Genomic DNA, 144,179 nt, shown 5'->3' with positions numbered 1-144,179 from the left:
ATTTGCTTGCACTGATCTCTTTTCTCCAGGCTTCATTGCTAGTGTTTTGAGGGCTCTTGAATTCCCTCTTTTCTTCCTAGTGCCTACAGTTAATGGTAAGACCGGATTAGTCATTTGTGTAGTGTCAATTTATGAAACCAATGATAATATCTTTTAAAAAAACTAAAAAAGATGGTTATACTTGATGAAGTCCCCGACACACTAGTACGATCAGAATTTGAGGTTTCCATTCTCTAAACCTGCACTGCAACAAGATCCCAATGATAGTATGTTTATTTCGTAATTCCAATCTTAAAAATAAAAGTAAAGTCTTGGACAATAAACTACCTACAAATAAAAAAAAGTATAAGAGGATTCATAAAACTCATTCCAAGATCATTTCAGCAGTTCAAAAGGAAACTGGGCTAAGGAATATTCAAGTAGAAAAAAAAAAAAAAAAAAAAAAGGAATGCAATCACATAACATAATAGAGTTCGAATCCACCAACGTCCAAAAACTCAATTCTAGAAGGATACAAGGACAAGAGAGAAGGAAAAATAAACTTAGTTGTAATTAGGCTCATTAGGAAATGAATCTAGTAATGGTAGGAATGCAATGAGAGAATAATTAATTGAAACATAGCAGTGAAAGAAAATGGGCTAATGGAAATAGAAGAATAAGAGAGAACACATACCTTTTTACACGATGATCGTTCTCCACTACCAGTTGCAATTGGAACTATGAACGAACGGTGAAGACCTAACACCCTTAACTCTCCCCCCTTTCTATTTATTTTCTACCCTAATACTGCAAGGATATATTGCATCGAAGGTTTCAGTGAGAGAAAGAGAGAGAGAAAAGATTGATCAGAGAGATTGAGAGAAAGAGAGGGAGAGGGAGAGAGAGACAGAGCGGTCAAGTTTCAGTAGTTTCAGAGAGAGACAAAGAGAGAGAGATTGAAAGCAAGATAGAGATCTTATATAGATAGCGAAAGTGGTAGGGTTTAGTAAAAAGGCAGAGGAATTAAGCACGTGGCAGAGAGAAAAAAGCGAAAGGGAAACTATATGTCGGTGGTTTCTGAAACCGCCGTTAAATGTAATATATGACCGTGTTTTCTAAACCTAGTTTTAAATATTATCTAATGTTTAATATGTTAATTTAATGACGGTTAAGAAAACCGCCACAAAATATTTTCATAAGTAGCGGTTATTCATAACCGCATCTATATAATGCCACTCCCTAAGCAGAATGATAGAAAATTGTATTGAATCTGAGAGGAGATCTCAACGTCTACTCCCACTGCTGGTATTGATGAGTACATATAGAAGACTACAAGAGATTACAAGGAATATTAATTACTAATGGATTCCTTGGATATTCACAATGCTTGTATTGATAAGTACATATAGGAGATTATAAGGGATTACAAGGAATATTAATTACAAATGGATTATAAGGAATATTACAGCAGATTTCTCTCAATTTACAAAGATTTATAGCTATCAAATTCTATTAGAATCTTTGATAGCTTGATTACTGTCTTTGATTGAATCTTTGATATATAGCTTGATTGCTATCTTTGATTGAATGATATAAATGGGAATTACGTACTAGAGTCATGATCCAATGCTACTTGCTGTACCATATTATCTCTATCATTCCCCCTCAAGTTGAGCGTCGAGTGAGGTCAGACGTTCAACTTGCTCCGAAGAGTTGCAAAATACGCCACCAAGGATGCTTTTGGTAAACACATAAGCAATTTGTGCTGACGCCAGTATAAGAAAGACTTGAAGAGTGTCAACAACTCTCTCATAGACAAAATGATAATCTAATGCAATATTCTTGGAATGAGAGTGGAAACAGGATTATCTATTGTTAGATCAATTGATTCGGAATCCAAATAAATTTAGTTTGGATCATACCTGAATATTTATGGGAAGACAGCGGAAGAGAGATCAAGAACCATGCTTTTGATTACGAACACATAAACAATCTTCTTCTTTCTCTAGATATCTTGAAAGGCTTCTCCAAAGAGAACTCCACATCACAAATCCTTGGGAAGAGATGGAATCCCATAGAGAACACAAATACCTGGAGAGCAAGAAAGCAAGAGAGAGAGAGAGAGAAAATTTGGTTTCCAGTGCATGGCCTTAGGGTTAGAGGTTCTCTATTTATAACCAAAACCCTAAAGCCCCCTTTTAGACTCACACAAGAAATCGAAAAAAGAGGGGGGGGGGGGAGAGTCAGCCACTTAAGTGGCCAACCCTCTCTACCCTTGCTCGCGAATTGGGTCAGCCAGCCCATGTGGGTGTCTAGGACATGGACTTTGGGCCCATGTCCGTTTTACATCTCCCACTCGCCCACACAGGGCGCGTTAGATCAACTATGCATCTGAGTTTCTTTCAATTGTGTAACTCTTCATACAAAAAATGGGGCGTGCGACCTAACGAGATAATACAGTGTAGGAGTATTATCAAGCTTCCATCTAACCAACATAGCACATCACTAACAAATAATCTCGAAATACCCCAAACAATCCAAGTACACCAGATCTAGCACTCTTGATCCCTTATGATGAGTAATGCTAACCCTCTGTATGCAATGTACTCATGATTACGTCGATCACAAACATGAAAAATCACCTAGGCAATGAGTCACAAAACAAAGGTGTAATGTCGGATGGTTTTCCTTGAGCCCCTCATGTCAATCTAATTGTCCCCAACAACTCTCCCAGTCGTGTCCCGCTTGACCGCATCATCCATTATCCTAAGGATTACGTCAAAGTAGCATCATTGCGTGTCTTCTTCATGACATTGTCTCAGGTAATAAGGGTATTGAGGGATTAACATAATCCATGTGGCTCACACATTGACGAAGCAGGGATTCATTCAGTCACTCTCACTATCAGTCGGTACAAGCACATACAGTATGATATGTATGTTATGGTATAACTCCCACTAAGGTGGGAATGTCACTCACAAAAATATAAACGCCATACGGATCTTAGTCTAGTCGTTGCACCAAGCGTCTAACCTGAGTTTCTAGCACAGTCGCCCTCATTGTTTTTACCTGAAACCTCACATCCGGTTACGTAGAAGTGTGGTATCTTCCAATTGGACTAGATAAGGTCTCATCTTAACTCTAACTAAGGCACCATAAAGCACAAATGGTTATAGGCTCATCTTGCTCGCTATCCACAAGTGCCAAGGCAAGTCACCCGTGTGAGTGGGTTGACTCAATGCCTGGTCACATCTTTACAATAATAAATGAATATGTACATACAATATTGCTCTAAAAAATATATCTTGTAAATAAATGAAAGAGAGAGATACAAATACATTTTCATCCATAAAAGTATCCCAAAGTAATATACATATCAAATTTGTCTCAGTCCCAAGTTCCTAACATGAACAAGGAAAACATCTCTGGTAATGGGTTTAATCAAAGGATCAACCAACATACTGCCAGTGGAGATGTGCTTCAAAACAACTTCACCTTGCACAACCATGTCTCAAATGTAATGATATCTTATGTCAATGTGCTTGGCTCTCCAATGAAACTTGGGGTCCTTCACAAATGCCACCGCTATCGTGCTGTCACAATATATAAGCACAACGTCGTCTGAGTGAGCAGAAGCACTAAGTCTCTGTAAGAACCTTCAGAGCCAAACGATCTCCTGAATTATTGTCGAACATGCGACATACTCCGACTCCAATGTGGATAAGGCGATGCAGGTCTATTTCTTGCTACTCCAAGTAACAGTGCCTCCTCCTAGGACAAATGCATACCTTGAAGTGGATTTGCGTTCATCTCTATCACTAGCCCAATCAGAATCACTATAGCCCCTTAGTCTCAAGTCTGTACCTCTGAAGGTGAGCGAGAAGTCTGTAGTCCAACATAGGTATTAAAGGATCCTCTTTACATCTTGCCAATGAACTGGTCCTGAGTTACTCTGATAACGGCTAACCATACCAACAGTGAAGCATATGTCTGGATGCGTGCACATCATCACATGCATCAAACTGCCTATTATGGCCGTATAGGGCACTTTGGACATTTGGTTTCTTTCTTCATCAGTCTTAGGGCATTGGTCTTGGCTTAAAATACGTGCCTTATCCATTGGAGTGTCTATGGGTTTCAAGTTGTTCATATGGAATCGCTCCAGGACTTTCCTTATGTAAGTCTCTTGAGACAAACTAAGAAATCTCCTAGGACAATCCCTCACAATCTTCACACCCAACACAAAGTTAGCCTCACCCATGTCCTTCATCTCAAAAGTAGAGGACAACCACTCTTTAGTGGCGACAATTTACTCCATGTCATTTCCAGTTAATAAGATGTCATCAACATACAAGGATAGGATAAGGAAACCTTCCTTGGATTATTTTATATACATGCATTGGTCCTCTTCAGTCATTTCAAAAACTATAAAAGTAATAGCATGATGAAATCTAATGTACCACTGCCTAGACGATTGCTTAAGGCCATAGATAGAACGTTTGAGATGACATACTCTGTGCTCTTGTCCCTTCACCTCAAAACCCATAGATTGAGCCATAAAAATCTCCCTATCCAGTTCTCCATTGAGAAGAGTAGTTCTAACATCCATTTGGTAGAGTTTCAAATCCAATTTTGTGACAATGGCTAATATGAGGCGAATAGAGGCCATTCTCACCACAAAGGAGAATATCTCATCATAGTCTACACCCTCTCTTTGGGTATATCCCTTTGCCACAAGGCGTGCTTTATACTTTTCAATTGAACTATCTACCTTACGCTTGACCTTCAGGACCCATTTATTCCCGATGGCTTTAGGTCCAAGCAGATGGTCAACTAACTCCCAAACTTGGTTCTTACTCATATAACTCAATTCATCTTCCCTAGCAGCTTGCCACATTTCCTTGGCTGGAGAGGAAAGTGCCTCTCTTATTGAGACTGACTTATCCTCTTCCCTTGGAACACAAATAAGAATGTCCCCTTCAATCTCAAAATGATGACGTGGAACATGTCTATGCGCCCTATGCGTAAAGGATCTTGACTTTCGAGGTTGTGCATTTTCACTAAGTGGCGCACTCCCACTAGATCGATGATCACTCTCACCCTCTCCGGTGATCTCATGATGAGTTATTAATTCTCAATGCTTTTATCGGTGTCTATCTCGAGAGAGATCAAGATCTCTGCTAGCGTTTTTAATACTATGAAATCGATCTCTAGAAAATCAACATTGTGTGATTTGGTTTCTATCATTCCTCCATTTGGATGTTCACCATACATGACATAGCCTTTTAAGCTATCAGAGTATCTTATAAAGATATTCTTTTTAGCTTTAGGGCCAAGTTTCCCAAACTTAAGGAGGTACTATGAAGATGTCCAACACATCCCATGGTTGCATATGCCCCAAAGTGGGTTTTGTACCTTCCATAATTCATAGTGAGTGGAAGGATGATTGTGATGGCATCCAGTTAAGAATGTAGGAAGTGGTCGTAAGGGCGTCACCCCGAAGGATATTGGGAGGTTGGCCTACGTCATCATCGACCTAATCATGTCTAAAAAGGGTTCTATTCCTTCGGCTTGCTACACCATTTTGTTATGGAGTGTGTGTGAGGATCTGCTCTGTTAGCGTGACTACGACGCGGTGTAGATACCTCATTTTGTCCTTCCCGGAGGTTTTCCGTAATGATGATGAACACCTCTAAGGCCTAGAGCCGGTGTATAATGGATGTAACGACTCCCAAATCCGTATACCGATCATCTATTCCCTTGCCAAAGCTCAAACCAGAGCCTCCTAGCCCTCCAAGAACCCCTGGAAAGGTTAGCCCCGACTAGACTCCTTGGAACCAGCCACTGACCAGCCCAAACTGACCCAGGACATCCCAAACCATCCCTATCGACACTAGAACCCAGTTGATGCTCAAAGGCCCCAAGTCGACACTTTGAATCCACCTACCATTGACATCGAGCCATGCCCTCTCACTGTCGGACAGAACATCCTTACTATCTATCTCACTTCAACATTCAGTTAATGGCACTCGACACCCAAACACTAACCTTCGATGTTGAGTGTTGTTCATCGACAGCCACTCGATGTCAATGCCAACCCACTTCAATGTCAACTTGAGCAATTTCACTATCGAATCTCTGCAAATCCAAGAAGCTCAAACTTGCCATGTTCAACTCCGATTGTGATTCCTTTCGTGTCCCAGCCTATTTTTGACACTTTGGATCTTAATCTTGGCTCCCTTAGGCCCCAAGATACCCTTCCTAAGGCAACTAAACACTTACCCACACTCCATTGGTCCTTACCTTGACTTTACACCCATCATCGATGTAAAGACCCCCCCATTTGGACGATCCGAATATTTGGGAGTGCACACACCCCTCTACATCTATAAATACACCCCTCTCATGCTGAGAAGGGTTACATAGTCCATACATGCACCTTCTATGAACTTTACCTAAACCTAGTTCAAAGAGAGTGCTCCCCCACACCCATACTTAGCCTATATTCAAGAGCTTTGAAGCTTACCACTTCCTTCACCTCTTGAGTGGCACAAGCCCACTTGAAACCTCAAGATCAAGACTTGAAGACACCAATCCAATAATCTCGGCTTAACTACAAAGTGTTCAAGTACAAAGAGATAAGAGAAGCCACCATAAGCGACTATACTTGCTCAACGTACAAATCTCCTAAGTTACACAAGGGAAACCTCCACACCATCATTTTCATTCAACTAATAAGGTCCTTCTGCATTCTTAATTTTACTTAATATAAGTTGTTTTCGCTAAACTTCCATTTTGCATCTCCGGAGGAAGGTGATCCCATCTCTCTAGATGATGATCACAATTACTCCTTGTTGTTCTTTTGTTTTAGCATTATATTTTATTCCATGCATGCATATCTACTTGACCCCATCCCCTGTAGTCTATGACTCCTTCATGCATACATCTTTATCAATCCTTTCACATGCCATGCACATAAATTTTTATGCTTTACTTTTTATTTTCATCATCCTGTCATATTCTTCTCTTATTCATGCTTAGCATAGTGTCAATCCTGCTTAGGTTTTTTAGGATTGGAGTCCCCTTTATTTTACATTCTCGCATACTAACCTCTGCCTTGCAGCCAGACCTTTGGGTATGTGTTTCTTCACCTTCCCTGTATTTTACTTTCTTGTACTTTTACTTGCATCTTAAGTTCCACCAAAGCATGTTAAACCATTACCTATGCCTAGAAATAGAAAGATCGGCACGTTCGGGCAGACTGGGGTGCCTAATACCTTCCCCGGATCGTAACTTGACCCGTACCCAGACCAACAGACCATTTGTCCCCAATGGGCATCACATGAGAGTTATTACATTTACATCTTAGGTCCTAGACCCTCCTCTAGGTGGCGACTCCTTACATACAATTCATTTCCCTTCTCTCTCTTTCCCAGTAAAGAGGGATGAGGTGGACGACACATGGCGATCCCCCACCATGTCTGTTTGCCCTCATAGTGAGGACTCCACTAGGGAGCTATTCTATTAGAAGTTATCATCCAAAAGCATACAATAAAAGAAAAAAGCATGTTAAAATAGTACAACATATATGCTAAACACATCAAAAGTCTGACCTATTTTATTTACTAACTTGCATCATATTTGCATACACTATCACACACCGTTGGTCATCCAACAACGCAAAGTCTAACCCCACTATTTACACCTCATAGCGTAACCTTGGGCCCGGTGTGTAGACACGCTGCTTACCCTTGGTGAAATTACAACTCTTAGCACCATACATCTGGTATATTAAAGAGGCTTGCACCGCTTGTTCATCTTACTCGTAGGAGTGATGAGAGGTATATAGGAGCACCTTGCTAAGGGAACCCATTTTTGGTCCTATTATCCTTTAACCAGCATGCATTATGTAGGGATTTAGAGCCCAATGCTTAGGTCATGACACACTAACTGTAACATTATTTGAGAACTGAATTGACACTTTGTTGACTGATGAGCACATTTGTGTATAAAATCTTAAGGCCATAAAGCATGCATTTTTATACTTGGAACGGAGCTACTCGAGGTTTTTGTTTGTGTTTTCAGGTTTTAGGTGAATTCTTGTGAAAATGGAGCAAATGATGCTAAGGAGCTGTTTTTAAGCTGTTTAGTGGTGTTTGACAGTAGTTGGAAGCGTCTAGGAGTCGAGAAAATCAAGTTTGGATTGAGCACTGAAAGAATCACGCCAATTATCCAAATTTGAATGAGTACAATGGGCCCCTCAGCATAAATTTGAGGTGTTAATAGTATAGATGCGTAGCCTGTCAAGTCAGCTTCGCAACGGTTTAAACAGCACTTGATTCCGAGTTGAAACGAAGAAGTTACGGCCGTTTACATGACGGCGCGCGAAAATGGCATGCAGGGGTTTGTTTATAATTATAAAAAATCGGCAGGGGACAAAGTAAAGCAGAAGTTCGGATTTGAGGGGCCATATTGCAATTATCAGAAATTATCTTTTCTGTTAGGCAAAAGATTCCATTTGGAAGGCTTTGGATAGTCTAAGTTCAACTTGTGATATCTTGGGCTCCCGAACTCCAAATTAGACAAAATTTGGATCTATTTTGGGTGATTTTTTGCAAGAAATACAACAGTGAGGCCTATATAAGCATCCCATGCTCCACATTTTTTGAAAGACAGAATGGGGATTTGATTAATTCTTAAAAGGAGTCCTAGTCATCACTCTCTCTCTCCTCCACTTTCCAAGGGCACTTTTGGAATTGTACTATGGATAGATTTCTTTTGAAAAATATTCTCTCATCCATGGAAGGTTGAAAAGTCAAAGATGCCTTGATCTCATTGCTTGGAGAAGACACCTACAAAGAAAAAGAAGCACAAGTATAGAATTAGAAAGTTACTTTTTGAAAAATAGAAGGTTTATGTAGCTAAGATTTTAATCTCTCCCACTTTCTATTTTTCCCTTTTTTCTTAGGGTTCGAGCTTTATTGAAAAGGAAGGAGAAGGGAATATTTCTCCTACCTCTTCTCTCTTCTCCCTTCTCCTCTCCTTCCCCCTATATACCCCTTGCCCTTTGGGTTGTAACTAGTTAGTTTTTAGTTCAGTTTTAGTTAATTCTAGTTCAATTTAATTCAGCTTTTAGTGTAATTTTTAGTTCAATTATTAGTGAAATTTCTTCTTCTCTTCTTCTAATTTTTGGCTTTCTAAGTTCTAGTTTAATTTTATGATTTCAATTCCATGGTTGTAATGCTTTTGATTCATGCTTTAATTTTATGTCTTCAATTTGGTTGAAATAATTTAATTCTAATTTAGTTTTAAAACTTTCTAGTCTAGGTTTCTAATTCTAGTGAGAAGATTTAGAAGACTTGGAAGAGGAAGCCATGCAAGCATTATTCAAGTGTTCAAGATTTTTCAACTACATTCATGCACTTTCAACTTTGGTAGAAGGGAGTATTAGTTCTTAATTTTTATTGTCTTCTTCTTCTTAATTCTTCTAGTTTCTAATTTCTTCTTCTTATTCTCTACCTCTTTCTTCTTTTATTAGTTTTATTTTATTAGTATTCTCATCTCCATTAATCCCTTCATTCTATTAAGAATTTTCATTCTCCATTATTTTTATTTTCATTTTCATTCTCTACCTCTATAATTCAATCATGCTTTTAGGACTTTGTTTTTTTTAGTTACTATTATCATTATGCATTATGTTAGGATTTTAATTTAATTATTTTTATTTTAATTTCAAATTTGGTAATGCCATTTCAAGTGTGAGAAGCAAGCAATTTCAATCCGGTTCAAGCTCCTTCGGGTCTTACATCTCTAATCTCTTAGTCTCATTCCCCCTCTCTAATCTCTTCTTTATTTTTTTGATGTGGTTGTGATGTGTGGTTGCAATTTATTTCTTCAAATCTGTGTTAGTTTTGGTAGGTTAGATTCTTATGTATTAGGACGCCAATTCAATTCGCTAGATGCTTGTGAGTTAGGATGCATTAATTTTCGTTAGTTTAATTAGTTTAATTTAATACTTTAATTTGGTTCACTTTGCATTGCTTTAAAGTGAGTAAAATGGAGTGGCTTACATCTCCCTGAGTTCAACTGGTAGCTACGACTGATCCGTACGCTTGAGGTTATTATTTCTTGCAAACAAGTTTTTGGCGCTGTTGTTAGGGAGATTATTGTCCACTTTATTTTTCTAATTTTTAAGTAATTTGAAGTGCTTAGTTTCTTCTCTTTTCCTTTTCTTCTAAAAAAAAAAATTAATTTTTGAAAACCTCATCTTGTTTCTCTCATGTTTCAAAGACTGTGCGCCCAATCTAAAGTCCTTCATATGCCCAAACCCTACCTCTTTTGGTGTCCTTCATAGGATTTGGTTACCTATGACGCTGCATCTTGACTTGGTTGGGTGAATTGGCATGTGACTTATCTTTGGAGGTGACCAACTTTGATAACAGAAAAGCGGCATAGTGAGTGCTTTTGTTAGTGATTTTTTATAGTCCTTTCATTTTTCTTTAAATAAAAAAAAAAAAAAAAAATTTTAGGGAGACCTCAATTTTGGTCCACCTATGACTTTGGGGGGGAGGTGCACCTCCACCTGACTTTGGGGGAAAGGTGGAAGCAGGCTAAGGCAGCCATGACTTTGGGGGAAAGGTTTAAACAGGCTAGGGCGGCCAAAAGTAGTGAGTTAGAGAACCACTTTGCACCACCCCAGTACAATTTTGTTCCCCAACCCAACTATGGGCTTTCAAAAAATTTTGATTGGTAACATCCCTAGGCTATCCATGTTATGGACGGATGCCCTAATCTTTATGGGGGTAGCTATGGTGATGAGAATGTGAGTCCTCAATTTCAGTACAATTCTTTTGGCACTTACAATCAGGGGTAGAGTGATCATCCCAATTTCTCGGGGGATCAATGGAATAACCAAGTTGGACCACCCAATTTCCAATATCATGGTTAGTTTGGTCCTCCAATACCCAACCCTCCATTGAATCTCCATGAGCCACCTCTCCTTACACTGTATCAACAACCCCCTGAGTTTCAAAACATGGGTGAGGAGGCCAGAATGAGTGAGCTTGACAGGAATGTTGCCCTTTTCGTAGAAAGTAGTAATAGAATGGAGAAGCAACTCTCTCAACTGATCACCATGTTACAGGGGGAGGAAATGGGTAAATTACCTAGTCAGCCTGAACCTAGTCTATGTTACCAGATTCCAGTTCAGACTGAACCGCCCCATCCCCAGCTTAATGATGTTGAAAATCCACCACCCATGTTTGAAGTTAATGAGAGTCACCCCCAACAAAATGATTTTCAAGATGATTTATTTGTTGAGATTGAGTTTCCTGAAGATGTTAGTGAAGCAAAGTTTAATGAGCCACCTAGGGAAGTCCAATTTTTGCCTGAAATTTCTGATCTTAGTGAGCCTAGTGTTTCAACTGATTTAGAATCTGATTTTCATGATAGCATGAAAACCCAAGAAATTCGATTTCCTTTTCTTTCTTTGGAAAACCCAGATAATTGTCATTTTGAGGATTCGATTGCCCCGTATGTTGATTGGTCAAAACCTCCTAGGTTTGTTGATTTTATTGAGGAGGACAATGTTAGTCATGATGCTCTTCAATCATATTATTGTGATCCTTATTTGGCAAACCAAGTTATGCAAAGGGCAGATAGTTTTATTGTTAGGATTGATTTGAGTAAACCAACCATTTTTTATGATTATCTTGATGAGATTACTGATATTCATGATCCTTTTGATGCTTACTGTGATCCATTCTTGGTTGGTTTTTGCGATAATGACATGCATTCTGTATTGACCATGGGAGTGAATGGAAGGATTTGTCTACATGGACTATTTTTCACTGCTTTCATTTTTCACTGTCCCGTGAGGACATATTTTTTCGTTGGGAATTCATCATTTGTACTTAACTTTCATGTTATTTCTCGCTTTACTAAAATTCATGGTCGAATATATTCTGGTTCTGAATCTCTTTCTGCATTTACTGGCCATGGATTGAGATTTCTGTTGATGCTCCAAGTACCTTTTGTAGAGCTCATGACTCTTCATGATCCTCCTTGTTGATTATATCTGGTAAGCCCCTTCATCTCCTCCCTTGTCCTTCTTTATTTTCTGCATGCATTGAGGACACTGCATGAATTAAGTGTGTGTGTGGGGGGGGGGTGAGCTTGCTTAATTGGTGAATTTTGATTGTGGCGGTAGTTTGTTTTGTGCATATGCTCTTTGATTGCGAAGCAAGAGAAAGAGGGAATTAGGTGCGCTAGCATGCGGAATAATAAAAAAATCCCTTTTCAAGGACTGTAATTGGTATGTATCCGGTGAGAGGGATTGAGTTGAAAAATATGAGCGTTATTTCATTTGATGGCTAGATTCCTCTATGTGTTTTATGGACCCTTTGATCTTTTAGCTAGTAGTTGAGACCAATTTGTTTGTGGCAAGGCAAGGCATGAAAGTGAAAGTGAATGAAACAAGAAAGAAAGAAAGAAAGAAAAAAAAAAGAAACAAGAAAGGAAAGTGGAATTCCTTGGGACTAGACACAGCACTGTTGCCTCAGGAAGCAGGGTGACTTGTTCGAAATCCCTTGGAAGAAAACTCAAAAAAAAAACTCTTGCATCAATGTCTCAAAGTCTTTATAGATATATGCAAAAAGCGAAGCTACCAAGTATTTGAGTGTTTGGTATATGATTCACCATGTCATTCAGGGAACAGTAGTGGAGTAGAAATACAATTTGTGGTTGAGAAAGAAAAAAAAAAAACTTTTGCCTTAATGCCTGAAAAGAAAGTATGATAAAAAAATACTCAAAGCTTGAGCCTTTGGTTCCATCGATGCTATGAGTGGTTTACCTGAAGGTGAGTAGTGTTCAGAAAATTTAAGGAGATCCCTTGATCTTGATGCATACTTGTTACTTGAATTGATGTGGGGTGATAAAATTCAAGTGCGGGGGAATCTTTGGCTCCTTGATCTTTAGTTGAGAATTTTTAGAGCTTGTGTGCACTATTCTACTTATGCCATGGTTAAAATTTGCAGCATATTTTTGACGTATTGAATTTTGGATGTACATTCACTGCAAACACCCACGAGACAAAACTCGTCCACTAGGGATAACCTAGGGGTTTAAAGGCTTGTTGCACATGCTAAGTGCAACTGTGATTCCTACGAAAGTGAGTTAGGATTTTTGTATTCTAGGTTAGTTTTTCTTTTTGTTAACTTGAGGACAAGTAACGTTCAAGTGTGGGGGAATTTGATGAATACATTTATGTGTGAAATCTTAAAGCCATAAAGCATGCATTTTTATACTTGGAACAGAGCTACTCGAGGTTTTTGTTTGGGTTTTCTGGTTTTAGATGAATTCTTGTGAAAATGGAGCAAATGATGCTAAGGAGCCGTTTTTAAGCTGTTTAGTGGTGTTTGGCAGTAGTCGGAAGCGTCCAGGAGTCGAGAAAATCAAGTTTGGATTGAGCACTGAAAGAATCATGCCAATTAGCCAAATTTGAACTTGAGTACAGTGGGCCCCTCAGCATAATTTTGAGGTGTTAATAGTATAGATGCGTAGCCCGTCAAGTCAGCTTCGCAACGGTTCAAACGGTACTTGATTCTGAGTTGAAACGAAAAAGTTACGGTCGTTTCCGTAACGACGCGTGAAAATGGCATGTAGAGGTTTGTTTGTAATTATCAAAAATTGGGATGGGACAAAGTAAAGCGGAAGTTCGGATTTGAGGGGCCATATTGCAATTATCAAAAGTTATTTTTTCTTTTAGCCAAAAGATTCCATTTGGAAAACTTTGGACAATCCAACTTCAACTTGAGATATCTTAGGCTCCCGAACTCCAAATTGGACGAAATTTGGGTCTATTTTGGGTGATTTTTTGCAAGAAATACAACAATGAGGCCTATATAAGCAACTCATGCTCCATGTTTTTTGAAGGACAGAATGGGGATTTGATTAATTCTTGAAAGGAGTCCTAGTCACCACTCTCTCTCTCCTCCACTTTCCAAGGGCACTTTTGGAATTGTACTATGGATAGATTTCTTTTGGAAAATATTTTCTCATCCATGGAAGGTTGAAAAGTCAAAGATACCTTGATCTCATTGCTTGGAGAAGACACCTACAAAGAAAAGGAAGCACAAGTATAGAATTAGAAAGTTACTTTTTGAAAAATAGAAGGTTTATGTAGCTAAAATTTTAATCTCTCCCACTTTCTATTTTTTCCTTTTTTTTGGGGTTCAAGCTTTATTGAAAAGGAAGGAGAAGGAAATATTTCTCCTACCTCTTCTCTCTTCTTCCTTCTCCTCTCCTTCCCCCTATAAATATCCCTTGCCCTTTGGGTTGTAACTAGTTAGTTTTTAGTTCAGTTTTAGTTAATTCTAGTTCAATTTAGTTAAGCTTTGAGTGTAATTTTTAATTCAATTATTAGTGAAATTTCTTCTTCTCTTCTTCTAGTTTTTGGCTTTTCTAAGTTCTAGTTTGATTTTATGATTTCAATTCCATGGTTGTAATGCTTTTGATTCATGCTTTAATTTTATGTCTTCAATTTGATTGTAATAATTTAATTCTAGTTTAGTTTTAAAGCTTTCTAGTCTAGGCTTCTAATTCTAGTGAGAAAAATTTAGAAGACTTGGAAGAGGAAGCCATGCAAAGATTATTCAAGTGTTCAAGATTTTTCAATTACATTCATGCACTTTCAACTTTGGTAGAAGGGAATATTAGTTCTTAATTTTATTTTTATTGTTTTCCTCTTCTTAATTCTTCTAGTTTCTAATTTCTTCTTCTTATTCTCTACTTCTTTCTTCTTTTATTAGTTTTATTTTATTAGTATTCTCATCTCCATTAATCCCTCCATTCTATTAGGAATTTTCATTCTCCATTATTTTTATTTTCATTCGCAGTCTCTATCTCTCTAATTCAATCATGCTTTTAGGACTTTATTTTTTCTAGTTACTATTATCATTATGCATTATGTTAGGATTTTAATTTAATTATTTTTATTTTAATTTCAGATTTGGTAGTGCCATTTCAAGTGTGAGAAGCAAGCAATTTCAATCTGGTTCAAGCCCCTTCAGGTCTTACATCTCTAATCTCTTAGTCTCATTCCCCCTCTCTAATCTCTTCTTTGTTTTTTTATGTGGTTGTGATGTGTGGCTGCAATTTATTCCTTCAAATTCGTGTTAGTTTTGATAGGTTAGATGCTTATGTATTAGGATGCCAATTCAATTCGCTAGATGCTTGTGAGTTAGGATGCGTTAATTTTCATTAGTTTAATTAGTTTAATTTAATACTTTAATTTGGTTCACTTTACATTGCTTTAAAGTGAGTAAAATAGAGTGGCTTACATCTCCTTGAGTTCGACCCATAGCTACGACTGATCCGTACACTTACGGTTATTATTTCTTGCATACATTGACCTTATTCTTAGTTGGCCTGATTAACCCTGATCTCGTCTTGGGTTTGCTTCTCCAATTTACGACTCTCGATGTGGGGGTCAACTTAGAACTTGATCAACTTAGCGCCCACACTTACTAACCCTTGTCTGGGATTGGTGTGCTTATTGTAAACTTGTTTGCGCATCATATTGCATATCATGTTTTCTTTAGGGTGACATACTAGGGGTACTTGGTTCACCATAGGCCTAGTTTCTTCCCAATCTTCCCTTTTGGTCTAATCGTGACCCTATTTCACTAGGAACCATTACTTATGGATGGCAGAGTACCAATCTACAACTAGTTGGACTAGGATCAAAAGAAGATTAGTTCGTATTTCAAGTCCCCTTGAACTAGAAATGGGTGACGAAGCTGTTCGTATGGATATTGAGGAATTGAAGACCCAGATGCAACTTTTAGTGGGCCTAGTAACCAAGTTGTCAACAAATGTCCCGACTCTAGCACTGCCACCGGCCAGTTCAGATAAAAGTCGTACACGACTCCATGGAGGGTCTTTGCAAAATCCTAATCTGGCCTTAGAAGATGAGGTCCTGGACTGCAACCTACTATTGACTAGGTTGAAACCCGACTCCAGAAGCAAGAGGCCGAGAAACTAGAGCATGCTATAAATAATGTGAAAGGGGTGGAAGATCAAATGATTGACTCTGAAGGACTTTGTTTCTTCCCTGAAGCACGTTTACCCGAAGGTTTCAAGTGGAAATCCAAAAAATTTGATAGAACCGATGATCAATGAGCCCACCTTAGGGTATACGTAGGCTAGATGAGAATCCAGAACTTTTCTGAACAACAAATGGGCCAAGCATTCCAAATGCCCCTGACTGGGCCCGCTTTGAGATGGCTCATGTCTTTAGACTCTTCTTAAACCCGCAGTTGGAATGACATGGTGAAAGCCTTTAAGCACCATTACTGGTATAATATTGAGTTGGAGTTGACCCATCGAGATCCAGAGTACTAAGCAAGAGGCTAATGAAGGGTTCACCCAATACCTGATGAGGTTCAGGTCAAAGGCTGCACTAATGTGGGACCGACACACGGAAAAAGAAGAAGTCAAGATGATCATCAAGAATCTCCAAATGTCTTACAAGACTCATCTGTTTGCTCAGCCCTTGACCACTTTTGAGGCCCTATTCGAAGTAGGCCAACAAGTTGAAGACGCCTTGAACACTCCTGACTTGATCCAAGGGAACCCCAACCAAGGCATGACATTGAACAACCAGCGAAATGGGGCTGGTAAAAAGACATTTCCGAACAAGAATACTGAGGTGAATGTGGTAGCACTAACCATAGAGGCCCCACTTCTGTTGAGAACAATGCCCCAAGGGCAGGGGCAAACTAGCCAAGAAGACAATCCACAAACATGGGCATGCCTTTAAGCCTGGTCCTCAAAAAGTTGATCCAAAAAGAACTCTTGACCAAGATTCAGCCGGCTAATTTGCCAAACCCATTTCCAAAATGGTACAAGCCCAACCTCTTTTGCGAGTACCATCAACAAAATGGGCATTCGACTGATGAGTGCTACCAATTGAAGTATGCAATCCAAAACCTACTTGATGAAGGGAAGTTTGCGGTCCAATCAAATCAACCCAATGTTCAGTCCAATCCCCTTCCACCACACGATGGGAACTCTAAGTCCATTAACAATCTAAAAGAGGAGGATCAACCTATTAATCTACAAGCCTTGATCACACCGGTTGAGAACCAGTCGGATCCCCCTGTTACAAATTGGACTGAAGAGTTGGTCCAAGCCCTAACAACTCTCGTTCTAATGGATGCCCTGCTTGACGACATCCTCATGATAAACATAGGGATCAACAATGATGAAGATTCCCAAGATCTTGACGAAGAACATCCCCATCAAGAGGAAGAGATTCCCATTGAGTTGATACCTGAAAGATACTTAGACGAAGAGGGCCAAGAAGGCTATTATGTTGATGTGACCACTGATGAGCAGTATTGTGATCCACCTTATGGTCCACCCAACAGCCCGATTGAAGATAATCAGCCACTTGATCATACCCAAGAAAGGGATGGGCTTGCCATAACCATCCAACAATTGAGACACGCGATCATAGCACTTGGGCATGATCATCAAGAGCAAGATGAAGTCTATACAACATTCTAGAGGAAACTTACCATATCATAAAAGAAGCCGACTCATCTCTCCGGGCTCATGTTATAAGAGGGCCTCACCCATTTGGACATCATAGTTGGAGAGCATATTGGCAATATGAGGAAGACATAAGATCCTTACCTAGGATAGCATGGGAACTCAAGAATCTGGCCCAATTTATTCAAGGTCATACTAGGGACATGGCCAATCATCAGCAACACATGCAAACATTTCTTAGAGAACGTTAAGATCAAGGCCGAGATCTGAACCTCATGTGCTGGAACATAATAGCAGCCCAGAAAGAGCAAGTTGAGAGTTTGCAAAACAAGCTTCAAAGATCATATGAGAGATATTGGCGGGTGTGGGATAGGAACACAGACCTTTAGAATAGTGTCCAAGATCAAGGCAATACCATCAATGAACTAATCTAAGGGTCCAATGCAAACATTCAAAGAAATGTGCCTGGAGGGGTCAACTTGAGCTCAAGACGACAAACTAGCTTGCCCTTTCCTTGCCATGAAGATTAGATCTTTAACCACCTCAAAGAATTGGATGAAGATACCCGAACTAGTGAGGCTCTAGTGTGGGCACTATGCGACAAGTTGCAAGAACTCACTGTGACCACCTATGAACCCGAAATCAACATGATCATCATAAGTGATGGGGAATCGGATGAGTCAGATCAAGATGCCGATCACTTTCTAGCCCAGTTTGATTCCAAGCTCTGATTCCCAACTGACGAAGAGTGCAACAATGCAAATACAAGAAGTGGGAAGAATTTCAAACCAGCCTGACTCAATGTTGACAACCCAGCTGAGTTGGTCAGGAACCAGAACCAAAACTAGAACAAAAAAATGAGGTTATGAAACAACTCAAGAAAACCTAAGCCAACATCTCACTCTTGGGTTTGTTAACTGGTTCTCGAACCCATATAGAGGCAATCCTAAAAGCTTTGGCTAATGTATATGTGCCAATTGAGACAGAACCAGCCCAGCTAGCCAACATAGTAGGGGCCCTTTATGCAGTCAAAGCGGTCATGTTCTCCAACAGGATCTTCCACCAGAAGGACCAAACCACACAAAGGCACTCTATGTCACCATCAATTGCAATGGAAGTCGAATCCGTCAAGTCTTAGTGACCAACGGCTCAACCCTCTGAATGTCTGCCCACTATGAATCATCCAGCACATAGGGATCGAACCATCAAAGCTACAACCCTCCACATAAGGAGTGAGAACCTATGACAATACTAGAAGGAATGTCATTGGACAATTATTATTGAATTCACTGAATGACTGCATTGGACGAAAGGAGACCAATCCTGATGTATGATGTTACGAGATTATGATAAGCTTTTCATGTATTTATGATTTTACATGATTTATGATGATTTTTGGGCATATGTTTGATTGATGGTCCTACATGGACATTTATGTTATTTTATAGCCCATGATCCTATTTTATAGACTATGATATGATTTTGAGCAAATTACTTAGACCTCCCCTGACCTTTTTGACAATTTAGGGAACCTCCCAGGCTCCCATGCCCTTCTGACAACAACTCAGACCTCCCCTGCTTTTCAAACTAGGCTTCACTTAGCCCCAGTCCGTTAGTTTTTTAACGCTAGATAATGGATAAATTTTAGAAAACTAAAAAAGCAGCTTTTTGACTTATACGAAGTTACCCTATTGCCCCTTAATGAATGGGTAACCCAAATAGCAACCCCATCGTCATCTCCACCTCCCAAAACCTCTCAATAAAACCCTAACCTGCAATGAATCGATTCATTCACCTCCCATCACGCGCAGAGGTTTAGGGAACATTTTTCTCTGGTGGCATACTCTTCTTCTCTGACTGAAGCATCCTCATTTTCTCCAACTAAAACCCCATCGAGGAAGTGATTTACGGTGGCACTGAAATCTTAGGTAGCTATCGGTTTGGTCTCTGGCCAAAAACCATCTTAAATTTATCTTATTCATTCATTTATGTTGCTATGAACTGATACTCATCCCTCTCTTGTCAGATTGAAAACCTCAATCGAAGCACCCATCGGTTTTGGGTTGATACTCATCCCTGAACCAAGAACCCAAGCTTAGCCCCTTATTGTAAGGTAAACCCCCCCCCATTTTTATGCTCTGTTATGATCTGTTATGGAATCAATTGCTAACCCTAGGAAAATACCTGCATTTTACCTTATCATTTTTTAGCTCCTCCTCTTTAGATTGATGTAATGTCATCAATCCAAAAGCTCAGCCCTTTATTGTAAGTTAAATTCCCCCCACCCACCATTTTTATGCTATGCTATACTCTATTATAGAATAAAAAATTAACCCTAGAAATTCCCCCACCCCATTTTTATGCCATGTAATGCTCTATTATGATACTGAATGTAATGTCATCAATCCACTAGCTCAGACGTAAATTAAATCCCCCCACCCCCCCCATTTTTATGCTATGTTATGCTCTCTATGTGATGTTATTAATCCATGTGTATTTATAGTGCAAGTAAAACATTGTGAATTAACTGTGCATTCTCAAAAAGCTATGCATATCTGTACTTCTTGGCTTTAATTTATGATGAGTTATATGTATATCTTAACCATTGCAGGCCACTATTTGAGTACTAGTTTGAAACAATGATTCATGTATGCAAAATAGTTTATCACTTTTATGGGAGGACTACAGAGAGATATATAGACCCAGATAAATATGGATACCTTGATATGGTACATGATATCTACAGCTCAGTCTTGAGACATATCTCTAAGGGAAAAATAATGACTTTCCAGTTGAAATTCATGTTACCTGATATGATTCAAGAGATGAAAGTGATGTGTGATATGGATGTTTTAAAAATGTTTTGTGTGGGTGAACAATTGGATGCAATTGATCTAATTGTATACAATATGCAAGCTAGTGAGAAAATAACAAATGCTTGGACCATTAATGGATTTCCTGACTTTGTGGTGGGCAGGGATGAGGTAAGCAGTTTGGCAGTTAGAGAGGATGAGTTTCTATCAACTATGGAGACAGCCAGAGTTGATATTAAAAAGGGAGGTAGTCCTAGCACCATAAGACCTCTAAAGTCTACTGTTAGGAGAGGTGGTGCCACTACCATGGGTAATAATATTTGTGAGGTTTAATAGTAAGAGTATTGGCACAGTTGGTGCAAATACTGGGACTCCTACTATCAGATCATCAAGTAGAAGCTCCGCTAAACTTAGTGATACTATTGTTGGTTTTGAGCATGTTGATACTTCTAGCAAGTGTTCTGGAGGTGTTGGTGTTGTAAAGGTGTCAAGTCAGAGTACAACCACTATAGGGGATACTAGTGCTAAAGGGGGTGGACATGTTGCTTCAAGTAGCAAGACTACTACTATAGAGGAGAGTAGTGCTCAAGGGGGTGGAGAAGATGCTTCAGGTACAAAGGATGCTTCAGGTACCAAGGATTCTACTGATGGTGAGGGCTCTGAAATGTCTGATCCAGATGATGAAGACTGGAAAGATGGTTCTGAAGATGAAGTTGAAATATCTACAGTTAATAGTAATGGTGAGAGTGATGGAGATTCTGAACATAGTAAATCAGAGGAGGTAGAGAGTAAGGATGAGTTGTCTGATTACCAGTTAGATGAAGAGGAGAGATTAAAGGGGATAAATCAGGAGGGTAAAAGAATCAGCCTGGAAGTTGGGAAAATTTTTACTGATGTTTATGCATTCAGGGCTGCTCTTGTTGATTATTCCATTCAAGAGGGATTTGAATTTCTGAGACAAAAAAATGAAACGTCAAGGGTTACTGTAATTTGTAAAGGTGATGGGTGTATGTGGAGGTGTCATGGTTCACCTATTGATGAGGTGGGCACTTATATGATCAAAACACATATCTCAGAGCACACTTGTGTCAGAATTGGCACAAATAATAATGCAACATTAACATGGATGGCCAAAAAACTTGAGGACAAATTGAGGAGTGTCCCAGACATGAAAAAAGAGATAATGAAGTAGTTGTTGAAAGACAAATGGCAAGTTAAGCCTCACAAAATGCAATATTATAGGGCTTGGGTTCGTGCAAGGGAGTGGAATGAAGGATCACATACAGAGTCATATGCACTTTTGCCAAAGTATGGGAATAAGTTGTTAGAAAAAAATGCAGGAAGCAATTTTGTGATATAATCTGAACTGAGAACAATGCTATTGAAAGAAGTTAGAGTATTCAAGCGCCTGTTTATCTTCTTTGAAGCATGCAAGAAGGGATTCTTGAATGGGTGTAGGCCATTTATAGGCCTAGATGGCTGCCACCTTAAAGGACCATATGGTGGTGTGTTATTGGTAGCAATTTCAGCTGATGGGAATAATGGATTATTCCCTGTTGCTTTTGGTGTTGTTGAATCTGAATGCAAGAATAGCTGGATCTTCTTCTTACAGCACTTGCATGATTCAATTTTTACAGAAATGGTGTTGCCCATCATATTCATGACTGACAAACAAAAGGTATGATGAGTAAGGTTTGCTCTTTTTTTTAGTAATCAACTTTGTAAACTGGTTTGTTTATGACTTGTACTATACATCACCTAAATTTTGATCAATTGCATTTCCTTGTTTTATAGGGACTTTCCCAAGCAATAGAACAGATATTTCCATATGCCAACCACATACATTGTGCCAGACATCTGTACAACAATTTTAAAGTGAAATATCATAGTGCACTTTTAAAGAACCATTTCTGGGGTACTGTTAGTCTGCAATCCCATTCAGTTCCAGAGGTCAATGAATGCTATGAAGTCTCTCAATAAGGAAGCCCATGACTGGTTGATGAAAAAAATCTAGTGTCAGCATGGTCTAGACATGCATTTGACCATAGGATTAAGAGTGATCATGGCACTAATAATATGACAAAGTCTTTCGACTAGTGGATAGGATAGTCAAGAAGCAAGCCAATCCTTACCTTGATTGATGAGATAAGGTTGAGATTGATGGGTAGTTTACATAAGAGATATGCAATGGGTGTCACATTTGTGGGTAGGATGACACCATAAATGAAGAAGAGGTTGGACATAGTACAAAGGGAGTCCAAATTTTGTATGGTTTATCCTGCATCCACAAATCAATTTGCGGTACAAGATGGGAGGTACAAGTTTGTGGTTAATTTGGAGAATAGTTATTGTGATTGTGGAGTCTGGGGTGCTACAGGGCTATCTTACAAACATAGTACAACAGCAATTAATTATAAGAGAGAAAAGATTGAGGATTACTGTCATTTATATTTCACAGTACAAACATATCTTAAAGCACATCATACCATGATCCACCCATTACCAGATGTAAGCCTATTGGATGATGATGATGACAATCCTGTCTTGCAGCCTCCACCATTGAAGTGGTTACCTAGTAGACCATACAAGAATAGAAGAAAGGAACCTGGTGAACAATCCTCTCAGGATATTAGAAAGTTGAATAAAAGTGTCAGATGTGATTTCTATAAGGAAATAGGGCACAATAGGAGGAGTTATCAAAGAGCTCTAGTAGCTGAGAAGGGTTCTTCTTCTAAGAAGAGATCAAGGTCCAAGGTATTATTTCTAATCCTTTAAACATACTCTAATAGGTTATGTTTTTATGTTATATAACAGGGGCTATCAAAGAGCTCCAGTAGCTGAGAATTTTGTTGTTGAAATTGATTGAGAATGGACTTTTACAGGGAAAGCAGAAGAGTAATAAACATGGTGAAACCAGATAATCTCAAAGGGTAACAAGGTCAATAGCATCTTCTACAATCAGTTGTCACTGCATAAGAGCATAGATTAGCAAAAATGGTTGCCAAGTTAGCTAAGAAGAAGGCAAGGAGGGCTGAGCAAGCTGAGAAAGCTGACCATGGTCCTCATGAACCTGGACCCTTCTGACTTCTTATGTTGTGGTGGTGATGGTGCGGTTGATGCTGCTGTTGTGATGGTGATGATGATGTTGTCGTTGTTGCTGTTGTGGTGGTGATGGTGTTGTTGCTACTATTGTTGGGATGATGCTGATGTATTGTTGTTGGGATGATGGTGATGTGTTGCTGCTGCTTTTGCTGTCTTTGGTGGTGATAGTGCTGGTGCTGTTATGATGGTGATAGTGTTGTTGTTGCTGTTGTTGCTATGGATAAGTGATGATGGTGGTGGTGCGGCTGTTGCTATTGTGGTGGTGCTGGTGAGTTTGTCAACTTTTTATGAAATGATAGAAAGAAAAATATCTTTGTACACACTAGAAAAAATATATCCTGAAGAACTGTATAATCAATGGGTTTATACCAATGAAGAAAAAAAGAAGAACCTCTGCTGCTGCTAGCCCACCTTGCTGACTTGTGTGTTTTTTTTTTTTTTTTTTGAGTTAATTTGGTGAAATAATTGTTCTTCTGTGGTTGTTTATGGAACAGTATGGAGTTTATGTGTAGTTGAATTTGATGTTTTGTTTATGTGTATGACAAGTGATGGAACAGAGAGCTTAATGATGGTGTGTAATACAGGTTATTTGAGAAGTTGTTCTTATCAGCTTGACTTCCTTGCCTAGTGTTGCTTGACTCATTAATTAATTTCTTCTTCACTGATTATGAAGGATGCATTGGGAGCCTTAAATACTAAAATGAATTAAGAGCATAGGTGGTTATTATTATAGCTTAGAAAGGGATTTAGATTTCAGTGAGAAATTAAATAAGTTGAAGCTTAAGAATTTAAAGGATAGGAAAAGTAAAATAAAAAGGGGCTTGAATTTATTTTGAAAGAGAGAGTTAGAGAGAGAGAGAGAGAGAGAGAGAGAGAGAGAGTTTGGAGTGAAGAAGATAAGGTATAGACAGAGGAAAGGTGAGGTGTGAGGGCATCAATTGTAGTAGCAAAGAGTTGGGGTTATAGGCCTACCAAATACTTACAAGGTTTATGTTCTTAAACTATTAAAACTTCACAGGTCTCCAAGTATCCAATACCCTGTTGATTTGTTATTATTAAGCCATTGATTAATGTCATTGGATCTCACCATTCATGTATAAGTCGAATATGTAAAAAATAAAGCTAATAGTATAACTCTTTAACCACAAGAAAGGAACTATTGCATTAAGAAATTAGGGGTTCTAACATCATTTAAATCACAACAAAGATAACAAAGATGACAATAAACAAAAGCTCCATCAAAGTTTCCATCTTTTCTATTTCAAATTCTTACAATAATGACCACAACCATAACAAGAAACATAACAACAAACAAAACTATCATAATCTTCCCAAAAATCTGCAGTGCTTCATTAAACATCTCCAGCTTCTTTACTCTGCTCTTCAGACTTTTGAAATCTTCTAGACTAACTTCTCCCACATTTCTTGGTGCATTCCTGATAAAACCATATTCCTCTGGTGCATCCATAGTCAAACCATATTCCCCTGATGAATCCACGGGCATAAACCATGACAAAAATCCACAAATGTCATTTGGACATACATAGTAAAGCTTGTTTGGATTTTGAGTTGACTCAGAGATCTTCATTGCAGCCCTTTTTTTACACTTGCATTTGATGTTCACATATTTCCCTTGTCCACACCTGCTATCATTCACACTGGAGGTTAACATCTTACCTGCATAAATCATGCAACTCAGATGATGTACTAGTTCAATATCACAATGTTTCAATTTGAAAGGAATTTTGCAAAAAGTTAAATTTGGGATTAAAAACCCTAGTTTCATAACTAATAAGGAAATGCAAACATGATTTGTGAAATCGAACTTCACAAAATGGGATGACGCTTGTTGTAATGCGAGGGAGTGCATGTATGAGCAAAATAAAATGTTCAAGCTTGAAGTCGAGGTGATATTCAGCTATATGGGTTGAAGTTCAAATGGGATGAGTAGCAGCAGGGTAGCAGTAGATGGGATGATATTCAGCTATACCCTAGTTCATTGATGGTTTACTGGTTGGTTCATGTCTTGGTTCATTTTAAGTGATTTTGGACTAGCTCATTACTAGGCTAGAGAACCAAGGGCATAATAGGAAAGACCCTAGCTAGATACCCTAAAGTGTTTCACTATTGGTTGGGGGGCTTAGGGTAAAGATTATTAGATTGGTTTTATGGGTATTTCCATGGGAAGTCCAAATTATAAGTTTTTCATTGGGTATAAGTTATCCTTATGGAGAGGTTATTTCTCATAACTAGGTTTCTTTTGAATTTTACCAAAATAGAGAAAGAGAGTGAGAAGAGAGGAAAATGGCTAAGAGTAATGGAATGAAGCTGAAAATGGTGGAATGAAGGCAAATGAATGAAGATTGAAGAGATTAATGAAGGTATAGAGCTATGGACTGAAGAAGTGCTTTCCTATAAGGGTTTTGGAGGTAAGAGAGCATGGATTTTCGTTTGTCTTCTCCCTAGGTGTTTGAAGTATGTCTTAACTCTTGGATTGATGGTTAGAATAGCTTGTTATTATGAGTTTTGATGGTATATGATAGGTAGGATCTGTTTTAAAGAGGTTTAGCTTGAGTTGGAAGGTTTATGAGAAGGTTTCCATGGTAAGAGAGCTTATTCTTGTTTTGGTTTTATATTCAAGAGAGGGTTTAGCTAATTAAATATTTGAATGCCTTATTTAGACTGTTTTGGTCTTAGAACAATGAACGATTGAAGAGGTTCTAAGTGTTGAGTGTGGATTCAAGTGAAGAACCCTAGAATTTGGGGGCTTTTTATTGAAGAAGAAGGTAAACCCATTTTGGTTCCTTTGATTGATATTAATTGGATTGTTTGAGTAATTTAGAATGTTTTGGGAGCATATTTTGATGGATTGAATCAAAGGATTTCGTGATTGAAGGTTTGGGATCAAAACCCCAACCTTGGGAAGGATTTCCTCAATTTTTCAGGAATTTTGGACTGTACTATCCCGTGGACCGGACGATCGGTCGACCAGTACCCTAGGCAGAATGGTCCCAAAAATTGAAATGTTGATTTTTGGAAAAATGTTTACATGGCTTTGTTCCTTTGTTATTATCCCTTTGACACCAAAAATCATGTATTGAATCCATGTTTTGGTGACCCTTAGGGCCATTCGAAGATTGACTTAAAATTGGAAGATTGGGAAGCGTTTAACAGGTGAGTAATGATACTCAATTATGTTAGGACATGTAGCTATTAAGCTATGCATAAATGAAAGATAAATGGAATGAAGGACTACTATGATTTATGTTAATTGAACTATGCATGCATGATAGATATAAAGATTGCATGGTAGAACGTAAGTATGATAGCTAGTTATGGAATGAAATGCTAGTTATAAATTATGTACATGGTAAATGCTTACAATGACAAGAATGTATGAATGATGATTGAAATGAATGAGTACTATGAATTATGCTAATTATGAACCATGCACATATGATGGGTTTAAAGTATGCATGTTAGAAAGTGAGTATGAGAACTCAAAATGAAAAGAGATGCTAGTTATACGCTATCAATTATAAGAATGAATAAATGATGATTGGAATGAATGAATGCGATAAATGATGCTAACTATGAATGATGTACACATGATAGATATAAAAGACGTATGTAGAAAGCAAGTATGAAGACTCAATGTGATAGGAGGTGTTATTTATGCATTATATGTATGGTGAATGGTAAGAATGGCAAAAATGTATGAATGATGATTGGAATGAATGAATACTAAGATTTATGCCAATTATTAACTGTGCATGCATGTTAAATATAAAGGATACATAGTAGAATGTAAGCATGATGGCTCAATGTGTTAAGAGATGTTAAAAGTATGCATCAAAGGCATGGTGAATGGCTATGTATCGTAGATGGACTATGAGGGGGAATCTAAATGTGAAGTTAGTACAATGATGATACAACGTTTATCCTTCATATCTATTATGATGCGAATGATAGAATGGATAGATGATTACATAGGACTATGAATGGACAAAGGAATGGAATGAAAGTTATGTACTCCTATTATTCATGCCACTAATGTATATGCTCCCTATGTATCATGTACATGTTCATAATGTTAAGACTGGTCTATGTAAAGGTACTTCTAGTACACAATGAATATTCAAGGATAAAGAAAGAAAGTCATTTGAAGCCTAAGTCAATAGACGACTCGGGATCGAATGAAATGGTGTCATAAGAGGCATTGTGGCTAAGTCCAAGACATAATTCGATGGAAATGATATAAGAGGCATTGTGGCTGAGGCCAATACATGACTTGATACAAATGATATGAGAGACACTGAGACTAAGGCCAATACATGACTCGACATAAAAGCTATGAAAGGTGTCGAGGTTCTTGCCAAGACACGGCCCGACACAAAGGAATACCATATACATAGGGGAGTTGTGATTAAGGCTAAGAATGGAACTAAGTATCTTATAAATGGTTTAAAGAATAATGGAAATAATGTAAGATGTGTATTACCCTAGGAAAAGTTATGAATTATGTATTTGTATAGTTATACATGATTGTTTATCTTGCCCACTGGGCTGTAAAGGTCATCCCATTATTGTTAAATGTTTTCACAGATCAAAAAGCAAAAAGGCAAGGATTAAGGAATAGTGATTAAGCAGGATCATTCGGATTAAAGAGGAGGACCTTTTCTATATATTATAGTCTAGATAAGGTCATTATATTGGATTTTTAGACTGATGTTTTGAACGATGTTTAAGTATGTTTATGGATGACTGTAAATGTTAAGGTTAGATGCCAACAATGTTACTACTCGATGGATGGGTATGGGGGTTTATGTAAGGTCGAATGTTTTAATGATTTTAATTTTGATGTCCCTAACCCATGAATGTTTCTGCTATGACTCTGATGGATTTTGTGTTATGGATAAATTGATGGAATACCTATGATAGTAGCGGAGTTTTAGACTCCATAAATGTTCATGAGCTATGCATAGTATATGTTTTATGTGAAAGTTTAAGTTTAACTTGCACGGACCCAAGCTAGAACCGCTGTCATGGGTCCCACTAGATCTAGGCATTCCGGGGGCGTGACAGCCTTTCGGTTAGGCGAGGAATTTTTTCTTAAATCACCTACATCTTCGACGCGATGTCTCTACATCTTCAAAGCGATTACCTTGGCCTTGATTGAGGTTTTGGCCTTGAGTGAGGTCTACCTTAGGGCTTTTCCCTCGAATCATCTTTTTTGTCGGCCCCTTAAGCCAATTTGGCTAATGAATTTGCAAGACATCCGTTGTAATCAAATAAACTGGAAAGTGCAGCACTTCAAAATCTTCTTTATCTTCATCAGGCAAAGGCAAGCGGATAGTAGCCTCCAGGGTAGTCGTGTTAGGGTCATGCCCCTCGCTCAACACTTCGACCACGGCATGATCCCCTTTGTTATAACCTTCTTTGATGAACGTTGTTTTGACTTGGCCATCATCATGCATGACAAAGCCATCTTTAGATTCCCCATCATTACTTATAAGGATTCATTTCCCTTTATTCTTATTCTGGGATTGACTTCGTTCCATTTCCCTTGTTGTAGCGTCTGCCCCCACTGTTCGCTTGCCAGCCGTACAACCTATTGACCGAGAAGCTCCTGCATGTAGATTTGGATGGTTTGCATACGAAGCTCGACTCAGCGTGCCTAATATGCTTTCCTTTCCCTTTTCAACCATAGATTGACTGGAATGGGGCATGGTACAGGGGTTAACAATTGGTGTCTCATTGCAAGGCTCGATCACTGGCGGTGGTAGCCCAACCCTGGCTCGAATTAGAGCCACCATTTGCTCTACCTGATGATTCGGGGCATCATTTGAGGCAGCTAACGCCGCTGCCAATCGATACATGCTATGCATCAAGAGTTGCATTGCATTATGCATTATAGTAGCCAACTGCTCTGGGCGCATATTTGCATACGCCCTAATTTGGGCTTCAAGTTGTCTCTCGATATTTGATTCTTGCAACTGAACCCGTCGTTCCCCTTTCTTACTTGCTTGTTGGATACCCTTCTTTGCCATGACGTTTCAATTAGAGTGTCCCACCGGGCGTGCAAAAAATTGTTTGGTTCTTTTTCCGGTTGCTCAAACAATCAGTTTCCGTAGAGTCGGTCTACCGTAACAAAACAGAATTAGTTGTGGGCACGGGTGTGCCAGAGTCTTCAAGACTCAACGTGAAGAAGATTATACTTCTGACTTATATCAAGTTATGTGGATCATCCTCTTGCCTCGGTTGCTCCAAGGACTTTAAATGAAAGACCAAGTTGCTATGTATGAAGAAAGGGATAATCACAAAACAGTGAATATGAGAAATTGAGAACTTCTATTGATCTTGATGTGGGCATATGCAAAAGACATACCACTGTTACAAGAATTTAAAAAAGAACTTGATACAGAAAGAGAGAAAGGGAATGAATGATTGCAAGGATCAGGAGAGAGAAAAGGATTATACTAAGAAAATGTAAATGCAGAAGAAAGATAAAAAATAAATTAAGTTACAGGTGTATTTGTTGATCGAGAGATCCTCTTCTTTTGTGGTCCTATCTTTTATATTTGTGAAGATGGGACCTCTAATACATGTTCCTAAATGCAACCTCTCTGATGGTTATAGAACCGCTTGGGAATCACGTCCTCTTGGGGTGGCTTCCACTTTGGAAGTGATTAGTTGCGGGTGTCTCACGATTATAACTGCTGCAGTCCTATCCACGTTCTCATTTCGTGAAAAACCTGCCTTGCTGACCGTTCCTAATACAATTCAAAATTGATCGGTCTTTACTCTTTCATTATTGGTCAGTCAGTAATTTTAGGGTGTAAACAGTTGGGCGAAGCAACTAGATGAATCTGCAGTGCATCAATGTTTATATATGCACAGATTGCAAGAGTGTAAAGTGAACTATATTAAATGACGATTGCTTTTCCGAATGACCTTGGGAGCATATTACCGCTGTTTATTAGATATATCCAAGATGTGCCTTAGGAAGTGGACATGGAAAACCACACTCCCTTACTAGATGTGCCTTAGGAAGTGGACATGGAAAACCACACTCCCTTACTAGCTGGGCATTGCATTGTGTCATGGGCCTACTCGTGTGTGTGGATCAATGAAAGTCCTGTACGATTATAACCTAATTGGTTGTCCAGGTGTGCTAGTGAGTCTAAACCTAATAATGTGATCTGTACCACTTGGCCATGTAATAGTATGTTGAATAATAATACAGATTATCCCCCCCAAAAAAAAAAAAAAAAAAAAAAAAAAAAAAAAAAATTTACAATCTGCCAGTTTTGGACAGTTTATTATCAGGTTGATTAGTGATGAACAATTTTGGATCAAGACGGCAGGCCGGATCATTAATCACCCCCTTTCGCAGCCTAAAATTCTCTCTATCTTGGGGCTGTGTTACCAACCTGGGGTGCAGAGATGATGCATCTAATTATCGCAGGCTATTTTCACAAATAGATTACCATGTCCACATTATGAACAGTGATAATGGCTAACTGATGGCCTCACAATGCTTTCTAACCCTAAATCCACTCTATCAGGTGATTTACCTAAATTGCAGCATTCCACAATTGATATCAAGTGTTTAAAACCCAGTCTAATTTCTTGTATGAAAATTGTGGGGGAAAAAATAGACAGCCAGCAGTTTGATGCAGTGAGTTGAACCATGATCATGGAATGAAATGAACCAATTGGGTTTTTAAAACGCCCACTCCATACTTATGTCAGTTCTCCCAAGCTGTATAAATTTTTACAGTAATTTCAGACATTATTCAACAAGCAACAGATATTGACAGATACAACTGCAGAGAAAATAGTAGCTGCGTTTCCTTTTCGAAATAAATATTACTCCTCGTATACAAATCAGAACATCAAGTCTCACCAATTATCTTTTGCCTTGCGGATGGCACCTAATGCTGCAGCAGCATTTGCAGTAGCAGGAATATTCAAAGCCTGCCGGATTTCCATGTTTGAAGTACGAAGGAATGGATTACATAGCTTCTCTGTCTTCAGCATTGTAGGTACCTGGAAATTCATAAACATAGACCGCACATCAAAGGAACCCTGAAGAACAAGTTTACCATTTACCAACTTATGGCTTCAATGCTACACACTCCTCTAAAACTTACAAAGCACTCAAAACTGGAAAACAGGTTAGCTCCTCAAATTTCATGTGTGTTCCCCACAACCAATACAATATGGTGCTTTGAATAACTAAATGTGGTGATGCAACACATGATGCACAATTGAGAAGTGACCATTAACAGGGACAATCCAGCAGAATAGCTGTTGGTTGTTGGTTGTCTTGGCCAAAGACAACCTAATGGGCACTGGAAAAGGCCTACCTGAATGATCCAGTTGAATGACCAATCAAATTTCTGATGCCATGAATATGAATAATGGGTCTGCAAGAGTTCATTGGTAAGATGGGTTGGTGTCATCCAATCATCATGATATTCGGATGTAGTTCATCCATGGGTTGTGGATATGGTTAGAAATTATAAAAAATAAAGGGTTTTTGAAAAAATAAAGGGTTTTTTTCAAAGGCCCCCCTAAAAATGGCCAAACTTACAAATGCCCCCCTGAACTTTCACTAATTCTATGTACATCCCTGTTTTCCAAACTAAGTACCACTATAGTCCCTCCCGTTGAATATCTCACATCAAGTATAATGAAAAAGAAGTTTTAGAGTGCAGAGAAGACCCCTCTCTCCTGATGTTCCCCCTCTCTCCCTGCCGGAGCCACCGGCAGGCCTGATCCCTGGCTTGTCACGCTCCTCCCGAAGCATGCCATCCCCTTCCCCTGCTGCTTCCCCTCCTCCTTCCTCCCCTCCCCCTTCCCCTCCTCCTTCGAACCCCTCTCTGCCTACTTCCCTGGCTTGGTCCTCTCTGTTCTCCTCTGGTATCCCTGCTGGTTCTGATGGGCTTCCTTTGCGTTTTGTTGCCCCCTCTTCAGTGGGTTCCTCGAAGGTGGCCTTGTGCCCTGCAGATTTGCTTGCTAAAGAGGAACTTCTCTGGGAGAACTGTCTGGTCGGAAACTTCTTGGGCTCTCGACCACCCTTCCTTGTCGTCAAGTCCTCTCTGTCCAAGCAATGGCGTCCTCAGGGTTCCTTGGACACCTTTCTACTTGACAATGGATTTTTCATTTTCAAATTCTCCTCCCCTCTTGACAAGTCTTGAGCCCTTGAGGGTGGTCCCTGGCTTGTGGGGAGGAAGCCTATTTTTCATCGACAATGGCATAGGCAGCTGCAGCTCAGGAAAGTGGATTTTTCATCCATTCCTCTCTGGATTTCCCTACCTGGATTGCCCCTTCATTTCTGGCGCACAGATGGGCTCAGTCACATTGGTTCTGTACTAGGAAAGCCTCTGTTCTCCGATGCGAGAACCAAGCGTAAGGACCGTCTGGCTTATGCGAGAATATGTGTCGAGGTATTTGCTCACAACTTCCTTCCTGCCTTCATCACTGTCCATGAAGGAGAGGACTTCTCCTTTGAGCAAGAAGTACATTACGAATGGAAACCCCCTCAGTGCTCAGTCTGCAAGGTGTTTGGTCATGATTCTCACCACTGTGCTCCGGTAGGCATGGACTCGGCCGAGGCTGGAGTGGTTGTTGAAAACCCAAGTCCTGGAGTGGTTGCTGAAGGATTTGAGGCCACGAAAAACACTTTGAATGCTCTTGCCTCCCAAGATGGAGCTGCTCTTGCCTCTGGAACTGCCGTCGTAGACACTGCTCAGCGTCTTCCTCGTCACAGATCCTTTTCTCGAGGCAGGCCGAGAACCAGGCACCAGCGCTGGAACTACCAATCCGTGGAGAAGCCTGCAAATCTGACCACCAAAGCCCTGTCGCTGTCGAAGCCCCAGTCTGGACGAGATCCTCAGAATCGCTTCAGCATGTTGGAGATTGACGACGACCAGGAGATTGTCTCTTGCCCCGAAAAACCACTTTTTGAGGTTACTCCTCGGAGCAGGTCAAGGATGACAGATGCTGCTTCAGTCGAAGTTTCCACTCCTAGCTCCGGACGAGATGCAGATCCCCTGTCCCCTGACGGAGTCTCCTTCTTTGGGAAACCTCCCTTTGGTCTCTCGTTACTTCGCCTCATTCTCCTCTTTAACCTCTGCAGCCAAAAGTACCCTTTTATCTGTCTCATGTCCCCAACCAGTTGACGATGGCCCTGTGGGGCCCCCACCTTTACCTTCTAAGCTCTCCTCTTTACCGGCTGGGCCCTCTTCTGGTTCACTTTTGGGTAACCCAACTTCTTTGGTGGGTCCTTCTGCTTTACCCATTCTTCCCAGATTTCCTCTGCTGGATATGGGGCGGGTCAAGCTTTTAACCTGGCTACTTCATCTTCTTCTTCGCCCGTCATCCCCTCTTCCACGACTCCTTCTGTTACCAGAAAACCTCGCCTCCCTCTCACCTCTATCTCCCCCCTTGGCAGATCCTATAGACGTCGTCATCATAGCGAAACTCAATCTCGCTCAGTTCTGACTCGCCTGCTTCAGTCTTCGTTGCCCCTGCTTCCCCTCCCTCCATGATTCTTGGCACCATTTGGAACACTCGAGGGTTGAATTCCCCCTAGAAACAAGCTGCTGTTCGTTCTCGCATTCGCTCCTGCTTCTGTTGTCTTCTTGAAACCCATATCAAAGAACAAAATTCCCTTAAAATCCTCTCCTCCATCGCCCCCGGTTGGTCCTTGATCTCCAATTATGCCTCCCACCCCAATGGCAGAATTTGGATCATCTGGGATCCAACAAAAATTTCTATCTCCCTTTCTTCCTCCTCGTCTCAGTACCTGCACACCTTCTCGGATTGCCAAGGCTGTTTTACCTTCTTCACTGTGGTCTATGCCCACAATTGCCCTGTCCTTCGTGCCCCTTTATGGTCTGATCTTCGCTCCATTGCCTTCCTCACTGCCAATCATCCTTGGGGCTTGGGAGGGGACTTCAATGTCATCCATTACAGCAATGAAAAGCAAGGGGGGGGGGGGTCCTGTGGATTCCTTCAATGAGTGCATTGAAGATTTAGGGGCAAATGATCTCTGTTGGGCAGGTTTCCCTCTTACTTGGTCCAATATAAGAGCTGGTTACCGTATTGCCTGTAAGCTAGAGAGAGTTCTAGTAAATGAAGAATGGCTGACATCTTTCCCCTCTCATGCTTTTTTTGACAACCCGGGCCTCTCTGACCACTCTCCTATCTCCCTAACCATCCAGCCCTTCTCCTCTTTTGGTCCTAAACCTTTCAAATTCTTCGACAAGTGGTCCTCTCACCCTTCTTTCCTGCCTCTGGTCCTTGAAGCTTGGAACAAGCCTGTTTTTTCCTTCTCCAATCCCCTTCTTGCTTTCTCCAAAAGACTCAAGAATGTCAAGGCTGCTCTCAAGGTTTGGAACCACAATACCTTGGGAAATATTTCACTCCAGGTGGCTGATTGCAAAGACAAGTTGGCTTCTATTCAGCTTCGGTTACAATCTGATCTTCATAATGGCCCCCTTGCTGTAGAAGAAAAAGTAACATCAATTGAGCTTACTACCCTTCTTGCTAGGGAAGAAAGTTTTCTCAAGCAAAAGTCTAGAATCAAGTGGTTGGATATGGGTGACTCGAACACTGCCTACTTTCATCGATCTGTCAAAGCAAGAGCCAATGTAAACTCTGTTTCTCAGCTCTCTAGCCTGGATGGCTCCCTTGTCACTTCTGTGGATGGCATCAAAGACTTGGCTGTTCAGCACTTTAAAGACCTTTTCACCAACCATCAGGTGAACCATTCTCCCATTCCCGATAATCTGCTCAACAAGTTTGTTGCCCCTGAGCTGCATGCCTCTCTGTGTGCCATTCCCAATGAAGAGGAAATTATAGCAGCAGTTCACTCCCTCAAGGTGAATGGGGCTCCGGGCCCTGATGGCTTTAGCATGGGATTCTTTCTAGCCTGCTGGGACATCATCAAATCTGATCTCATTGCTGCCATTAAAAGTTTCTTCTTCAACCCCAGTCAGATCAAGAGCATCAATCACACTTTCCTTTGTCTCATCCCTAAAAAGGAAGGGGCAAATGTCATGAATGATTTCAGGCCCATAGCCCTTTGCAACCTGCTCTACAAGTTTATAGCCAAGATTCTTGCTCGTCGATTAAAAGGTGTTGTGGACCCGCTAGTCAGTGACAACCAGTCAGCCTTTATTCCTGGAAGAAATATTGCGGACAACATCCTTTTATGCCATGACATTGTGAGAGGTTTTGACAAAAAAAACCATGCCCCCTCTATCCTTATGAAGATCGACATTCATAAGGCTTTTGACTCTCTCAGGTGGGATTTTATAGCTCATGTTTTGATCAAGATGGGGTTTCCTTTGGTCTTTGTCAACTGGATCACCTCTTGCATCAACACCCCTATGTTCTCAGTTCTGGTGAATGGCAGCCCGGCAGGCTACTTTGGAGCTTCGGCGGGGATTCGTCAAGGATGTCCGCTCTCCCCTTATTTATTTACTTTGGCCTTGGAAGTTCTCTCCAGAGATATCCAGATTTGCACTGATCAGATGCTTATCTCTCCGATGCCCAAGTGCAAAGCCCTCAAGCTTACTCATTTGGCCTTTGTTGATGACTTGATGTTTTTCTCCAAGGCCTCGATCAGCTCGCTTGAGTCTATTTTGCTTTGTCTTCAGCATTTCCATGAGCTCTTAGGTTTGCGCATCAATCCGGCCAAGTCTTTGCTGTTCTTTGCGAGGGTGCCAGAGTTAGACAAATCTACCTTCCTGGAGAAATCTGGTTTCCTTGAAGGTCATCTCCCAGTCAAATACCTGGGTCTCCCTCTGATTCTAGCAAGACTTTCAGCTCACCACTACACCCCTATGCTTGATCTTATTAGGAAGAGGCTCCCGCTTTGGAAGGGCAAGCTTCTATCCTATGCTGGCAGATTGGTACTCATCAAATCAGTCCTGAAATCGTCCTATATATGTTGGTCTGGCATCTTTGGGCTTCCCCAATCAGTTATTAAATCTCTGGAGTCTCTCATGGCCTCTTTTCTTTGGAAGGGCAATGAATTTGCTAGATTCTTTCATCCTATCAGCTGGGCAGCGGTGTGTCTCCCTAAAAAAGGAGGTGGTCTTGGTATCCGTAGAATACAAGAAGTGAATTCAGAAGGTATCATCAAGCTCATTTGGAAGATAGCCTCCAAGCAGAAAAGTATATGGGTTGACTGGTTATATTTAGGTCTGCTCCGCCAAGACTCTATCTGGACTGCTTCAGCCTTATCCGATGCCTCTTGGGTCTGACGTAAGATCCTTGCTAGTCGACATCTGGTCCTCCAAGTCATTCGTTCTAGCATTGGTGACGGCCTTTCTTCTTACTTGTGGTTGGACCACTAGCACCCCATGCGTATTCTCTTACACATGGTCACCTTGAGAACCATTTAAGCTTCAGGTCTCAACAGGCTTTCCTTAGTGGCTGATATCATTGACCAAGCTGGCTGGGCTCCTCCTCCTTCTTTCTCTTCCTCCCTTGGCCTTATCTGGAATGAGCTGCATACTTTTACCAGAAGGCCTGCTCCTAGAGGCGACTGTGTTACTTGGAAGACAAACAATTCTTGCTCTTTCTCTTCCAAGGCTGCATGGAATCTTATTCGGCTGCATGGCCAGTTGGTTCCGTGGCGCAAGCTTCTTTGGTTCAAGCATCACATCCCTAGTCACTGCTTCACAGCCTGGAGAATTTTTAACAATTGCTTACCTACTCAGTCTTTTCTTCGGTCCAGACAGATCCCAGTCTCTACGGCTTGCTGTCTCTGTTGGAATGGTACTAAAGACTCGGATCATCTCTTCTTTGACTTCCCTACTGCTGCCGCCATCTGGAAAGGAATCTTGTCCAAGTGCTGGCCTGCCCACAGAAGGATACTCCCTTTCTCAAGGGAATGGATCTGGATTGACATGACCTTCGCCGGCCATTCTATTTGCGACTCTGTCGGCAAATTAGCTTTTTGTGCAACTCTCAATCACATTTGGATGGAGCGCAATATCAAGAAATGGACCTCCAACTCTCGCTCTTATCAGAAGATTTGGGATTCCATTTACTTTGAAATTAAAGCAAAGTTATCGCTAGCTCCTCCTTCTAGTTGTTCTGACACCCCAAGGAACAGGCTCATTGTTGATTCCTGGGGTCTCTCAAATGTTTTTTTTGTTGCTACAGCCGGCCCCTAGCTAAGCTAGGGCCAGGCTTTTTATTTTTTTTTCTTCCCCTCGGGGCCCCTTGTTTTTCTCTTCCCTTTTGGTAATGAAATTCTTATTCACCCAAAAAAAAAAATAGTCCCTCCTGTTAGACAGAGACGTTATATTGTAACGGATCCCAATTTTTGAACATTTATGGACCTTTCTGCCCCTTGATAGGATAGAATGACCAAAATGACCTCACTTGGAAAAAAAACCTGCAATTCATCTTCCCCAAATCGTTTAGGGTTTGGGGAAGATGAGTTCTTGAATCAGAAATCAAGAACTGATTCAAGAACTTAGAATCATCTAAAACTCACACTTTTTCTTTATTTAATTAGATAAAGCCACTCAATGTGTTGCTTCATGAGTGCATAAAGTTTCCTGGACTGAACTTGTCCTGATAGAAAAGCAGCAGCAGCAACAACTCACTTCCATTAATCATATCAGATGTACCCAAGTAAAAGAGACGCCCAATTGCAAAATATACGAACTAACACTGGTTTCCAATTTCAGTTTCTTAGTTTCTATATGGAGACCATGATGATTTATGATGAAAACGAGAACCCACAAACCTTAACCAGTGAAGACACAGAAGTATGGTTATCATAGTAATCCAACTGGAGGTATTCAAGTCAAAACACCCAATACGCTAAATTACAAATTAACCCAGGTTTTGAATTTCAGTTTCTACCATTTAAGTAACTTGTAGAATTCAATCCTGAAAAACTAAAACGAGCATAGGAAGGAGACCATGATGATTTGACGATGAAAATGAGAACTCCCAAACCTTAATTAGAGAAGAAACAGAAGTCTGGTCAGCATAGATATCCCCGGGCTCCATATTGAGATAAGCAGTGGCACCCATACACAGCTCTCCAGCTGCCTCCACAGCCTGCAACTCTGCACACTTGGTCCCCTGCGCATATAGATTTCCTTCCCGCACCAAGTTTTCTCCCACTGTTATCACGCAACCAAAATTAGGGTGTGGAAATGTGAAACCAACCGATTTGTCGGCGATTTCTGCGGCCCGGCGAATGTGGGCAGCCTCAGGCAAGTGACTGTTGCTGGCTTTGCAGACAATAGGGGAAGAGATGCTCCCAAGGAGAATGACATTCTCAAGCTTCAAACTCTGTTAATGCTCAAAAGGGTTTCTTGGGTCTTGAATCTTGATTGCTTCAGCTTCTGATTCAATTGAGAGAGAGTTTGAAGTTTGAACTTGAAGAAGAATGGAGGAAGGGGAAGCAAATGTATAGGGGACGCAAAAGAGTGGTATGGATTATTAGCGCAGCACATTTCTGATTCAAGAACTCATCTTCCCCAAACCCTAAACGATTTGAGGGAGATGAGTTGCAAGGTTTTTTTTTTTTTTTTTTTCAGGTAAGGTCATTTTGGTCATTTTACCCAATCAAGGGGCAGAATGGTCCATAAATGTTCAAAAACTGGGATCCGTTATAACATAACGTCTCTGTCTAATGGGAGGGACTATAGTGGTACTTAGTTTGGAAAGCAAGGGTGCATCTGGAATTAGTGAAAGTTCAGGTGGGCATTTGTAAGTTTGGTCATTTTCAAGGGGGGCATTTGAAAAAAACCCAAAAATAAAAAACAAAAAGCTGAAAGGGATGTACTTCTCAAATGGGTCCCAAATCTAGATATGGTTTACAAATAGGATGTGACTGTACATGGTCCTCACAGACAATGGTTAAATTTCCATTCGTCTTCATTTTTGGGTACCATTCATAATCAATATTTAAAAAAACACCTAAAATGGTATTTCATTTTTCTTTCTCACAGATTAATTATCCAGTATGACTTCAGTACATCATTCACTTCCCCCAGGGATTGATGCAGATAAATCACTGATGTGGGCTTATTTTAGAGGAAATAAGTCTTGAGTTGGGTTCATACATGTAGGGCATTTGGTCCCAAAGGGTTTTCATTGTAATAGTTCACTTTAATGGGCCTAAAATATGGGTCAAAGGTAGGAATACTGGATTTACTTTATTAGTTAATCTATTTAAGAGTCCGATCCTTTATTTTATTCATTATTAAGTGTTTTAATTGGGTTGGATTATGACTCTATGAGTCGAGCCTTGTTTTAAGAGGATTTTTTTTTTATTTATTTTAGGCTGAGTTTTAGTTGTAGTAGACTACCTCTAAGGTAAGCTATTGTCTGGAGGAGTTTTAAGCTTAGTTTGAGTCTATTTTTGAGTTCACATTAGTTTTTGTTAAGGATAAGGATTATAGCTCATGTACAGCCTAGCCTTGTACTCCATACCATATGGAGTTGTACTACATTCCATGCTTGTACCTTTGTACTCCCAATCTTCTCTGTAAATAAAAAAAGCCTCTGTCATACAAAGATTAGCCAAATCATTCTCCAATCTTCTCTCTCAACTTGGTATCCATACTTTGGGTATTTTTTCAAATTCATGCCAGAAGGTTCGATCCCTTACGCGACGGAGGCTTCAAACTCCTCCACTAGACCAAGCCTGGTTAACTGCATGCCAATAAGGCATGTCATGCCCAGCTAACCTCTGCTGAACTCCGCCTGGCCCCTGCAGCCCCCGTCTGGCCCTTGCCAGCCTCCACCGGCCCATGCAGCCTCTGCCTGACCGCTTCCAGCCTTGGCCTGGCTCCCGCTAGCTTCCTGTCCATTTTGATGACACGGGAGAAGTATCCGTGACTTTATGTTGTGACTTTTTTTTGTCACTACCAGCCCATTTCTCTTCGCTTGTGTTGACACGACTGCACTATGGCGGAGAGTAGCATTAGTGGAATCTCCGTAGGGAGGTTGCGGGTATTGAAGTGAGTCATGTTGGGACTCATGGCCATAACCCATCCCTCCAGACGGGTCCCATAAAATTTAATGGGACCAATTACCTCGCATGGTCAAGGTCATGTTTTCTTACTATTCATGGAAATCAATTTTTTGAGGTACCTGACGGATGACACAACAATACCGACCGAGGCCTCCACAAAGAGAATTTGGTTAGGTAGCGTTTGGCAACTCTTCCAGAGAACAGTTCTTCTGTTCTTCTGTGCTGCTGGAACAGAAGAACACACAAAATGGGTTTGGTAATCTGGTCTGTTCTTTTGTTCCCGTAGCACAGACCGGCTGCCAAAGTGTGCCCAAGAACGGTTTTTGCAAAACAACTTTTTGTTGTTTATCTGTTTTTCAAGGAAACAACAGATTGGGTTTTGCTAGGTTGTTCCTGATAAAACAACCCCAAGATTGCAGAGGTTGCTGGACTTCATATTTGAGCTAGCTACTCTCGTCACTCTCCTGCTGCAGGTAACCTCTCTCTCTCGCGTCATTCTGCAACTTGCTAAAATTTTGTTGAGAATGGAATAATGGCTTGTGTACATTATGTCCACAGCCCACTTTATTTATAATAGATGGAAGAATGTTCCAGAATAGGAACAAGTACAAAAATACCCCTAAGGGAATAATAAAGACTAAATTATCAGAATACCCTTGTACCCCAAATTACAACACTCCCCCTCAAGTTGGTGCATTAATATCAACCATGCCCAACTTGCTTCCAATGGGTACAAAACTTTTCCTATTAATACTCTTAGTAAAAATATTGGCTATCTGATCACACGATTGCACAAATGGGACACATATGACTCCTTGCTCCAACTTCTCCATAATGAAGTGACGATCGATCTCAATATGTTTAGTATGATCATGTCGGACTGGGTTGTGAGCAATGCTGATTCCAGATTTACTGTCACAGTACAAACGCATAGGCAGCTTCATTGGCACACCTAAGTCACTAAGAAACCCTTGCAGCCAAAGGAGCTCAAAAATACCATGGGCCATAGCTCTAAACTCAGCTTCTGCACTGGACCGAGCAACAACTGCTTTCTTCTTGCTCCTCCAAGTTACTAAGTTCCCACCAACAAACGTTCAATATCCTGAAGTAGACCTCCTGTCATCTGGACATCCTACCCAATCTGCATCAGTGAAGGCCTCAACTTGCAAGTGACCCTAAGGAGAGAAAAGGGCACCTTGTCTGGGAGCAGACTTTAAATATATCAAAATTCTATATGCTGCCTTAAGATGATTAGAATGAGGTGCTAGAGTTTATGTAGTAAGGGGTACATTTGTCATTGGCTTATTAAAAGTCATGTTAAGTTGTAATTTCACCTTTTGTTCTCTTTATATTTTACCTCCCCAAGGAGGCATGTGTAATTTCAAGGAGTTATTAATGAACAAAATAGGTGAGTGGAGACTATTCCCTCTCATCTACGATTTCTCCCAACTTTCCTTCTTTCTCGTTTCTCCTTCTTCTTTCTCTAGCAGTTAGGCTTTGTTCCTTTACTAGAATTGATCCATAACTAGTTTTCTAACTTGGTATAAGAGCTGTTTGAGAGTTGACCAAGCTCATTTGTTCTCCTCACCTCTCTTTGGAACCCTAGAAAGGTAGAGGGTTCTAATAGAGGCCATATTATGTAAAATATTTCACATAGCATATTCATTGGAGTTGTAATCTTCAAACCAATGCTTAATGGAAGGAGTTGAAGGGCTGTAGGAATCGATTGAAGCCTTATAAAGTAAAACAAGAGTTACAGCCAGCTTGTCTCCTCTTGTTTTCGATTCAGCCTCATTTCACCTTTGTTTGTAATGAGACCAACCTCACTTGGATCGCCTAAGAGTGTCCTTTTAAGCCCCCAAGAGCTCGGTTGATAAGGAGGGATGGTTGGAGAGCATAGCTCTCTTCTTTGCTACTGCACAGGTATCGCCAGGTGCTATCTTTCTTCTCTGTTTGAAGTTTATTTTGACTGTGGTGTGTTGAATAGCTGCTGTGAGTTGAAGAGTTACACTGTTTGAATGTCTCTGGTTGTTATGGAATGACGCTAAGGTGCAAGAAGTGTATTTGAGTTGGTTATCATCAAGAAATTGTTGTCTGTTTACTTGCTGGTAATATATTTGGTTGTTGGTTTGCTTTCTTTCTTTGGGAGAAGTATATTTCCCACCATAGTTCGAGAACTCGCCGAGTTTCTCGGTTTTTGGAAAAGCTGAGACGAGACTGCCTGCGAGTCTCAAAAGTGCAATATCTCGGCGAGATCTCGAATCTCGGTTTCAACTCATTTTTTTAACTCACCTACCACTTAAATACCTTACCTAACTCGACAAAACTCGATATATCTCGGCGAGATCTCGGATCTCGGGTCCAGATCTCGGGTTGACCCAAAGTTGAGCCTTCGAGTTGGAAAATAAAAATGCACCAATTCGGCCAGATCTCGGCGAGATCTCGACTCGTCTCGGTTTTTCCAAGAGCCGAGTTGGTACAGAGACCCGAGTTTTAGTACCTTGTTTCCCACTAGTTTAAGATATTTTAGTGATTTGTTGAGTGTTTGCACATCATGTCTGGATCTGAGGTCAGTGGACCTAGTGAAGCTTTAGCGAGTGGTTTGGGTGTTCCTCACCCTAGCATGACTCCATTTGATAACCTTAATACTCAAATAGCTATGGTGAAGTTGGACAATACCAGCTATTTGGATTGGTCCATTCTGTGAAGCTATCGTTGAGATGCAAGAGGAAAGTAGGGTACATTACCAGTTCTATCAAGGCACCTACTACAACTAATCCAGCATACTTGAAGTGGGAGACTTAGAACTCCATTGTCATGACCTGGGTGATTTTCTCCATGAAACTTGAGATAGGTAGGAGATTTATGAGAAAGAAGACTGCAAAAGGAATTTGGGACAATGTCTCTAAGACTTTTGACCGAGTAGGTGACTTTGTAGAAGTCTATCAAATTTTCCAAAAAGTCATCAATATGAAAGAAGGTGACCGATGCATTTCTGAATATTACAACACTGTCATTGGTCTCTGGGAGGAGTATGACCATTATAGGGATTTCCATTTGTCCAACTCTGAGGATGAAGCAAAGGTGTATAAGACAGTTGATAAGGAGTGTGTCCTAATTTTACTTGGTGGGCTTAATCCACAATTTGAGCCAATCCGACTATAGATCTTGGGGCGGTCTCCTCTTCCATCCTTAGATGAAGTATGTAGCTACTTACAGAGTGAGGAGACTAGGAGAGTATACATGGACACTGAACCATCCCTAGAGAGATTTGCTCTTACTTCTAGTTCTCACAGAGATTGGCTAAGTGGGGGGGAGAGGCTAAGGGCCACCCCATGGAGATAACAGAGACAAATTTAAATGTGATCACTGTGGGAAGCTGAGGCACACTGAAGAAAGATGATGGGTACTTCATGGCCAATCCCCCGGTATGCATGGTGGATGTCTTGGTATACGAGGTGGTAGGAGAGGGGGTGCTAGAGCCCACACTGTGACAACTGAGACCAAGTCACCTAGACTACAGACCAACCCTGATTCCCTTTCTAGAGAGGATATTGTAGCAATACAAAGGATGATGTATCGTCTAGGCCACTCTTCTACTACTCCTGTAGAGTCAGATTCTTCAGCCTCAGCCTTACAAGCCTCTACTTCTGCACCCTCCACTGCTCCTTCTTGGGTCATTGACTGTGGTGCCACCGATCAGATGACTGGTATGTTTTAGAATTGCTGATGGTTCCCGTTCTTTTATCTCTGTCAAGGATAAGTTCGAGTCACATCTTCTATTACTCTTGAGTTTGTTCTTCATGTCCCTAATTTTGCTACCAATCTATTATCTTTACGTCATCTAACCAAATCCTTAAACTGTTGTCACCTTCTTCCCTTCCTATTGTGTTTTTTAGGATTTGGTGACGAAGAGGATCATTGGCAGTGGACGTGAGGAGAAAGGACTATTTTCTTGAGTCTCCGACACCTGCATTGACACCTGTTTTGCCTACTGGTCAATCTTATGTGTGTGGTCGGAGCGACAATAACACTATGGATTCTGTGATGCTTTAGCATCAACGTTTAGGCCACCCATCTTTTGTTGTTATGAGAAAACAATTACCACATTTGTTTACTTCTTTTTCTTCTTCTCATGTTTTTCAGTGTGAACCACGTATTTTTGCTAAACATTGTCGTTTCTCTTATCCTTATCATGGTAATAGATCCAATGTTCCTTTTAATATTGTTCATTCTGATGATTGGGGACCTGCGCCCATTATGTCCTTGTCTGGAGATCATTATTTTGTTTCTTTTGTTGATGACTATTCCCGGTCCACTTGGACTTCTTTGATGAAACAAAAGAGTGATGTTTATGATGCTTTAAAAAATTTCTACCAATTGAGTTTTACTCAATTTGGTACTCACATTCAAACAGTTTGTTCTGATAAGGAGAGAGAGTATATGTATGGGGGGGCTCTAATAGTTTTTTACTAACAATGGCATCATTCATCAAGTTGCTTGTGTTGACACCCCTAAACAGAATGGGGTGGTTGAGAGGAAAAACTACCATTTGTTAGAGGTCACTAGGAGTCTCCTCTTTGGCATGCATGTTCTTGTGACCTTTTGGTCTAATGCCCTTCTTGCTGCTAAGGGTGTCAATCGGTTTGGCATCGGTCATTCGGTTTGGTTCCATGCCTTGATGGTATGATCCGAAACCAAGTCGGTTCTGAAAGTGGAAACCGAATCCAAACCTGCTCGGTTTGGTTTGGTTACGGTTCTAATTCGGTTTTCCAATACGGGTCTAATTCAGTTCTCCAATACGGTTCCAATTCGGTTCTCTAATACGGTTCCATTCTGTTAGGTTGCCAATTGTTGTTGCCTTGTTGTGTTCTAAAGAAACTCCATTTGCATAAATAAAATGCTCACAAAACCTTAAAGGAACCAAAAATATTAATAAATAAATAAGAATCCCAAGTGAGTTCTCCACTTTCAGATCTTATCTTTCAGCTTACCCATCAATAAAGTCAGAGAAACACGTCATAATCAAAGTTACAAAAGGAAAGGCACCACCGGGAAAAAAAAAAAAAAAGATACAGGGTTTTGGATTTAAGTGTGGTATTCGGTCCGGTCCAGTTAATTTGGCTCAGTTTGGGGTTCGATATTCGGTTTCAGTTTGGTTTTGACACCCTTACTTGCTGCAGCCTTTCTAATCAATCGGATGCCAACTCAACTCCTTGGCTCCAAATCTCCACTGGAAACCCTTTCACTTCAGGCCCCTGTTATTTCTCTTCCTCCTAAAGTGTGTGGGCGCATCTGCTATGTCCATGTCAATAAATCAGCCCGAACAAAGCTTGACCCCAAAGCACTCAAATGTCTTTTCCTTAGATATTCCTCTTCTACTAAAGGGTATAAATGCTACCACCCTTCCTCTCGAAGGTGACCTCTCCAAAGATGTCACCTTCTTTTAGTCTATTCCTTTCTTTTTTCCTCATCAGCATCCTCTTCGGGGGGAAACTAATGGAAGTGAACAGGCTGCTGATATCATTCCTTTTCAGTCTCCGTTGCCTATCTCCACCTCCCCATTCCTACTTGACATTGGGAAATACAAAGAAGTGGATGCTCATTTTGGTGTTGAAGCTAGCAATGAAAAATAGGAGTTTGTTGTGTACAAAAGAGGTGAATGCTTGAAGGGAAAGGGAAAGAAGACTTGCCAAGAGTCCTCTTTGGATCTACATCCTGAGCTCCACCTTCCTCAGTTAGGTAGTACTTTTCCTCTTCCCTCTGAGTTAGATCTTCCCATTGTTGTTCGAAAGGGGAAGAGAGCTTGTACTAATCAGCCAAGTTTGTTTCCTATGATGCTATTTCTCCTACAGGTGTTGCCTTTTCTACTGCTCTTGTTTCTTCTTCCATTCCCAAAAATGTCACTGAGGCTATGTCTGACCCAAAGTGGAAAGAGGTCATGGCTGAGGAAATGATGGCCCTTGAGAAGAGTGGTACTTGGACACTTGTAGATCTTCCTAGGGGGAGAGTTCCAGTTGGATGCAGGTAGGTCTATACAATTAAGTATCGATTAGATGGTACTGTAGAAAATATAAAGCTCGGTTGGTAGCTAAAGGGTACAGTCAAGTGTATGGCATTGACTATCAAGAGACATTTGCTCCTATGGCCAAACACAACTCAATCAGATTTCTCCTATCAGTGGCAGCCAATAGAGACTGGCCGTTGTATCAATTAGATGTAAAGAATGTCTTTCTCTATGGTGACCTAGAAGAAGAAGAAGTGTATATGCAGCCTCCACCTGGTTAAAAGTTTCCCTCAGCAGAAGGGAAAGTTTGCCTCCTAAAAAAGGCACTTTATGGTCTCAAGCAGTCACCTAAGGCTTGGTTTGAGTGATTTAGACAAGCCATTCAAGGAATGGGTATTCCTAAAGTCAGGCTGACTATACTTTGTTTATCTGGCAAGGAAAAGGTACAATCACAACTCTCATTGTTTATGTTGATGACAGGGAATGAAAATGCCGAGATAAGTAAATTGAAATCTTACCTGGCCCAACAGTTGAGATTAAAGATCTTGAACTCTTGAAGTACTTCTTGGGCATTGAAGTATCAAGATCAAAAAAGGGAATCAATATTTGCCAAAGAAAGTTTGTACTAGACCTATTGAAGGAAACAGGAATGTTGGGGTGTAAACCAGCAAACTCCCCAATTGATCAAAACCACAAGCTTAGTGAAGATTGTGGCTCTCCTCTTATAGATGCAGGCAAGTACCAAATAGTGGCAGGGAAACTGATCTACATCTCCTTGACTTGGCCAGACATCATATGCAGTTGGAGTGGTGAGCCAATTCATGCATGCTCCCAAGAGTGGGCACTTCATGCACTCGAAGCAAGAAGCAGCCAGTGGTATCTCGATCTAGCACAGAGGAGGAATACCAAAGAATTTGTGAGCTTATATGGCTTATAGTGTCACTTGTGATCTGGGGTGACACATGAAGAGCCTATGAGCCTTTACTGTGATAACAAGGCTATAATTAGTATAGTTCATAACCGAGCTCAGCATAATAGGACCAAGCATATTGAGATTGACAAACACTTCATCAAAGAGAAGCTTGACCAAGGCTCAATTTGTATTCCGTTAGTCCCATCTGAAAATCAGTTAGCTGATGTATTTACGAAGAGTTTAAATTGCAAGTTTTTTTTTTTTTTTTGGGTGAAAAGAAGAATTCATTAACAAAGAGAAAGGGGAAACATGGGGCCCCAAAGGGGGAAATTACAACAGCCCACGGCTAAGAAAAGCTTCAGCTAGAGGAAGCTGGAGCAGAAAAAGAAACATTAGGAAGGCCCCAGGAGACAACAATAAGCCTGTTCCTTGGGGTGTCAGTGCAAAAAGAGGCAGGGGCAGACAATAATTTGGAGGAGATTTCAAAGGAAATGGAATCCCAAATCTGTTGATAGGAACGAGAGTTGGAGGTCCATTTCCTGATATTGCGCTCCATCCAAATATGGTTAAGGGCCGCACAAAAAGCCATCTTCCCCATGGTGTCGCAGATAGAGGATCCACCAAAGGTCATATCAACCCAAATCCATTCTCTAGAGAAGGTGAGAATCCTTCTTTGGGCAGGCCAGCACTTGGACAGAATACCTTTCCAGATGGCCCTGGAGGTAGGGCAATCAAAGAACAGGTGAGCCGAGTCTTCAATATTACTCCAACAAAGGCAGTAGGCATTGGGAACCTGGATCTGACGTCTGCGGAGGAAAGCTTGAGTAGGAAGACAGTTAGTGAAGACTCTCCAGGCAGTGAAACAATGACGGGGATGTGATGCTTGAACCACAGAAGTTTCCTCCAGCCAGCCGTCGGTCCTTTGACCCGGATGAGATTCCAAGCACCCTTGGAGGAGAATTTCTGCGAGTTGTTTGCTGTCCAAGAGACACAGTCGCCTCTAGAAGGCAATCTTCTTTGGATGGACTGAAGATCATTCCAAATAAGAGAAAGCTACAGGGAAGATGTAGGGGGGGGGGGGAATCATCCTGGTGGAGAATGTCCGCAACAAGAGCCAGCCTATGGAGGCCTGAAGCATAGATCATCCTTGGGGTGACAAGATGCAGTAATATTCTGTTAGGGTGCCAATTATCCAACCAAAGGGAAGTGGAGTGGCCGTCACCAATGTGGTAGTGGATGGAATGGAGAACAAGATGGCGAGTCTCAAGGATCTTACGCCAAACCCATGAAGCATCAACGGGGACAGAAGCAGTCCAAATGGAGTCTTGACGGAGAAGGCCCGAGTAAACCCAATCGACCCAAATGCTTTTTTTTTTTAGGCTATCTTCCAGATCAGCTTGATAATACCAGCCAAGTTGACTTCTTTGATTCTTCTTATTCCCAGACCGCCCTCCTCTTTTGGTAGACACACTGAAGCCCATCTAATGGGGTGGAGAAATCTAGGCTATTCAGTCCCCTTCCAAAGAAAAGCGGCTAACAGAGATTCCAAAGACTTGATGGTAGCTTGCGGGAGCCCATAAATACCAGACCAGTAAATGTAAGAGGCCTCTAAGACAGATCTAATAAGCACTAGCCTGCCTGCATAAGAGAGGAGCTTGCCTTTCCATAACTGAAGTCTTTTCCTGATAAGGTCCAACATGGGGGTGCAATGATGAGTAGAGAGCCTGGCTGGAATCAAAGGGAGGCCCAGATACTTGACAGGCAACTGCCCCTCTTGGAATCTTGATTTCTCCAGGAACTCCACATTGTCTGGATCTGGAATACCAGCAAAGAAGATAAAGGACTTGGAAGGGTTGATGCGAAGACCCGAAATCTCATGGAATTGCTGCAAACAAAGCAATATACACTCAAGAGAGACGATGGAGGCCTTTGAAAAAATCATCAAGTCATCAGCGAAAGCAAGATGGGTAAGCTTTAAAGCTTTGCACTTAGGCATAGGAGCAATGAGCAGCTGATCAGTATAGGTCTGAATTTTCCTAGAGAGGACTTCCAGGGCCAAGGTGAAGTGGTAAGGGGATAGAGGACATCCCTAACGAATCCCCACAGTAGCTCCAAAGTAACCCGCAAGACTGCCATTAATTAAAACTGGGAGCTTAAGAGAAGAGATGTAATAGCTAATCCAGTGTACAAAAGGCTTAGGGAACCCCATCTTGAGCATAACTTGAGTTATATAGTCCCACCTTAGAGAATCAAAAGCCTTGTGAATGTCAATCTTCAAGAGAATAGAGGGCTTATCATTCTTCCTGTCAAACCCTCTGACTATATCATTGCACAGAAGAATATTGTCAGAGATGTTCCTGCCTGGGATAAAAGCTGATTGGTTGTCACTGACCAACAAATCCATCACACTCTTGAGTCTTTTGGCTAGAATCTTAGCAATAAACTTGTAGAGAATGTTGCATAAGGCAATGGGCCTGAAGTCATTCATAGCCGAAGCACCTTCTTTTTTAGGGATAAGGCAAAGAAAAGTATGATAGACTCCTTTGATCTGGCTGGGGTTAAAGAAGAAGCTTTCAATGGCTGCAATGAGGTCTACTTTGATGATATCCTAGGTAGCAAGAAAAAATCCCATGCTGAAACCATCCAGCCCTGGAGCTCCAGACACCTTTAAGGAGTGAATAGCTTCCAAAATCTCCTCTTCTTTGGGGATAGAGCTCAAGACGTCAATGTGACTTGCGGGAATAAACTTGTTGAGCAAGTGGCTTTGCAGTGGAACATTTCCCATCATGGGAGCATTGAAAATACCTTTGAAGTGCTGAACAACCAAATCCTTTATGTCCTTAACAGTGGTGGCAAGAGAACCATCAATGGAAGTGAGCTGCGTGATGGAGTTTGCATTGCGGTGGAAGTAAGCAGAATTTGAGTCACCCAAGTCAAGCCATTTGATTCTGGATTTCTGTTTAAGGAAGCTCTCTTCCCTAGAGAGCAAGGTAGAGAGCTCAACAGTAAGATCTTTCTCAGTTTCAGCAAGAGTGGTATTGTGGATGTCAGTCTGCAGCTGAATCTGAATAAAGGCAAGCCTCTCTTTTCGATCAGTAACTTGAAGAGAGATATCACCAAAGGTATTCTTATTCCAACTCTTGAGAGCTTCCTTGACATTGCGGAGCTTCCTAGAGAAGGCAATAAGGGGGGTTGTGAAGGCAAAAACAGGTTTGGACCAAGCCTCCAAAACTGTGGGCAAGAAGGAAGGGTGGGAGGGCCACACGTCAAAGTACTTGAAGGGTTTGGGGCCAAAGGAGGTGTAAGGCTGAATGGTGAGGGCTATAGGGGAGTGGTCAGATATATCTGGGTTATCAAAGGTTGCATGGGAGGAGGGAAAGGAAGAAAGCCAGGCTTCATTGACTAAAACCCTGTCAAGTTTGCAAGAGATGCGATGGATGCCAGCCCTTTTATTGCTCCAAGTTAGGGGGAAGCCCTTCCAACGAAGGTCATTGACCCCAATATCATCAATACAGTCATTAAAGTTTTTCATAGCCTCCAAATCAAACTGATTACCACCTTGTTTTTTAGAAGTGAATCTGATGACATTAAAATCACCTCCCAATCCCCAAGGGAGAGACCCAATGCTGTTGGCAATGGAGCGCAAATCAGCCCAAAGAAGGGCCCTTTGAATGGGACAGTTGTGAGCATAGATAACAGTGAAGAAAAAGGAAGAATGGCCAAGGCAGTCCGAAAAACAGAGATGGATGAATTGGGAGGAAGAGGACAGTAAAGAGATGGAGATTTTGCAAGCATCCCAAAGGATCCAAATACGCCCATTTGGGTGGGAGGCATAGTTAGAGAGCATGGACCAGCTAGGGGCTAAAGACTTAAGAATTTTATCTGAATTTTGTTCCTTGATGTGGGTTTCAAGAAGACAGCAGAAAGCAGAGCGAGAGGCACGGAGCTTGGAGCGGACAGAAGCTTGCTTCGAGGCAGAATTCAAGCCTCGAGTATTCCAAAGGAAGCCATGGATCATTGGGAAAGAGGGAGAAGGGGCATCGGGGACTCCAAGAGTCGAGTCATAACAGACCGGGGTCTGGTTTCACCCCGGTGCCGTCGCTTGTAGGAGCAATGTCTAGAAGAGCCCAATTTTTTGTTGCAGGAAAACCGATGGCTAACATCAGGAGAAACGGGTGAAGGGGAAGGGCCATCTGGGTTAAGAGAAGGGACAGGGTTTGGGAAAGAACCCGACCCGAGGGATTCAAAAGAAGTAGAGATATTTGGGGCAGGGCCCAACAGGCCTAAGTCGTGGTGGATCTGTCCGGACGAGGCTACACCCGAGAGGGCCAGAGAAGAGAGGACGGAACCGTCAATGGGTGTGGGGCCCAAGGAAGACTTATCTAAAAAGCTTGATGCCGTGTTTATCTCCAAAATACCTTGGATGGATGAAGCCCGAGAAAGGGTCACAGCAGCAACCGTAGGAGGCACAGAGGGGTTTCCCAAAGCGAGCAGTGATGACAGAGGAACAGTCGCAGCGTCACCAGAGCTTGAAGTGGGTAGTTCAGGAGCAGGATCTTCCGACATCCTGGTTCTGCTACAAGGCAAGACGTCAAATTGGAGCTTTTCGGGACAGGAGTCTTGCTCCGTAGGATCAATGTCAACGTCAGCCGAAAGTTGTTCTGCAGCGTCAACATCATCGTTAGCCAAAAGGCTGAACCTGTTCTGAGGCAGTGGTAGAGGCTTGGAAGCCCTATTTGAACTCTTGCTGCCTGCCGCCGGCAACGATGGAGCCGTGATAAGTTTCCAATGTCTTGATCTGGTTCTTCTCCTACCACGAGACCTGTGTCGTTGACGAGGGGGAGCCAAAAGCTCTTCACCAGCAGCCGAAGGAAGCCCATCGACGGCCACACCAGCCGGAAGGGGCGGATCTGCAGGGGACACAGCCGAGGGGGAGCAGAGTTTGGAATCGTGCCAAAAAATTTTGCAGACAGAGCAATGAGGCGGCTTCCAGTCGTAGTGGATTTCTTGCTCAAAAGAGAAATCTTCTCCTTCAATGACCTTGATGAAGGTAGGGAGAGCTTCTTGCGCAGAGACTTCCACACAAAGCCTAGCAAATGCCAATCGATCCTTATGTCGGGTCCTCACATCAGTGAACAGGGGTTTTCCCAAAACAGAGCCCAAGGAGCTCAGGCCATCCGTACACCAGTAATGGAGAGGCAGGCCGGGCAGGGTAATCCAAAGAGGAATTGAGGAAAGATCCACCCTCTGCAAAGCTACAATTTACGGTGCCAGTGTCTGAGAAAGATTGGCTTTTCTCCGGCAAGCCAGGGACCTCCTTCTAAAGCACAAACCTTGTCGAAGTCAGGAGAACTTGAATAAAAAGAAGCCGTTGTCCAAGAGAGAAACATCCAAAGATCCCTGAGTTCTCCACTGCTTGGAGAGAGAGGCTTTGACGATCGGGAAAGGAGGACGAGAGCCCAGAAAATTTCCTACCAAGCTATTCTCCCAAAGCTTAGCTTCAAATTCCAGAACTTCAGATGGGCAGAGGGCTACTTTGGTTGAGCCATCCAAAGCAGGGGTAACATAATGGAGGGGAAGTCCATCAGAAGATGAAGCAGAGGCAGGGTTGAAGAGGGAAGTCCAGGGAGCAGGTGAGGGGGGTTGAGGGACAGGGGAGCAGAGGCAGTTATTTCATCCTATTCTATGCAAGTTGGGCATGAGAGATTTCTATGTACCAACTTAAGGGGGAGTGTTAAGTATAAGGATTACAGCTCATGTACAACCTAGCATTGTACTCCATACCATGTATGGAGTTGTACTACATTCCATACTTATACCTTTGTACTTCAAATCTTTTTTATAAATAAGAAAGGCCTTTGTCATACAAAGATAATCCAAATCATTCTCAAATCTTCTCTCTCAACTGTTTGTAAGGGGCTACAGCCGTACCCACGAGGCCATGAATTGATGAATGAATTATGGCTTTTGCCTCCAATGTTCTATGAGAATCAGAATTACTTGCTGTGAGATGTTTGGTTCATATCCATGTATCCTTCCATTCTTCATCATTTTGTCTATCATCGAATCAGGTCAAAAGTCTCTTATTTTCCTTTCCTATCCTTTTGTTCTTGTGCATATTTGGTTGCTAGAATTTCAGTTTTCTTAAGGTTCCAGTCTGCAACTTCAAATCTGATTTCATATTTGGCAATCGGATTACATTCTCAACATATTCACGGTTTCAAGATTTGATCTTGTTGCTGTTTTCTTAAAGTCATACTCCTAGTTGAAGAGGGAAGTCCAGGGAAGCAGAGGCAGTTATTTCATCCTATTCTATGCAAGTTGGGCATGAGAGATTTCTATGTACCAACTTAAGGGGGACCGTTAAGTATAAGAATTACAGCTCATATACAACCTAGCCTTGTACTCCATACCATGTATGGAGTTGTACTACATTCCATACTTATACCTTTGTACTTCAAATCTTTTTTATAAATAAGAAAGGCCTTTGTCATACAAAGATAAGCCAAATCATTCTCAAATCTTCTCTCTCAACTGTTTGTAAGGGGCTACAGCCCTACCCACGATTTGATGAATGAATTATGGCTTTTGCCTCCAATGTTCTATGAGAATCAGAATTACTTGCTGTGAGATGTTTGGTTCATATCCCTACATCCTTCCATTCTTCATCATTTTGTCTATCATCGAATCAGGTCAAAAGTCTCTTATTTTCCTTTCCTATCCTTTTGTTCTTGTGCATATTTGGTTGCTAGAATTTCAGTTTTCTTAAGGTTCCAGTCTGCAACTTCAAATCTGATTTCATATTTGGCAATCGGATTACATTCTCAACATATTCACGGTTTCAAGATTTGATCTTGTTGCTATTTTCTTATAGTCATACTTCGAGTTGGATTCCTAATTCTACTATATTTTAAGATCAGATTTGATTTTCGATTTCAGATTAGTATCTTTAATCTTTATACTATTGCTCATATCTGTTAGCGTTTTGAAGTACTATTGATTATTGAGCCCATTAAGATCTGCTATCGATAGTCAATTCTTGAATTCTTTTTTAAATAATCCTATTCCTAATAGGATATTGCCATAAAGTCAGATCAGACCATCAGATCTGGACCTGATTTTATACATCTATTCACCTATCTAATTCTGACCTTTGACCATAATTTCATTCCCATCTGAGTAGTTGATTGTTAATTACTAAATTTCTTCTAAATCTGGTCTTTTCTCTTTATGGCGATTCTGGTTTCAACTAAATTTCTAAACTTAATCCCTTAGGCTTCCAGAAACTGATCCAGGGTAGTGAAGGAAACAAAAGACAAACAACTAGAACAAAAGGGAGTAAACCTTCCTCCATCTTGAGTGCATTTGTAATATACCTTGCTCATAAAAAAGCAAACTGGAATTTAGAATGAAATGTATCATTCAATATATTCAATTGTTTGTTATCCATCAATTCAGTGCCTTTGTGGACCATCAACCAGAATGTACAGCTTAATGTCACAAGCACAACTAAAGTTGGGTAGAAAGCGGCAGCACCATCCCCAGTGGTAGTAAAGCAACCAGGAGATATATATCATAAAGAAGATTTAACTGCACAATCAACGTTGATGGTTGGATTCTCTGAATTCAACTTTTTTATGACAAAAGGAATTACCGTTGGCAAGCCCTTGCTACGGAGGTGTGCGACATGAGTGGCATATGATTGAAGAGCCTCATTGTTAGGATCTATGGACAGCGCAAACTTTGAATTACTCTGTCAAAATTACTCGAGTCAAATTTATATCCGTTCCACCGAGAGAATGGGATAGTAGGGAGCACAATCAAATCAATGAGCTCAATAAAAAGATAACGCACCAATGTATATTCATGGCCGCAATATATATTTGTGTCATCCGCCAGGGACATGATTTTACTGAGAGAAGAAAGCATCTGGAATATAAACAGAGAAATGTCAGAGTTGGTAAGTAGGAAAGACTGTTTTTGCAGTAATAAGGATGCAGATAAGTGTCTGTGCACACACATAGGGAGCATTCCTTCTCTATGTCATGATTTGCTACAGCATGGAACCAATTTGGGCTCAAAATCCATATTTTCAGTCTTAGCCTAATGGGATCAATAAGCCCAATTGTATGCTATGTGCACCAAATCATACTATCTTCCAAGCACCCACCCATCTCCTCAAACATTACCTCTACAACATATATTAAAAGGTTCACTGGAGCTATGAGGATCACTGGTAATTTAAGAAAAAGAGGGGGCATACCCAGTGCATGAGGCTCCCGCCGCTGTGGAGTCTGGGGATCACTGGTAAATATGTACCAGAAAAAAAGTTGTCTTTGTCTAAAAAGTTGCACTGAGGCCCGCCCTCTAAAAAGGGCTTACCCAGTGCACGAGGCTCCCGCCATTGCAGGGTCTGGGGAGAGTCATACTGTACGCAGCCTTAACCCTGCTTTTGCAGAGAGGCTGTTTCCAGAAAATAAGTGGTCTCTGTCTACAAGGAATATATTCACTCCAACGGGCCACATTTCAACATTGTCAAAACCATACAACTAGCTTGTTCATAAATTATGCACAGAAAGGCTGTCAATTTGCTTTGTGACAAATAGTGACAACATAGGTGAGCAACAGTGACCACATTTTTCTATTGAAGATTGGACTGATGAGGAGGATCCTAAGGATTGTAGAATGTTCCATCAGCAATTGCGTTGTTTTCTAGTGATAAAAAAGAATAGAGCTTCATTAAGAAAGTGCACTACAAGAGATTTACTTCTCGAATCAAGGGCAGCACCATATTAAAAGTAGAGTAATAATAAGTGTCCAACACAAATGATCCCCTAGCTACTTTTTCCTTTCTCAGTGGATATCTACCACATCATCAGCCACTCATGACCCCCATTAGAATGAGCTAGCCTATGGCCTCTAACTCTCTAAAACTACTTTGATGGGGTCTATATGAAAGTGGTACAAGTACTTGGCTCGAATCCAGCCAATGATTATAGAAAATCCCCTTCTATAGGCACCTATGACCTTGTTTACATAAGAAATTTCCCGCATGATGAGGACAACATTCAAGGATTTAGGACATATCAACAGAGGTGCCGACATACACACAAACATATCACTTCATTGTGGCTACATGTCCCTTATTACCTTGTGTGGATCCATATTTCTATTTACTTGTGTGTAGCTTGTATTTTATTTTATTTGGTGTCAAAACTGTAATGTACTACTGTAGTAAGGGAGTTATTACTGGAGAAGTAGTTATTAGGGAGTAGATATTGCTGGAAAAGTAGTTATTAGGGAGTTATTTCTCTTTCTTTTCATTTTGGGTTTTAAAAGTGTTGTAATATGGGTTCAGGGGTAGAATAGGCATAAGGGTATTTCTGTCGTTGCACTCATTCCAGAATGTTCTTCTCTTTATAATAAATAAAGATGGTTGTAGCCACTCTGACAAAAGCCAGTATTCACGGAATTCCACATGGCATCAGAGCCAAAAATATTCCGGGAATATGGGAATTAAAATTTTTTCCTTTTTTTCTTTTTTTTTTTTCTCTCTTCTCCTTCGCGATTCTGACCTAAGGCCAGCCACCACCGCCAGCCTCCTCCAGCCTCCTCCACCTTCCGCCAGGCCTCTGCCACCACCCCCAGCCCTCCTCTCCCTTCCGCCAACCCCCACAAGGTCTCTCGACCTCTTCCGCCACCACCGCCAGCACCCGCAGGGTCTCCCACCCTCTTCTACCACCACCGCCAGCCCCGTAGGGCCTCCGACCCCCTTCTGCCACCACCGCCAGCCCCCACAGCCTCTCGCCCTTCCTTGTTTTCTCGCAGGAGGCTCTCTCTTCCCTTGCTGTTACTTTTTTCCCACCCTTGGTGGTGAGTTGACTCCCACCAAGGGTCCTTTTTTCCCCTCCATATTATCTAATTTTTTTTTGGAGGCCTTGTCTTTGGATTCTACAATTTTTTTTTTCCAACCAACATGCCTGACTTTTCAGAGATCACTTCTACCTCTTCTGGTTCTGATGGTTCGTCGCACCGTGACTTTATTCCGTTTCCGGTGAACACCATTAAGTTAAATGGCAGCAATTATCTTATGTGGTCTCGATCATGTTTGTTTGCTATTGGTTCCCGTGGCCTGTTTGGCTATATCACAGGTATCACGATCAAGCCTACCAAGACTGGTTCTGCACAGGAGCACTGGATGAATTTTCATTTCTTGGTCATATCGTATCTGGTTAATTCCATGGACCAGGAAATTACTGGGCAATACCTTCTTCTTGATTCGGCTGCAAAAATATGGAAGACAGCCAAAGATACTTATTCCCAGGTTGGGAACGCTGCCCAATGCTATAAACTACGTAAAAAAATCCACTCTACAAAACAGCTGGAGTGATTACAAATACCATGTGTACGATGTGGCAGCAGTTGGATTTTGTGGGCACCTTCATTGCAACCATTGATGTTGACGCCACGGCCTACCAGAAGTGGGAGGATGGCTTATGCGTCTTTGATTTCTTGGCCAGCCTGAATATTGAGTTTGATCATATCCGGTCGAATATTTTGAATCGCAAACCTCTCCCAACTCGTGAACAGGCCTATGCGATTCTTTCAGCTGAGGACATTCGACGTACTGCCATGGTTCACCCTGCTACTCAGGAGCGCTCGGCTCTTATTTCTGGTTCACAGTCTTCCCGTGGGGGCTCTTCTCGATCTGCCAGTACTGATCGGACATCTGGTAATCGCCCTCCCATCAAATGCGATCACTGTGGGAAGGAATGGCATACGAAGGACTGCTATTGGAACCTTCATGGTTGCCCAGCAAACACTCGTGGGCGTGGGAGGGGTGGTTCCAATCGGTCCAATAGCACCCGTGCTCATCAGGCCACTACTGAGGACTAGCCTGATCCTTCTCTGTCACAGGTTATGGCGGATTTGAAAATTTTACGGGATATGGTGACTCATTTGGACACATCTTCTTCGGCATCTGTATCTCCTTTCATGGCTGCCTCGGCTCTGTCTCTGCCTACTACTCATAATACACCTTCATCCACAGGTATTTCATTTGGTGGGAGTTGCACCTCAGTCATGCCCGATTCTTGGGTAATTGACTCAGGGGCAACCGACCATATGACCGGCTCCTCCTCCTTTTATTCCACATATTTTCCTTTATCTGGTCAGAGTAAGATTCGTGTTGCTGATGGGTCTCTTTCTCCTATCTCGGGAAAGGGATCTGTGCAGTGTTCTTCCTTTCTTACACTTTCATCTGTGTTACATGTTCCGAAGTTCACTACTAATTTGCTTTCCATTAGTAGCATAACTAGGGATTTAAACTGCAAGGTAACATTTTTTCCAACCCATTGTTTATTTAAGGACTTGGCAATAGACAGTACAGTTGCATGTGGTAAGGTGGTTGGTGGTTTGTACGTGCTTGACGGTTCACAGGCAGCTTTGACATCTCAGCTTGCATCTTCTGATTTTGATTCTGCACTTTCTGAATTGAATAATTGGTATCGTCGTTTGGGCCATCCTCCGATTGGTGTTTTGTTGACTTTATTTCCTAGTTTAGTGAAAAGATATAATAAACATAATTTTTCTTGTGATGCTTGAACTTTGGCAAAGCAAACTAGAAGCATTTTTCCAATTTCTGATAATAGAAGCTTGCATCCTTTTGGTTTGATACATTCTAATGTGTGGGGCCCTGCCCGTTGTGTCTCTAGCTCTGGGTTTTGATGGTTTGTCACTTTTATTGACTGTTTCAACTGGACGGCTTGGGTGTATTTGATGCATAGTAAAAGTGACGTTTTCACATGTTTTACTTTATTTCATAAGATGGTCGAGACACAGTTCGATGCCAAGGTGAAGATTCTCCGGTCAGATAATGGGAAGGAGTATATGGGTGGTGCTTTTCGATCACATTTGGACAGCCATGGGATCATTCATCAAACCTCTTGTGTTGACACTCCTGCTCAAAACGGGGTGGCTGAACGCAAAAACCGACATCTTTTGGAGGTTGCTCATTCTCTTATGTTCACTATGGCTGTTCCTCCTCGTTTTTTGGGTGACGCTGTCCTTAGAGACACATATCTTATCAATCGCCTTCCATCCCGTGTTTTGGATGGCCGCTGCCCATTCGATGTGCTCTGTGGGAAATCGACTTTTGTTGTGTCCCCTAAAGTATTTGGTTGTGTTGTGTTTGCCAGGAATCACCATGTACACGGCAAGTTTGATCCAAAGGGGCTGCGATGCATATTTCTTGGTTATTCTGCTACCCAGAAGGGATATAAGTGCTATCATCCTCCTACTCGAAAAGTGTTTGTCACTATGGATGTAGTGTTCCGGGAGTCCGAGGCTTACTTTAAACAGCAGGAACCTCTACAGGGGGAGATTATAAGTGGTGAAGAGGTTCCGCTGATTGCTCCTCTAGACATTGAGATACCTACTATAGAGGATGTTTCTGTTGAATTTGAAGATGGAGTTATAAGTCAAGAATAAGAAGTGGGATAGCAACAACAGACAAAGGAAAATGTGTACATTCGGGGAACTGATTTTCCTCTAGACGGCCCTTTGTACTCTGTACAAAGAGACCACAACCACTGATCCTACTCAATCGGCATCTATTCCTACTCCAAGTCTGGCTCCCAGTCAGATTTCAGGTAAGCCTTCTCTTGATCCCAATCTTGATTTACCCATTGCTGTTCGAAAATCAAAGAGGAGTTGTACATTGCACCCTATCTAACTTTGTGTCATACAAATCTCTAACTCCTGCTTTCCATGCCTTCGTATCTTCTTTATCCTCTGTTTCCATCCCTAACAATTGGCAAGAGGCAATAGCCGAACAGAAATGGAAGGATGCGATGAATGAAGAAATGCATGCCCTTGAAAAAAACCAGACCTAGGATTTGGTGAGTCCTCCACTAGGAAAAAGACCCATTGGTTGTAAACGGGTCTTTGTTGTGAAGCACAAGGCTGATGGCTCAGTAAAAAGGTACAAAGCAAGACTTATTGCCAAAGGATTTACTCAAACCCAAGGATTGACTATCAAGAGACCTTTGCTCCTGTAGCAAAGATGAATATTGTACGGGTCATTATCTCTTGTGCTGTGAATCAAGGATGAGAACTCCAACAACTTGATGTGAAGAATGCCTTCTTGCATGGAGATTTGGAAGAAGATGTCTACATGGAGATACCTCCTGGTTTTACTTCTTCAGAAACTCAGGGAAAGGTATGTAAGCTGAAAAAGGCCCTATATGGTCTGAAACAGTCACCAAGGGCATGGTTTGGCCAGTTCCATAAGGCTATGATTGCTTATCGGTATAAGCAGAGCAATGCTGATCACACATTGTTTGTTAAGAAGATAGGACAGCAAGTGACAGTGTTGATTGTTTATGTTGATGACATAGTGATCACAGGCAGTGATGCACAAGAAATCAAGAAGTTGAAGACTTATTTGGGCACCGAATTTGAAGTCAAAGACTTGGGTAGATTAAGGTACTTCCTAGGGATTGAGGTTCCCTATTCAGCTAAAGGCATATCTCTCTCTCAAAGGAAATATACCTTGGATTTATTGAAAGAAACAGGGATGCTTGGGTGTAAACCAGCAGATACCCCTCTTGAGCCCAACACACAATTGAAGAGTAAGGAAGGTGACCCGGTGGACAAAGGTAGTTATTAGAGGTTAGTTGGTCGATTGATCTACCTCTCACATACCCAGCCAGATATCAAATTTGTTGTAAGCCTAGTCAGCCAATACATGCATGATCCTCACTCTTCTCACTTGGAAGCAGCATACAGAATTCTCCGTTACCTCAAGTCATCTCCGGGGAAAGGAGTCTTGTTCTCTCCACATAGCCATCTCCGGATAGAAGCATACACTGAAGCAGATTGGGCTGGCAGTCCTGATGATAGGAAGTCCACCTCTGGGTATTGCACATTTGTTGGAGGAAACCTAACTACTTGGAGAAGCAAAAAGCAAGCTGTTGTAGCTCGAGCTAGTGCTGAAGCTGAGTTCTGAGCTATAGCACAGGGTATTTGTGAGCTTCTTTGGCTCAAGGGGCTTCTTCAAGATTTGGGGATGAATGCTGATCTTCCTATGCGGCTCTACTGTGACAGCAAGTCCACAATCAGCATTGCTCACAACCCGGTTCAACATGATCGTACCAAACATGTTGAGATTGACCGGCACTTCATCAAAGAGAAGCTAGAACAAGGAATAATTTGTATCCCATTTATTCAGTCTAATGAACAACTGGCTGATGTCCTTACCAAAGGAATCAGTATTAAGTTATTTTTTCCTATAATTAGCAAGTTGGGCATGTTTGATATGTATGGACCAACTTGAGGGGGAGTGTTGTAATATGCGTTCAGGGGTAGAATAGTCATAAGGGCATTTTTGTCCTTGTACTCATTCCAGAATGTTCTTCTCTTTATTATAAATAAAGATGGCTATAGTCACTCTGACAAAAGCCAATATTCACGGAATTCCACAAAAAGACTGTATTTTGAGATGGAACTTGGAAGACAATGAATGAAATATTTTGGAACTTGTGATATTAATCTCTTTTTCTGCAACATGAGTGAGACTATGCAATTCTTGGAGTGAAGCCAAGATACAAATCTATCTTCTTCTTCTTCTTGCCACTCCTCCTCTCTTCTCTTTCAAACTCTATATCTACAGCAAACTATCGCTGTTCAATCCCAAATCCATTGTTGTTTGTTCCATCATATTTCTTCCAACCTCAATTTTCATTTCTCAAAAGCCTTCTATTTGTTCGTTCAACTACAATAGCCCATAAACCCCAATTAATCATACCTGTTATCTGGAATAGAACTGATTGTGATGAAAGATGTGGTATCCCAAATTCCCTTGACACTCCTTAGCCAAATCTCCAAGAAACCCAATTTACCTTCTTGCCTAGACTTGATTATCGCTAAATTTCTTACCAGTTTTTGTATCAATCCCAAATTTTCCAATTTTTGTTTCCAACTTCAGACCCAAATACCTTGGATATTCTTCTACCAACAACGAGGCCTTGAGGACACAATCTTTGGAGTTAGGTAGTGATTCAGCACTTATTCACAGCATTCTAACCTGTGGCCTGTGGGACAGCAAAAGAAGGTATTGATCTATCATGTCTCGTTTGTTAAATTCTCCTTTGCATACTTAGCATGAAATTCTCCACATGATATGTTTGTTTCTTTATTTATGGCTGTACTTGTTAAGAATTTCTGCATTTATGCTGAGATATGAGTTGGATACCCTTCTCAACCTTCCTACCTTTCAATTAGGATAAATTTTCTAGGTTTCCCAATCCTGTCCTACAACACCGGCAATTTTCCAATTTAGGACAATGAAAGAGATTTAAAGAGAGAAGAAGAAAAGACTAGCATATTTTAGCCACTGATATAAAGTTAAACTTGTTTACCAAATAAATAATTATATAACTAATGGAAAAAAATAATGCTACATGGTCTCGTGGTTTCTGCGCCAAGACACACGAGCGCATTAATTTACCGTCCCCCTCCCTGTGAAATAAAAAAACCCACCCATGTTGATGCTCCTGCACGCACTCTCATTGGCCCCTGTGCTAGTGCAGGGGCTACACGACCAGGTAGTGATCTCTTGCCCATAAATAATATATAAAGTAAAAGTTTTCCTTGACAGCTGTCAATGACGGAAGCTGCAGTCTACCTAATGCTGACATGTGGAAAGGTGATGTGGTGATTCCTACCGTTCGATGTCTAGGGAATGGTCAGGATTGGCCATGTCTCAAATTCAATTATTTGCATTTTCAGCCGCCCATTTCTTGTCAATCATTTTTCAAAAGTTTCATTTTTTAGCTGGAATTTTAAAGGTTTATTTTCGCACATCACCAACTCTATTTGCATCGAAACATGACATGTGAGCACCTCAGAGTGTACACTATCCACAAAACTCAGCCCCATTCAATTTGTCACATGACAGAGATTTGGGCCTGTCCAGGAAGGCCTTCCTAGGTGGGTCATCAATGAAAACCTCCCCTTTTCTTTATCTTCCTATACTTAATTAGGAAAAAGTACCCAATAAGATCTATGAAATATATAAAAGCTCTAGACACAAAGCATAAGACAGAAACACTTGGAAAAAAAACAAAGTACAAGAAAAAATCAAAAGAAAAAAAAGTAGAAAATTCTATATATATATATATATATATATATATATATATATATATGTTGGATTATATGGGCCATAATACCGTGGGGGGTATTCTGGACTTTTTACTGTTTTATTTCATGTACAGCCATGTCGGCTATGATAAGGACAATTCTGTCCATGTAACTTTGATTCCTTATTATAAATATATGACTTGGAGTCTACCTTAGACCATCCAAGCATTCACTCCTAATTCTAATCTCTCAACATGGTATCAGAGCCAGGTTTGAATTAGGGAATTTCCTTCCATTCTCGATTTTCCCCCCTCCTCCATTTCACTCTCGATCTCTTCTTCCCACCCCCCTCTTCTGTTTTGATCTTCTCTCTCCATCATTCTCCCACTAGGGCAGCACTGATGAGGTGATCGACAGATCCAGTTGCAGCCCCCCTTTTAACCTCATCCTATGATACAGTTTTTTTATCGATAGGGACAAGCTCTTGCTGCCTGCGGTATTTGCTTCTTCAGTTTTTTTTTTTTTGATTGCTTCCACTTCTTGCCAAGGGACCAATCTACCTCATTGAAGATTCAAGAACTGCGGCAGTATTTTTTTCTTTGGCTCAGTTCCTATCTCTAATAAGATTGAAGACCTAGATCGATTTCTTTTCATCAAATCAGGGTTTTCTCCAAAACCCTGACAAATATCGATCTACGAGTTTCAGGTTTCCATTGGGCTGATTTTTGGAGTACTTCAGTCCTATTAGAAGCATACTCAATCCAAGTTTCAGCTTTATCTGGTGTTTTTTTGTTAGCAATCAGCCCTCCATCGATTTCACCAAAATTAGGGTTTTGAAAAATCTAAAGGATTTCTCTATCAGATGCTGTTGGTTTTTTGAGACATCTCTCCCTATATTAAAAGAGGATTCTCCACCAAATTTCAGCCCTTACTTGAAGGGATTCTTGGGTTTCTCAGCACACCAACTTCTCTGTGATCATGGGTGACTCAGCTAATTCTACTGCAACTTTTGTTGGTGATGGCCAAGGCAAATCAAAATTTCATACCTTTCCTACTAATCCAATCAAACTAGACGGTTCTAATTACTTGCTTTGGTCTCGGTTTACTTCCTTTGCCATTGCTGGTCGTGGCCTTACTGGTCACATTAATGGCACCACTATTATGCCAAGTGTGACTGGTCATGCTCAAGAAAGATGGCTTGCCAACAATGGTGTTCTCATGTCCCATCTCAGTATTGGGGAGATGTTGTCCTCACTGCTGCCTATCTCATCAATAGGCTACCTTCCCGGGTTCTTGACTCCCGTAGTCAAGCTGAAGTTTTACTGGGGAATTCCTCCTTTGTTGTTACTCCCAAGGTGTTTGGTTGTGTGTGTTACGCTAGAGATACAAAATCTCCAGGCAAACTTTAACCTAGGGGGTTACGTTGTATTTTCTTGGATTATTCTCCAACCTAGAAGGATTACAAGTGCTACCACCCACCTTCCCGCCGTACTTTGGTTAGTATGGATGTTATTTTTCATGAGACCGTTTCCTATTATTCTTCCCCACCTCTTCAGGGGGAGAGTTCTAGTAAAGATGTGCTGTCTTTTCAGGTTCCTTCTCTTGAGGTTTCTCCTTTTCTAACCCCTACGGCTGCTGTCCAGCCACCTATGGCTGCTGCCCAGCCTCCTTTGACTACTGCCCAATCTCCCTTGGCTGCTGCCCAACCTCCTCTGGCTGTTCCCCCCTCATCCGAAGGGAGTCTTTTATAGGAGGAGACCATGGGAAAGAGTGTTGCTGATGTTCCTATTCAGGGGGAGTTGACTCCTGTCCAAAGAACTATTGGTGAGTTTCAGAAGAAGATTGACAACTCCAATATGATCACCTATAAAAAGGGAAGCACTAAAAGGGGGCAGCTTCAATCCATTGTAGCACCGATACCCATCCAGTTGCCAGCTCAAGATCCAGATCCTTCCTCTCCTGGTAAGCCCTCTTCCTCCGACCTACCTATTGCTCATCACAAAGATACTAGAATTTGCACTCTGCATCCCATATCTCGTTTTGTTTCTTATAGTTCTCTTTCTCCTTCTTTTCGTGCATTTGTATCTTCTCTTTCTTCTGTTTCCATTCCTAAAATTTGGCAGAAAGCATCTACAGATGGAAAGTGGAAGGCAGTAATGTTGGAAGAAATGAGAGCACTACACAAAAATAATACGTGGGATCTTGTGGCTCTTCCTCCAGGGAAAAAACCAGTTGGCTGTAAATGGGTCTTTGTGGTCAAACAGAAGGCAGATGAGACAGTGGATCGTTATAAGGCACGATTGATTACAAAGGGGTTCACTCAAACTTATGGAGTTGACTATCAGGAGACCTTTGTAGCAGTGGCGAAACTCAACACTGTAAGGGTGTTATTATCTTGTGCTCCAAATTTTGAGTGGGATCTTCAGCAGTTGGATGCATAGTACTAAATCTCGCGAAATCTCGATCGAGATTTCGGAAATTTCGAAAAACTCGAAATGGTCGAGACGAAACAGGACTTCGAATCAAAAAAATACATAAGCTCTGAAATTTTGTGGTTTTTGGCTTTTGCTCATTTCTTCTTCATTCTTTCACTTCTCATTCGAATATTTGCCGCATCTACGCCGGAACAACTTGGAGAACACAAGATTCAAACTTCTTAGCACATCTGTGAAGCCTTTCCACTATTCCAGGTAAAACCATATTCTCAAAATTTGTTTTTTTTTTGGGAAATGCATGATCAATACATGTTTGTTTGTGATGAAATTAATATATGTTAGACACCAGAGGCCGATCTACAACTTCACGGTGTTGAAATTTTTTTTTGGTATATATATTATTTTTTTATTTTTCTGCTTCAAAATTTTGATTTTTTTACAACAAAAATAAAAAAATATTAGGGGTTATGTATATTGTATGGTGATCAATTAAATATATGTTAGACACCATTGGCCGATCTACGGCCTCACGGTGTCGAAAATATTTTTCTGCCAATAATTAATTATTTTAATTTTCAGAAATTATAAAAAAATATTTAAAAAATTCAAAAAAATAGCAAAAAAAAAGAAAAAATATGAGGTTTTTGTTTTAAAATTAATGAAAAATATAAAAGTAAATTGTTCATACTTTTTAATAGCTGCCCATTTACATTTCTTTTCGATTTTGTTGTGCTAGGCCAATAATTATTTAAAAAATTATTTTTAAATATGAGAAAAATATGAAGGTTAGGGGAAAAATACAAAATAGCTATAAGTAAATTCTACATGTTGTTTTATTGCTGCCCATTTGCATATAATTTCGGTTTTGTTGTGCTAGGATAATATTTATTTGAAAAATACGTTAAAAAATTGTTTTTAAATATGAGAAAAATATGAGGGTTAAGGGAAAAATACTAAATAGTTATATACTTGTGTTAGTGCTCTTAAAATAAAAGAATTGATGTGCTTCAGTGATTAATGAATTGTCTTTTATTCATGCAACAGTAAACTAGTCCGATTATGGCGGACTGTGGTAAACGACAGAGCCAGAGGCAAGAGGGGTAGAGGCAGACAGCCCGGGCCCAGGGCCAGGGGGAGGAGAGAACACCCAGGCGCACTAGGGGTGACATTGGGAGGTGGTGCTACTAGACTCAAACAACATCTAGCTGGGAATTCTCCTGAAGTGGTCTCATGTCATATGGTCCTTGTTGAGGTATCTAGGGCTGTCATTGAGTACATGAAGGGAGGGAGTAAGAGGAAGGCTCAGAGGGAGAAGGCAAGAGTAGAACTTGAGGAAGCAATGAGGTGTACAGCGGGAGGCTATCATGATGATGTTGATCATGGTGATGATGATGATGACAGTGATGATCCTGTCTATATTCCTGATGATATAGAGACTGAGCGAGAGGCTAGGGATTGGAGACGAGCACAGATGATGAGCAGAGCCAGTTATCATGAGGATCAGGAGAGACAGAGAGTAGGTAGTAGTGGAGGAGCTGGTACCTCTAGAGCTGGTGCTAGTGGTAGTGGAGGAGCAGGTACATCTAGAGCAGGTGAGTTGCCTAATCCCTTTAGGAGATCACAGAGTACGAGGGCAGCTCCGCCTCCACCATCTCCAGTAGTACCACCACGAGATGACCCAGCACTTCACCAAGCACCTGGTGTTTATGGAAAGAAAGACAACAAACAACCAAAAATCAAGGAAGCATGGAAAAATCTGAAGGGGATGATGAAGGAATCTATAGCTAAGTGGATGTTATACAATACCATCCCAACAAACACAGCACAAGGCCCCTTTTATTAGACTATGATAGATTCCATTGCTGAGGCTAGCCTAGGGTATAAGGGACCCACCCCACATGAGATTATGAATGTGTATTTGCCCCAGCAGAAGAGAGAGCTTGAAGACTATTTCAATGAAATGAGGGGGATGTGGGAGAGCTATGGGGTGACCATAATGAGTGATGGTTAGACTGGTCCTACAAGAAAGTCCGTCATCAACTTTATGATGTATTATGATGGGAGGACAGTCTTTCTAAAGTTTGTTGATGCATCCAAGGAGAAAAATGATGCAAAGTATATCTACAAACTGTTGAAGGAAGTGGTAGAAGATGTAGAAGTGGGGAACGTTGCCCAAATTGTAACGGACAGCGGAAGCAACTACAAGAGTGCCGATGAGAAGTTGATGCAAAATAGTAAGTACCGGTTGTTTTGGACTCCATGTGCTACCCATTGTATAGACCTCATGTTGAAGGATATGGGAAAGATCAAATTGATACAACATGTTGTGGAAAAGGCAAGGCAAATGACCAACTTTGTCTACAACCATGGCTTTGCATTAAACCTCTTGAGGGAGAAGTGTGGGGGTGACTTAGTGAGGCCAGGCATAACTAGTTTCGCCACCAACTACATTGCACTCAAGAGTACAGAGACCAAGAAGTCCGGACTTAGATCTATGTTTGCTTTTGAAGACTGGTTCAACTGGAATAGGTTCAATACCCATGGTGGTAGGGAAGCACAAGCTACCATTTCATCAGATGACTTTTGGTCAAAGTTGCATAAAGTGGTACAACTTCTGGACCAGTGGTCAAGGTTTTGCATATAGTTGATTCTGCTCTCAAGGGACCAACCATACCACATCTATATGCTGCCATAGACTTGATGAATGAAGGTGCTTACAATGCAAATCCACGAGGTAGCAAACACTTTCTCAAAATTATCAAGAAGCGCTGGGAAAATCAACTTATGCATCCACTGCATAAGGCTAGTGAGTGCAGTTTGTTTTTTATGCAATTACATCTTTTAAAGTTAATTTGAAAGAAATATTACTAACTATTAAGGCATTAACAATATGTAATGTCAATTTCAACATATTATTTGAACCCCAAGTACCAATACAATGATTACAATCATAGGCTTGGGTTGAATAGTAGTCTTATTGACGCAGTAAAAGAAGTAGTTGCCAAGTTAGAGCCGAATAGTAAATTATAAGCTATATGCAACAATGAGGTGAGTCTTATAAGTTATAATTCATTTGGAATTACTCAATTCAATACTAAATAGTAATGAGTCATTACTAATTTTAAATATTTTTCAAATGATTATAGTTAAAGACTTTTAGGGATGCATTGGGAAGTTTTGGAACCGATGCTGCAGAGCAAGGCCGGACACGCGGTGATGCCGTTACTCATTAGTCATTACTCAGTTCAATATCTTATTCTTTAAATTATGTATGTATTGAAACTTTTGAAATGAAGGTGACATGTCTCTTTTGTTGTAATGCAGCTGAATGGTGGGTGTTGTATGGGGGTCCAACAGACAATTTAAGAAAAAAAGCAATCAAGGTTCTCTCCCAGACATGTTCAGCATCTAGCTGTGAACGGAATTGGAGTACATTTTCTCTCATCCACTCCAAGAGGAGAAATAGATTGGATTCTGAACGTCTATCTGACTTGGTGTATGTGCATTACAATTTAAGGTTAAAGAGGCAACACATACGCATGGGACAAGAGGGTATCAGGGAAAATATCGATCTCGCCGACATTTTCCAGGTGGAGTCAGATGATGAAGATCCTATTATGGATTGGGTGAGGGATAGAGGTGAGCCAGTGTTAGATCAACCTGGAGGTAGGCCTGACCCCATGATAGCCGAACATATAGAAGCTGATGTGGATGACTTCATGGCTGTAAAGGGTGAGGTACACGCACGGGACACGTCACCCATACCGTTCCAGCCTACTGGTGGCAATGTTGATGAGGAGGAAGAAGATTGGTCCGTGTCATCTGGTGGCGGTGGTGGTGGAGATGGAGATGGTGATGGTAGAGATGGTGATGATAGAGGTGATGATGGAGGTGATGATGGACGTGATGATGATGGTGATGGTGGTCAAGCATATGAGGGAACTCGAGTCCCGTATGTGGTAGAAGAGTAGCAAGAGGCAATCTGTGCCCCCACACCAGCCACACGGCCCACACCATCCACCTCGACCTACTCGAGAAAGCATCGTGGCTAGTCCCGTCCTGGTGGCCGTGGTAGTGGTACTAGTAGGCAGGCTGATCTTATGGACATTGATACCCTATCTGGCTCTGTTGGTTGATTGAGTATTGGCGATAGAGACAGCAGATCGAGTGGGCATTTCCGTGCCCCATCTTTTCATATAGAGAGCAGTCCATCTCCAGCATAATCAGAGTATAGTTCATCTCATTCACATTCATATGGTGAAGGGCAGGCTAGGCAGTTGACTTGGGGGCGGGAGCCTATATCTTCTCCATCCATTCCCAGTTTTGAGTATGACTCCCACTCATAGGGACGTAGTGGATCGTTTTTTGTGGATGACATCTTTTCCTACCCAACCCACCAGCCGTACAGCCCGTACCCATACATGCTCCCATAGGCATCATATCATAGTGGATCAGTGGGTAGTACTTCTTCACAGTTTGGTGACCTATATCCTAGGATAGGTTACCTTCAGCATGTTGATGATGCAGTTTACATGGTCACTGTGGATGACTACACTCGTTTCTTCTCCCAAACTATGACGTGGCATTCATTTGTCCTACAGTCGGAGACCAATACACGTCGGCTCCATCAGATTATGAGTGGGGTTGATCCTGGACAGCGGAGTAGTTATTATTAGAAAATTTGTAAACATTTGAGTCACTTGATGACTACTTGACTTGTATTGGACTATTGGGGATATTGTCATTTTGATATCATCTTCTTAAGTTGTTAACTTGTTATTGACTTAATGTACTTAATATTATGACTTAAGTTATGAGTTATGACTTATGAGTCATTCACTTTATGTTTCCGACTTCCAAGTCAATTTACTTGTTTAAATTGCTTATTAATCATTAATTTATTATGTCCTCTAGTACTTAAAGTCTTAAACAATGTGTATGTAATTAACTAAGTTATACATTAGGGTTCGACCGTACATTGCTAATCAATGGTGTAAATCCAAAACACCATTTTGGGTGACTATTTTTGTAATTTGAACATTTAAATGTATTTATATAGCCTAAAATATGGTTTCCATGAAGTTTCAGACCTTAACTTAGCCTAAAACCCACCAAAATGACCTACGGAAACATACCAGAAAAAATACAAAATTTCGACCAAAATATCCGAAATGATATTTCGGTCAGCCCGAAACACCGAAACGAAACGAGTTTTCGAACCATGGTTGGATGTAAAGTTTGCCTTCCTCCATGGGGAGTTTGAGGAAGAGGTATACATGGATGTTCCACCAGGTTTCTCTGATAACAGGACTAAGGGCAAGGTCTGTAAATTGAAGCATGCTCTTTATGGTTTGAAGCAGTCACCTAGAGCCTGGTTTGGCAGGTTTCACAAGGCTATGATTTCAGCAGGATATAAGCAAAGCAATGCTGATCACACTTTGTTCATCAGACGAGTTGGTGACAAAGTAACTATTCTCATAGTCTATGTAGATGATATTGTGGTCACTGGTAATGATGGTGATGCTATCAAGAAATTGAAGTAATTCCGTAGCCGTGAGTTTGAAGTAAAGGATCTGGGGACTCTAAAATATTTTCTAGGGATAGAAGGTGCTCGATCTTTAAAGGGCATCTTTCTTTCTCAAAGGAAATATATGCTAGATCTATTGTCTGAGACTGGGTTGCTAGGTTGTCATCCTTCAGATACTCCTATGGAAGCTTCTACAAGACTTAGGGAGAAAGAGGGTGAACCTGTCGACAAAGGCCGTTATCAGCGATTAGTGGGCAAATTAATCTATCTCTCTCACACACGACCTGACATAGCCATTGATGTAAGTTTGGTGAGCCAATTTATGCATGATCCTTATTCCTCTCAAATGGAGGCAGTCCTTCGTATTTTGCGATATTTGAAGTCTGCTACAGGAAAAAAAATTCTTCTCTCTCCAATGGTCATCTGAAGGTTGAAGCTTATACTGATGCCGATTGGGCTGGTTCTACTGACAAAAAATCAATTTCTGGCTATTGTTCTTTTGTGGGTGGAAACCTTGTCACGTGGCGTAGCAAGAAGCAGAATATTGTGGCAAGGTCCAATGCTGAAGCAGAGTTCTGTGTAATGGCACAAGGAATCTGTGACTTTTTGTGGCTTAGAGGATTGTTGCAAGATATTGGTGTTGCTGTCCATCTTCCCATGATGTTTTATTGTGATAATAAAGCAGCCATTAGCATTGCTCATAACCCTGTCCAGCATGATCGTACTAAGCATGTTGAGGCTGACCGACATTTCATCAAGGAGAAGCTCGAAGCCGGACTCATCTGTGTTCCCTTTGTGAAGTCTGCTGATCAGTTAGCCGATGTGTTCACCAAGGGGCTAAGTGGCAATGCGTTTCTTCCTATCTTAGTCAAGTTGGGCATGCACGACATATATGCTCCAACTTGAGGGGGAGTGTTGGATTATATGGGCCAGAATACCGTGGGGGGTATTCTGGACTTTTTTCTGTTTTATTTCATGTACAGCCATGTCGGCTATGATAGGGACAATTCTGTCCATGTAACTTTGATTCCTTATTATAAATATATGACTTGGGGTCTACCTTAGACCATCCAAGCATTCACTCCTAATTCTAACCTCTCAACAATATATATAAGACTGAACCTAATAAAGTAAGTCCACCAGCAGTTTTCTGAATCAGATCTAACATCATCTTCTGGAGTAGGAAGCCCATCCAAGAAGAAGAGGAAATTCAAGTTGTGGGCATTAAATTTTGTACTTCATGAATCCTTCCCAATACCATCACAAATTTTGCACATTTCATTCCCTGCTAACAAATTCTATTGTTATTGGAGGGGATGGTAAAAGTAAATTAACAAAAAAAAAATGTCCCATGCATAGATGTCAATCAGGGGGAAAAAAGGACCTGCTCAGGTGTTCCTTCAAAAAGCTTGCCGCAAGATAAGCTGAACAAAGTATCTCCTGTAAATACTGACCCAGATCCTGGAAAGTAGTAGGAAATGTGCCCTGATTGAATTTGAAACAAATAGAGAATTAGAAGTTGCACTACTCCAGACTTAAGGAAGCCAAGTAGAGACTGGAGTAGTCTACTTCGGAAAACCAGCATCAGAAGAACTATGCCAACTAAATACAACAAAAGCAATAAAAAATAAAAACGAGTGTCCCAGCCCACAAGGCTCCCGCTACTGCAGGATCTGGGAGGGGCAAACGTACGCAGCTCCCCCTGCTTCGTAGGAGAGGCTGTTTCCAAGTTTTGAACCCACAACCAACAGGTTGCAATAGCACAACTTAACTGGTGCACCAAGGCTCACGCACTTAAATACAACAAAGCAATGACAGACCAAAAATATCCTTCCTTTAAGCTAATTTTGCTAAAGAATACAAGGAGTCTAATATCCTGAAAGCTGAAATGCTAACACATCTATACAGCTTGCTAAATGCCAAGAGTTGTATAATTGGCCATTCACAATACTCATTGTACAAGAAAACAATTATACCTATAACAGGAAAGAAGATAAACACTAAAAACAGCGGAAATAGGCTTTGTATACCTCCACTAATGACAAACGGGAAAGGCTCCTACTGATATCCAGTGTTTATGGTTTGTAGATCACATAGGAAGAAATTTTAAACTATAATTTTTAGAGAAAAGCAAAGAACAAGGGGAAATTTTATTGAAATCATCATTAAAAAGGTGGCTAGATGGGCAGCGACGATAGACACATCTTGGGGATTACCGTATCACCACATTCGGAGGAATAGGAGCTTAGGGAAATGCCATTACTCTCAATTGTGAAGTTGCAACTTAACGTTATGACTTCAGATATGGTCGACCTCTTAGGTCAGATACTTGTTAACACATAGCCATGTAGACAGTTACTGATCATTGCACCAGATGTAAAAATCATTTAGGATTTTATAAAGAAAACAGAAGCTTCATCGGCAGTGTTCAGCATGGACACAAGATGTCTGACATGGCAAATTAAAAAATAAATAAATAAATAAAGTGACCTTGTTTTGTCCATAAGAACAGACCGAGGCAACCATATGGTTCTCTACGTCACTAATCTTTATTGCCCTTACCAATAAACTGTTAATAATCCTCCTCATACCAAACTGCAATTTTCATGATCCCACAAAATCGAAATAAGTTTAGTGGGATTATAATGCAGGGTAAAATAGAGAGCTAGACTCTTCTTAAGCTGAAAAACCTAAAAAAGAGCACAATCTCTTGGAAAGAGGAAACTAAGTTGTTGTATTCTGTAAAATTCATAATGTCTGATTATAAGACTACCAATAAGAAATTTCTGTAACCTCAGAATCCTACTAATGAAATAACAAAATTAAACATAATTAGCATTATAATAATGTGAAACAAAACAATAAGGCTAAATACATAAAAATGAAATCTAATATTGGAAAAAAAGAGAGAAACAAAGTGCATTGTCGCAAGAGAGACAAAAATGATGACTGAAAAAGTCTGGAAAGGAAAAAATTGATAGGAAAGAGAGCGGTTAATGCAGGCTCTATTTAAATTTGGGCCAGGGTTTAGCAGTGGTTTGGGTTGGGCCTTAGTTTTTTGCCTTGTGTATTGTAATGAGCTGAAATATAAAGCTCAAAGGGTGCACGTAATTAATATTTTATTAGTGGGCCTATCCTACTGTCAGTCAACTTGAGTCCTTATCAGGAAAGCTGATTAGGAGTTTTTTATTTTAAAATACTATATTAGTAGTTGAGTTGCTTGTTATTTAGGAAACTAATTAGCTGTCCAATAGTCCTAGAGTTAAGAATTTTCCTTCGAGTTTTTTCTATAAATAGTTGCAACTACCCCCCCCCCTCCCAATTACAAAGTCTCTCTCTTTTTTTTTTTTGGTAAATAAGTATATTACCGAACCCCAGGAGGGGGCCAGGGAAAAGAGAACCAATATACAAGAAGGAAAGAGAAAAGAAGAAAAGAAAGGGGGAGAAGAAGGGGGGGAGGGGGGCGACCAACCGAGCCTACGCAGAGGAGGAAGGCCGCAAAAGGTGAACATCAAGACCCCAAGAAATCAAAATATGCCTGTTCCTAGGGGTGTCCAAAGAATGTCTCTGACGGATGCAGCTGAGCTTGGAGGACACATCGAATGAGATGGCTTTCCAAATCACATCATAAGATCTAGAGTTGGAAGTCCATCTCCTGAGGTTCCTTTCCAGCCAAATCTGGTGGATAGCAGCGCCAAAAACAAGCTTCCCAATAGTGTCACAAATGGAGTTTCCAAGAAAAGTCTTGAGCATCCAGAGCCATTCACGGTCAAATATCAGGATCCTTCCACACGAGGACGAGCTTTTTCCAAATGGGGGAGGTGAAAGGGCAGGTGAAGAAAAGGTGATGAATGTCTTCACGCGACCGTTCCAACAAAGGATACAAGAGGGAGGGGGCAGGGATATTAGAATGAATGAGGAAGACTTGGGTAGGCAGGCAAAGTCTGAGGGCTCTCCAGACAGTGAGGCTATGGCGAGGGATATGGCCTTTGAACCAAACTAGGTTGTGCCAAAGGACAAAGGGGCTAGAGTCTCTGGTGAGGTTCCAGGCTGAAGAGGAGGTGAAAAGACCATTGGAGGAGGGAAGCCAAATAACCTTATCCGCACAAGGGAGTGGGAGGGCTGCAAGGGGGGGAGGGTTGCCCAGATTTGAGAGATGATGGCAGGGTTGAGAGAGGGGTGGGGGATCCAAGATCCAGAGGAGATGAGGGAAGAGACAGGGGCTGCCTTAGGGAGGCCAAAGGAATAAATCGCTCTGGGGCCGAGGATATTAAAGAGGACCCCCAGAGGGTGCCAAGGGTCAAACCAGGGAGAAGTGGAGGTGCCATCAGCAATGGAAGAGGAAATACCACGAAGGGCAAGGGGGACAAGGGAGAGGATCTTACGCCAAATCTAAGAGGAATCAGCAGGGATAGAGACAGTCCAGATGGAGTCAAATTTAAGGAGATGGGAATGGACCCAGGAGACCCAGATGGATTCCTGGCGGGAAGAAATTTTCCAGAGAAGTTTGAGAATGCCCGCCGTGTTAGAGTCCCGAATGCGGCGGATGCCAAGACCTCCCTCGGATTTAGGGAGGCAAATAGACTTCCAACTGGCAGGGAGAAGGAATTTGGAAGTATCAGTCCCTTTCCATAGGAAAGCACAGAAGATGCGTTCTATAGCCTTGATGGTGGTTTTGGGGATACTAAAGATACCAGTCCAGTAGATGTAGGAAGCTTGGAGGACCGAGCAGATACATTCAAGTCTTCCCACATAAAATAGAAGCTTACCTTTCCAAAGCTGGAGACACTTATGGATGTTGTCAAGCATGGGAGTGCAGTGGTGGTTCGAGAGCCTAGCAAGAATAAGGGGGAGGCCGAGGTAGGAAGAGAACCGATGGAGAAGCCAGTCGGATGGCAGAGGGTCTCTTTATCAAAGTCTGAGATGCCAGAGAGAAAGATTTTGGATTTGAGGATATTAATGCGAAGACCAGAGAGGGATTCAAAGAGATGGAGCGAGTCCATAATGGCAGAGATAGAGGAGTGGAGGCCATAGAGAAGATCATCAGGTCATCAACAAAGGCCAGATGGATGAGATTGATGTGCTTGCATTTGGGAATAGGGGAGATAAGGTAGAGATCAGTTTTAGATTGAAGGCTCCTGGAAAGGACTTCTAGGGCAAGGGAGAAGAGAAAGGGGGAGAGGGGGCAGTCTTGGCGAATGCCAATTTTGGAGTGGAAGAAACCGGCGGGGGAGCCATTGACAAGGACAGAGAAAGAGGGGGAGGAGATGCCAGCAAAAATCCAGCGAACGAAGACAGGGGGAAAGCCCATTAGGGAGAGCACATCACAAATGAAGTCCCAGCGAAGGGAGTCAAAAGCTTTGTGGAGATCGACTTTTAAGAGGGCCGCCGGGGAGTGCGATTTACGGTCAAAACCTCTTATGATCTCAGAGCAGAGAATGATGTTGCCAGCAATGTTATGGCCCGAGATGAAGGCCGATTGGTTGGGACTAACTAGGGAGGGAATGACCGCTTTGATCCGATTGGCAAGGATCTTGGCAATGAACTTGTAGATGAGATTACAGAGGGAGATGGGTCTAAAGTCAAACAAAGAAGTAGCCCCTTCCTTTTTAAGGATGAGGCAGATGAAAGTCTGATTGATCTGAGCGAGTTGACTGGGCTTGAAAAAGAAGCTACGAATGGCTTTGAAAACCTCACCTTTGATAGAGTCCCAGCAGCTAAGGAAGAACTCCATACTGAAGCCGTCAGGGCCAAGGGCTTTATTGGCCTTATGGGAAAGGATAGCCTTGGAGATTTCCTCATCAGAGGGGATGGCAATAAGGGAATCAGCTAAGAGAGGAGGAATGAACTTATCAATGAGAGCAGAGGGGATAGGGGAGGGGGGGAGGGAGCGGTTGAAGAGAGAGGAGAAAAAGGAAGAGGTTGCCAATTTGATATCAGTCGAAGAACAGAGAGAGGTCCCATCAGGAGCGAGAAGAAAGGTGATGGAGTTGGAATTCTGCTTGGCTTTGATGGAGCGATGGAAGTAGGCAGAATTTGAATCTCCAAGCTCCAACCACTTGGTGTGAGATTTCTGGCACAAGAAGCTCTCCTCAAGGAGAGAGAGAGAGGATAACTCTTCGGAGAGTCTCTTCTCATCGGCGGCGAATGCAGGGTTGAGGGGGTCAGATTGGAGCTTGAATTGGATAAGGGAGAGGTCAGACCGGCAAGAAGATAGCCTGGAGGGGAGATTGCCGAAAGTGGAAAGATTCCAACTTCGAAGGGCAGATTTGGTGTTGCAAAGCTTTCTAGCCAGGGCAACAAGAGGGAGAGAAGGGGAAGAGACCGGGATGCACCAAGTATTCTTAATGGTGGGGAGATAAAGGGAGTGGGAGGTCCACATGTCGAAGAATTTGAAAGGTTTGGGGCCAAAAGAGGAATAAGGCTGAAGGAGAATATGGCAAGGGCAATGATCAGAGAGGCCTTGGAGAAGAAAAGAGGTATGGGAATGGGGAAGGGAGGAGAGCCAAGCTTCGTTGACGAGAAATCTATCAAGCTTACAAGCAATGTGATCTGGGCCAACTTGACGATTGTGCCAAGTGAGAGGGGAACCCGACCAACAGAGGTCGTCAAGGCCGAGATCCTCGATGCAGTCATTGAAGGGGTTGACAGCCAATAGATCAATGGGCCTGCCACCAAATTTCTCAAGTTGGGAACGAACAACATTGAAGTCACCACCGACTCCCCAAGGGAGGGAGTCCATACCAGATTTAAGGAGGGGAGGGAGAGGTCAGCCCAAGGGGACAAAGGGTCGGAGGCCTAGTTACAAGCATAAACCACGGAAACAAAGAAGGGGGAGGGAGATTTGTGGAAGGAGATGTGGAGATGGACGAATTGGGAGGAAGAGTGAGATAAGGAGATGCGGAGTTTTGAGGGATCCCAAAGGATCCAGATCCAGCCAGAAGGGGAGTGGTTGTAGTTGGAAAGGAAGGACTAGGAGGGGGTTATGGTTGCAGCAATGCGGTACGCATGTTCCTGAAGAACTCGAGTCTCAAGGAGAGCACAGAAGGAGGATTGAGAGGATTTAATGAAAGATCTAAGTCCATGATGTTTGGCTAAGGAATTTAGGCCACGGACATTCTAGATGAATCCAGCCGACATGGGAACTAAGGAGATGGGGGCAGCAATGTCCTAGGAGGGATGCTCTTGTATCGCCGACGGGCATAGGCGATAGCCGGGCTGCTAACAAAAGGGCGATGAGAGGGGAGGGGCAAAGCATACCGGGAAGGAAGGGATGAAATTTAGCGGATAAGGAGAGCTGGCCAGGGGAGGGGGGGAGGGGTTCAAGGAGGGGACCAAGGGGGTAGGGGGAGGATGGCGCAAGGGAAGGGATGAGAGGTTCAGAAGTGGATCGGGAAAGGGTAGTAGTGGTGGTAAAGGGGGGAGGGTAGGAGGGTGGAGCAAGATTGGGGTAAGTTTTTTGGTATAGGTGGGTTGGGGGTTGGATAATGGGGAGGTTGTAGGTGAAAAAGGATTTGGGCTGGGTGCAAGGACGAAGATGGGCCAAGGCAGTGGGCCTAGAGAAAGAGGGAGAGGGGAGGAGGTGGGAGGGGAGGAGAGGGAGGTGATGGGCCACGAAGATGGGCCACGGAGGGGTAACGAGGGAAATGGGGAGGGCCCAGAAGGGTGTGAAAGAGGGGTTTGGGTCACGTGTGGGAGGCCACGTGGGGGGAGGTGGGGTAGGTAGAAGGGGGATAAAGTGGGAAAAGAAGGAAAAACAGGGGATTGGGGGGTATAAAGTCTCTCTCTTCATTGCACATCAACTCTTGTTTTTCTCTCCTTTGTTTGTCCATGGATTTCTCAAAATTCTAGTGATTCAACTTTATAAATAATCATAATTTCATTCATCAGTTTCTGTTATCTTACATAATCAGAACCGAATATTTCTTTCCATTATTTGTTCACCATTAGATCTAAGGCCGGATTTGTCTAGCATTATCTGATAGATCCGTGGTTCTTCTTTCTTAACAAAAGCACAGCCTTATATCATTCTCTCTCTTTGCACCCATTAACTGCAGGCCAATCAGATCATCAGATTGAATCGGTTTGTGTCAGTTTGGTATCAGAGCCAAAATCCTTTTTGTCCTACGGAGATTGATTATGATCTACTTAAATCTTAATTACTTGCACTTTAACTTCACTTGGAGAAGAGTATGAAGAGATTTGAGGATGAACTATTTGATCTCCAAAAAGGTTTTCGAGAGCTTGCCGATAACCCAAGCCCACATCCCCCGTCATAGTTTTACAGTTTTGAGAGTCATCTCCCTTTGCCTCCCAACCAAAGCCTTCCTCATTCATAGACACATTCCCCTCTTGTGTCCTTTGCTGGAATGGCCTAGAAGACATAGACCACCTTTTTTCTCCTGCCCCTTCTCTACCTCCTTTTGGCAAAGGGTTTTAGGCAGCTGTTGGCCCCGCAGCAGAAGAATCCTCCCCTTCTCCAAGGAATGGCGTTGGATTGATATGACCTTCTCAGGGACCTTGATTTGTGACACTGCAGGGAAGCTCGATTTCAGTGCCGCTATTTCTCACATTTGACTAGAGCTTAATCTTCGTAGATGGACCTCCAACTCTCGTTCCTTTGACAACATTTGGAAAGTCGTCTCCTTTGACGTTAGCTTCAACCTTTCTGTTTTACCTCACTCTAATGCTTTAGACACCTCAAGGAACAGGCTCATTGTTGTCTCCTAGGGTTTACCCGAGTCCTTGATTCAGCCTCTCCCCCACTCCTAGGGTTGGCTTAGTTTAGGCTCTCTCTCTCACTTCTCTTCCCCTTGTATATTCCCCCCCCTTGCTTTGGGGCTTTTGGTAATGAATTATTTATTCACCCAAAAAAAAATCTACGTGCTTTTGTTGCAATAGGTTGGTAAAAACTAGTGTTGCACAATTGGGGTCATTACATAGCTACATGGGAGACAACTTTCAGTTGACAAGAAGAAATTAGAGTGTAATTACTATAAGAAGCAAATTTTGGGAGGTGGAGCCACTAGATAGAAGTGGCATCTTGCTGGTGGAGATAGGAATGTGATAGGTTGCCCTAGTGTGTCAAGTGAGATAAAGATAGCTATGACAGTACATCTGAGGGGCGAGGTAGAAGTTAGGAGGGAGAAGAGGGCAGCTAGGGATGAGTTTGATGATACATGTCTAGACAGGTGTCCTGAGTTAGGGGATGAGGATAATGACAATGAGGAGCCAGATGAGTTTGATGATGTAGGAACATCGGCAGAGGCTGCACAATTGAGGAGGGCAAGGATAGAGAGCAAAGAGCAATATAAGATTGAGCATGAGAGAATGTTATAGATGGCCATGGGAGCTGGTTCATCTAGACAGGCTGATGCAGATTCATCACCGAAATGAGCTTATTTTATTAGGAATAAGTCTAGGGTTGGGTTATATACATGTTGGGCCTTTGATCCTATGGGTTTTCTTTTCTTTGTAATAGGCCACTTTTATGGGCTTAAAATATGGGTAATTAGGTTGCATACGGGATTAGTTGTTTGAGTTCCATACTTAGTTTTATTTTGGTGCTTTTGTTTATAAATTGAACCGGTTCAACCAACGGTTCAATTTAAATGATTATGGTAGTTTTATTTTAAGTGTTTAGTGGGGCTGGATTAGGGCTCTGTTTTGAGTCTATTTCAGTTTCCCAGTCAGTTTAAGTTATCTAATACGTTAAGGATTGGATTAGGCCTTTCCTTTTTAGACTTGGAGTCTATTTTTGAGTCTTCTATGCAAGGTTCTAAAGGGGGCAAGTATGGGACATAAATTTTGATATTAATGAAAAGCTTTTGCTTCTCTTCTTCTCCATTGAAGATTTTTGTCTTGTGTTTGATCAAGGCTGCTAGGATTGGTGTTTGATCCAATCGACACCTTACGGTGTGAAGCCTGGGTGGTTCTCTTCAAGTTCTACTTTCTAGTTTTAGTCAAAGATTCTATTTTTATTCAAGTTCCTCCATCAACAAGCTGTTGCCAATAATTTTCTGCCATTACAAGTAAGTGGAAGCATCCCCATCCCCATCCTTCTTCTATCCTCTAAACCACCAAACCCTAACATTCCCCATCATTGAACAACATTCCCATAACCTAAATTCTGCCCAGACCAAACCAGCAAGCAAAATCCCTCCTTTTTTAGTTCAAACTCTCAACTCCTACTCCAATACCACTCGATCCAAACCCTAGCCCCATCCTCCCACTCTAAACCCTAGATTCCCCTATTTTACACTATTCAAAAACCCAAAACCCTAACCCTATATTGTTGTTAATTCAAATCAGCACACTTCCCTCCATTAAAACATCAAAAGATCTTCACTAATAGACTCCCCTACCTTGACTTGGCATAACCCATACATCAAACCCTAACCCTAATTTCACCAAAAAGCCTATTTTGACCAAGCCGATTCACCTGTTCATAACAGATCGTGGTTGTCTGGCTCCTAGATTAGTTTCCTACCAATCTAGTTGATGCAAATTCATCACCAAAATAAGCTTGTTTTATTAGGAATAAGTTCAGGGTTAGGTTATATATATGTTGGGCCTTTGATCCCATGGGTTTTCAAGTAATAGGCCACTTTTATGAGCCTAAAATATGGATAATTAGGTTGCATACAGGATTAGTTGTTTTAGTTCCATACTTGGTTTTATTTTGGAGTTTTTGTTCATAAATTGAATCGGTTCAACCAATGGTTCAAGTTAAGTGATTTGTGTAGTTTTCTTTTAAGTGTTTAGTGGGGCTGGATTAGGGCTCTATTTTGAGTCTATTTCAGTTTCCTAGTCAATTTAAGTTATACCTAATACTTTAAGGATTGGGTTAGGCTTTTCCTTTTTAGAGTAGGAGTCTATTTTTGAGTCTTTTATATAAGGTTGTAAAGGGGGCAAGTATGGGACACGAATTTTGATATTAATAAAAAGCTTTTGCTGCTCTTCTTCTCCATTGAAGATTTTGTCTTGTGTTTGATCAAGGCTGGTGGGATTGGTGTTTGATTCCAATCAACAACTTGCGGTGTGAAGCCCGGGTGGTTCTCTTCAAGTTCTGCTTTCTAATTTCAGTTAAAGATTCAATTTTTATTCAAGTTCCTCCATCAACAAGCTGCTGCCAATAATTTCCTACCATTACAAGTAAGTGGAAGCATCTCCATCCCCATCCTTCTTCTAATCCTCTAAACCATCAAACCCTAACATCCCTCCATCACTGAACAACATTCCCATAACCTACATTCTGCCCAGACCAAATCAGCAAGCAAAATCCCTCCCTTTTTAGTTCAAACTCTCTACCCCTGCCCCTATAGCACTCGATCCAAACGCTAACCCCATCCTCCCACTCTAAACCCTAGATTCCCCTATTTTACACTTTTCAAAAACCCGAAACCCTAGCCCTATATTGCTGTTAATTCAAATCAGTATACATCCCTCCATTAAAACATCTCAAGATCTTCACTGATAGACTCCCCTACCTTGACTTGGCATAACCCATACATCAAACCCTAACCCTAATTTCACCAAAACCCTATTTTGACCTAGCCGATTCTCCTGTTCATAACAGATGCTGGTAATCTGGCTCCTAGTTGGTCTCCTACCAGTCTAGGACTACATTAAGTGGTAACAGAGGCATGGATGAACATGGCCAGCCTATTCCATCTGCCTCCACCGACTCTAACAAAAATTCTTGAGATGTTGCAAGTTGCAACAGTTACAAGCTGATCAGAGGTCTATTCATGATAGGTCGCAAGTATTGAGCAAACACAGGTTACACCTGTTAGAGACAGCAACCTGCCCATGGAAGAGGACAAGTACCAGGTTCAATCCCAAGTTCACCGACCTCCTAGAAGGCACATGGAAGATAGGGATATAGACAGGGAAAGGTACAAAGATCACAAGGAAGATAGGCATAGAGAATACAGAGACTACAGGGAAAAGCTTATAGACCAGAGATGTACAAATTGAGGGGCTATAACGCAGACCAAATCCACATGTATTTTGTGATTGGTTAATTGCTTTAGATGATTATTTTGATTGGAATGTGTTAGAAGAATGAGAGAAGAATGGGAGAATGGCTTGAGTGAATTATTTCCTTCACCCACAGCCCCTTCATTTATATTTTTCAATTATAAGCAGAATTACGATACTGCCCCTGTATAGCCGACTATGCTTATAACAGGGAATAAACAAGAGAAAAGGTAAAAACCGCAAAATACCCTTATCGGGTTACATAACTCAACACTCCCCCTCAAGTTGGTGCATAGATATCACACATGCCCAACTTGACTAGACTAGGATGAAATAACTTTCCACTTAACCCTTTAGTGAATACATCTGCAAGTTGGTCATTAGATTTCACAAAGGTTATACAAATCTGTCCACTTTCTAACTTCTCCTTGATAAAGTATATGCTGATCTCCACATGCTTGGTACGAGCATGTTGCACTGGATTGTGAGCAATGTTGATTGCTGCTTTGTTGTCACAGTACAACATCATTGGACGATGAACAGATTCACCAATATACTGGAGTAAACTCTGAAGCCACAATAGTTCACATATGCCCTGGGCCATGGCACAGAATTCTGCTTCAACACTGGACCTAGCCACCACATTTTGCTTTTTACTTCACCGTGTGACAATGTTACCTCCTACAAAGGTACAATAGCCTGACTTTCTGTCAGGGTTACCACCCCAGTCAGCATCTGTGTAAGCTTCAATGCGAAAATGATCATGTGGTGATAGGAGAATCCCTTTCCCTGGAGCTGACTTCAAGTAGTGGAGAAGGTAAAGAAGGTCGAAGGTGAAGAGAAGGCAGTTAAAGAGAGGAAGAAACGATGGGGTTAAAGCTGGTTCTAACCTTAGATCAGATTAGCTCTGATACCATGTTAGAAGAATGAGAGAAGAATGGGAGAATGGCTTGAGTGAATTAATTCCTTCACTCACAGCCCAGCCCCTATATTTATATTTTCACTTATAAACAAAAAGACAATACTGCCCCTGTATAGCCAACTATGCTTATAACAGGGAATAAACAAGAGAAAAAGGTTTAAAAAAACAAAAAAACCCCAAAATACCCTTATCGGGTTACATAACTCAACAGAATGATTTATCTAAGCCTAGGGAGATGAGGTTAGCTCGTACTAACCTAGTGGGGCCAGCCCTTGAGTGGTTGAGAATTACTGAGAGAAATCTTTAGTATGATGGTAAAGCACCTATTAAACACATATATGAAGGAAAGCCTGAGTTGGAATATTTACCACGAGCATCCAGAACTCGACGACAAGCTCAAACAAATTCCCTTCGACAACATCACCACCAAAAGGCCTTCAAATCTGATGACAACTTCAAGCCTCCATCAATGAGATTCAGTTTGCAAGTTGAAGAGTATTGGAAATCTGACATCACCAATGTTAAATCAGCGGCTGAATACAAATTTACATTGCCAAAGGAAATTGAGAGAGCACAAGTTGAAGACAAAGCTAAAGTGATCACAGTGAATTGTGATGAAAAGAAAGAGATAATGCCTGAAGCTTCAAAGATGGAAAGTCAACATGTAGAAGAATCTATTGAAGAGGTCAATGTCAAAGAGAACAAAGTAGACAAAGTTGAAACAGCAGAATATGAAGAGGTGGTTGATAGCACTCCACAGGAAATCGTTGGCATTCAAGATGTTGTTCTTGAAGAGGTGCAGCTTGCACCTCAAGTCTTAGATGAAAAGGTTACCATTGTTGAAGACTCCATGAACACGACATACACAGTTGATATTGATTCAAAGGTCAAGCACATAGAGTTTGTTATGCCACCATGGTTCTTTGAAGAGAGCTCCATGCCTTAAAGACTACATTCCTAAAGTCTCCAAGCAACCAGAATTCTATTGGGGAATAGTCAAAGCTGCTATTCACATGTTGTTTCCCCCTCATCACTAGAAAATTCGAAGACGAATTTTTTCAAGCTGGGGAGAGTTTATGCAGATTCATCACCAAATAAACTTGTTCTATTAGGAATAAGTCTAGGGTTATGTTATATATATGTCAGGCCTTTGATCCCATGGTTTTTTCTATGTAGTAGCCACTTTTATGGGCCTATAATATGGGTAATTAGGTTGCATATGGGATTAGTTGCTATAGTTCCGTACTTAGTTTTATTTTGCAGTTTTAGTTCATAAATTGAACCGGTTCAACCAATGGTTCAATTTAAGTGATTTTTGTAGTTATCTTTTTAAGTGTTCAGTGGGGCTAGATTAGGACTTTGTTTTGAGTCTATTTCAATTTCCTAGTCAGTTTAAGTTGCTGTATGCAACCTAATTACCCATATTTTAGGCCCATAAAAGTGGCCTATTGCATCACTTCTGACTTTGCCATTTTGGCCCGGGCAATGTTTGAGGTTGCAGGCTTGCAGCACTTATTAAACAGTGGGTTTTGTTCCTCTGAGAAAGACAAGAAAATTTTTTAGTTCCCTGGATGAGTTCGGTGGCCCTGAAACACACATCCAAGGAATTCCCTATACAGAATAGCAAACTTGTGTTTGCATGAATTACGTCAAGATAAAACTTTCTTGTCAACCAACCACACAAAAAAATACAATAGACTAAAGCTAATGTCAGTATATAACCTCGTGTGTGACCAGGGGTTTCCATCACAAGCACCTCATGACCTGCAAACATCCATGTATCCCCATCATTTAGAGCTATATCAATGCCCGGAATTCTATCCATGTCTATGGCTGAGCCAATTACCTGCATATTACGTGCAGAGGGTAATTAAAATCCCATGAGATTTAGAAAGAGTTAAAATTACTCAAGCATGGTCACTGGTTCGAGTCTGGAAACAGCCTCTCTGTGAAAGCAGGGGTAAGGCTGCGTACATTATAACCCTCCCCAAACCCCGAAGTGGCGGGGGCCTCGTGCACTGGGTACGCCCTTTATTACTTCCAAAATAAAATAGAAAATTTAGAATACGAATATCAACTTTTCATATGTAGCAAAAAGCACTATCATACCTTGGCACCATACCTTGCTTTTAACTCTGTATTTCCACCGGTGTGATCATGATGGTGATGCGTGTTGAGTATGTAGGTCAGATTTCGATTTGTCCTATTCAGTGCATCTATTACAGGTACAGCTTCAGAAGGATCCACAACTCCGACTGTACCTGTACCCACATCATGCAAAAGATATGCATAGTTGTCCTTGAGGCATGGTACCTGAAGATGATAACTGAAAAATAATTAGAATCATAGTATTAACTATATCAATCTAGAACCGAATCATAGTTAAAAGCAAATTACAGAGATCATGTTCCTCAACTGTTCCCAAATTATATTCCATTTTAGTGTAGTACAACATATCTACTCATTCATTCAATGGTTAGAATATATGGTTAAGGGCCAGTTAGGACAGGGGAAGAGATTACAGAAGGGGGATGGGGGTTGGGGGGGGGGGGGGGGGAGTCGCAGACGCACACAACCAGACAGGCTCTCAAACACAACCAACTCAATTCATCTTTTCAATCTGTCCAATACGTTAGTTACAAGCATATAAATAAGAAATAAAAAGCTTAAACAAGGAAACAACTATTCTAGGACTCCTTAAAACTAGCTAAAACTCTTTCTACCAAAATTAAAAGATTACATAATATTTTTCCAAATAAATAAACTTTCTAAAATCATACTTGGCTCCAAAAATTCAAACTGACCCGGTTCATCTCTGTCTGGATACCCAAATGGGTTCGGGTCAGTCCAAGATAGTGCACTTGCATCAAATCCCTCGGTGTTGTGAAAAACTCACCCACGAGTTTTGTAAAAAGGTAGAAATAAAAGTTTACGAGTGGGGGCTGTCGGCTCCTTGTTTGCAACTTGAAGAAAATCGAAAATATGAAGCTTTGGGGGTACATCCATGGATGGAAAATCGTGGGGAAGAACAAACTCATGATGTGGAATAGCTTTCACTACACAGAATTCCGTTATTACCTGAACCACGATCTTCTCGTCTTACGTTGCCACTATATGTTGTTTTGGTTAAGGCTGTGTTGCCTCTTTTTTGCTTTGAGCAAACTTCATCAACTAAACCATGAAGAATGAATATGTCCGGTGCATGTGAAAAGGCTGTAGGGTACACCATAGTTCAAAAACTCAGCGAGTTCTCGAATATCTCGAGAATCTTGAGCTTCTCAAGACGAGATGACATACGCATGGTTTAAAGTATCGACCGAAATGATACGATACGGACCAATAGGTATTGGTATCGGTTGATACCGATACGATACATACCGATACATATCTTTTTTTTTTTAGAAAATAGTATGTTTCGATTGGTATCATATTGTATCGGCCGATACGGTCCGATACAATACGATACGATACAGACCGATACGTATGTTAAAGGTTCTATCAGAGTATTGGTATGTATCGGCCGATACGGCTCGATACATACCGATACACATTGACACGGCCATTAAAGGCCCATGTGACTACCAAACTATGATTTTGTTTTTGAGATCAGAGATTGTTGGAGATTTTATAGAAAAAGGAGATTTCACAGAAAAACTTGATCTTTGTGTTTATATCCTGGTTTTTAAACTTATTTTTTGCTATAAATCGATAGATTTAGATAAAACTAAGTTTGTTGATCCATCAAACTTGTTCATTTGCAAGGATTTATACTCAAATCGATGGTCTCTTGTCTCGTTATACGTTGTTCTCCATTTTACTATTTATGCAATATACATGTTATATATTGCTCATTTATATTGTTTTTTGCTCCAAAATAATATTTCCATGTGTATCCCCAATACGGTACGATACGATACGTCTCTTAAAATCACCCTTCCGATACAATACCCGATACCGATACTTTAAACTTGGGACATACGAGACCCAAAATATGCACAGTTTCGAATAACTCAACCAAAATTTTGAATATTTCGAGAATCTTGGAGAAATCTCAAATATTTCGAGAATCTCGACCTCCTTGGAACTCATAGTATTGTATTGTTGGGAGTTGGGAGTTGAGAAGTGGAAGACTAGGGTAGTAGGTGTCTATGACTTATGTATTATTCATTGTACTTGGGTTGGGTGTCTATGTAATATGCATTGTGAACACTTCACTGTATCTTGTGGTTTGTAGTAGAAACTTCAAGTCTTTTAACTATTTCTTAAATAATTATTCAATATTATGTGTCTTCATCCATTATTGCATAATTCACTTGTTTTACTTGCCAATTATGTCTCATATCATTCAAACAATGTGTAGAATAGGCAATATTACATTAAGGGTTCGGGCCGTTCGGCCTTTATTGCCAACCAAGGGTGCAAATTCAAAACACCAAATTGGGTGTTTTTTTCCAATTTGAAGATTTCAATATGTTTATTAAGCCTAAAACAAGCTTCCCTTAAAGTTTCGGAGCCAACTATGGCCAACTGCCCACCGAAACATCATTCCAAAACCAAAAAAAAAAAAAAAAAAATGCACTATCTCGTCGAGGACTCGACGAGATCTCGAGAATCTCGACCTGGTCGAGACGAGTTTTCAAATCATGGGGTACACAAGTTTCCGTCATGATCAACGATGCCTTTTCGTTCTTCTAACCACTCTCGACCCAATTTAATAATGCGCTGAGGAGAATCATCAAACACTTCAGAATATGCACAACCATAATATTGAGAAACGAAGAATTCGACGAATACATAATCCTCATAATTAATGATTATCTGATTGGTCTTCAATAACATATCCACACCAGATCACGATATGAAATTGTCGCTTTGCCCTTCATTAATAAACAACATAGCAAGCCTTTCTCATCCACCGCACCATCCCCGCTCCCCCCTCTTGCAACCTCTGCTGGATTGGCCGAGAAGATGTCCCCCACCTCTTTTTTGACTGCACCTTCACCTCTACCATCTGGAATAGGGCCATCTCATCCATTTGGCCACGCAGCAGAAGGGCCCGGAGCTTTGACCGCGATCGGCTCTGGTTGCTCAAGACTTTTCCGGGGAACTCCATTTGTGACACCATTGGGAAGCTAGTCTTTAGCGCTGCAATCCACCATATCTGGTTGGAAAGGAATCTCAGGAGATGGACTTCCAAATCTAGATCCTTCGACGTGATTTGGAAAGCCATATCCTTTGATGTCTCTACCAAGCTCACTTGTATCCGACACAGGCAATCTATGGACAACGTTAGGAACAGGCACATTTTGTCTTTTTGGGGCCTCGATAATGGCCTCTTGCGGTCCCCCTCCTCTGCGTAGGCTGGCTGGTCGCCCCTTCCCCCTCCCCTCTCTTTCTCCCTTTTTCTTTTGCTTTCTTGTATATTGGTTCTCTCTTCCCTGCCCCCCCTTGGGGTTCGGTAATATATTCATTTACCAAAAAAAATAAACAACATAGCAAGCTTTCCGTTAGGCAAGCGAACTCTAAACTTGAACAGAAAAGAATCCATAGCCAAGCTTGTCTTCGGAATTGCTATGAGCCCACAAATAAGAGGATACTCAAATCAAGGGGTGGGTTAATGGAAAATCCTGTAATTAGGTGAAGTTCATGACAATAATGGCACAATTGTAATTAAATTGAAATTCCAAAGAAGATGGCAAAACCTTAACAAGGGGAAGTTCAACTAGAAACACAACATGGTTGTGACGTATAAGAGGATAGGGGCAAACTTGAAATGGCAAAAAGGGAATAAAGATGGGATGGAGTAGTAAATATGGAGATAGGGTAAGGGAATTAATTGAATTGAGTGAGGTGGGGTACACTAGGAAATGAAAATAAAAAGGGGTAGACAGAAGACGCGAGAAAAAGGGATGATAGTGGAACTTATCATTAAAACCATGGGGAGGAGTAGAAGTCGAGTTCGAATCATCTTCTACTAGTGAACAACCAGCAGAAATGTCGACTTCGACAAGGATTCAAGTTCGAACCAGTAGTGAGTGTGAGAGATTGGTCGTCTTCCACTAAGATACGGAACCAGCAACGATGAGGAGTTCGGCTCCAACTTGGATCAGGGAACTACCACTTCGAAGAGGGCGGTCATATCATCACTGCCGAAAAGAATCCAGGAGACCAGCGACGTCGAAGGAGGCCGCCACTACTGGAGTCGACTCGAAGTGATGGCTCCGAATCAGATATGATTTTTTTTTGTTCCCTGCTTCGCACTCTCTCTGCTCCTCTTTTTTCTTCACAATGGAACCATAAAAAAGGGAGGTTGTTCAATCAGTTCTCAAGGGGGGATGGAAGAAGGCGGTGGGGACAGTTGTTGTTGGGGATCAAAGGGAGCAGTGGGGTTGGGCTTTGGTGGGTACATAGGGGTAGATTAAGTTTTCAGTATGGGCCAGTGGGTTGCTGTGGTATCCGCAGGGTTACGGGCTTCTGTGGAATCGAAGGGCGGGTGGGGTTTCACTGGGAATCGAAGTGGAACCCCACTTTTTTTTTATTGGGGTGGAGTCCTAGGATGAGGGGTAGTCACAGCGGGAAGGGAAGGAGGATGGTAACAGAGAAGAGAGGTAACAGTACTTAGCACAGGGAAGAGGAAGATTGATGAGGGAGGATGGGGATCTTCATCTCTGATACCAACTTGGTGGAGGGCCAGTTAGGAGAAGAAATCGCAGAAGAAAGGGGGAGGGGGGTTGCAGACACACAACCATGCAGGATCTCAAACAAAACTGCTGAGAGGGTGAATATTCCCTCTCGGGATTAGCATCAAGCCTTTGGCATTAATCCCAAGAGATCTCCTCTCTCTTCTCTTTTTAGTTGTTACTTTACCATTTTACCCCCACTTTTGTAACCCCTTTTATCTGAAAGAATATCGCAGCTCTCTCATTAACGAGAGCTGCTCTTTGGCTTACTTTCCTTCTTCTTCTTCTTCCTCTCTTCTTCCTCACTTCTTCTATTTCTTTTCTGCTCATTTACAAAAACCAACTCAAATCATCTTTTCAATCTGTCCAATACTTGGTTACAAGCATATAAAGGACTTAAACAAAGAAACAACTATTCTAGGACTCCTTAAAACTTGCTAAAACTCTTCCTACATGTCCTACCAAAATGAAAAGATTACATAATATTTTCCCAAATAAATAAACTTCCTACATTTCTACTAGACACAAAAAACTCAAACTGGACCCGGTTTATCTCTGTCTGGATACCCAAATGAGTTTGGGTCGATCCAAGGTAGTGCACCTGCATCAATATAGAAGACACAGGGTAAAATTATGGCCCAAAAGATCTTCAATATGAGAAATACTGCCTTGTATTTCTATAAGAGGATGAGCCTCCCATAAAATTTATTTTGTAAAATACATATAATAAAGAAAAAATGATCGAAATGCTATAGGTATCAATATCATCGACTTACACTACCATAACAACGCATACTGACTTATATTAAAGCTCTTGAAATCCATTGTCATTTTATGCTGGTATGACTCAGTGACAACTATTTTCCAAAAATTTTTTTATTATTTTCTCTGTTGATGATGGATTTTCTGCTTATTGGGGCCTATTTTGTTACTTTTTGGTGCTTATATAATGTCATTAAGTAGGGTTAGTTAGGTACTATTACTGGTTAAAAACATAGTTGTCACGGCGTCATGGCGATCCAAGTCGGTGGAGGGGTGTCTGATCGATATATCGACACGTCGCCCGCCATGGCGATCATGTCGACCATGTTTTATTTTTTATTTTCTCTATTTTTTAATGTTTTAATAGATGTATACTCAAGCCATGTTTTATTTTTTCTCTATTGTTTCTCAAGTTTTAAGGATGGCAATCTTGTAATTAAGCAGAATCTAAGAAAGGGCATAAAAGGGTTTTGATTTAATGACTAAGGGTAAACTTGGAGGGATGTGTAAAGTATGGACAAAGGGGAATAAAAGAAGAGAAGGATACTTTAGGAAAAAGAAAAAAATAAGAGTTTGTAATAACCCACGATCAGATTATGGTTGTCTTCAACCTTATGACTTCAGCCTGGGACAGAAAACAGCGCAGTACGAAGGAGATAACTCCTTCAACTCTTCTCGGTCCAGTCTAAATCTTCAGGCGAAGCATCGCCACATCATGTTCTATCAATTCCAGCAAGAACTCATCACAGAAATCAACTAAACATGGAGTATTTAATCCCTGGAATCAGATCTGGCGACTTCTTAGTTGCTAATAATCTTCAAAGGTTTGAATCTCAGGGCAAGGAAAGCTTTTGGGTGCGAACCTCTCAGGTAAGGATCTCCCTAGGGTGGTGATTCAATGCACCAAAACTCAAGCCCAATCGACTCTCTCTCAAAGGGTTCAAAACAATTCTATTGAGGGTTGCAGTCACCGCCCAACAGAGAGAACATCAATGGCAAAAAAAGATGAAATCGAAGAGGGAAAGAGAGACAAGACGCCATGGTGTAGGTCGATATGCATGCTTCTCCAGCGCCAGGACACCATGGCGACGCCATGACAACTATGGTTAAAAATGTCTTTTAATAGAGTTAATAAGTTAGGAGTTATTTTCAGTTTAAAAGTTTTGGGGGGCATATGTAATTAAGGATTCCGATAAGGGTATGTTTGTAATTTCATCACTAGTCCCTTGTCAACATGTATCAAGTTACTTGAGGGAAAGTAACTAGTTGCTAAATAATTCGTCCTTCTAAAGAGAATAGAATGAATGAAAATTTTCTCTTCAGCAATGAGCTACTGCTATATGGATTCACAGACTTCTTGAAAGTGGATTCCTAGACAAGTGTTCTCTTCATCTCTTTTCTATTCTACTTGTTAATTTCTAGTTCTGTTACAGTTAATTCTTTAAACCCTGAAACAGTTTCTTTTCGACCACTAAACTACATTAAACATTCACCTAAACAATGCCCTAACCATTCCCTATCAACTCATATATTCATCAACCATCAAAACTAGCCTTAGATTCACCTTAAACTCTATACTGTTTACACTGTCAATTGCTAAAACAGCAAGCTCTCTCTTAACCTAAGGTTAGTTGGATTTTATCCCACTTTTTGAAGACGGTAGAACCATGGTTCAAGGTCTCGGTTTTGGACCTGGTTTCAGCCAGGCAGAAAACCGAGTTGGGCCGAGATCTCAGCGAGTTGGTGCATTTTTTTCTTTTTGAACTCGAAGCTAGGTTTCAGTGGGTTTTTGACCTAGTTAAGTCGTGAAACTTGATATACAGCCTATTTTGGGCCATTTAAACACAATGGCACTATCAGATTTTGAAATATCAAAGTCCAAAATAGGAGTTTGACTTCGGACCCTAGGTTGGTGGGCTACGATGTACTAATAAGCTCTATTCTACACATAATTTAGTAGTAGAAACCATACACTTAATGTAAAATACCGAGATAATACTGAGATCTCGTCGAGATCTCAGGTCAATGCTATTTCCGTAACTCGTCCTCTGTCTCGTCTCAGACCTTCAAAAACCGAGATATCTCAGAGATCTCGGCGAGACCTCGTTCCATGGGTAAGACCTATAGGTCCTACATCAGTTGAGTAAAACAAGACGTACAAAGGAAAAAGGAAAACAAAGGTTCTTCCAACATAGAATGAAGATTTTATAGATGTAATACACAAAAGGAATTTGTTATTTAGTCACAATGCAACACTTAAGCATTATTCGTACATGAGCAAGTAAATCGTCCTTTGAAGTTTATCTAGCTGTTGTCCGTTTTGTTTGGTTTGGGTTTCAACTTTCAAATATTCTACAGTTGCTGGGTGTTTACGGTGTTTGTCAGTAAAAATTAGGTTAATTATTGTATCCTTTCCTCTCTCTTTTTTTAAACACCTTACATCATGTCAGTCCACTCTATGTCTTCTCATTTTTAATTTCTAGTGCTTCTCACCTGCTATTGTCTATTGAGGGTTGACCACAATGATTGATTGCTTTTGTTATCGTTCCCCCTAGTCATTTAGTTGAGATAATTTTTTTAATCATGTTCCATCATTCCCATCTTCTAGGGCATATCTTATGTTAATGCATAAGGATTCAAATTTAATTTGCATAAGCTCAATGCACACCCTTTTTGTCCTCCTTGTCCTTTCAGAGCCTTCAACCTTCTCCAGATCACTCCGTATGGATAAATATGTGCTTATTTTAGTAATGGGAGAGTCATTGTCTCAGTAAGCATCCTAGACAGGAATCGCTAGGTGAGTACCTTTAGGTGCTTTTATGTCACATGGCAGTTGGTGCTAAAATATTGTGAACAAATTGTGCACACCATCCTTAAATTGTGTTGTAAGTTTACAAAAGCACTACAAAATATGGCACTTCGATAGGTCAACTTCATTCAAGATTTAGACTTCTGATGATACTAAATGAAAAGGTTTGATACACGCCAGACCATATGATTGAGTTTGATTTTGAAATTGGATACAAAGCCAATCCACATGGTCCCCTATCTATCCAAAATTAAAATTGACAGATCAGCCTTTTACTGCTATCATTTGGAAAGAGAGAGAAATTCACTAGACTGAGGGCTATATGGTTGAGATGGGTCACCAAAATTGACATGTAGACAGTCCAAGGGGTGTTCAATCTTTCAACTGATGAATTGGCCATATCCAAAATATTTTTCTCCACAAACAAAGATAAATGGGTGAACAGGGAGGTTGAGAAGCCCTTACCCTTATTTCCAACCTATGATCCAGTAAGGTGGGTACACAGTTAATGAATACCAGTGACCATGCCAACTTTTTGTAGTGTTTGAGTCTTGAGGTGCATTTTGTAAGAAGCAAGAAAAAAAAGGAAGCATTTCATAGACAGGAAAAATAGGAGTGATATTTGCAGCTGTTAAAATGATCAACCAAATGGGGTCTATAGAGAATGAAATGCTAACACAATCACCTTCTGGAGCAGTAAAAAATCAAGAGGAGTGCTCACCAGTTCAATTTGCAATGTGGAAGCCATATTCACCATACTACATAGAAATTGAGCCATCCCAGGTGCACGGTTACCTCCCCGCAAGGTTTTCAATTGTCTTGACAAGAAGCTCCATCCAAACGATACAGATTTTCTATAGCATCGTTGTCTCAAACGTGGCCATAAACTAGGTTTCCCCCCCGCCTGTAAATAGAGAAGTTCAAAGAAGAAAGTTTTGAATCTAAGTAAACATACTATGGAGTATCCACCCCCCCCCAAGAAAAAAAACACACATGAGACAATGATCTTTTGGAGAACCAAATAGTTCCACTTGAGTATAGCAAAAAAAGTTTAGATGGCATAGGAAGATCACATGTCCACTCAGGGACATCTAACAATTGTGATTCTCAAGAAGAAATCAAGGAAAACTATAGATCAGAAAAAGGGAAACAAAAAAATCAATATATCAATAAATTTGTTTCTTATTAAAAAAAACTATAGATCAGCAACAAAACCCAGCCCAAAACCCTTCCAAACACATAAAATAAACAAGGTATAAAACAAAGGCACAAAATAAAAGTTGCACAAGCGTATTGGAAGTACTAATAATCACAAACAAATTGACGAGTCTTACCCTGCATAGTTTTTTCTATTAACAAATAAAAGGAGCTCCAATCAAAGGGTGATAAATCGAGTTGCTATAATAGATCTTAATCAAAATAAAGAAACAGCTGATGTATGAAGTATGTAATAAAATGATATGTGAACCAATAAATTAACTAATCCATCAAAGTAGTATTCTAAATTCTTACCATGCGCAGATAGGGACAGAATTTTCCAAATATATCCCTAAAAATCAAAGTATCTTCTCAAATTTATAATATTTTTCTGTAGAATATCAAAATTTGATAATATGTCATCCAATGCCTTTTCAAATGGTATTTCACCCAATCTCTGATAAACAGGGAAAAAAAAAAAGGGAGGAAAGGATCAGGGGTTTCAAGAACCACAAGAGCCAAACCCAGAAAAATAAAACGGTGCAAAGAAGAGCCTTTAGAATACAAGAAACGGAAGGGCAATCCACTAGACATTTGCCACAAAACATCCAACATAGTTCAAAATTTCCCTCGAAATTGAGCGAAATTAGCAAAATATTTTAGTCTCACTAGGAGTCGCAACGAAATGTTGGGAGAAATAAAAGTCCTACCAAAATTTAACCAAAATGTTTTGGCTAAATGACTGAGTGTTTCAACTAAATGATTGAAACCATGTATGATTTCGGTCATTTTGGCAAAGCTTTACATTCTAGACATAAAAATAACTTATTTCGATGCAATTCATTTCAACAATTTCGCCCTACTTCACCCGCGAAACCACCTAAGTGGTCAAAATTGCCTCAAAAACACGTTTTTTTTTTCCAAAAAGACTTACTTTTGCTGCTGAATCCTTGGATTTCATTTGAGGAGCATCGTCTTTACTCTTTAACATTTGCGTGTATTTGAAGCATCAATTGCTCAAATTTTCCCCAAATTGCATGTTTGAAGGTAAATCCACAAATTCTTCCAATTTCTTGTGTTTCCTTGCTTGAGTTGAATAAATATCAGTACTTAATCATCATAACATCTTAAGTGCATGAGTTGAGTGTTTAACATGGATTTGCCATGTTGTTGAAATTGGGGATTTTCTTGAAACAAGTTATTCTATAATTAGGGACAAAATAGTTGGGTTGGGAATCTATCTTTTTTATGTTAGACAGCGTATATAAATCTAGAAGTTCATGTCAATAATTTTAATTTTCTACCCAAAAATTCTTTGATTTCAAAAAATTATTTTATTAAAATAAAATTTTCAAATAATTACGGTCGAAATACCTTGGTTGGGGCTTTATTTCATACATGTTAAATACCATAGACCCAAGTGTAGTGAAAAGTGAGCAAGGGTTAGCTAGGGCGTGAGACAAGAGCAAGGATTAACGCCAAGTTAGAGTAATGGAGATCAACCTTGGAATCAAAAGGTTTTAAGATAAGTAAAACGAAGACGGAGTATATGGAGTGTAACTTTGGTTACACTAGGATGGATAATGAGGTGGTGAAAATTGATGAGAGGGAGATTCTGCAAAGTGATTATTTTAGGCGTAATGACCTGAACCCGGACAGGGTCAAAAGTACTGCCCTCACGGTCGCTAATCAAATGATCTTCTATATACCTTGATTTATTTATCACAACTCCCATATAACATAACATACACAGCGGAAGACTAACTAATTGGAGTTGGATATACTTCATAGCTCTAAAGAGTATTTACAAACAAACAGTAACATTGGTGGCCGATAATTGCATTTAGTATCAAAAGTTATCACAATTCCGTTACATTTCTCTTACTTCTTGAACATATCTTATACATTCTTACAAACACAAAAGTATATTAGCAACCCTCATTAGCTACTCAGCCCTGTCTTTCAAGTTTATGCACCTGACGCACGAACATCCATTTGTATCTGGTTCAGTATATACATACTCTCCTACTGTCTCATTTGTAAAATTACCATATAAAATGGGGTGAGCTAAAAGCCCAGTGAGGAGAACATGCTACTAATCATAAACATGTACATGTATTTATACATTTAATAAGATCACAGGTTTATTATTAGGTTAAGTCAAGTCAATTGTGTACTACCGAATGTGCATATAAATGTTGAGGTAAACTAGGCCTCGCATCATCTCGATAGACCACATGACCATGAGAACATACTCTATCATTAACTCTCTTTATTAGACCACATGATCCGTACATCATGCTCTAGAATTAAATGGTTTGTACTAGACCACATGATCCGTACCAAATGATTTGCACTAGACCACATGATCAATACATCATGCTCTAAAATTAAATGGTTTGCACTAGACCACATGACCCGTACGCCATGCTCTAGAATTACCATTACATTATACCTCATCAAATACAAAATACCTCACCTAGTACATAACCCCCTACTGGAAAGGGATGATAGACACTGAGTATTGTAATTACATTAACTTTCATTTCATACACTTGATTCTCTTTCTTTCTCTTTCCATTTCATGCTTTAAACATCACCATCATCATCTTATTTCATGCTTATACATCATCATCATCATGTCACTACATACATATACATCATTATAATCTCTTCATTCCATACATTGCCTCACATATCATTCTCATAACCATTCTCATACTAGAACATAAACATAAACATATAACATTATCCACAAGCTCATCAATGCATGACATCCAAAGAACATACCATAACAACACTCACCTAGGCATCATCAACAATTGACATATATATATATATCATACTATATTATAAATGTAGAAACTCAAAAATCATGGCAAATCTTTTCATACCAAAAATACCCTTCAACAATATTAATAAGCCCAAAAAAAATACCCTTCATTAATTATTAATTGTTACAATTTTCAGCTAAATTAAATTCTTCCTCCATTAATAAACCCCTCCTCAATGTTACATTAATTATTCTTTTATAAAAATTAATGGACCAATCGTTTCCCTACTTGGTTTTCTCACGTTTTTTCAGATAAATTCAACAAGAGATAATTATTATTAATTATTAATTAAAAATTAAAAATTATAAAGAGAGAGTAAAATAATCGCATTTTTCGTTGAACAATGTATAAAACCCCACTTTCCAATGTATAAAATAATCCCATCTTATCTTACCCAAAAAAAAAATTTACAATATTATCCATTATTCCTTGAACAATCGATAAACCCCCCTCAATTAATTGTTATAATTTTGAAAATACCCTTCATTAATTATTAATTATTAATTGTTATAATTTTCAGCTAAATTAAATTCTTCCTCCATTAATAAAACCCCTCTCAATGTTACATTAATTATTCTTTTATAAAAATTAAGGGACCAATCGTTTCCCTAGTCAATTTTCTCACTTTTTTTCAGATAAATTCAATTTAATTATTAATTAGAAATTATAAATTAGAAAGAGAGTAAAATAATCCCATTTTTCGTTGAACAGTCTATAAAACCCCACTTTCCAATGTATAAAATAATCTCATCTTATCTTACCAAAAAAAAAATTTACAATATTATCCATTATTCCTTGAACAATCGATAAACCCCCCCTCAATTGTTATAATTTTCAGCTAAATTCGATTCTTCCTCCATTAATAACATCTTATCTTAAAAATAAAATAAAAAAATATTACAATATTATCCATGATAAACCCCCCCCCAATGTTGCATTAATTATTCTTTTATAAAAATTAAGGTATCATTCGTTTCACTACTTAGTTTTCTCACGATTTTAAAGCTAAATTCAATTCTTCCGCCATTAATAACATCTTATCGTAAAAAATATATATATTACAATATTATCCATGATAAACCCCACCATTATTATTTTAATCATAATTGACGGTGCTTTTGAATTGACAGGAAAAAAATGTTAAAGATGTTATGAACAACATTTCTAAAGTGTTATTGCTAGATCTGGATGATACAATTGATTTTAAGCTAGAATTATAGTTTAAATACTGCTCAATGTCTTTACTAAGATACAATTAAAAATGTATATATTATAAAATGAAAAGAAGTTCTAAAGAAATAAAAGAAAAAATGGATTACTGTAATGTTTGTTCATATAAACAATTTTATTATTTAAGTAAAACATCTAAAATATTGGGTGTTCATTTCGGTGATTCATATATGAAAAAAAGCAAACACGTGCATTTGCACGTGCAACTTTACTTACGCGTTACTAAACAATACATCAATCACATATATACAATATCCATGATTCCCTCACCTCTATTCCACTTCAGTAGATCACCTTGTCAATCAATAGCACAAGTATACACTCTTTGATGTTTGAGCACTTCTATACTTTGATCTTCCTTACTTCACCTCAATCAAACTCTGAGCATTCTAACAAACAATTCCAATTCCAGATTGAACATACCACCTTCAAATCAACAATGAAAATATTTATTAACATATCCTCTTCATTCTAAACTAAACTATTAAAATCAATACAATAACCTAAGATGAACTAACCTTACAAACATAGTTCAGATATCCAGAACTCTAAACCCATTTTCCATTCTTCAAGCAGCCCATTGTTTCTCAATCCCCTACTTAATTGATAAATCTAACATCAATTTCTTCTTCTTTCCCAATGTTTCCAGCAACAATTTCTTCTTCTTTCCGAATGTTTCCACCAACTAGTTGATGATCCAATTGCATTTTCCTTCTTCCTTTCTTCTTCTTCTTCTTCCAAGTTCAGAACTCAACAAACCCAAAATGAAAAAAATAGATTTACTTAACTAAGTTATCAAATCACTAATCTAACGTTGGTCTAATTAATTCAACTAACCCCTTTACTAACTTAGATTAATTAGACTAATAATACACTATTTACCTAGTCAAAATTAGCTTAACAGAATATTTGACAGCTCCTAGTCAAACACATGACACCTCATTTCCACCTCCTCCTTACCTTGCTATGTGGTTGAGTTCCTATTGTCACCACCACCTTGGCCATACAAATGATGGTTGTTTAGACTTGGTCAAACAAAGTGGTTGACCCTTGATAACACATCACCTCTATGTCATATGACTGCTAACCATGTCACCACCACATCCTCTCCATGCACCATGTGGCTGAAGTTCAAATGCCACCTCCTCCTCTTAGGATATGTGGCAGTCTCCTCTATGGCACCTCATGCTAGAGCATGCACATGGTGATGTGCAAGTGTGCAACCATGTGACCCAATCAAGAGCTGCCACCTTAATCAGTCCACTAAGCACACTTTAGTCTAAACAACTTAGATTAATCCTAATTAAACTTACTTCCACCTAATCTTACCACCTCATGCTTCACTATATATATATATATACACACACATCTTGTATTACTTATTATATACTATAGACATATATATACCATAGTGTATAATAACACCACATAATTTTTAATATCAATATCTTATGTGTAATTATAAAATAATCACCTAAACATTAAAATATTAACAACTAATCCAATTAATTATTTATGACCTGCTTGAATGGTGTTACATTAGGTATTTTGGCTCAATCATAAATAAAGAAGGTGATATAGAAGATGATGTTTCACAGAGAATTAAAATAGGATGGATGAAGTGGAGATATGCGTTCAGAGTGTTGTGAGACCGCCGTATTACTTTAAAACTTAAAAGGAAAATTTTATACGACAGTCATACAACTAGCTATGATGTGGTGTGGAATGTTGAGTAGTTAAGATGCATCATATAGATAAACTCAATATAGCGGAGATGAGCATGTTGAGATGGATGAGAGGAAAAACTAGGAAGTATAAAGTAAGGAACGATCATATTAGAGCTAGTTTGGGAGTAGCCCCGATATATGATAAGCTACTAAAAAAGTCGTCTGAGGTGACATGGCCATGTTCAACATAGGCCTTTGGATGCTCCAGTACGGAGGAGTGATCTGATTTAGATTGAAGGTACTAAAAGAGCCAGGAGCAAACCTAAAATGACCTTAGGAGAAGTGGTGAGGAAAGACATGCATAGCTTAGGCCTTGTATCAAGTATAACCTTGAATAGAGCTGATTGGAGAGCAAGGATCCAAGTAGCAGACCCCATTTAATTGGGATAAGGCTGAGCTGTTGTTGTTGTTGTTAAACACCATAGACCGATCTACAAGTTCATGTAGGTGGCTTTAATTTTCTGCCAAAATTCGTTTTTTATTTTGAGTCCAAAAAATTATTTAAATTTTTCAGAAATTATAGGAAAAAAGGGAAAAGTAATATTTTTGGGTATCTAGTTGTTTTAAAAGTAAATTACATTCTTGAAATTTTGACATAAATGCATGACAACATTGTTATGCTTTTCAACTGAAAGTGATTATTAATGGGTTGTCCCATACTTAATTATTGTTAATTATGTAATTTATATTTCTTAAAAATCTTAAGAAAATTTTAATTTGAAAAAATATGACTACATAAAGTAATTAGAAATGGCTTTCTAGTTGTTTTAAAAGTGTTAATTGATGCATGCTTGGACCTTTGGGATAGAAAGTTAAAGGTAACTAAATTCTTGAAATTTGGACGTAAATAATGGTGGTGTATTTGTCCTATATTGATTCAACAATGTAAGAGTTGCATCATGACTAAGGATGATGGGGATTTAGAATGGAAGCATGGCACACTCTTGTCTAGGGATAAGTAGAGAATACAATGTAAATATTGTGGAAAGAAGATGCAGAGCGGTAGGTCCTAATGTAAAGCACAGTCTCAAGTCTCAACTAACCTAACCTCAGATAGGATCATAGAATTAGCCCCAAAAATCATTACTAGTGGCAATGTGGCAATGAACATTAGTGTGAACCTCTATGATGTATCTTAGAAACTCGTCTGCCTCAACGCTCACTCGTACGTGAGGGGGTAATGGTACCAAATCCAAGGGCCTTCGAGGTTGAATACCTAGCAGGATCTCAAAAGGTGTACAACCAGTGGTGCGATTGACGGAACCGTTGTACGTGAACTCGGCAATGTCAAGGATGGAGGGCCACGTCTTCTCATGATCACGAACAAGACATTAAAGAAGATTGTCGAGACTTCGATTAACTACCTCCATCTGACCATCCGTCTGAGGGTGGAATACCGAAGAGAATTTTAACTTTGTGTTCGTCTTCATCCAAAGGGTCTTCCACATAACTCATGAACTTTGAGTCACGATCTGACACTATGGATTCCAGCAGTTCTTGTATGAGTACCCCCTCTTTAAATAACAGTTTGGTTATATGACTCACATCAAACATCTTTCGACATGGTATAAAGTGAGCCATTTTTGAGAACCTATCCACCACCACAAAATTAGAATAATGCCACTCTTGAGTCCGTGGTAAGCCGAGGACAAAGTCCATGCTGATGTGCAACCACGGTGCATGTGGTACGGGTAGAGGAGAGTATAAACCCATGTTCTACTTCTCTCCTTTGGCAAGTTGGCATGGGCAACATCTATCTATCACATGTTGAACATCTCTTAATATATGTGGCCAATAGTACAAATCAGCAACCAGTGATAGTGTCTTGAACTTGCCAAAGTGCCCACTCATTGCACCTCCATGTAGCTCTCAAACAAGGTGCTGCCTCAGGGATGTGTAGGAATGCACATACGCATCCATAGGAAAAGAAAACCATCATGTAATGAGTGTGTTGCATTAGTATCTCCTTGCTGCAAAATTTCAAAGACTTTAGAAAAATCAGCATCAAATAAGTACTCATCTTTAATGTTGTTGGAAGAATCGTAGGTTAAAAAAGAGAGAATGAGAGGAAAATAATAACCTATATTCATTGATAGGTAAGCCCCTCTATTATAGGGGAAAATACAAAGGGATTGTTGGGGAATTCTACCCTACCTCCATAAGTGTTTTGATGATAACAAACATATTGGTCAAGGTCTCGGTTGTGTTACTATGTCAACAGGCTAATAAGTCAAAGAACTAGAAGGCACAAGGTAAAGACGTTCAAGACAAAGCTTTGAAGGTCAAGATCTCGAAGACGTACAAAACTTGTCAAGTAAAGAGGATCTTAAAAGTTCTTTTGAAGATTGAAGAACGTCACTTGAAGAAAGTCCAGATGCTCGTGTGCACATACTTAGATACACATTGCATACTTGTAATTACATTTGCATAAAATAAATGAAAAAGAATATGCATCATTTAGAGACCTTAGGAGGTTTTAATTGAACCCTTTTTTACCTTAAAATATGTTAGAATTGGTTGGAGAAAGTCCCAGACCAATCCTCAATGTCAAACTCTCAGAATCATGCCTTGATTGGGATCCGGTCTGTGATCCGGTCGACCGGATCACAGGGTATGGATCGACCGGGAGACACAGTGGCCTCACTGGTACGTTCCCATAAATGATCCGGTCGACCGGACATCAACCGGATGCTCTGTTTGCCCTCCAACGGCTAGTTTTTAACGGCTAGTTTCTCCAACGGCTATGATCCGGTCGACCGGCGACCAGATCAATCTTCTGGTCGACCGGATGGGTTAAAAATAGATCCGTTAGAGCACATTTTGCACATGTTCTAAAGGCCATTAATGAGCCTATAAATAGAGAACATGTCAAACCTTTTCACCCATCCACCACAGTCCAAAATCCAACTTTTGTGAAAGGTGAAAAGTCAATTATTGCTCTCATTATTGAAGTCTTCTTGTCTACATCTACATCACTCAAGGATTGACTTCAAATCTCAAAGGACCTTCACATGCTCACACTCTAAAGGATAGTCTTAAAGAAGGTCTTCATTTGCAAGTATTCATTTACATTATTTGACACTTGCAAGGCACTCCTTGCCTAGATAATCCTTACCTTTTATCTTTTGTATTAGTTTATGCTTTTAAGTTTATAAAGCATTATTGCATTAGCCTAGACTGTACTTAGGTTTTGCAAGGATCCTCTTATCCTTAAAAGATTCGGATTCTCTTATCCTTAAAAGATTGGGATCCGCTTATCCCGTAAAAAAAAGATTATAGAGGCGTTCCCACCTACTGTACTGAAAGGAAGTAACTAGTGAAATTCTCTCAAGGTTTAGAGGTGTGGACGTAGGCTAAGTTTAGCCGAATCACTATAAATTTTGTGTGTCCTCTATTTGCGCATTTATCTCTCTCTATCTTGTTTAAATTCAAGAAAATTTAAAAAAGGACAACGTTTCACTAGTGATAACCTATTCACCCCCCTCTAGGTTATCCCACATTTGGTATCAGAGCGGGAGCTCATTTTATGTGAGACTAAAAAATCCATGGGATCTCATTACACCAATCCTCTTGAGGGACTAAATGTCTCTAGACCTCTTCTGTTCAATGGAGATAATTTTCCATATTGGAATATTAGATTCAGGAACTTTACATGTGCTCATAATCTTAAAGTTTGGCATGTAATTGAGTATGGACCTTATTCTTTCACTAAAGTTGTAGAAGGTGAAAGTGTTCCTAAGGAAACCTCTGAATTAACTCCTGCTGAAAAGGAGAAAATTCAATATAATTTCAAGGCTATCACCTTCCTACAATATGCCTTAACTGATTCTGAATTCAACAAAATAGGTATGTGTGAAACGGCTAAAGAAATTTGGGATACACTTGTGGTTTCATATGAAGGAACCTCACAAGTGAAGGAATCCAAAATTGATAAACTAGTACATGAATATGAATTATTTAAGATGTTAGAAAATGAGAATATTTCGAATATGTTTTTACGTTTTACTAACATCACCAACAAGTTGAAGGGCTTAGGTAAAACATATACCAAGTCCGAAAATATAAGGAAAATTCTCAGGTCACTTCCCCCCAAGTGGAGATCGAAAGTAACGGCCATAAAGGAAGCAAAGGACCTCGACAAAGTGAGCCTGGACGAACTGCTTGGATCTCTTATTACTCACAAAGTCGAATTGAATGAAGATGAAAGATGGTCGAAAACAAAAGAACCAAAGAAGAAGACTATAGCTCTCAAGACTACTAATCCATCTGATGAAGAGAGCAATGAAGAAGAGGACATCAATCTCTCAGAAAAAGAAATGTATCTTATTACCAAGAAATTTCAGAAATTCCTCAAAAAGAAAGGAGGAAAATATTTCAACAAGGGACAAGCAAGCAATGGTAAGATAAACACTACATTGTTTGTTAAACGTAAAGGCTCAAAATTAATTATAGTACAAATATATGTAGATGATATTATCTTTGGTGCTACTGATGAATCCTTATGCATTGAATTTAGTGATTGTATGAAAAATGAATTTGAAATGAGTTTAATGGGTGAACTCAACTTCTTTTTAGGCCTTCAAATCAAACAAACTGAAAATGGGATTTTTATCAATCAATCAAAATATATTAAAGAATTGATAAAGAAATTTGACATTAATTCCCAAAAGGCCTCTAACACTCCCATGAGTACCTCAATAAGCCTGTCCAAAGATGAGAATAAAACTTCTGTTGATCCTACTCGTTATCGAGGCATGATTGGAAGTTTGTTATATTTAACTGCAAGCAGACCTAACATCATTTTTAGTGTTTGTGCCTGTGCTAGATTTCAAGCTAGTCCTATGCAATCACACTTAAGTGCAGTTAAAAGAATTTTTAAATATTTAAAAAGAACTATGAATATAAGATTGTGGTACCCAATGCATAATGATTTTGAATTGCTTACTTTTTCTGACGCTGATTTTGCTGGTTGTCATATTGATCGCAAGAGTACAAGTGGTACTTACCATTTTCTTGGATCATGTCTCGTTACTTGGTCCAGCAAGAAGCAAAACTGTGTGGCACTCTCAACTACCGAAGCTGAATATATTTCAGCTGGCAGGTGTTGTGCCCAAATCCTTTAGATGCGTCCGACTCTTCTAGATTATGGAATCCAATTCAATCCTTCCAAAATTCTTTGTGATAGCACCAGTGCCATCAATTTGAGCAAAAACCCTATTCTTCACTCAAGAACAAAGCATATAGATATTCGGCTTCATTTTCTTCGAGACACTGTCCAAAAGGGTGAAGTTGTTCTCGAACACATTGAGACCGAAAAGCAAGTCGCTGACATCTTCACCAAACCCTTGTCCGAAGAACGTTTTTGCACTTTTCGATGGGAATTAGGTATGTGAAATCCTTTTGATTGAGTCAAAATCCTTAAGCTTTGCCCAAATAGGCATTACGATCAATTTCTGGGCCGGACCGGCTTAAAATGGTTTTAGGTCATCCAGTCGACCTGATGGTCGAAACCGATCGATCGGATCGCGGACAGAATGGTTTTTAAACCATTCCATGGGTTATTTGGCTCATTTCCTTTTGTCCAAAACTTTTCTCTCTTCTCTCCAAAAACCCTCTCTTGAGTTTCTAGGGCAAAATCCTCCATAACCCTTGAAGTTTATTGCTCTATTGGTGATCAAATCTTTATTTCACCATCAAATCTTCAAACTTCTCTTCTACCCCAAACACCCTATCCAAAACCCTATTCTTTCAAAACCCTTGTTCTCTATGGCTTCCAAAGGAGAATCATCAAAGAAGAGAAAGACCGTTGCCTCAAAGAAGGATGCATATGATGGAACTTTGTTCATCTCTAAGGAGGCTTCGATTTGGTGGAAGCAATTTCAACTCAAGAAACTCATTAGGGTAAGGCTAGTAAGTGTCACTGAACTTAACAATATTCTCCCTTGTGAAATCAATACTTTCTTTGAGATGTTGGGTTGGGATTCCATCCTTTATCCCCAAGAGAAAGCCTACCCTAGGCTTATGCAACTTTTCTATTGCAATCTACAAGTTGTCGGTGTTGAAGGGGACTATACCATCACCTCTATTGTTAAAGGAAAACACATCTCCTTTGACACTGTGGAACTTGCCCAAATGATTGGAGTTGATGACTCTGGAGACCACAAGTATCTCCGTACCAAAACTTCTCCAGAAGGGTTCATGAATGTTGATGAAGTTTATGGAGCAATTTTTAAGAATTATTTGGGTGAACCGAAGGGTCTTACCGCTATTCATCTTGGAGATATCCATAGGGTGATAAATCTGATTTTAACTTACAAAATACTTCCTCTTGGTGGGCATAGAGATGCCGTTACCCGTTTCCAAGCATATCTCATTTGGTGCATTGCCAATACCCATCAAATCTGTCTTCCCTATGTGATTATGAAAACCATGGAATTGGCTACTGAAAGAGATTCCAAGGCCAACCTCCCCTATAGCCGTCTCTTGACTATAATTTTCAAGCATTTTGAAGTGGATCTTTCTGATGAAATTCCCTCCACAAATCCTACTGCCCTTGATACTTCTACCTTGAAGAAAATGGTCATTCCTACTAGTGCATCTGATGCTCCTCCTCCTCCTGGTCGTCCAGCTAGGCGCAAGCAAGCCTCTTCATCCATTGCTGACAGTGATGCTTCTGATGATGATGATAGTGAGGATGAAGAATATGTGACAAGGGCCGAATTTGCTGCTTACCAAGAGAAGCTTGACTCTCGTCTCCAGGGCTTTGATGATCAGTTCGCTGCACTTCGTGGAGACAACAAGGAGATCATGGCTCAGCTTCGGATGATCACTCAACATTTTCACATTTCTACCCCTCCTGCAGATGATTAGTGCCTTTTATTTATATTCTTTTAAGACAATTTGGGTTGTAATATTTGGACCAACTGCTTTACTTTTAGCATGACTCTTAACTGCTGCACATCTCTAGGGGGAGAGTGCTTTTGACTAATTGGTTTAGCCTTTTATAACTATATGGTTGACTTGTTTTGACTATTGGGTGCAATACTGTCTTTATTACATATATTCTGCATATGACTCTATATTGTAGGGGGAGCCTTCTCTACTCCTTTTTGTTGTTGACAAAGGAGGAGAAGATATGATGATTTGGATTTGAGTCATGGTTATAATGCATGACTTGTGAATATTTTGAATTTCTTATGAATGCACTTGATTGCTTTAATTGATTACTTTAAATTGAAATACATTGCATTATATATGGTTGCTATGGATGCTACATATTGCTACCAAATCATATGTTTGTCATCATCAAAAAAGGGGAGATTGTTGGGGAATTCTACCCTACCTCCATAAGTGTGTTGATGATAACAAACATATTGGTCAAGGTCTCGGTTGTATTACTATGTCAACAGACTAATAAGTCAAAGAACTAGAAGGCACAAGGTAAAGATGTTCAAGACAAAGCTTTGACGGTCAAGATCTCGAAGACGTACAAAGCTTGTCAAGTAAAGAGGATCTTAAAAGTTCTTTTGAAGATTGAAGAACATCACTTGAAGAAAGAAAGTCAAGATGCTCGTGTGCACATACTTAGATACACACTGCATACTTCTAATTGCATTTGCATAAAATAAATGAAAAAGAATATGCATCATTTAGAGACCTTAGGAGGTTTTAATTGAACCCCTTTTGACCTTAAAATATGTTAGAATTGGTTGGAGAAAGTCCCAGACCAATCCCCACAGTCAAACTGTCAAAATCATGCCTTGACTAGGATCCGGTCTGTGATCCGGTCGACCGGATCACAGGGTATGGATCGACCGGGAGACACAGTGGCCTCACTGGTACGTTCCCATAAATGATCCGGTCGACCGGATCAAATGGGACGATGATCCGATCAACCGGACATCGACCTGATGCTCTGTTTGCCCTCCAACGGCTAGTTTTGGCAAGTTCAAGACACTAGTGAAATTCTCTTAAGGTTGAGAGGAGTGGACGTAAGCTAAGTTTAGCCGAACCACTATAAATTTTGTATGTCCTCTATTTGCACATTTTATCTCTCTATCTTGTTTAAATTCAAGAAAATTTAAAAAAAGACAACGTTTCACTAGTGATAACCTATTCACCCCCCCTCTAGGTTATCCCACAGGGACTGAAATAGGCGATGTGGGACAAAAACCCACATAGCCGACTGTAGACATAATTACCCCTAACTAACTGTCTCTATAAGAGCAGTGACTTAAACCTAATAACATAGGAATTAAACTACCCCAAAAGGACCAGAATACCCCCACGGTGTTTTGGATTACATATTCCAACACTCCTCCTCAAGCTAGATTATACAAATAAGTAAAGAAAGAAGATCCAGCTTGAACTACTAAGAAAAAAAAAAAAACTCCATAATAATGCTAACACTCCCCCTCAAGTCTGCGTATACAAGGCACTAATGCCTAACTTGAACAAAAAAGGAAAAAACTAGGTTGTAGCAGAATCCAGCTTCAAGACGAATGCAGCTCCCAAATAAACCTTCAAGAACTTGAAAAAAATAGGTCTTCAAAACATAGGCAGACTTGATCAACAAACTTTCACCAATCTTTAACAACTGTCCAGTGATGAATCTCTGACTGATAATCTTGAAAATAAGCAACTAGGGCAGCAAGCAGCGGAAACAAATAAATCAGACAGCAGAAATGATCAACCCAACTGTAGAACCTCATTTAGGCAGGCAATAACCAAACATCTTCAATACTCTTTATCTCCCCCTTAGGCAAACTCAACCCAATAATGAAGGATACCCAATAGCGATGGTGGAGAAGACTGATCTCCTATATTTTGCACCAAACATCCTGCAAGTTCTGCTTTCAGCAATGGCTGCAGGTGTAGTGTACATAATCCCCCCTCACGTGTAGTAGTACATGTGGATAGATAACGGAGATGATAGTAAGAAATAGTGCAAAAGTATAATATTCCAGAATTTTCCAAAAGGTGCTAAGAGTAATGGAAAAGGAAGAAATGGCTATGTAGAGAATACCATAAACTTCTACAGTGGTTATGGGTATATGTCAAAGGTATTGTATAGGAACTGGTGAAGTGAAAAAAAAAAAAAAAAGCTGTGGGATAAAGAACCATGGATAAAAACAATACAACACAGTAATCATCAACCTTCTTTAATCGATCAAACTAATTCCAAAAACACCAATCTCCAATGATCAGATCTGAATTATAAAAAACAGGTTTGATTTTTAGAAGGAGAAGGCACCATTCTTCAAAACTTTATCGAGCTTCGCACAAGGAAGAACCAGTGTGCAAAATTCCAAACTATAAACTCCCATATGCTAAATAGAACTAATGAAGATATCCGGGCAGAATTGATGTGATAAGTTTCAACAAAAAACTTGGATCAGATCTAAATTAGTGACCAATGCTAGGATCAAGCTCCCAAAGTAAGTTGAATATGAACCAGTAGAAAAAACTTCACACAACTGAATAGGTTCGTAGTTGCAACCAATAACCATGGAACACACTGTTGTAATCCCAAATAAGCTGATCTCCAGGGTAGTAGATGCGAGTCTTCAATAATGAAAGAAATACGATCTCCAATAGTAGGATACTCAGTCTCAATTATAGGGCAGCAGTAGTCCTCATAAATGTAGCTATAACATGTCAACCAATCATGCTTACAGAAGCTAATCAATAGAACCAGCAAGGTATATAGTAAAGCCCAATAGAACCAGCAAGTATAAGATAAATAACTCAGCAAATCCATAGGTAGTTGAAGCAGCCAGCCACATAGGAACAAGTAAAAGAATAGGTTGATAAATGAGGAAATCGAGCCACAAGTGTAAACCTGAATTTGTTCAAAATAATTCGATGAATGATGCTGAAACTTGGGTTGAATACTCCTCTGATATGTATAAGACTCTCGTCAACAAATTAGCTTGATAGGACAGCCCAAACCCTAAAATCGATTATTGTCAAGGTTTTAGAAAACCCTGAAATTGAGATCGATTTAGGGAAAGGGGACTTCAATTGCTGATGTAGACTTGCAATAGATGCTGATCAAGACTGCTAGAATGGAACCTCTAAGGTGAACAATCAATCTCCAGTAAGAGTGAGACTTGATCTTCAAAGGGCAGAGCTTTCAAAATATCGCAAAAGAATAGGGCAGCAACCATTGCAGTAAAATAGACCTTCTTCAAGCCTTGTATGGATGTCGGAGAGTTCTCTTTTAATGTTAGAACCACCTCCAAAGCACTTCAACAGCAGCAAACATCCCTATCCCAAGTCAATTTTTATCAGGGTTTTGGAAAACCCTGAAAAGCTGAGATCGATTGGGGTAGGTGTCTTCAAAAAAGTTGGATAGGTGTAATATTGAGGTTGATTGGTCTTTGAAGTAGAAGTAATCAGCCCTCCAAAAATCAGCAAAAGCTGAAACCTGTAACCTCAAATTCGATTGGAGTCAGGGTATTGTCAGGATTTTTGGCAAGTAACCAAATTAGAAGGTTAAGGAGGCTTTGCTGTACAAACTAATCCAGCCATCAGAAAGGGTCCAAATTCAAGTCGAGTATGGCATATAGTAGTAGGGAATCACCCCCAAAAAATCAGCTGCATCTGAAAAGGAAAACCCCAAAATCGATTGGAGTCAAGGTTTTGAAACAAACCCTGACAAGTTGGGATCGATTTCGGTATGGAGGCTAGATAGGTTAATGAAAGATGGAGAAAAAGAAAAAAAGGGAAGGAGGACAATGGAATAGGGTAGAAAGGGGCTGGAAAAGGGTACATAGGAGTCTCCAACAAGGGAGGATCAGCCATCTTTAGTGATAGAAATCAGATCTCCAAAAAATTCTGGAAAGCCCCAAATCGCAAAGATGGTTCCAGCAGAATTTTAATGAAAAAAAATCGATAGAATGGAGGAGGGCAGCAACTAAATCATTGGTTAAAGTTTTTACCTCATTAGTGCTGCCCCCTTACAAGGATAAGAAGAAGAAAACCAGAGGAAGGAGAAGCCGAGAAAGAGGGAAGAAGGGAGAAGTCGATTGATTGAAGAAAGTCTTGTTCTTTCTTTCTAACCTAGATCAGACCAGCTCTGATACCATGTTGGAAGAAACGTAGGTTAGAAAAGAGATAATGAGATAAGATAATAACCTATATTCATTGATAGGTAAGCCCCAATAAAGGGGAAAATACAAAGGGACTGAAATAGGAGATGTGGGACTAAAACCCACATAGCCGACTGTAGACATAATTACCCCTAACTAACTGCCTCTATAAGAGCAGTGACTTAAACCTAATAACATAGGAATTAAACTACCCCCAAAGGAAAAGAATACCCCCACGGTGTTCTGGATTATATATTCCAACAAATGTGATTTAGGCCAGTGTTGTGGGTGTTAAAAGTATTCAACTTAAGCACTTTCCGACTCAACGCATCAGCCACTGGGTTCTCCTTTACAGCTTTATACTTCCAAGGCAAAAGTGAACTCTTGGAGGTAGACAATCCATTTAGCATCTCGGCTGCTTATCAACCTTTGAGAGCGTAAGTATTTGAGAGCCTCATGATCTGAACAGAGGATGAACTCTTTGTCGATGAGGTAGTGTCTACAATGCTTCAGAATCTGTATCACAGCATACAACTCCAAGTCGTAGGTGGAGTATCACTTTTTGGCATCATTCAACTTCTCACTGTAGAATGCAATAAGGCGCCCCACTTGCATTAAAACACCTTCAATCCCAACATGGGAGGCATCAGTGGCCACCTCAAAGATACGGTCAAAATCAGGTAGACGTAGTACTAGAGCTTTCGTCATCTTCTTTTGATCAATGCAAAAGCCTTGGTGGCAGCCAATGGCCCGGTGTCCATTGGAGCTTTCCTTTACTCTCCATCAAACCCTAACCTCCATTAAACCTGCAACTCCTACCTTAACTACGACTCCCTCATAACTCCAAATTTAGCCATCAGTTTCGAACCCTACTTCCAGCCTATATCCCCCACACCTCTCCCTACACTCAACCTTAAACCTAGCCCTTAGTCTCCACTACAACCCCTCCATTCCTCCACTCCATTAAACCTAAAACCTGCAACTCGATTCTGCCCAGGATTGCAGAATTTTTGAACCTTCCCAAATCCTATTATTTTTATACCATATTGACCCCCTAGACCTGCCCATTAATACCCTATAAACCCCTTTCCCAATATCCAACCCAAACCCTAGGAATTGACCTAAATCCTAGTGCTGTCCATTCGAACCAGCAGCCTTTTTGTTGTTTGGTTCTGTTATTTGGCTCCTACTAGGTCTCCTACCTGTCTAGGACTACATAAAGTGGTATCAAAGCTATGGCGGAGGGAAGCTCCAACCAAGCCTCAAAAGACCCACCTCCATTCATTTTCAAGACCCGAGTTCGTCTACCCAATGGGAGCACAACCATATTAGTTGTTGATAAAAGGCGACGTAACAACATTATTTCACAATCCGTGGTGGATATGTTGTCCCAATCAGGAGAGATTTGCATCATGCCTACAGGTAAAGTCTTTGTTGAATTTGGGTGTTCTTCATACCATGATGGTGCTTGGTGTCAGCCGGTACCACATTCAAAGAGTTTTATTGCAGTAGGTGGTGATTGGTTAGACACGCGACAAGGTTGGATTGAACCTGAAAACAACTCGTGTGTCCTACCTGATCGACACCGTCTATACCATTGTTTTATTCTAAAAGGGTTACAACCAAAGGTGACCACATCGACTATACAGCCACAGGGACTGCCGAACATGTCAACTCAAACGCAAGTGGCATCGACTGTGTTTGAAGTTTCACCAATGGTGGATGCACCAACAGAAGATTCTACTAAGGCAGCTTATGCTGAAGAGATTCAAGAACCTATAGCTAAAGAAACTCAAGTAGACCAAGCTGCACCAGTAGTTAAAATCATGGTTGAGAAGCTCAACCATCAAATTGATGTGGAGGTCCAAAACACAATGGTAGAAGAAACTACTGAAGAGAGCACAATATACAAGGCTGAGGACATGGAAGATGAAGTGGTGGTTGAGAGCACTCCACAAGAAATTATTGGCATTCAAGAAGCTGTTTTTGAAGAGGTGGAGCTTGTGTCTCAAGTATTAGATGCGAAGGTTGCTAACACTGAAGACTCTATGGACAGGACATTCAAAGTTGTTGCTAATTCAAAAAACGAACACATAGAGTTTGTTATGCCACCATGGTTCTTCGAAGAGAAGCTCCACGCCTTGGAGATTTTATCCCCAATGTTCCTGCTTCACTGGAATTCTGTTTGGGGATGGTCAAAGCTGGTGATCACATGTTGATTCCTCCTCATCACTACAAAATTTGAGGACGAATTTTTTCAAGTTGGGGAGAATTGATGCATATTCATCACCAAATAGGGCTTGTTTCATTGGGAATAAGTCTAGGGTTGGATTATATACATGTTGGGCCTTTGATCCCATGGGTTTCTAATATAATAGGCCACTTTTATGGGCCTAAAATATGGGTATATAGGTTGCATACGGGATTAGCCCAATACTTAGTTTATTTTTATGTTTTTTAATTGAACCGGTTCAAATTGGTTGCATCCAATTGGTTCAATTTAAGTGATCATGTAACTTGGTTAAGTGGTCATGTGACAACTTAAGTGGTCATGTGATGTAAGTTGGGCTGGATTAAGACTCTATAAGTCCAACCATGTTTTGAGTCTATTTCCTTTAGTATTCTAGTTTCCTAGTCAGTTTAAGTTACCTAATAGGTTAGGGATAGGGTTAGGCCATTCCTTTTTAGTGTCTAAGTCTATTTTTTAGTCTTCTATATAAGTTTGTAAGGGAGGCCAGCATTACACACGAATTTTGATTAATAAAAATTAGCTTTTATGCTTGCTGCCATTGCTGCTGCTCTTTATGAGTGTATATCCTTGTGGATCTCAAGGTGGATAGGGTGGGTGGACTCTCACGACTCCTTGCGTCTGTCCAGTACCGGGAGGTTCTTCTTCTTCTTCAATCGAGCTTCTTCAAGCTGCTGTTGCTGCCTTTAAAGGAGATCAAACCAATAAGTAATTTTAGTTTCCTGCATATATCCTTCCCCTCCATCCATCAAACCCTAACCTCCATTAAACCTACAACTCCTACCTTAACTAGGACTCCCTCATAACTCCAGATTTAGCCATTAGTTTCGAACCCTACTTCCAGCCTATATCCCCCACACCTCTCCCTACACTCGACCTTAAACCTAGCCCTTAGTTTCCACTACAACCCCTCCATTCCTCTACTCCATTAAACCTAAAACCTGCAACTCGATTCTGCCCAGGATTCCAGAATTTTTGAACCTTCCCAAATCCTATTATTTTTATACCATATTGACCCCCTAGACCTGCCCATTAATACCCTATAAACCCCTTTCCCAATATCCAACCCAAACCCTAGGAATTGACCTAAATCCTAGTGATGTCCATTCGAACCAACAGCCCTTTTGTTGTTTGGTCCTGTTATTTGGCTCCTACTAGGTCTCCTACCTGTCTAGGACTACATAACATAGGCATAGTACTATATCTCGCGATATATCGGTATCTCGGGCCTACCGAGATATCCGAAATATCCGAGATATCGCGAAATATGACCGAAATATTGCATTTTTTCTGCAATATTTCGGGGGTCCATCTCGGGGGGTATTTGGCCATATCTAGGCCTGAAACTTCATGGACAGCCTTATTTAAGCTTAATAAACACATTTAAACCATAAAACTGTAAAAATGTGAATTCAAATTGGTGTTTTGGGCTTGCACCCTTGATTGACATACGGTCGCCGACCCTAATGTATAAATAGTTAAATACACATAGATTAGGCAGTTAATATTTAATAATAGTATTTAACTTCATCACATATCAAGTTAAAGCCAATGCACATTGATGAGTACCATGATTCTCATAAACTCCATAATATTCAATAACTCGCTTAAAGCCTTAAAGGCAATACACTAAGTGTCAAAGTTAGTAAGTCACAAGACTCTGCAACTCGCAAGTCACAACTCACAAGTTCATAGATCAATGAAATCACAACTTAAGTTACAAATTACAAGTGCTAAACTGCTAATAGTAGTTGTCGTGCCTCCCGGATCAATCCCACTCATGCCTCGCCGAGTCGACGTCCATTGCTCTCTGTTTGAAGGACATATGTGGACCACGGTATAGAATCGGAGAAGAAACGAGTGTAGTCATCCACAAGTGTCACGTAAATGGAATCATCAACATACTCGTAGGTAACCTATCCTAGGATATAAACTAGGGTTACCAATTGATCCATTGAAAGAAGATGATCCACTTGTGATATGATGTTGGCGCCGGCGCAAGAGGGCGATGGCATTGGCGCATGTATGGTCGGTGAGGTTGGTAGCTAGGTCCGCTAGGTATGCAAAGATGTTATCTATAAAAGATGATCCAAGATGTCCCTCGACCGGTGTAGTCATAGTCCCCTACCCCACTAAATCGCCTATATGATGATGATCCATATCCATATCCACCGTAAGGTTGTGATGCACCATAATCCGATGCCAATGGAGTGGTATGTGCAAAAATTAAAATAATTATTTAAGAGCAGAAAATAAATCCGACACCGTGAAGCCGTAGATCGCCATTGGTGTCTAACATATATTTAATTCATTACCATCTAAGTCATATTACCCCTAATTATTTCCTATTTTAATTGTAGGAAAATGAATTTTTAAAACCAGAAAATTAAAAAAAAAAAATACATATGGAAAAAAATTTCAACACCGTGAGGATATAGATCGCCTCCGATGTCAACATATATTAATATCATCACCATCCAACAAAATTTGTACATAGTCTTTTCAAAAAATAGTTTTAGAGGAATAGAATTTACCTTAAATAGTGGAAAAAGGCTTGGATGATGAGCTTAGATGACCCTCCGATGAGTTTACCAAAAAATCCGACAACAATGTGCTTGAACAATGGCTAGAGTGTTGGATGAGAGCTTGGAAGAGGGAAGAATAGGCAAAAGACTGAAATTCCTTAGCAAATGCAGCTCTCGGTCGAAATATGGACCGAAATCACGAAATATTGTATTAAAGCCCCCTTCACGTGACACACTTTAAGCCAAAATACCATATTTCGCTGATATCTCACGAGATATCGAGATATCGTCGATATTTCACGAGATATCGTCGATATCTCACGAGATATCGTCGATATCTCACGATATCTCACGAGATATCGACAAATATGGTATTTTTTCATTTCGACCTGATTTCGCATCTCGGTAAGCTCGAGATATACGAAATTAAGCGATATTTCGGCGAAATATCGCGAGATTTTGAACCATGAACATAGGTACCATTATAGCGCTGAAATTCTTAATGAAACAAATGCCTATAGAATGAGGCTATGCCATGGAAATTTCTGTCCTTGGTAAAAGTTCCAGGAACAGGCCAATCTACCACATAGTTGTCACGTCGTCATGGCGATCCAAGTCGGTGGAGGGATGTCATGTCAATATATCGACATGTCACCCGCCATGGCGATGCTATGGCGATCATATCGACCATGTTTTATTTTTTATTTTTTATTTTTTCTATTTTTAATGTGATTTAGTATGCTATAATATATACCCTATAACATCAAAAATTAACATGAAAGTGTACTACTAGTCTACTATGGTTTGATTCATGAAAGTGTAATATCCATTAGTGTATATGAAATCATGGATTATCAAATAATTGATAGCAATAGTCTTGCTGATAATAAAGTTGAAAAATCATGAGAGTTGAGATATGATTCATATGAAAGTGACTACAAAAGTAACAAAACAAAAAAACAATTACAAGAACATAATTTATATTGAGTGAATAAAGCTAATAAACAACCCATCTAAATTTTAAAAAAAATTTGCTGATGTGAATATGTGATTGTGTATTAGTTAGTAGTGTATTAGTGATTTCTGTTTGATGTTTTTTTAAATTTTTTTATGTTAAGGAAAAAGCATTAAAATAAAAAATGGTTTAAAAAATTATTGTTAAAAAATTAAGTTTTATAATTTGAAACAACCATGTCGCCCGATATGGCCATATGTCGTGGTATGGCGTCGATGGCGGCGCCATGGCAACGACATAAAGGCCATATCGGTCGATATTCTTACATCATCCATATCGGTGGTCGATATGCCCACTTCTCTAGCGATATGACGCCATGGCGTCGGTATGGCGATGCCATGACAACTATGATCTACCATACTCTTGATCTTCTCAAGGTCAACTTCTACACCTTGAGATGATATAATAAACCCAAGAAAAACCACATTAGGTAACATGAACGAACATTTCTTGAGGTTGAGCTTCTGAGGATGCAACACTCTCATCACACGCCTCAAATGGTCTAGGTGCCCATCTTGTGCTCTGTTGTATATAAGTATGATGTCATACTACACCACGAGAAATTTGTCGATGAATTGTTAAAGCACTTGTGTCATAACTCGCACAAAGCTGCTCAGTGCATTTGTAAGACCGAAGGGCATAACTTTCCACTTGTAGTCAATCCTTAGTCTTGAGTGTCGTCTTCCACTCATCTCTAGGACGGATCCGAAACTGATGATACCCACTCTTCAAGTAAATTTTGGAGAAGATGGTAGCATTGGTCAACATGTCTAACATGTCGTCAAGTTGAGGAATCGGAAACCTAAACTTGACGGTGATCTTGTTGATGTCTATTGTCGATGCACATACACCATGCATCTCCACGATGAATCCCTTACTTGGTATGTCATCCACTTGTCTGTTGAGCTTGCCATGCTCAATAGGTCTAAGACGATAAGTGGGTAGGTTCAACAAGACTGACCTGGGCACTAGGTCAATGCAATGCTGAATATCTCTCATCAGTGGAATCTCATCAGGTAAATCATTAGGTTCTAAGTCTGCAAAATCATAAAGTAACCCCTTATACGTTTGGAGAAGTTAATTTCAATTATAGACTCAACTTCCTTAGTAACTAGTGCTAGTATCAAGCTTGTTTCTTCACTGGTGGCTAAGAACTCTCAATGAGGTACGGCTAGTAGCCTTTGTTCTGTATCCTGCCCCTTACTTGTACTAGCTCTATCACACTGTGTCATGCCTTGTGGACCTTCTTTTGTTGGCAGTTTCTTGACTACAAACTTAAAAATCTGTTGTCGCTTTGCTTAGGCAGCTCTGTGCTTTGGCTTCATCATGGGAACATTGACTGGGTTCAGCACTAAAGGCTTACCCTTAAAGTCAAAGAAGCATTGATTTTTGGTGCCTACCACCAACACGTTATTGCCTTACATCCAAGGCCATCCAAGTAAAACATCGATCAACACCATAAGTATGACATCGCACCATACGTCTTCCTCATAACCTGAAATTCTCAAAGAAACATAATACCGTTGGTTAACTTCCAAAGTGTCATTGTTAAGGTGTGATACCTTGTACGGTTGTAGATGTGGTTCCAATTTCAGCTTCCCTTCAATAAAAGAAGACTTGTGATACCACATTGACGCAACTTCCACTGTCCACAATAACTTGTGTAGTTGACGGTCCACTAGTCATCAAGATATAAAGATACAATGGCGTCACCAATCTTCACCTCTAGCTTCGGTGACCAGAATTAGAGTAACAACGTTAATCTCATAGATATCATCATCAATACCATCTTCTAAAGTATCGTCGTAGTCCTCTCCCTCAAGGGCAGCATTAACAGCTCAATCATCATTTAATTGAGGTTCACAACTACCACTTGAGACAGGTTAATCCACTCTGGTCGATCTGGATCAACCAGTCCAATCAACCAGAGTTGATCCTTGGAGCCAAACCTTAAGCCAACCATTGGGAAGCCCTTAATACTATGTCCAGGACATTTGGGGTGGAACCACATGGAAACCACCAAAAATTCTTCAGTTTTACTGCAGCAACCAAGAGTAGTCGTGAGCCAGATCCATGATACCCGGATGTCCCAAGGGTCCCCAGTAATGGATCATGTCATGAAAATGATAAATCTATTTGAGAAACTAGAGACCATGGGGACGGCATTCGATCTTCTTTACAAGACGAATGTTATTCTGAACTCTCTGCCAAGGTCATATGCTTCTTTCCGAATGTCTTATAAGATCAGTGAAAGACAGCTAGAATTGACTGAATTGGCCAATGCTATGGTCGAGGCAGAGAAGACCCTTAAAGGGAACAAGCCTGAGGTGAACACCACTGATGCAAAGCCTTCTTCCAAGCAGAAGAAGAAGAAAAAGAGCAACAAGAAGTATCTCGAGGTTGGATTCGATGGCTGCAATGAGTAAATTAGATTTGCCCCTTTGTGGACAGAATTTTGCATAATTCCCAAACCCATTACAGTGATAGCACTTAGTGGCACCTCTATTTCCCATAGGAGCCTTACCCTTATCCATTGTAGTTTGTGGAGCTCGGGTAGGGAATCCATTTGGCTTGGATGCTGTAAAGTTCTTCTTGCCATCTCCAGATTGAGGATTAAAGCACCGAGGCACTAATTTGAGTAAATCTTCAGCTTTCATTGCCTTCTGAAAACAGTTATTCAAACTAAGGTTAGGTGCCACTCCCATTTTTTCACGGATATCAGTCCGTAAATCCAACTTGAAGCAAGAAAGTAGCTGGTCGTCTTCTTCATCTACTCTGGTATGCGAGACAAGATCATCGAACTTGTCCATGTACTCTTCCACTGACAAGGAACCTTGGCGGAGGGTACTTAGCTGATCATGGAGTCTCCGTCAAAAAGTTTGAGGTAGGTACTTGTCCTTCAACATATCCTTCATCTCCTCCTATGTAGTAGGCCCTTCTCAATGACGTCATAGCTTATCTTCATGGTTACGCCATCACTCTCTTGCAGCCCTATCAATTTGGTACGTACCAACCTTAGCTGTCGATCTTCTGAAAGATTGAACCAATCGAAATAATCATCAAGTGCACTCAGCCAGTAATGAAACTGTTGTGGGTAGTGCTTCCCATTATATTCTTTCAGTTCCAGCTTCAATTTATGCTTGTCATCGAACTGTCATGGATTTGAATAACGATCAATAGCATAGTCATCATAGGTGGCTGGTGTGTGGAATGGTTCTTTGTGCTTGTTAAGGAGCAAGTCAGGAACATGGTTGACAGTAGTTTGGTGTTGTCCCCCTGTTTGTGCCATGTAAACATCGAAATATTGCTCCATTGTAGATAGCCTCTCAGCCATGTCAACTGTCGACTAGCTTCAGCAAGAGAAAATTAGTAGCTTCTGGACCTGGTTCAGAGCATAAGAACTCTCCTCAGCCATGGCTGTGATACCAAATAATGTAAAGCAAGGGCTCAACTAACTTAACTCCATATAGGATCACAGAATTAGCCCCAAACAGGTACTGGTTCAGATCTAATATCAGTATATATATATGCTCAACAGTTGGTACAATAGGTTATTTCAACCCTTAGAACCATAGTACTAAAACTCGTTTCGTCTCGGTCGAGATTTCGAGAATTTCGAGTATCTCGGTCTAGTCGAAACGAAATGCAACATCAAATTGAAAAATGCAATATTTCGAAAATTTTCTGTCATCCCGTTTCAGAAATTTCGGAAATCTCGGAAATTTCGGTCATCTTGTTTCGGAAATTTCGGAAATCTCGGTCATTTTTGGCATTTTACACCCACAGAAAAATACCATATTTCGACGTCGAAATTTCGGTATCTCAGAAATTTCGGGCCGACCGAAACACCGAAACGAAACAAGTTTTAGTACTATGCTTAGAACCCCCAACAATACCCAACACATATAACAAATAACCCCAGCCCAATAGGCAGCAGCTATAAACCCCTATCGCAGAGCAGAAACAATGTCCCAAAAACTGGAATGAACTGCTCCTAATAAACACAGCAACAGTGAATGAAAAGGGATGAGATTACCATCGAACAGCAGCCTTGGTATGTGGAATATACTCTCAAAATCTCAGGCCAAATTCATTACTAGATGCTGACATATCATAGTGACATGAAAATAGAAGGTTGGTTTACTCCAAATCAGTACCGAAGGATGGTTGTATGTTTGGATTCAAGCCTCCAAATATCAACAATAGTTGACGGTTAGATGCTCAGGACAGTGGAGACAATGTTGCAGCAGGATCATTAAAGAAACACAGAACCGCAGGTGTTGGATGAGACCTCCTTCAATCAGTAACATATAACAGCAACTCAGTAGGTTATCTTCAGTTGGAATATAGAACTCCAGCAGTGGTTTAGAGGGTCGGTTGCTCTCAGATTTGCAGAGAAATAAAAACCAGAATAGGGGAGAAGGGGGAAGGCTATCAGCCAAGCGTATCTCACCCAGATGTCTCTCGCCTCACTGCTTCTCACAGATTCTCATTGTGCAAATAATTTCTTTCTTCATAAAATCGTGGGGAAGACCTGAAGGTCCCCTTGTACATATAGCAAGAAACTTTCCTAAAACTGAAAATAGAAAGTACAGAAAAAGAAAAGAAACTAGAAGCCTCTTACAAAGAGGATTGAGACTTGTTCCCTAAGCAATTACATGGTCTTGACTAAGTAATAAAAGACTAACATAAAAAAGGAATAACTTGACCAAAGTATAGCTTGCAGCCCAAGCTAACCGAGTCCCACAATATGGCTTTGAGTGAGCTACAACACCCAGCCCACATGGGCTGGCCCAGCCTAAGCTGTTTGGCCCTATGGCCCATGTACCTGCCCACTTGATTGGCTTATTAGCCAGATCCTTTTGACCCTTGCGGCTATATTTCAACCAAGAATCGATCTACATCAGGGCCACAAGACTGAAGTGGCATTTTATAGGTGGCTTGAAGGATGTGAAGAAATGCCCTAACGTCCCTAATGAGGTGCAAAAGTACATGGCTTCCCACTTGAAGGATAATATACAAGAAGAAGTTAAGGGATGTGTTCAACGATGTAGTGTTGGAGAAACACTCTTGACCCTCCTACGCAGGAGCAATATGATATTGATGACCCTCTATGCCTGGTGGTGTCGAGAAAAGAGCAGAGGTGAGAGACACAATGTGCCATGTCAGATAATTGATTTACATACTGGCAAGAACAAGAAAGAGCCAGAGAGGGGAGGGGAGGAGCAAATTCCTCTAGCCCAGCTGCATAAGACACTGATGGTGATGGTTCAGCCTTTGCACAAGGCAGGACTAGAGGAAGAAGCAGAAGCAAATGGCATTGCCCTGCCAGTGATCATAGAGTGTGAGTGGTGATCCCAATTAAATGAAGATGTCATTGTCATCACTGATGTGGATACTGAAATCTTCAGATAATAGGATGCCAAACAGAAGAAGTTGAAGCACACGTGATCTAACTGGAGAACTAAAGTTGGTAACACTGTGTCAAAGTAGTTTTTGTCATAATTCTCTGTAGGTTCTCTTACTTGCTCTAGTGGCTGGCAAACGTCAACCGAGAGGGGAGAACAAATGGCTCAGGAATCAACCAGTTCCAAGCAGACTCGTGGTAATGACATTGGATTATCGTAGAAAAAGAGGAGCCATTTTAGGAAATGACTTAACTTAAAAGACAGATGCCCCCCAGCTCGACTCGAGACCAAGACTGCTTATAACTCAAGCGCACATAGGCGTCCAGGCTCTTTCTTGGATCCAAGGCGACAACATGCCTTGTTGTCACTTCACGAGTTTACATTGACTTATGTTTGTTGCTTTTTTTTTATGAATATGATTATATTATATCATATGCTTTGTTTATTATATGTTGATTTTCTCATACAAGACCATTACTAGCATAATTGTTGGAAGAACCGTAGGTTAGAAAGAGAGAATTAGAGAATAGAATGTGTTAGATTCATTGATAGGTAAGCCCCAGGGGAAAGTTACAAAGGGACTGAAATAGACATAATTACCCCTAACTAGCTGACTCTATAAGAGCAGCAACTTAACCTAAAGACATAAGAATTAAACTACCCCCAAAAGGACCAGAATACCCCCACGGTATTTCGGATTACATATTCCAACACTCCCCCTCAAGCTGGATTATACATATACGTAAAAGGAAGCTCCAGCTTGAACTAATAAGGAAAAAACTCCATAATAATGCTAACACTCCCCCTCAAGTTGGCGCATACAAGGCACTAATGCTCAACTTGAACAAAACGAGAAGAAAAAATGGTGCAGCAGAGTCCAGCTTGACAGATGAATGCAGCTCCGAAATAAACCTTCAAGAACTTAAAAAATAGATCTTCAAAACTTGGACAAACATGATCAGCAAACTGGGACTGGAATTTCTTCCAAAAAAGGCAGCTTTCAACGATCTTCAATAGCTATTCAGTGATGAATCTCAAATTGTCATAGTGATATAAAATCTTGAAGTGAAAGACTAGGGCAGCAAGCAGCGAAATAAACTGAATCAGGCAGCAAAAATAATCAACTTAACTGTAAATCCTCATATAAGTATGCAACAAATCCTCAAATAGGCAAGCAACAACCAAATATCTTCAATACTTTAATACTTTAATCTCCTCCTTACGGCAAACTCACCCCAATACCGAAGGATACCCAATGGTAATGGTGGAAACATTGATCTTCTATGTTTTGCACCAAGTGTTCCTACAAGTTCTGCTTCTGCAATGTCTACAAGTGTACTTTACATAATCTCCCCCTCACGTGTAGTAGTACACGTGGGCATAACAGAGATGATGAATGAGATAGTGCAAAAGGATAACCTTCCAGAGTTCTCCAAAGGTGCTATGGGTAATGGAAAAGAGGAAGTAATGGCAAAGTATATTACACAATAAACTTCCAAATGGTTATGGGTATATGCCAAAGGTATGGTATAGGAGGTGGTGAAGTGAAAAAAAGAGCAGTGGGATAATGAATCACAGAGAAAAACAATGCAACCTATAAATTTTCAACCATCTTCAAACGATCAAACAAACTCCTTAGATGGAAACCCTTGGAGAGACACCAAACTCCAATATTCAAATCTGATAAGTAAACAGATCTGATTTGAAATAAGGAAAGACTCCAATCTTTAAGGCTTGATCAATCTTCAAACACGGAAGAACCAGTGTGCAAAACTCCAATTTGTAAATTCCCACATGCTAAATAGAACTGACGAAGATATCTGGGCAGAATTGATGTAATAAACTTCAAAAAAAACTTGGATCAAATCTGAATTAGTGAACAATGCTAAGATCAAGCTCTTGAGGTAAGCTGGATTTGAACCAGTAGAGAAGACTTCACACAACTGAATAGGTTCGTAGTTGCAACCAATAACTATGGAACACACTGTTGTAATCCCATTTAAAATGATCTCCAGGGTAGTAGATTCGAGTCTTCAAAAATGAAAGAAATTCGATCTCCAATAGTAGGATACTCAGTCTCAAGAACAGGGCAGCAGTAACATGTCAACTAGTCATGTTTACAGAAGCCAATCAATAGAACCAACAAGTAAAAGATAATAACTCAGCAGATCCAATAGTAAGTGATGCAGCCAGCCACATAAGAACTAGAAAAAAAATAGGTTGATTGATGTAAAAGGTGACCATAAGGAAGAAACCTGAATTTTGTTAAAAAAACTCAATGAATGATGCTGAAACTTGGGTCGAGTACTCCTCTGATGGTGATAAAACACTCCTCAAAAGATCAGCAAGAGAGGACTGCCCTAACCCTTAGATCGATTATAGTCAAGGTTTTGTAAAAACCCTGAAACTTGAGATCAATTGGAGGGTAGGTGGCTTCAAAAAACTGATGATGACTTGTCAAAGTGTGATGATTTCAGGTAAGAGATGTTGTCCTCAGCTGCTTGAATGGATCTCCAATACGAACAACCAATCTCTTGTAGTATTTGAGACTTGATCTTCAAGAGGAAGAAACACCCAAAAGTGCAGAAAAAAAATAGGGCAGCAGCTATCTTAGGTAAAATACTTCTTCAAGCCATGAATAATTGAAGTAGATTGCCTCTCTTGATGGTAGAAACACCTCCAAAAATTACAGAAGCAGCAAACAAACCTAACCCAAAAAAATTGATTAATGTCAGGGTTTTGGAAAACCCTGAAAAATAGAGATCGATTGGGGTAGGGGTCGTTCAAGATTGAGGTCGAGTGGTCCTAGTAATGGAAGTAATCAGCCCTCCAAAAATCAGCAAAAGCTAAAACCTGTAACCCTAAATTCGATTGGAGTCAGGGTTTTGTCAGGGTTTTTAGCAAGTAACCAAATTAGAAGGTTAAGGAAGCTTTACTGTAAAAACTAATCCAGCCATCAAAAAGGGTCTAAACTTAGGTTGAGTGGGGCTTATAGTAGTAGAAAATCACCCCCCAAAAATCAGCTGCCTCTGAAAGGAGGAACCCAAAAAATCAATGGAGTCAAGGTTTTAAAAAAAAACCCTGATAAAGGAGATCGATTGGGGTAAATCAAGGCTGGGAAAGAAAAGAAAAGAGAGTAGACGGAAGAGGGTAGAAAGGTGCTGGAAAAGGTTGCATAGGAGGCTCCAACAATGGAGGATCAGCCTTCATGAGTGGAAAAATCTGATCTTCAATTGGAAAAAACTCCAAATCGCAGGTATGCTTCTAGCAGAATTTCAATGGAAAAAATAGATTGGATGGAGGAGGGCAGCAACTAAATTATTGGTTTAGGTTTTTACCTCATTAGTGCTGCCCCCTTACAAGGATGAGAAGAAGAAAAACAGAAGAAGGTGAAACCGAGAAAGAGAGAAAGGCGGGCGAAGTCGATTAAAGAAAAAAAGGGTTTTTATTCTTTCTAACCTAGATCAAACCTGCTCTGATATCATGTTGGAAGAACCGTAAGTTAGGAGGAGAGAAGTAGAGAATAGAATGTTTTAGATTCATTGATAGGTAAACCCCTCTATTATAAATAGAGGGGAAAATTACAAAGGGACTGAAATAGACATAATTACCCCTAACTAGCTGACTCTATAAGAGCAGTAACTTCACCTAATGACATAAGAATTAAACTACCCCCAAAAGAACCAAAATACCCCCACGGTATTCTGGATTACATATTCCAACAATAATTATATCATATTGCATTCATATAGCTTATATGTTGCATATAAACATACAACAACAACAAAAACAGCCTTATCCCAACTTAATGGGGTCGACTACATGGATTCAAACAAAACAAAATAAGTAAAACTAAGGTCTAAACAACAAGAAAAAAAAAAGGGCGGAATGAAGATCTAGGAAAAGAGGGTTGGGAAATGAGATAATAAATGAAAAACGGACACTGACAAATGAAAGATGGAAAATAAAAGAAGAGAGATGAAAGTAAAAGGAAAGAGGCACAGCCCAGCAAGTCCGGATCATCACAGCTAAATGGGGTCTGCTACATGTATCCTTGCCCTCCAATAGGTTCTATCCGAGGTCATACTTGATACAAGGCCTATAGTATGCATGTCCTTCCTCACAACTTCTCCTATGGTCATTTTAGGCCTGCCTTTAGCTCTTTTAACTCCTTCAAGCAGGATCATATCACTCCTCCTTACCGGGGCATCCCTAGGCTACCGTTGAACGTGACCATACCACCTCAAATGACTCTCTCGGAGCTTGTCATTTATCAGGGCAACGCCCAAGTCAGCTCTAATGTGCTCATTCCTTACTTTATCCTTCCTAGTTTTTATGCACATCCATCTTAACATCCTCATCTCTGCTACACAAAGCTTCTCAATATGATATTTCTTAACTGCCCAGCATTTTGCCCCATACATCATAGCCGATCATACTACAGTCTTATAGAACTTTCCTTTAAGCTTTAAAGGAATACACTGGTCACACAGCACTCCAGACAGACTTCTCCACTTCAACCATCCCGCTTTAATTCTCTGCGAAACATCATCCTCTATGTCACCTTTTTTATTTAAATTGATCCCAGGTATCTAAAATAGTCACTTTGCGGTAACTCTCTTTCCCCAATTCGCACCATGTCAGTAACCATCATAGAATGACTACAATTACACATCATATACTTTGTCTTCGTTCTACTAATCTTAAAACCTCTTGTTTCCAAGGTAGATCTCCAAAGCTCTAGCTTAGCGTTAATCCCTGCCATAGTTGATAAGGCATCGCCATCCAGGTGGATTTCTTGGTATCGAACCAGGTTCTGACACTTATTTATGCCAAATATCATTTAAGTAAATGTTTAATTTGTTATTTCATTTACTTAAGATATTATTCATTAGGGGCACTGTTCTCTGTGCTGCAGCTCAGTCTGCGCCCAGGGACATGGGGGTAGTCGCAATGACCACCCTGCCCCCTGCACAGGCTGCCCATGTGCCTGGGCGCAGGCTGCGCTGCGACACAGAGAAATACCCCTCTATTTGAATCCAATAAAAATAGTTAAAAATTAAATTCCAAAAGGATAAAAAGTCGACCCCCCCAGTTTAAGAACAAAAATTGGATTTTTGGCAGTAGGTGAAATTTTCAACTTTCTAACGTTGGAGTTTTTTTCAAATCTAAAAATTCTATAAATCTAAAAATTCCATAAATCTTAATCTTAATATGGTAAAACATAACTAAAAACCAAAAGTGCGGTAAAATATTCATTTGTTTTGATATCTAAAAAAATATTTTCATTCAGAGCAATTTTCACAGCATTCGCGCACACCAAATAAGGTTTAACCGAAACATAACTCCTTCAATATAAATCAGATTTAAGCAATCTTGGATTTGTTGGAAAGCTGGTTTTGTGTTCTACCTAATACAAAAAGTCTCATGTAAAAATAAAATCATTTGATAAATCAAATTTCTTAGAGAACAAGAACATTTCTCTAAATCGAGAACAGATTAATTTTTTTTTTTATATCATAATTTCTAAGAACAGTATAAGCCAAATGTGAGATTAGGTATACCTGAAAATGACCAATTCCAAAAACATATAAACCAAATGTGTGCTTTGATTGTTTCACACTTATAACTGATATATTATAAAAATAATATTGGAAGGCAATTTAGGCCGCCTAGGCGCTTAGGGAAGATCTCGAACACCTTAGATCGCCTAGCGCCTTGACAACATTGATCCCTGCTTTAATCTCATCCACCAGAACTATATCATCGGCGAAGAGCATACACCATGGGACCTCGTCTTGGATTCTCTTGGTTAGGTCGTCCATGATAAGCGCAAATTGGCAAGGGCTTAAGGCTGATCCCTGATGTAGCCCGATCGTAATTGGGAATTCCTTGCCTTGACGTCCCACAGATCTCACACTAGTCACTACTCCCTCATACATATCTTTAATTACATCCACACAAATACTCATATATAAACATAAATACTCATATATAAACATATTTATATAAAATTATCATTGCTATATTACATAGTCATTAGTGCATGCCTAGGCGGGTGCATTGTCGCCTAAGCACCTCTCCAACGCCTTGGTCGCCTTGACAACAATGGTTTTTTGTACCACCACATCCCAGTCAATACCATTGAGGACCCATACTACCAAAACATGCTTGATACCGTAGGGAGAGCTAGCCTAGGAGGCTAGGAGTGAAGGGGCCCACCGCTTATGAGCTAATAAATGTATACTTTGACAAGCAGAGCGACGAGCTTGCATATTATATTGACAACTTAAGCCATTGTGGGCGGACTACGTTGCCATGTGATATGTGATAGTTGGACTGGACCACTAGACAATCTATTGTCAAGTTCATGGTGTGTTGTGATGGTAGGACACTATATTTTTTAAGTTAATGGATGCATCCAAGGACAAAAAAGGATGCAAAGTACAACTACAAGCTGCTGAACCAGGCCGTAGACAAAGAGGGGGTAGATAATGTGGTGCAAGCAGTGACCAATAATAGCGGTGACTTCAAGAGGGCGGAGGAGAGGTTGATAAACAATAGCAGGTACTACTTGTTTTGGACTCCCTGTGGCCACTGCATCGAACTCATGCTGAAGTACATGGGAAAGAGGTCCATGGTATAGAATGTGGTTGAGAGGGCAAGCAAAATGACCACATTTGTTTTCAACCATGGATATACTCTCCAGCTATTGAGGAGCAACTATGGTTGGGATTAGGTCCGACGCAGCTTGACACAATATGCCACCAACTACATTGCCCTAAAGAGCTTTGGAACAAAGATGGTTGAGCTTAGTTAATGTTTGCATCAAATGAGTGGGGTAGTTGGAAGGAGTCAGTGAGCTATTCTGTCACAAGGTAAAGATTGTTATGCTACTGCCTACTGGAGCTAGTGACGAAGGTGTTGAGGTTTGTTGCTTTCGAGAAGCCTACCTCAACACACCTATATACTGGTGTGGAGTTGATGAAGGAGCATGTGCAGGCAACGGCATCACCTACTAGCGGGCAATACTTGAATATCATCAATGACAGGTGGGACGGCCAACTAATGCATCCATAGTTGCCAAGGCGTCACCTAGGCGTGCAGGCGCCTAGTTGGTGTCGCCTTGATTTTGGGCCCTCTCCAACGCCTTAGGTCGCCTAGACACCGTGATAACTATGAATGCATCCATTGCACAAGGCAGGTGAGTTTTTTATTTATCTACAAATAGCCAAAGTACTTTACATTTAAAATCTCAATATTGAAATTTGAAAACTTATGTATATCATTTCCATCCTTATCTCAATCCCAATCACCAATAGAAGCACAATCTTAGGATGAATAAGGACCTCATTGATGCAATGAAAGAGGTGGTGGCACAGATGGAGCCAAACCCATCTATACAAGCACGGTACAACACTGAGGTGAGACTTGTACTTTGTTAAGTACTTGAAAAGGAATATGGTGATGCTAACATCACTCGATCCTTAAATGTGTATGGATAAAAAGCTTCAGAGATGCCACTAGAACTTTTGGCTGCACAACTAACAGGTCTCATCAAGAGACTACTATTACAGGTAGGTCCATCACCCAATTGTCTTAGTTCAATATACATATATGCCAAGTCCCAGCACTTAACAAGAATCATCTTAACGATCGATCAAAGTAAAACATGTTCTCTAGATGTGAGCGAAATCAAAGTACTTTTTTCCTTATACACTCCAAAAAGCAGAACTGATTGGGTCATGAACAGCTACAAAAGTTGGTCCATGTGCACTAAAGCATGAGGCTAAGGCGCAGCACATATAGATGGGCATGGTGATTGACACCAACCCAATCGATCCCACCAACATTTCCAGGAGGATTCAAAAGAGTAAGATCTCCTCTACAAATGGGTGAAGGAGTGAGTGCCCGTATATTGAATGAGCCTAGGTAATGTAGAAGTTCAACTAAGAACCACTCTACAGTAGGATCGATGATAGGCCAGAATGGATCATCAAAATTGATATTCAATTGCTGGACAGAATAGGAGATCGATCACTTTGTTCAGCAGCAAGCATACTCATAGATTGCAGAAATTGTAGCAGATCACACAATGAAAATAAAATTATAAAAAATAAAAAATAAAAAAAAAGATAGGATAGAAAAAGGATAGTTTGGATTGAGCCTCTCACTCTCTCCTGGGTCTCTCACCCACGGCCTCTCATCGTACCTGTCTCTCACAGGAGTCACAGCTACATGGCTAACAACCACTCTTTTTATCTCATCGTTGGCTGATCAAGACAGCCTCTTGCCTTTATTTATAACTAAAGCATGATTACAAATAGTAACTCCCCTTTTGGCAATTGGGAGGATTATAAAATAGAAATTAAATCTAACTAAAAGGAAACAAAGGACAGAAATAGAAACTTAAGAGAATAAAAACTTCTAAATAAAAGCTAAGCCTACTTTCTAAATCTAAAATTAGAAACTAGTACTATCTTGCTAAAACTGAATTTAGAAACTATCTAATCTCCTATTACAACCAAACTGAACACTAAAAATAGAAACAAGGTAAACTAACATAGTTAAACAAAAATAGGAACAAAGCTGCCCATATCTTGTACTCTATGCAAGCTGTCTATATGTGCCCCCAAATCACTGTTCGCGTGAACAGTACCACATAAACAGCAACTCAGTACTGTCCATGTGAACAGTAACTTTTTATTTTAATTTCTGTCTTGGTCCCTTCTCTTCCTTCATGCTTCTATCTGGAGTGGAGCTGCTTTATGTGATGCTCCATCAAACCAATACAAACCTACCACGTCATCAGACCAGGCTGCCTCTCATAGCAGTTGAATCCCACAACTACACTGGGCTGGTTTTGGGGCTTCTTTCTGCGGCTACACATGGACCTGTGATCTACATCACTAGGGTAGGCCTAACTCCAAATTCCAAAATTGCAGAGCAGATGATTCCTTTTGTCGATGCGTTGTCACATGACAGGCCAATTCACTCACAAACGCCATGGCCTTTTCAATTCCAACCGAGCTTAGGAGATGATGAAAAAGTGATGCAGTTGAATAATGGATCTGCAAGTGATGGGCATAAGAGAGAGAAAGAGAGATTGTACAAATGGCAGAGAAGAGAGAAAACCCAATTCATTGGGGGAAGAGAGAGAGACGACAAACTCAACTCAATAACTAAACTAATTCTATTCCATTCAATCAAATTGTGGGGTCCTTTTAGCCACTACAATGTATTTGTAAATAAAACAAAACAGAAACACATAGACTCCCCTGCATGAGCAATAATAGGAATAACCTGGACTTACTTAGACTCTAACAAATGAAACAAAAACAGACCAACTAATATTCTGTCTTTCCAGCCGATGCTAAGGAAGAGTCCATAACTGATTTAACTATCTAAAAACAAAAGCCAAACTAATAAAAGAAAACTCCCCCATACGCAAACTATGTTGGAGTACCATAATCTATCTAAGTAACTAAAATAAAATAAGAAAGATAAAGACATCTTAATAGCAATAAATAAAAAGAAATAAGAGTGCTAAGTTAGCCCACGATTTGCTGAATATACGATTCCAGAAAATCTGGAATTCTTGGAGCCGTAAGGTGTTGCAGGAACTCCCCAAATGGGCCCCATGATTTGGATAAGCTTGGGTTAATCTAAACTTAAACCAAGGCAGGTTTGAACCATCATTTGAACCAAACCGATCCTGCATAATTCCCCCTTGTTTGAAAAAACTCACCCTTGAGTTTCTCTAGAACAGGAGGATCTTCCATGCATGATCAGCATCCATCCTCATTGACCCAATGAAGTCGATAATCAAACCATGATCCAGCTATAAAAAACACAGCAACAAGGAATCTGTTGTTGAAGTCGCAATGTGGAAGCACAAATTTGACTGGTTCGATCAACAGACCAACCAGTTTATGCTCCTCCATGGGAGGCTCTCCAATGCTAACTGGAGCCACTTCGTCTTCCATTGTCGGTGGCTCGTTTCTTGCTCTTCCAGCTATTGTTCAACGACTTGTAAAAGTTTCTCAAAAGTCAATACGATAGGATGTGAGCAGTGATTGGCCCTCAAAATTCCTTAAATTGTCGCCAAATCTCTTCAAGACTCACTTCAACCTTTTGCAAGTTCTCTTGTACTACTTGAAGTTGTTAGCACACAGCAACCAAGAGGGTAGTATCCTTTGTATCTACAGCCAGGTTTGGCTCTGATACCAAGTTGATGAAAATCGATTGATGGATCTGCAAGTGATGGGTTGAAGAGCAAGAGAGGTCATAGGGATGGGAGAGAAGGGAGAAAAGACCTAATTCATTGAGGAGGAAGAGAGAAGAGAGGAGAGAGACAACAATCTAAACTCAATAACTAGACTAATTCTATTCCATTCAATCAAATCGTGGGGGGCTCTTAGCTATTACAATGTATTCATAAATAAAATGAAATAGAAACAAATAATGAGACTCCCTTGAGTGAGCAATAATAGGAATGGAAACCAAAACAAACTAATATTCTCGCTTTCCCGCCGTTGGGTAAGGAAGAGTCCCTAGCTGGTTTAACTTTCTAAAAACAAAAGTCAAACTAATAACAGAAAACTCCCCCATCCGCAAACTATGTTGGAGTGTCCTACTCTAACCAAATAACTAACATAAAGTAAGGAAAGATAAAGATAACTTAATAGCAATAAATAAAAGGAAATGAGAGCCCTAAATTAGCCCATGATTTGTTAAATATAAGATTCCAGAAAATCTGAAAATTCTTGGAGCCACAAGGTGTTGAAGAAACTTCCAAACTGAGACCCACAATTTGGACATGTGGGTGAACCAGAACTTGAACCACTGGTAAGTATGAACCACCAGTTCAACCAAACCAAACTGGTATACGCCATAAGTTCAGATCAGAGGAAGAGAAAGATAGCATGGATCTAGACTCTCCAATTACGAGCTTGTTTGACACTATTGGAGGTCTGAGTCATGAGGAGGATAGTGGATATGGTGGGTATGGGCAATGGCGTGCACCCTCCTTGTGGGTATGGCCAGTAAATTGGTGGCTGTTCATTCCCCATCGAGTCTTAGGCTCAATCAAGAAGTGGGTCTCTTATGGAGAGCCTCTTGTCATACCCGGCCACCAACCATATATGCCCGCTTCGCCAAGCAGATGCGGCGAGTCCACATGTACCATCGTCGTCACGGCCTGGTGTTCCATCCCCTAGATTGGGTTTCTTTGCATATGTTGATGATTCCACCTGTAGGACTGTTGTGCTGAAGTTTGAAAGATATTCAGACAGAGAGAGGCATAGCATCATTTGTCAAGCAGTCCAAGCATTCATTTTATCGGTCCCAAGAGTAGATCAATCTAGTAGTGATGCTTTTGACCCTCCTTAGAACTCTATGTGGTATTGACATAGGGCCGTACCGGTATAAGTGTATAACTTAGAATATTGAATATCAGAAACATAATTGTCACGTCGTCACAGCGATCCAAGTCATTGGAGGGGTGCCTAATCGATATATCAACATGTCGCCCACCATGGCGTTGCCATGGTGATCATGTCGACCATGTTTTATTTTTTATTTTCTCTATTTTTCATGTCATTTAGTATGCTATAATATATACCCTATAACATCAAAAACAAAAATGAAAGTGTACTACTAATCTACTATGGTTTAATTCATGAAAGTGTAATATCCATTAGTGTATATGAATTATGAAACCATGGATTAGCCTATCAAATAATCAATAGCAATAGTCTTGCTGATTATAAAGTTGAAAACAAAAAAACAATGTAAAAGAACATAATTTATATTGACTTATTGAGTGAAATCAGTGAATACTAGTAATAAACAGCCTATCTAACGATTGTATTTCTAAGTAAATAGTTCACTGATTTCAGAAAATTAGAACTTAGAAGGGGAAAGAAGAGACAGTAAAACAGGTACTGTATTCTGGTTGCAAGGAAACAAGAAAACAGAGCTAGTACTTGCAATGCAAAGAAACCAGAAAACAGAGCAGGTACTGTCTGTGTGTGTGTGTGTGAATGGCGACTGGTGAACACCGTGAGGCATGAACTACTAAGTCACTGACTTTAATAAATCCCTCCCCCCATCTCTGTCTCTCGACTCTCTCCTTCTATCTCTGTGAGTCTGTGTGTGTATGGCTATGTGCAAGGGAAGAAGAAAGAAAAAAAAAAAAAAAAAAAACCCTTCTCTGTGACTGTGTGACACTGGCTGTAATAACTAAATAACTAATAAGTAATAAATCCCTCCCCCCTCTCTGTCTCTCGACTCTCTCCCTCTGTCTCTGTGTGTGACTGTGTGTGTGTGGCTATGTGCAAGGGAAGAAGAAAAAAAGAAAAAAACTGAAGATTAAAAGTGAATACCTGAATATTACACTAAGTTACTTATAAAAAAAAAAAAAGGGAGAAGAGGAATTGCTGGAAGCGAAGAAGAACTGAACTGAATTTTTTTCTCTCTCTCGCTGGAGTCACTGGCTCACTGTGTGAGTGTGTGTGTGTGCGTGAGTGAGTGCGAAGAAGAAGAAGAAGAACTGAAGGCAAGAGTTGCCAGAGGACTGGGAGGAGAAGAAGAAGATGAAGTGATGAACCAAATAAAAAATAAATAAACAAATACTTACCTGTAAGCTGTAACCTGCTTGAAGAAGTTTCCGCCTGCCGGAGCCGTAGAAGGAGGCCGAGAGCCCTAGAGTCGCTGGTCGCTGGAGGGGTTCGAAGAAATCTCACGATTCTCTCAGTCTCTCCTATGTCGATTTCTATTTCTCCCAAGGTAGGAGTTAGGGTAAGTCAAATAGTTAAAAGGCATTTACTAATGTTTTTTATATTTTTTATGTTAATGTGTATTGCAGGTGTAACTTGAAATACACATTAATGAAAAGGCATTTAAGCTCTTACATGGTTTAAAAAAAAATAAAAACCATAGGTTTTATGCACTCAAACAGGAATATCAGGTGATATGGACATATATCGTGGTATGGCTTTGATGGCGGCGTCATGGCGACGCCATGGACTCCATATCGGTCGATATATGTACATCTACCATATCGTTGGTCGATATGTACCTCTTCCCACCGCCAGGACGCCATGACAACTATGATCAGAAACATTTGGCAATTTGTACTTATTGTTTATGATTATACATTTTGACAATGGAAGCAATTTATGTATGAATGTAATGTTAAATGATTTCACATTCTGATAAATGCTTGCTAATTTTATGAATCTTGATTCCTAATGCATATTGCCATTGTTTTGACTGAATGTAGTGTGTTCTAAGCCTAAATTCTACATAGAATAGGTTATATCAGGCAAAGGATATAGTAAACTACGTTATACACTAGAAAGATTGGGTCCAAAGCCTAACAACCACTTTGGGGTTTTTTTTTTAAGAATCTAATGATTCAAACATGTGTAATTTACGTTTAGATAGACAGTCCTTAAAGTTTCATGCAAAAATTCCATTGTTTAGGGCACCAAAAGGACATTTCTGTCTATTTCAGTGAAATTTTGCCCCATTTTGCCGAAATATTTTGGTTTCGGCAAGGGGCGAAATGCGGTACCCTGCCAAAATCTTTAACCTTGACTCCCAGAAATAAGACCTTTGCCACAAAACACCCAACACAAACCAAGAATATAATTTTAAAAACAGAATGGCAACCCAACAGCCTAAAACAATTAAAACAACCACTCAAGACCCCCATGTTCCCGAACCATAAAAGCAACAAAGACATCAGAGGACACCCTGAAAATTTGCAGCCATGTTTCAACCTTTCCGAACTCCTTCAGCCCCAAGTAACAAAGCACTGAATTCTAACCACCCTGCCAATTCTTCTGATCAGAGTATCTGCTACAGAAATGACCCTCTCCTAGCAATGACCTTAAATTGTTAGTAGAAGGATATGCAGCATCTCGCTACATTTGTTTTTCCTTCCTTTTCTTTGACAAAACTTAAGAAAACCTAAACTTAAAAATAAAAAAAAATAAAAAAATAAAAACACACAACACTAAAGAAGGTACTTACACTGAGACCTTGATCTCCAAAACTATTTGAAACAAAAAGGAACTACCAACTAGTCCAACATTCAAAATAAATTAACGTGAATGGAAAAAAACTCTAGTTCTGTAAAGAAGGATCCTTTAAAAAATAAAGCGTCTTCATTCATTTCCTAAATTCCAATTTCTCTTTCTCCAACCTTCCTTTTTGCATGATGTAAACAATTTAAAATTTTAATTTATTCAATTCCAAAATGCTATAATCTTTTGCCATGTCTTCAAACTATTCCACTATTTCTTTTCATCAGTGTGAACTTTTAGAAAGGAAGATCACAAACAACAACTACACTCTCTTCTCTCAAACTGTTTATTCCAAAATTATCCAAACTCCACTCTTTCTCAAAAAAAAAAAAAGTTTGCTCTAAAACCACATTGTGACAACAACACAAGAAGAAGCGGCAACAGGGTAAAAAAACAACAGCAAATATTTCCAACCGAAGTCTCAGAAATGTAATCAATAAACTAACCAAAAATTCAGACAATGAACAAAAATAAAATTTCAACCACCGAGGAATAAAGAAAAACGTTGACTGTTTTTAATGAAAATCACGGGTGCAGCAAAGGAACTTGTAGAGGAAAAATCAAACCAAAAACAAGGAAAGAGGAACACTAACAGAGAACATAGATTAGGATCATATTACTTTGACCAGAAATAACTGAAAAAGCCAAACTATAAAATAAAAGGAAATGGAGGAAGAATTTGAAGCAGGAAAAGAGAATAAACACACCTTTGTGCAGGGCAAGTAAGCCATGGCAGATGAGGCTTTTGCAAACATCAGAGACTACTGAGAATGATTTAGAGTTGTGCAATACGCGTAAAGAGCAACCCGCGTACACAGCGAGTCCGTTTTCTCAAAGGAAGATGCCCGCTTGTTTTGATGTTATAGTGTAGGGGAGAGGGTTTCGGCGTGCAGATCATTTCCCCTACGGGGTAACTGGGATTTGGGGATACGAATAAAAGGAATCGTTGTCGTTGTAGGAAAATTATCACCTCCAGTTTGCTGACCGGCCTAGTTCCTCAGTTCCTCTAATAGGGGGATGGTGGACCCCACCCGGGTAGGGTGTTTGGGCATGGGTAGAGAGGTCATTTCAGCCCCCCTTTGCTAGAGGAACTGGGGAACTGGGCCGGACAGCCAACTGGAAGTGATAAAGATCCGTTGTTGTAGGATGAAATCTCTCACGCTGAGCCAATGACAGCAACAGAAGGTTGGAGGGTTGAGCTCCTCTCCAGGGGAGCCCAACGCCCAAGGAGTTCCCGGGGGCATCCAGCCATTGGGTTGTGCCACACATATCCCGATGGCTGATTGGGTGTGTGCCGAGATGTGTGTGGCACAGCCCAGCCCTTGGATACCGCTCAGGCATTCCCTGGGTGCTAGGCTCCCTGGAGAGGAGCCGGATCCATGTTTGGATGCAAAGAAAAGAAAAACATAATAAGATTTTTTAAAAAATATGATGAAACAATGATTGATTTATGTGCCTCTCTCTCCTCAAATTCAAATTTTTTTGAATTTTTTCTTTTCTTTTCTTGACAACTAAAAACACTTTGTATTGGGCCACGTATCAAAAAGGAGAAAGAGTATGAGAGGATATATGATATTGGACCATCAATGACCTATATATAAATTTTAAGGAAAATTGCTCAAAATTGGGTTTGATTTAACAAACTACGTACCCAATGTTTAGTTTAACTTTAGGAGAAAAGTTCTCTGAGGGGGACTGTATCACCCACACCCAAACACATAGAGGGGCGAAATGACCGCCCTACTCCCCATGAAAGGCGGAAATCTCACCCCCATGATGCTAGCACGCACACCGTCATTGAGTCATTAGCCCTCATGCACGCACAAGGGCCACGCTCCCCCCACAGAGAACGGTGACCCTTAACTTTTAATACCCAAAAGAAAGATGTCTTTTTTTTATCGGCAAGTGAAAGATGCCTATTTCAAAACTATCTATTGTTGCCAAGATCCTCCTTCTGTGATCCGGTCTAGTCCAACGCAATCCTGCACCACAATAGAACCAGAAGGGAAGGTTACCACCGAGGATGTGCCCCAAGGGAGGTCCCTCTAAAGCCTAAGTCAAAACTTGGGGTAAAACAACAGTTAAAGGAGGGGGCCAGAGATAGGGATCTGAGTTCCGGAGTCCTGTTTCCCAGTGGCCAGAGCAAGGTCTCCAAGTAGTGGGGTTCTAGAATCTTACCTTCATTCCTTTTGCTCTTCCTCATATATCTGGCTCTACTTTCCAAAATGTCCTTTTTACCCCTTTTTTAGGGTTACATAGTCTCCAAGGCAGGTTGGTGATCCGATTTGGAGACCGTTAACCAAATTGTCAGTATTTGTCAGTGATTGTGCCCTTGGTGGTCCACGTGTAAAGCTCATTTGTGTGTGCTCTTGGTGTAGAATCATGGTTAAAGATCCAGTTGGACCACATGCGTTTCATTCTTTGAGTCAGTTTCCTTGGTCCGGCCTTGTCATACGTGTCTGACTGGCATAGGAAGTTGGGTATGAGCCGTATCATAAGTCCCCCCACTCCTTTGAATCATTTTGAAGAGTCGATGGAGTAAGATAAGGCTCTTTTCAGGAATTTTTTGAAAAAAGTTGTTGGGGTTGGTGTAGTAAGATATTCTCATTTAACAGTGGGGTCATGTATTGTAAGTACCGTGGTCCTCAGGACGAGGGTTCCTTAGCCTCTTGGCGACAAGGATTGAATTCGATGAATAACGGTGTATCGTTCCGATATATCATCATGGGGATTGGGATCATACTTTATAAAGAAATGGAATCGCCGCCTAGGGTTAGGGCCTAGGACCCAATGGGTGTAGCCCTATCCGGGGTTAACGGAAAGGGCTACGTGATTCCATATGGTCTGGTCAGAGATTCAGGGTAAGTAGTCAGGTTACGAGGGTGGGAAGATGTTAGGCACCCACCTCGCCCGGATAAACCGGTCTTTCTACTAGATGCTGGTTTTCGAATATTCTTCCTTAATAATATATCCTATACTAACATGTAAGGCTAAGTTATGATGCACTAATCATGACAAAGAAAGAAAAATCATTTACTATGTACACTAAAACGAGTTACTTTAATTGTCTACATTATGCCAAAAATAATAAGAAGGAAAGATACAGATACCTGTCAAGAAATACACAAAATAAACGAAAGCGTACTGAGTGCGATATATGTGATGTCCCACGGCTCAGGTGGAGACGGACGATCGGCTTGTCTCTCTCTTATCGGACAGGGTAAGGACTATATAAGATGGGTTTCGCTACTCAAACTTCGGGCAGAGTAACGGCTATATAAGGGATTCTTGTTATCTGTATACAGATAGAATAACGGTTGTGAAGGGGGTTTTTCGTTATCCGTACACTAACGGGATAGCAATACCCAAGAGCATAATCGCTCTATGCTTGGATGGGTAACCAAAGGATCTACCCACGTCGAAGAACTCCACTCACTCACATACTCATGAGGGAAAGACAGAGGAAAAGAGAGTGAAAAGGGGGCAAAACAAGCCCTGGAGGGTCTCCTTACCCGAGAAAAGCTTAAGAAATGAGGGAGGGGGGACCCTCACCCTTGGCCGGATAAGCCCTCCACGGCATCGTGGAGATGTCCACGACACCGTGGGGGACTTTTCCACGGCGTCGTGGGTGACGTCAGTAGGCTGATGTCACACCCCTTCATAGCGCCATAGAAATCAAGTACACGTCCCCACGGTGCCGTGGGAAGGAGCCCACGGTGCCGTGGGAAGGAGCCCACGGCGCCGTGGGGGAGAAATGCCATTTTTCCTTATTTTTTGGGTTTTTGGCTCCCTTCTGACTCTTTAGAAAATTTTTTGTCGGGTAAGGAGACCCTACACCCCCCGCAGGGGGGCTGCCTGCCCCCCCAAACCCCCAAGGCCGGCTAACCGGCTAGCAGGACCGCCGTGGTGGGGGAGGGTGAGCAATACCTCCTTTAGCGTTTAGTAAAAGGGTCTGATAAGTCATTTTAGGGATGTTAGGGTGATTTGGTTCAGATGTAGGGACAAGAGTCCTTCTTGAGAGAGATACTGATGTCTGTTCGTGTCCTATTGTCATCATCGTCGGGGGGTGACAAAATTCAGTGTCTACAGTTTGCCCCTCTTTAGCCGAGGCTTGTGCCAACAGCCGAAGGGTAAAGACAAAAAACCAACTAATTTTGTCACCAAGAGCATGTACTGCTGAAGCTTTGCTCAAAGGCGGCAAAGTTGCCAAAACAGGTGGTTAATCATGATGAATCCTTCGATAAATCTCAAAATAAAAATTCGGGAATAACCAAATATTTATTATGTGAGGGTAATATGGTACCACTCAACCAAAGTTGCCAAACAGGCAGCTAATCACGATGAAATCCTTCGATAAACCTCAAAAGAGAAACTCGGGAAAAACCAAATTTGAGGGTAATATGGTAGCACTCAACCAGAGTTGCCAAACAGGCTGTTAACCGCGATGAAATCTTTTGATAAAAAAAATCAGGAATAACCAAATCTTCATGATAATACCGATCATTCAGCAACTCAAAGTAATTTCATTCCACACTCTTTTATCGGGTGACCCATCCGATCACACGTCTAAGAGTAACGATCTTCATTCTGTCATTCCGCACTCTATTATTGGTGACCCATCCGGTCACTCGTCTAAGAGTAACGGTCTTCATTCTGTACACTTCTGGCAAGTGACCTTTCGGTCTTTTACCTGAGAGTAACAGTCGACCCGAATGGTCAGAAATCAAAGACTCAGATGGTCAAGAATCTTTTGCTAAATTTTGAAGAATCATCTGTTTAAATCTTGAAAAAGATTCAAATGGGTTGAAATCATTCGCTAAATCTAGAAAAAGATTTAGACGAACTAGAAGTTAATGAGGAAATGACTCCACTTAACCGATAGAGAATGTATGAGGGTGATATGCCACAGCTTGACCAAAAATCAAATTTTGAGGGTGATAAGGCACCGCTCGACCAAAAATTAAGTTTTGAGGGTGATAAGGCACCGCTCGACCGAAAATCAAGTTTTGAGGGTGATACGACACCGCTCGACCGAGTATCAAATTTTGAGGGTGATACGGCACCGCTCGATCTAGAATCAAGTTTTGAGGGTGATACGGCACCGCTCAATTGAGAATCAAGTTTTGAGGGTGAGCAAAAAAATCTTATCTGAGAGTCAGAGGACTCGACTGATCTGGATTATGAGCAAGAGGACTCAATCGGTCTTGAGAGCAAGACGAATTGATTGTTCTTAATTTATCTTGAGAGCAAGAGGACTTGATTGGTTCTTGAGAGCAAGAGGGCTTGATTGATCTTAATTTATCTTTGAGAGCAAGAGGACTCGACTGATCTTGGTTGGGAGCAAGAGGACTTGATTGATCTTGGTTAGGAGCAAGAGGACTCGACTGATCTTGGGTGGGAGCAAGAGGACTCGATTGATCTTGATTGAGAGCAAGGGGACTAGATTGGTCTTGATTGAGAGCAAGATGACTCGACTAATCTTGATTGAGAGCAAGAGGACTCGATTGATCTTGGTTGGGAGCAAGAGGACTTGATTGATCTTGATTGGGAGCAAGAGGACTCGATTGATCTTTTGAGAGCGAGAGGACTCGACTGATCTTGGTTGGGAGCAAGAGGACTCGACTGATCTTGATTGGGAGCAAGAGGACTCGACTGAGCTTGGTTAGGAGCAAGAGGACTCGACTGATCTTGGTGCTAACATCTTGAACAAGAGTTAGTATGATTCATGATAGATGATTGGAGTTTATGTATGAGGACTTTTCCTCAACATTTAGGGTTTTTCCCCTTTTTAGGGCCTTTCTTGAAAATATTTTTCTTTTAGGTTTTTTTTTTTTTTTTTTTTTTGTTCTACAGGGTAAGACTCTCCTGATGCCGACGAAGTATTGTGGTGCAGAGAAGGTGCTCGCATGGTATAAACATCATTCTATCGATGATGGCACGTGGAAAGCCACTCTTCAGTCAATCTAAGACAATGGTATGGCGTACTTATAGCCGATCTGGCTGACCTATGGAACGACACACTCCAGTCGTTCCGAGGGAAAGATATGGTTTCAGTGAGGGACGGGTCTCATCTGAAATGCTTACTGGGGAATGAGCCATTCACGAGTTTTGACAATGGCTGGACGACAAAATTATGCGCAAGTGTAGACGTGGTCA

The 144,179-nt window shown here is 40.4% G+C and overlaps 2 protein-coding genes across 3 annotated transcripts; one reads left to right on the top strand and one right to left on the bottom strand.

The window, feature by feature from the left end:
* Window positions 1-22,568: 22,568 nt before the first annotated feature.
* Window positions 22,569-23,266, top strand: LOC122655306. Its single transcript, XM_043849509.1, has 2 exons — window positions 22,569-23,099; window positions 23,228-23,266. The coding sequence occupies exons 1-2, from the start codon at window positions 22,569-22,571 to the stop codon at window positions 23,264-23,266; spliced, it is 570 nt and encodes a 189-aa protein (XP_043705444.1).
* Window positions 23,267-30,702: 7,436 nt separating this feature from the next.
* Window positions 30,703-138,802, bottom strand: LOC122656137 (hydroxyacylglutathione hydrolase 2, mitochondrial-like). 2 transcript variants are annotated; one of them, XM_043850586.1, is made up of 9 exons: window positions 138,731-138,802; window positions 95,375-95,557; window positions 86,512-86,715; window positions 86,125-86,248; window positions 72,883-72,983; window positions 55,251-55,325; window positions 55,051-55,149; window positions 31,325-31,499; window positions 30,703-30,745 (listed from the first exon to the last, which is right to left on the bottom strand). In XM_043850586.1, the coding sequence occupies exons 1-8, from the start codon at window positions 138,776-138,778 to the stop codon at window positions 31,353-31,355; spliced, it is 981 nt and encodes a 326-aa protein (XP_043706521.1). In that variant the 5' UTR covers window positions 138,779-138,802; the 3' UTR covers window positions 30,703-30,745; window positions 31,325-31,352. The 2 variants fall into 2 exon arrangements, with proteins under 2 accessions (XP_043706521.1, XP_043706520.1); XM_043850585.1 differs by lacking the exon at window positions 30,703-30,745 and having other exon boundaries at window positions 31,151-31,499.
* Window positions 138,803-144,179: the final 5,377 nt, after the last annotated feature.

The sequence above is a fragment of the Telopea speciosissima genome, chromosome 3 (assembly GCF_018873765.1).
Source record: "Telopea speciosissima isolate NSW1024214 ecotype Mountain lineage chromosome 3, Tspe_v1, whole genome shotgun sequence".
In the NCBI taxonomy this organism is placed as follows: Eukaryota; Viridiplantae; Streptophyta; class Magnoliopsida; order Proteales; family Proteaceae; genus Telopea; species Telopea speciosissima.
The sequence above is the reverse complement of the archived record's forward strand: the minus strand, read 5'-3'. Positions and strand labels throughout refer to the sequence as shown.

What these genes read in the sequence shown, in the direction of transcription:
- LOC122655306 (XM_043849509.1), top strand. Translation starts at nt 22,569, where the DNA reads ATGAAGAAGAGGTTGGACATAGTACAAAGGGAGTCCAAATTTTGTATG. An exon ending in AGAAGAGATCAAGGTCCAAG is followed by an intron (nt 23,100 to 23,227) that starts GTATTATTTCTA and finishes GGACTTTTACAG; the next exon opens with GGAAAGCAGAAGAGTAATAA.
- LOC122656137 (XM_043850586.1), bottom strand. Translation starts at nt 138,778, where the DNA reads ATGTTTGCAAAAGCCTCATCTGCCATGGCTTACTTGCCCTGCACAAAG. An exon ending in TTGAAGGAACACCTGAGCAG is followed by an intron (nt 55,326 to 72,882) that starts GTCCTTTTTTCC and finishes TTTATATTCCAG; the next exon opens with ATGCTTTCTTCTCTCAGTAA. An exon ending in GTAGCAAGGGCTTGCCAACG is followed by an intron (nt 31,500 to 55,050) that starts GTAATTCCTTTT and finishes ATGAATTTCCAG; the next exon opens with GTACCTACAATGCTGAAGAC.